Below are 103,015 nucleotides of genomic sequence, written 5' to 3'. Positions count from 1 at the left end.
GGAACGCAGCAGCCAACTTGCACACAGCAAGATCCCACAAACAGCACTGTGACAATGATCAGATAATCTGTTCGTAATGATATTGGTTGAGGGATAAATATTGGCCAGGTCACCAGGACTGCTTCCCTTGTTCTTCTTGAACTAAGGGTGTGGGATCTTTTATATCCACCTGTGGGGGAGACCGAGCTTCGATTTAACATCACATCAGAAAGAGTGCCTCCAATTATTATATTCTAACTTTACTTAAGCTCCCATCAACACACACGACCATCCACCATTTGTACACCCCATAACACACATCCATCAATTAATCATGAGAGAACCATGGGCAATCTCCTGGTCTAACAAACAAATAAAATGCCATTTATATATCTGGATTTTTGTTGCTCTTTTCTTAAATGTTCTTTTCATACTCAGAGGCCCAGGTTAAGGTGCAAACCTTCAACTGCAGATAGACACCAAGGTAGAAGGAATAGGAGAGGAGGAGGGAGATTGGGAAGTAGCATTTAGATTGTGGCAAGTTTGATCTTTGACACTGAAGACTAGAAGACGACGAGGAAATTGATGTCTCATGGATGAGAGGGAATGTGCTTCTGGCTGACAAACTAGTATCTTTTCCTAATATGGTTGTGCGTCTGAGAGAAAGTTCCAGAATCTCCGACTTTTCAGATTCTTGCTGTTTGTACTGCCAAACTGCAGGAAGGCTTTGGCCAAATATTCAGTAGATGATTTAACTTTGATGAACGAATCAAATTGCCAGTTAACTGGTGATAGGTACTGATGCCAAAGATTTCACAGCTTTTGACAAACTCACAATTTTTTGCTCTAAATGCAAAGTATTGTTGATGAAAACGTAACAGTCTTGCTATGAATTTCTTCAATGTGAGAGCTAAAGAACATTGGAGGAATTTCCCGCTGAGGGGTAAGACCTAGGGGCCATGAACCTCTGAGAGTTCAGCTGGGATCCAGGCTCCCAGGGCTGAACCTGCGTGTGAAGAGTGACTGAGTTCAGCCCTTCTCAGTCTAACTCCACAAACTTGAGGCCTTGTGAAGGAATTACATTGAGTCTGCAGCACAGAAACAGGCCATTTGGCCCAACAGGTCTATCCCAGCATTTGTGCTCCACATGAGCCTCCTCCCCTTACCTCTTCATCTAACCTCAGCAACATATCCTTCTGTTACTCCGCCCTCATGTGTTTATCTAGCTTCCCCTTAAATGTATCGATACTATTCACCTCATCCATTCCCTGTGGTATTGAGTTCCACATTCTCCCCATTCTCTGGGTAAAGACATTTTTCCTGAATTCCCCATTGGATTTATTAGTGACTATGCTGGTTCAAGTTCTGTGCTCCTCCACAAGTGGGAATATCTTCTCTACATCTATCCTATTGAACCCTTTCATAGTGTTAAAACCTCCATCAGGTTTCTCATTTCTAGAGTAAAGCCTGTGCAATCTTCCTTGCGAGTTAAGAAATGTTGTGATTTTGAGAGAGGCCGGAGGGAAGTACCAGGGTCACCTGCCCAGGAGTGTCGAGAGCAGGGAGCAGAGCCACATGTGCACTGCGGGGGTCTGCTCTGTCATGTGTTGTTTCATTCATGTTGATCGAAGTCTCTATAATAAACATTCCATAAAAAGAATTGCTAATTCTCTCAATGGCTCTTGGTGAACAGCTGCTATTGGCTATTTCCTAACATTTTGTAATTAGTCACAGAAGGAGGCAGCTGTGAATTGGAATGTGTGCCAACAGCATTGACACGATGTGCAATAGTTTAACGCTGCCCTGGGCATCTGCCAACGTCAACTCTGGAGTCAACGGCAACCCAACAATGTAAACACCACACTGCTAAAAATGGTGACAGCAACCTTTGTCTCCATTGGTAACAATCCCAAAACCAAAAGAAACAAAGACTTACATTTATATAGAACCACTCATTCCCTCAAGATGACTCAACGTGCTTTACAGCCAATGAAGTACTGTCACTGTTAGAATGTAGGAAACATGTCAGCCAATTTTCACACAGCAAGATCCCACAAACAACAACGTAATAATGACCAGATCATCTGTTTTTAGTGATATTGGCTGAGGGATAAATATTAACCAGGACACCAGGGGGAACTCTCCTGCTCTCCTTCAGATAGTGTCACAGAATCTTTTACAACCACCTGAGGGATCAGACAGGGCCTTGGTTTAATCGCTTATTCAAGTGACAGCACCTCTGACAGTGCAGCACTCCCTCAGTACTGCACCCGGGAGTATCAGCCCTGATATTTGTGCTCAAGCCCTGGAGTGGGACTTGAACCCAGGATCCTGTGAATTAAAGGTGAAAGTGCTACCAGTCAGGCCACGAGAAGAGAAGGAGAGTGCTCGCCACTATCCTGTGGTCAATATTTATCCCTCAACCAACATCACTAAAACAGATGATCTGGTCATTATCACACTGCTGTTTGTGGGATCTTGCTGTGCACAGATTGGCGGTTGTGTTTCCTACAATGTGACTACACTTCAGATGTACTTCAATGGCAGTGAAGCACTCGGAGGATGTGAAAGGCGCTATATAAATGCAGGCAGGGCTTGTGAAATGTGTTTACCAATCTCAGTCCAGTTCCTGTTGGGCATTAAGGCTGATTGTGGTCCGTTTTCTTTTTTGGTGTCCTAGACAACTGTGGCAAGTGTCGAAGGACTCGTGGGAAATCAAATCGCATCAGGCAGTACTGTGAGAAAGATTTTGGTGAGTCGTTCTTCCAATATTCATTGTCTTCAATCGAACTGAGTGTCGTTCCCTCTGCCCAGTCTCTGACATTGCCAGTTGTCATTCCCAAGGACGAGGCTTCCTGCTACTTCAGCAAGGCCTGAGCCTCCTCAAAATTAGACTGCAAGCCAGAGATTGGTGTGATGTTATTCACTAACGTGTCTCAAGGCCCAACCTTAGGAATGAGGCACCATACTCTGATAGGATGTGATTGAGAGCTTGACATCTCTTTGACTGGTCCACAAGAAAAGGAAAAAGCCATATGCCTATTATAACATCCCATAGTTTCAACAGGGCTCATTGAGCAGCTCTCTGCAAACTGTGTTAGCTTAATTCCCCCATAATGTTCCTTTATGTTCCATCATTGGATAGAGAGAGAGAGTGAGGGAGCAATACGGAGCCCCAGCGCTAACCAGCGATGGTTAGGCAGGTTGTGGATGGACAGACAGACACACGTTGACCCGGAGACTGCCAAAGTGGCCATCCCATGGGTTCTGAAGGGAAAGGGGAGCCAGGGTCCCTGGTTGTTCTGCTGGAGGGTGGTTGATGCAAATGGAATCTGTCTCCTGCCTTCAGGAAGGGAAAAAAACTGAAAGGGAAATAATGTTGGGTCCATGTTCAGACTCAATGGGGTGATTGGAATCGAGTTCGCTGGGCGGGAAGGCCACAGAATTGAGTGAAACGTTAGTTTTACACCCGGCTTGATATTGGTGTCTATTTACTTCGGTGAGGGGTAAAAGCGGGCAGAGATATAAGCACCAGTGTTACTCTCAATCCCATCAGTTTCCCAAAGGGCTAGTTAGTTAGAATTGTCCTGAGTAATGTTACTGAAGCTTTTCTCCCCTCTCTTTCAGTGTTACATGTGAAGATTATTAGTAAGAGAATCATTGGCTTGGAGACACGCTATGACGCTCATGTGATGATGACCTACAAGAAAAAATTTGCTGTCTTAAGGCGGGAATTCCTGTGGGTCCCAAATGTCTGTGACTGCCCCAGACTCTTAGAGATGAGGGAGTACGTGGTGATGGCACGCAGACACGTGAACTACGAATGGACACTGAACAGGATTTTACTGGAGACAGACAGCTTCGTCCGAGCCTACAGGTCCCAGGAGGACAAACTCATGAAGGGTCTGGACAAGGAGTGTGAGAAGCGGGGATACCAGCTCAAGAAAAATGCACCTGGATAAGCATCAAGTCAACATCACTGCAGCCCGCAGACTTTAACATCACCTGGTGCCAACTGAGCGTGACTTATATTGATTTGAGATTGATTGGGATGCCAATGGGATCTCCATATGCTCTGGGCACTTTAACATTGATTGGCAAACAGGCATCAAACTGTGGAGCAGGTGGCTCGGCAGCATGTTTAGGAACTTTATGTCAGACTATAAGTGTTTGCTACACCTCTGCACAGTAGACAATGCAGAGATACTGCGAGCCAACCTGATCCTCGGTGGTTGTTGCTCTGTTTGCACATATGGAGTTAAAACCCTATAATCTCCTGACTCAGAGGGCTTGCTGCAAGTTGTGTAAATGAAGTCATTTGAATTTTTTCATTCCACAGGAAGATCAGAGAGAAGAGTGTTGGTGTTTTGAACCCACTTTGAGCTTAGACCAGTTAAGGCGGTGCTCAACAGAACGGGCTGAGATTGACAATTGCGGCCAAAAGACTGGACTGTAGGAAGTGAAAAGTTCTCAGCTCAGGTAGGTCTGAAATTACTGACGTTACAGGAAAAGGGTTCAGGCAGAAAGGAGATCAGATCTTTGAGCTTCAGAACAAAGTCAAAGAATTAGAGCCAAGGCCCCCTCTTGACCAATTCCTCACTGAGGAATGCAGGCTAATTATTCTACTGATATAAACCTGCCCATAGGTTTGCAAAAGAAGATGACCTCACAGTGGGTCATTAACCTATATTCAGGGTCACAAGCTGCATCGACTGCTTGATAACAAAACGGTTGTTACCTGATAATGTTCCTCGGCTGAGGGTTCTGACCCCGTGCACTTTTTTTCTCGCTGTCTTTCTACCCAATACTGTAATCACTCCTAATGTCTAGATTCAGCTGTGGTTCAGTGGAATGTACTCTTGTCCCTGAGTCAGGAGGGTGTGGATTCGTGTCCCACTCCAGAAATCCGGGCTGGCATTCCCAGTGCAGTGCTGAGGGAATGCTGCACTGTTGGAAGTGTCACCTTTCACATGAGCTGTTTAAGCCCTGTGTCCCCTCTCCGCTGGATGTAAACGTTCCCATGGCTGTTTTGAAGAGGAGCGGGGGAGTTCTTCCTGGCCAATTTTTATCCCTCAAGTAACCTAAAACAGATGACCTGGTCATTATTACATTGCTTTGTGGGATCTTGCTGTGTGCATTTCGGCTGCTGTGTTTCCTAAATTACAACAGTGACTACACTTCAAACAATATTACTTCTTTGGTTGTAAAGTGCTTTGAGATGTCCTGTGATTGTGAAAGATGCTAAATGGTAAATTACCCTGTCATTACACAGGCCACTCTTATATTTAACTAATAAACATGTACAATGAGAAGTTACAAACAGGTGATAAAGCCCTGTCAAGGACATGAAGAGCAAGCAATGAGGTGAGGAGGGCATGAGAAATGTATTATTTAATATCTGTTGAAGACTTTTTAATCATATAAAGTACACTTTGGACTATATAGAACATGACTATACCCACATCCACTGGACACAGGCAATTCGGAATATATAGTGAAAGTAAAATAAATAACCATTGATAATTGTGCAGAGTGAGTGATGGAGTGAATAAATGAGTGAGGAAGTGAATCCATCCCCTGCCCGGGTACATCCCGAACCCTTTAAGGATGAAAGAACTTTATTCTGTTTAGTCGACAGAAAATCTGTTAATTCTGCGAAATGTTAAGTGTTGGCATATCACAGGCTTTTAAACACTGCCTGTTTAGGAATCAGGTTATTCTGTATTAGGCACTAAATGTACAAGTCTGTCGATAAATATCTGTGCAGAGTTCAAATTATATCAAAGTATTTATTGGGGAACACATTTTATTTCAGTAATTGGATTGAATAATTCTTTTCTTTTGGGCCTCCTTATCTCGAGAGACAATGGATACGCGCCTGGAGGTGGTCAGTGGTTTGTGAAGCAGCGCCTGGAGTGGCTATAAAGGCCAATTCTGGAGTGACAGGCTCTTCCACAGGTGCTGCAGAGAAATTTGTTTGTTGGGGCTGTTGCACAGTTGGCTCTCCCCTTGCGCCTCTGTCTTTTTTCCTGCCAACTACTAAGTCTCTTCGACTCGAATAATGATGTATTGTTAAATAAATATTCGAGAGATTCAAACAATGAGCAACTGATGGGAGAGACAGACGGGGGCTGGGAGAGGAGTAAGGGTGTTGGGGACAGTCAGAGAGGGGCTGGGAGAGGAGTAAGGGTGTTGGGGACAGTCAGAGAGGGGCTGGCAGAGGAGGAAGGGTGTTGGGGACAGTCAGAGAGGGGCTGGGAGAGGAGGAAAGTGTGTTGTGGATAGGCAGAGAGGGGCTGGGAGAGGAGGAAGGGTGTTGGGGATAGGCAGAGAGGGGCTGGGAGAGGAGGAAGGGTGTTGGGGATAGGCAAAGAGGGGTTGGGAGAGGAGGAAGGGTGTTGGGGATAGGCAGAGAGGGGCTGGGAGAGGAGGAAGGGTGTTGGGGATAGGCAGAGAGGGGCTGGGAGAGGAGGAAGGGTGTTGGGGATAGGCAGAGAGGGGCTGGGAGAGGAGGAAGGGTGTTGGGGATAGGCAGAGAGGGGCTGGGAGAGGAGGAGGGGTGTTGGGGATAGGCAGAGAGGGGCTGGGAGAGGAGGAAGGGTGTTGGGGATAGGCAGAGAGGGGCTGGGAGAGGAGGAAGGGTGTTGGGGACAGTCAGAGAGGGGCTGGGAGAGGAGGAAGGGTGTTGGGGATAGGCAGAGAGGGGTTGGGAGAAGAGGAAGGGTCCTGGCGATAGGCAGAGAGGGGCTGGGAGAGGAGGAAGGGTGTTGGGGATAGGCAGAGAGGGGTTGGGAGAGGAGGAAGGGTCCTGGCGATAGGCAGAGAGGGGCTGGGAGAGGAGGAAGGGTGTTGGGGATAGGCAGAGAGGGGCTGGGAGAGGAGGAAGGGTGTTGGGGACAGTCAGATAGGGGCTGGGAGAGGAGGAAGGGTGTTGGGGACAGTCAGAGAGGGGCTGGGAGAGGAGGAAAGGGTGTTGTGGATAGGCAGAGAGGGGCTGGGAGAGGAGGAAGGGTGTTGGGGATAGGCAGAGAGGGGCTGGGAGAGGAGGAAGGATGTTGGGGATAGGCAGAGAGGGGCTGGGAGAGGACGAAGGGTGTTGGGGATAGGCAGAGAGGGGCTGGGAGAGGAGGAGGGGTGTTGGGGATAGGCAGAGAGGGGCTGGGAGAGGAGGAGGGGTGTTTGGGATAGGCAGAGAGGGGCTGGGGAGGGGCAGTGAAGGGGCTCAGATATACATTAAGTGTACTGAACTGTTTTGACAGAGGTGTGCATTTTAGCTGGTTGAGCTGTGTATTCTCCGCAGACTCCAGGAGTTGCTCGCAGGATCCTATTTTAACCCCTACCTGTCTTGTAACCGGCAAGGAAAAAATCCATAAATACCATAATAGATTAAAAAACACCTTGTTTCTTTTCTAAAAGTGCATGTTCTGTCGAGAGAAACAATAACCTTTAAATAAGCTGCAGTGCAAGGTTCTGCACATTCCTTTTGGAAAGATGAGGATTTTTGTGACCGAGTTTTACAGGTTGAAAAATAACTTACGTTGCCAAAATGAATGAGTTGTTTTCTGAATGTGAGGGACCGAGACCATTAACATTCATTGTGGGTGAATTCAATACAATTCCATTTCTAGTTTCAGAAAACAATTGTGTAAGTTTAATTCTTTAGGGGTTAACACAAGCTGCAGTATACACAGTGCAGAAACTGTGTGCAACACAGGAGTGTCTACATCTGTATTTCTGTGTGCCTGTGTATATTTGTCTGTGTGTGTCTCTGTGTGTGTCCATGCTTGTGTGTGTGTGTGTGTCTGTCTGTGTGTTTGTATGTGTGTGTGTCTGTCTGTGTGTTTGTGTGTGTGTGTGTGTCTGTCTGTGTGTGTGTGTGTGTCTGTCTGTGTGTGTGTGTGTCTGTCTGTGTGTTTGTGTGTGTGTGTGTGTCTGTCTGTGTGTTTGTGTGTGTGTGTCTGTCTGTGTGTTTGTATGTGTGTGTCTGTCTGTGTGTTTGTGTGTGTGTCTGTCTGTGTGTTTGTGTGTGTGTGTTTGTGTGTGTGTGTTTGTGTGTCTGTCTGTGTGTGTGTGTGTGTCTGTCTGTGTGTGTGTGTGTGTGTCTGTCTGTGTGTGTGTCTGTCTGTCTGTCTGTGTGTGTGTGTGTCTGTCTGTGTGTTTGTGTGTGTCTGTCTGTGTGTTTGTGTGTGTGTGTGTGTCTGTCTGTGTGTTTGTGTGTGTGTGTCTGTGTGTGTGTGTCTGTGTGTGTTTGTGTGTCTGTCTGTGTGTGTGTGTGTGTCTGTGTGTTTGTGTGTGTGTGTCTGTCTGTGTGTTTGTGTGTGTCTGTCTGTGTGTGTTTGTGTGTGTGTCTGTCTGTGTGTGTGTGTGTGTCTGTCTGTGTGTGTTTGTGTGTGTGTCTGTCTGTGTGTTTGTGTGTGTGTGTGTGTGTGTCTGTCTGTGTGTTTGTGTCTGTGTCTGTCTGTGTGTTTGTGTGTGCGTCTGTGTCAGTATCCGTCACTGATTTGTCATCTTGAATTGGCTGAAACCTTGAACTCCTGGAATTCCCCCCCCCCCCCCAATCTGCAGTCTCTGAACCCCAATCTTGGTGTTGCCTAACTAACAGCAGTCCCAGGTTCAGCCTGTTGTCAGTGTAGTGATGGTGTACAATGCTGTTGCACAGACTTTAAAATGTTCCTGTTGTTGTTTTAATTGGACAGGGAACAATGTTCTTGTTCTATGAAGGAGCAATAGACGACAAGTATCCTCTCATACTTCAGCCTTGCTTCAAGTTAGTTCAATAGCTCAACATTTCGGGAATGTGCACTGCAGATAATCTGACATTCGAGCAGTTTAACAAGTAACTAACAGAGTCTTACTGGCTGATTGTCAATATTTATTCTCTGATGCAAATCAGTGTTACACGACAGAAGGTCAGAGGTGAAATCAGTCACAAGGTCCCACCTTGATGGATCAGACACTGCCAGTAATGAATTGGAACATTGGAGAGATTCCAGCCAATGCTGAACCCCAGTTAGAGTTAACCCCTTCAGGAGCAAGGGCAAGAGGTGGAGAAGAGGAAGGGAGAGTAGTGAGGGAGGGAGAGGAGGGCGATGGGGTGAGGAGGGCAACGGAGGGAGAGGCAAAGGAAAGGGGTGGAGTAGGATTGGAGGGGAGAATGGGGGGGGAGATAAGGGAAGTGGAGGAGAGGTGGGGGGGGGGCGGGAAATGTGGAGAGGAAAAGATGGAAGTGGAAGGACAGGAGAGGGAGTGGAGAAGGAGAGTGAGGAGGCAGGAGAGGAGAGATAAGGAGGGGAGGGGAAAAAGAGAAGGCGGGGAGGGGACAGGAGGATAGAAAATACCAAAAATAAAGTCAAAGATAAAAGGCCATTTAACCTATTGATGTTCATCCCATTAGGAAGACAGGAACAGGAGGAGGCCCATTCAGCCCCTCTCGAGCCTGTCACACAGGAACAGGAGGAGGCCCATTCAGCCCCTCTCGAGCCTGTCACACAGGAACAGGAGGAGGCCCATTCAGCCCCTCTCGAGCCTGTCACACAGGAACAGGAGGAGGCCCATTCAGCCCCTCTCGAGCCTGTCACTCAGGAACAGGAGGAGGCCCATTCAGCCCCTCGAGCCTGTCACACAGGAACAGGAGGAGGCCCATTCAGCCCCTCTCGAGCCTGTCACTCAGGAACAGGAGGAGGCCCATTCAGCCCCTCGAGCCTGTCACACAGGAACAGGAGGAGGCCATTCAGCCCCTCGAGCCTGTCACACAGGAACAGGAGGAGGCCCATTCAGCCCCTCAAGCCTGTCACACAGGAACAGGAGGAGGCCCATTCAGCTCCTCGAGCCTGTCACACAGGAACAGGAGGAGGCCCATTCAACCCTCGAGCCTGTTACACAGGAACAGGAGGAGGCCATTCAGCCCCTCGAGCCTGTCACACAGGAACAGGAGGAGGCCCATTCAGCCCCTCAAGCCTGTCACTCAGGAACAGGAGGAGGCCCATTCAGCCCCTCGAGCCTGTCACACAGGAACAGGAGGAGGCCCATTCAACCCTCGAGCCTGTTACACAGGAACAGGAGGAGGCCCATTCAGCCCCTCAAACCTGTTTTGCTACAATCCTGGCTTTTTATTCTCTATTGTTAAGTATAGTCTGTCTCCTATTTCAAAAGACTTCCTGTGTTTCTTTGTATTTGTTTTCTTGAAGTGTGACACTGAGGTTTGATGGGGAGGAAATATTCACGCCAGTGAAGTCCCTGCATTAAACCCCTCCCCCCGCCTGTTACTATTTTATATGATTCAATAGATCCTCCCTTTGCCCAGAAGGGAAGCCACAAGCAAGGTTGGTTTGGGGAGGGATTTTATACAAAACCAGGACAGCAGGACCAAAATGCATGATGATAAAAAATGACTACATTTATGTAGCACCTTTCACATCCTTAGGATAACCTAAAGCACTTCACCTCTCTGCCTTGCTACCTCATTTTCCAACTTTAAAACGCTCTTGAAAGCCTTCCGCTTTGACCGAGCTTTTGGTCACCTGTCCTAATATCTCCTTGTGTGATAATCACTCCTGGGAGGCTTTACTATGTTAAAGGTGCTACATAAATGCAAGTTGTTGTTGTTCACAGCTAGTGAATACTTTCCTCTGTTAGACAGGCAAACACGACAACCAATTTACTCACAGGAATGAGGTAAATGACCAATTCACAGGGTTTTGGTAATCGCACTGCAGGGGTGCGATTCTTTCATGGGATGTGGGCGTCATTGGCAAGGCCTGTATTTATAGCCCATCCCTAATTGCCCTTGAACTGAGTGGCTTGCTAGGCCATTTCAGAGGGCATGTAAGAGTTAACCACATTGTTGTGGGTCTGGAGTCACATGTAGGCCAGACCAGGTAAGGACAGCAGATTTCCTTCCCTAAAGGACATGAGTGAACCAGATGGGTTTTTACAAAGATTGATGTTAGTTTCATTGCACCATTACTGAGACTAGCTTTCAATTCCAGATTTTTAAAAATTAACTAATTAAACTTATTAATTAAATTTAAATTCCACCAGCTGCTGTGGTGCGATTTGCACCCAAGTCCCTACAGCATAGGCCTGAGCCTCAGGGTTACTAGTTTAGTGACATTACCACTACATTCCGTCTCCCCCACTCTTCACCCACTAGTGCCAAAGGAATCTTTTACATCCCCCGAATACATATTTGTGACATAAAATAAAACATTTCATCCAAAATATGGCACCTCCAACACTCTCTCAGAGCTGTGCTGGAGTATCAGATCAAACTTTGGGCTTATGTCTCGAAAGGGAGATTTGAACTCATAACCTTCTGACTGAGAGGTGCAAGTGTTAGTTGTCAAGAAACCCCTATATGCCAAATGAGAACATTAATTTCTTCAGTTGGAAACTTGTATTAGACTTTTAATAGGAAAAATCCAACAGTAACTTTTTAAAAACTAGCAGCCAAGATGGCCACTGCAGTTTGCATCTGAAATACCAGGAGATTGAACTGGAGACAAAAAGTCTAACAAGAAGCTCAGCCAGGACAATGGCTTGCTCTAAGTGATTGAATGACCTAAAATGGCTTCATTAGCATTGCAGTCAAGGCAATCCTCACATGTTGACTTTGAAAGAGCCAACCCCCACCCCCCATCCGCAAGTGTGAATGGACATCGTGGGGCCTGTGAAACCTAGAATTTCTTTAGGAGGTTCTAGAGACCCTGAAGCAATCATGTGACTGCCTGACCTCAGGGGAATTGTTACACAGACAAAGAGACAAGCTGTAACTGAGTGGGCAGCAGCAGAGAAGGCTGCAGGCTTCCCTTTCTCTCTCTCTCTAGGAAACATAAAGTTTGAAAACTGTCTGCGACTGGGCACCCTCCAAGCCTACAGACTGCTACAGCCAGCGACCGGGGAAGAGAGCCAAATACAATTCTGCCTTTAGGAAAACCCTGAACAAAGCAAGCCAACCAAAGTGCACTTTGACCAGTGAGGACTTCAAGAATACAGCTTCGGCTGAGGATTACTGGATCACCCACTTCACAGGCTGTGTATTTAAATTCCATTTATTCTGGACTTTAATCCAACCACCAAATCTATTTTTCCCTCTGTAATCTATTTGTGTGATTCTTGTATGAATGTGTGCGTGAATGTGTAGTGTATTTTTAAATCAGGTTAGAGCGTGAAGTATAATGAACTTATCTGTTTCTTGTTTAAACGCAAGAGAACCTGTCCAACTGGTTCTTTCACGATCACAGTAAAGGAAAAAGGTAAAACACTCATGGAGGTGGTAAGCACGACCACTGTTGAGAAAGGAATAAACCCTGTTGTGGTCAATTAAGAGGAAGGGGAAGAGAGGGGAGTCTGAGACCCCTCCTCACCTGTCTGTAACATAGCACTGAGCTAAACTTACTCCAATGCGTCACCGTCTTCAGATTAAGTTAGGTGTGTGGATGCTTTGTTACTTAGCAGTAAATATCAACCCAATGCAGTGTTTACAAAGGAGCTGGACTTGCTTTGACAGGAAGGAAGGCTATAGGTCCGTGCGATTCCTTCAGCAAGCTCTGAGTTTATAAGATGGGCCAAATGGCCTTTCATAGTTCCCAACAGTTGTTCCTGCCCCCTTTCCTGGTGGCCCTGGCTCCCACCACCTCTCCCCAAGGAGGCCGCTCTTTGTGCCTGACTCAGGACAATGAGTGACAGTAGAATATTTGACTACTGGGTGCCTCACAGCCAAGGTCACTCCTGACCATATCAGACAGTCACATTGCACAAACCATCCAGCAAAGGTCAATGTTAGGACTGGGGAGTGGGAACATTGGCAGAATCGCACCCTTTTTAATCCTGGGAAACATAATGCCAGCAGTAATACTCCTATCAATGCAAGCTGAGAATAATATTGACCAGGGACCAAGTGGGAGCCCACTGCTCTGGACAGTTCCACACCACACCGGCTGTACATTTACTTACTCGGGGGGGTTTGGAGGAATTCCTAATATTTCCATTGTTTATGGAACCCCCTCCCCCGACCTCAAACAGCACATTGTGGACAGTACAGTTGGTGGGTGGAGAATAGTGGGTTGTGTAGGGTCAGGATAGGACACAAATACTAATGGTCATTGTTCAATAAAGTTTTACCAGTTTCAAGTGACCACAGCAGAACACATATTGGGAGCAGGTCCAACTCTGATTTACCAATGTCAACTACATGGGGTCAACTGCCAGTGCATGGGGTCAACTGCCAGTTCATGGGGTCAGCTGCCAGTGCGTGGGGTCAACTACCAGTGCGTGGGGTCAGCTGCCAGTGCGTGGGGTCAGCTGCCAGTGCGTGGGGCCAGCTGCCAGTGCGTGGGGTCAACTGCCAGTGCGTAGGGTCAACTGCCAGTGCGTGGGGTCAGCTGCCAGTGCATACTCAGGAAATGGCCCCACTGTGAAATAGACATATCTGATAAAGAAGCAAAATTGGCGAATGTGAAAATCTCCCTCATCCCCCGAGACGTATCTTAGTATTGATAAGATGGTGAGAAATACATCGTTATCACCCACTGCCCTTGTGCTGTCTGTGGCGTGAAGGTGAACAGTAGCTGACCCAGGGTGGGACGGCCTGTGACAGGAGCACAGTTTTGCTGAATCAAGATGTTTTGATAAGAGGGTATTTATTGATGTCGCTTGTCCGTGGAGGGCGGACAAAGATGTTCTGGATCCTGGATCCCAAAGGCTGGAGCTTTGTGTTTTCACAGCTCAATGACTAACAGTGACAATTAAACCAAAGTTAGTGCAGCAGTTTTATTGAACATTACAATGTTCAGTTCATAGAACTCACTTATATAAAGTGTCCAGATGTGGGAATCTGCATTCTGGACATTGGGTTCAATCAGTGCTCCTGGACACAGCAAAGTTCAGCTACAGATCTCCCAAAACATGTCCTCTGGATTGCAAACGTTGAATAATTCAGCTGACTGATTTCTTCTGGGATCCTCTCCCCATTTCTGCACTCTCATTGGCAATATTGCAGTGGGTTCCAGTGCAATGCACGTTGGAAGCCAAACCGCTGGACCTTGTGATCCATCATCGAGTGGTTCAGACCATGTGATGGTAACAGGACTATCAGCTCCACGGTGACAAGCCAAGGAAATCCCAATCGTGAGAATGACCATCACAATTTCCCATTGTTGTCTTTACTTGTTGCCTTGTGGAGGGGTCGGTCAGCCTTCGTAGCATGATAGGCACAGAAGGAGGCCATTTGGCCCATCATGCCTGTGCTAGCTCCTTGAAAGAACTATCCATAGTCCCACTCGCCCCTGATCTTTCCCCATAGCCTGGAAAATTGTTCCTTCAATTATTTCTCCAATTCTCTTTTGAAAGTTACTATTGAATCTGCTTCCACTGCCCTTTCAGGCAGCACGTTCCGGATCAAAATGACTTATCTGAAAAAAAATTTCCTCCTCATGTTGACTCTGGCTCTTTGAGTCTGCTCACTGACCCTCTTGCCAATGGTAACAGTTTCTCATTTATTCTCGCGAAAACCTTCATAATTTCCTTCTTCTTGAAATGATTGTTTGTACAACTTGTTTGTTGCTTCCTAGGACATGAAGGATTAACGCACCCAGTGTGGGACTGGAGCCACGTGTAGGCCGGATGGGGGAAACAGGGTGACTGGAGTCACGTGTAGGCCGGATGGGGGAACGGGGTGACTGGAGTCACGTGTAGGCCGGATGGGGGAACGGGGTGACTGGAGTCACGTGTAGGCCGGATGGGGGAACGGGGTGACTGGAGTCACGTGTAGGCCGGATGGGGGAACGGGGTGACTGGAGTCACGTGTAGGCCGGATGGGGGAACGGGGTGACTGGAGTCACGTGTAGGCCGGATGGGGGAAACAGGGTGACTGGAGTCACGTGTAGGCCGGATGGGGGAACGGGGTGACTGGAGTCACGTGTAGGCCGGATGGGGGAACGGGGTGACTGGAGTCACGTGTAGGCCGGATGGGGGAGCGGGGTGACTGGAGTCACGTGTAGGCCGGATGGGGGGAAGGGGTGACTGGAGTCACGTGTAGGCCGGATGGGGGAAACGGGGTGACTGGAGTCACGTGTAGGCCGGATGGGGGGAAGGGGTGACTGGAGTCACGTGTAGGCCGGATGGGGGGAAGGGGTGACTGGAGTCACGTGTAGGCCGGATGGGGGAGCGGGGTGACTGGAGTCACGTGTAGGCCGGATGGGGGAAACGGGGTGACTGGAGTCACGTGTAGGCCGGATGGGGAGAAGGGGTGACTGGAGTCACGTGTAGGCCGGATGGGGGAAACGGGGTGACTGGAGTCACGTGTAGGCCGGATGGGGGAAACGGGGTGACTGGAGTCACGTGTAGGCCGGATGGGGGGAACGGGGTGACTGGAGTCACGTGTAGGCCGGATGGGGGAACGGGGTGACAGTTTCCCTCCTTGCAGATTTTCCTGGTCCTTCATGCCGGGGGCGAGTCCACGTATCGTCAGAATTAATCCAATTTGATTTCACAGCTTTTCCCAGTGGGATTTGAACTGATTGAGTTTCTCGTCCAATACCAGAGTCACAAGGGCACGTTACCCTTTACATGGCATTTCAACTGCTGCTTCAAATCCAAAGGCTTATTTCCAAAGCAACTCTGTGGGTCATGGGTCATGTGCTGGAGCCCCCGCGCTCGCAAAAGGAATAGGCAAGTTGACGGCAGCCGATTAACAGACGGTTCCGTCTGCCTCGCGCTTGCTGCTAAAACACTGCGTTCACAATCCCGGAGGGCAGCTATTTTGCATGCACTGCACGACGCCTTTCACTGTCTACGCAGCAGGGTGGGGCCAGGAGAATCACCAGGTACAGCAGCAGACAGAGCCAACAGGAGCAGCTCTTCACCCAGAACGTTGACCAACTCCCCTGTGAAAATACTGTCTCCAGGGTAGCAGTCTCGTAACTGAAGCAGTAACAGAGACAGAGACAGAGACAGAGAGACAGTGTTAACAATGACAGTGAAACAGGAAATCAGAAACACTCTGTAAACTGTTTAGAAATGTTTCAATGTAGTATTAGCCTGGCCTACCAGTGTCGAGTTTGCATATGAAAAATAATGACCAGGTAACGACCTACTGGTCCATCCCATTGAATTACATTGAGTCTGCAGCACAGATACAGGCCATTCGGCCCAACTGGTCGAAGCTGGTTTTTATATTCCAAATGGGCTTCCCCCCACCCTACTTCATTTACCCCTCTCTGTATCTCCTCCTGGTCCTTTCTTGTGTTTATCCAGCTTCCACTTAAATGTATCTATACTATTCACTGCAACCACTCCCCGTGGTAGCGAGTTCCACATTCTCGCCACTCTCTGGGGAAAGAGGATTCTCCTGAATTCCCGATTGGATTTATTAGTGATTATCTTATATTTATGGCCCCTAGTTCTGGACTCCTTCATAATTGCGTTGTCTTGGGTATCACTATACAGACACTCCCCCTGCACTCAGAGCCATGTGACCTCCCTCTGAGAAGTGAAAGCCGAGTTAAAAACCCAGGCCAATTAGGAGAGAAAAACTGGAGCCTCCTCTCTCACCCGCTTAGCTGACTCTCACTGGATTACTGTCCCAGTGTCTGCTTGCATCCCTCACTGCCCCAGCACCACGCGCAAGTCCCCAGACTGTATGGGCACAGTCAGGAAGGGTCAACAGGCTTCTTCAACCCTGCCCCCACATAATGCTTACACACTCGCACGCGCACGCACGCACAAACACACACATGCACACACTCGCACACACATGCAAGCAAGGGCACTGAGGCCAAGAGCAGTCCACCCCAATGGTGGTTTAGGTTAGCTAACTCTGTATGGTTCAGTACCGCAAAGGCTGAGGTGTGAGTGGCCCCTTCAACACTTTGATTGAACAGTTCCGAGACTCAGCTTACTTGAACCAGTTGGTCAGTGTCATCATGACATACAGCGAGGCCAAGAAGAAGACAAAATGGAAGGATGAGTAGCTGTACGTCACTTGCTCTCTCTCGTTGTGTATCACTTTCTGTCCTCCTGTGATCTCCACTTCACACTTGGGCTCTGCAGAGCACAACAAAATCAAATGATTCCAAAAATTTAGGAACGGGAATAAACAAAGTAGAACCACAAATAGTCCAGAGAATCACCCTTTCTGGGACACACAGTCCGAAAAAAAACAATTTTACTCATATTACATGAATAAATCCATTCAAACCTCAGCGGCAAGTTTATTACTTCCATATTACTTTCCAAACTAAACCTATCTTTCAATTAGAAAGGTTTAATAATGCTCTATTTCAAAATTCCCAGCCTTGCACCTTCAGGAACTGTATCCCAGTGAGAGTCAGCATCTTCAGGAACTGTGTCCCCCGGTGAGAGTCAGCACCTTCAGGAACTGTCCCCCAGTGAGAGTCAGCACCTTCAGGAACTGTCCCCCAGTGAGAGTCAGCACCTTCAGGAACTGTCCCCCAGTGAGAGTGAGCACCTTCAGGAACTGTATCCCAGTGAGAGACAGCACCTTCAGGAACTGTATCCCAGTGAGAGACAGCACCTTCAGGAACTGTATCCCAGTGAGAGTCAGCACCTTCAGGAACTGTGTCCCCCGGTGAGAGTCAGCACCTTCAGGAACTGTATCCCACTGAGAGTCAGCACCTTCAGGAACTGTCCCCCAGTGAGAGTCAGCACCTTCAGGAACTTTATCCCAGTGAGAGTCAGCACCTTCAGGAACTGTATCCCACTGAGAGTCAGCACCTTCAGGAACTGTATCCTAGTGAGAGTCAGCACCTTCAGGAACTGTATCCCAGTGAGAGTCAGCACCTTCAGAACTGTATCCCAGTGAGAGTCAGCACCTTCAGGAACTTTATCCCAGAGAGAGTCAGCACCTTCAGGAACTGTCCCCCAGTGAGAGTCAGCACCTTCAGGAACTGTCCCCCAGTGAGAGTCAGCAACTTCAGGAACTGTATCCCAGTGAGAGACAGCACCTTCAGGAACTGTGTCCCCCGGTGACAGTCAGCACCTTCAGGAACTGCATCCCACTGAGAGACAGCACCATCAGGAACTGTATCCCATGAGAGACAGCACCTTCAGGAACTGTCCCCCAGTGAGAGTCAGCACCTTCAGGAACTGTATCCCAGTGAGAGACAGCACCATCAGGAACTGTATCCCAGTGAGAGTCAGAACCTTCAGGAACTGTCCCCCAGTGAGAGTCAGAACCTTCAGGAACTGTCCCCCAGTGAGAGTCAGCACCTTCAGGAAATGTCCCCCAATGAGAGTCAGCACCTTCAGGAACTGTCCCCCAGTGAGAGTCAGCACCTTCAGGAACTGTATCCCAGTGAGAGACAGCACCATCAGGAACTGTATCCCAGTGAGAGTCAGAACCTTCAGGAACTGTCCCCCAGTGAGAGTCAGAACCTTCAGGAACTGTCCCCCAGTGAGAGTCAGCACCTTCAGGAAATGTCCCCCAATGAGAGTCAGCACCTTGAGGAACTGTATCCCAGTGAGAGTCAGCACCTTCAGGAACTGTCCCCCAGTGAGAGTCAGCACCTTCAGGAACTGTCCCCCAGTGAGAGTCAGCACCTTCAGGAACTGTACCCCAGTGAGAGTCAGCACCTTCAGGAACTGTATCCCAGTGAGAGTCAGCACCTTCAGGAACTGTATCCCAGTGAGAGTCAGCACCTTCAGGAACTGTACCCCAGTGAGAGTCAGCACCTTCAGGAACTGTCCCCCAGTGAGAGTCAGCACCTTCAGGAACTGTCCCCCAGTGAGAGTCAGCACCTTCAGGAACTGTCCCCCAGTGAGAGTCAGCACCTTCAGGAACTGTCCCCCAGTGAGAGTCAGCACCTTCAGGAACTGTATCCCAGTGAGAGTCAACACCTTCAGGAACTGTCACCCAGTGAGAGTCAGCACATTTGCGGAAAGGTTGGTTTAAATTCTGTTACTCACTTTCCTCGTCGAGGCAGCAGAAGCAACAGGAGGCTTTCTGTAATGGAGAAGAGAGAGATTGTCATCAGGTATAACTGAGAGAGAGGAGGATGGGAAAAGGATCGTTCATGGGAATAATTGTGGGTACTTTCGGGAAACATTGCAATAAAACCAGAAAGGGGAAGAGAAGAATATTCGGGGCAAGCAGCGAATATCAGAAAACAAGGAAAAGTGTTTGAAAATACCCAGAACTGTCAAAAGTACAATTCCAACACTGAGATTGAGAGATATTTGTTGGGTAAGGCTATTAAAGGTTACAGAACCAAAGTGGGTATATGGAGTCATAAAGTCATAGAGTTATACAGCACAGAAACAGGCCCTTCAGCCCATCATGTCTGTACTGGCCATCAAGCACCTAACTGTTCTGATCCCATTTTCCAGCACTTGGCCCGTAGCCTTGTATGCTATGGTGTTTCAAGTGCTCGTCTAAATACTTCTTAAATGTTGTGATGGTTCCTACCTCTACCACCTCTTCAGGCAGTGCGTTCCAGATTCCAACCACTCTCTGGGTTAAATTTTTTTTCCTCAAATCCCCTAAAAACCTCCTACCCCTTACCTTAAATCTATGCCCCCTGGTTACTGACCCTCCGCTAAAGGAAAAAGTTTTGTCCTATCTAACCTATCAATGCCCCTCATAATTCTGTATACTTCAATCATGTCCCCCCTCAGCCTTCTCTGCTCTAAGGAAAACATCCCTAGCCTTTTCAGTCTCTCTTCATAGCTGAAATGCTCCAGCCCAGGCAACATCCTGGTGAATCTCCTCTGCACCCTCTCCAGTGCAATCACATCCTTCCTATAGTGTGGTGCCCAGAACTGAACACAGTACTCCAGCTGTGTCCTAACTAATGTTTTATACAGCTCCATCATAACCTCCCTGCCCTTATATTATCGGCTAATAAAGGCAAGTATCCCATATGACTTCGTAACCACCTTATCTACCTGTGCTGCTGCCTTCAGTGATCTATGGACAATTACACCAAGGTCCCTCTGACCCTCTGTTCTTCCTAGGGTCCTACCATCCATTGTATATTCCCTTGCCTTGTTAGTCCTCCTAAAATGCATCACCTCACACTTCTCAGGATTAAATTCCATTTGCCACTGCTCTGCCCATCTTACCAGCCCATCTATATCGTCCTGTAATCTAAGGCTTTCCTCCTCACTATTTACAACACCACCAATTTTCGTGTCATCTTCGAACTTACTGATCAGACCTCCTATATTCATGTCTAAATCATTAATGTACACTACAAACAGCAAGGGTCCCAGCACCGATCCCTGTGGTACACCACTGGTCACAGGCTTCCACTTGCAAAAACAACCCTCAACTATCACCCTCTGCCTCCTGCCACTAAGCCAATTTTGGATCCAATTTGCCAAATTGCCCTGGATCCCATGGGCTCTTACCTTCTTAACCAATCTCCCATGCAGGATCTTACAAAAGCCTTACTGAAATCCATGTAGACTACATCAACTGCTTTACCCTCATCTACACATCTAGTCACCGCCTCAAAAAATTCAATCAATTTAGTTAGACAAGATCTCCCCCTTACAAAGCCATGCTGACCATCACTAATTAATCCCTGCATCTCCAAATGAAGATTAATCCTGTCTCTCAGAATTTTTTCCAATAGTTTCCCTACCACTGATGTTGCACTCACCAGCCTGTAATTATCTGGTTTATCCCTACTACCCTTCTTGAATAATGGTACCACATTCACTGCCCTCCAATCTTCTGGTACCTCTCCTGTGGCCAGAGAGGATTTGAAAATTTGTGTCAGAGCCCCTACGATCTCTTCCCTTGCCTCACATAACAGCCTGGGATACATCTCATCTGGGCCTGGGGATTTATCCACTTTTAAGCCCGCTAAAACAGCTAATACTTCCTCCCTTTCAATACTAATTTGTTCAAGTATATCACAATCCCCCTCCCTGATCTCTACACCTACATCGTCCTTCTCCATAGTGAACACAGATGAAAAGTAATCATTTAAAACCTCACCTGTGTCCTCTGGCTCCACACACAGATTGCCACTTTGGTCCCTATTGGGCCCTACTCGTTCCCTGGTTATCCTCTTGCCCTTAATATACTTATAAAACGCCTCAGGAGTTTCCTTTATCTAGTCTGCCAGTGTTTTTTCATGTCCCCTCTTCACTCTCCTAATTACTATTTTAAGTACCCCCCCCTACACTTTCTATACTCCTCTCGAGCCTCCGCTGTTTTCAGCACTCTGAATCTGCCATAAGCCTCCTTTATTTTTCCTTATCCAATCCTCTATATCCCTTGACATCCAGGGTTCCCTGGATTTGTTGGTCCTACCCTTCACCTTAACGGGTACATGTTGGCTCTGAACTCTCACTATTTCCTCTTTGAATGACTCCCACTGATCTGATGTAGACTTTCCTACATGTAGCTGCTCCCAGTCCACTTTGGCCAGATCCTGTTTTATCATATTGAAATCGGCCTTCCCCCAATTCACTACCTTTATTTCTGGTCCATCTTTGTCCTTTTCCATAACTACCTTAAATCTTACAGTGTTATGGTCACTATCCCTGAAATATTCCCCCACTGACACTTCTACCACTTGTCCGGCTTCATTCCCTAGGATTAGAGTCATAGAGTTACACAGCACAGAAACAGACCCTTCGGCCCATTGTGTCTGTGCCAGCCATCAAGCAACTATCTATTCTAATCCCATTTTCCAGCACTTAGCCCATAGCCTTGTATGCTATGGCGTTTCAAGTGCTCATCTAAATACTTCTTAAATGTTGTGAGGGTTCCTGCCTCTACCACCTCTTCAGGCAGTGTGCTCTAGATTCCAACCACTCTCTGGGTGAAAACATTTTCCCTCAAATCCCCTCTAAACCTCCTGCCCCTTACCTTAAATCTATGCCCCCTGGTTATTGATCCCTCTGCTAAGGGAAAAAGTTTCTTCCTATCTAACCTATCAATGCTCCTCATAATTTTGTATACCTCAATCATGTCCCCCTCAGCCTCCTGTGCTCTAAGGAAAACAACCCTAGCCTTTTCAGTCTCTCTGCATAGCTGAAATGCTCCAGCCCAGGCAACATCCTGGTGAATCTCCTCTGCACCCTCTCCAGTGCAATCACATCCTTCCTATAATGTGGTGCCCAGAACTGTACACAGTACTCCAGCTGTGGCCTAACTAGTGTTTTATACAGCTCCATCATAACCTCCCTGCTCTTATATTCTATGTCCTGTACTGCCCTTTCTCTTGTAGGACTCGCTACGTACTGGCTCAAAAAGCTCTCCTGGATGCATTTTAAGAATTCCGCCCCCTTTAAGCCTTTTGCAGTAAGACTATCCCATTGATATTGGGGAAGTTGAAATCCCCTACTATTATTACCCTATTATTTTTACAACTCTCTGAGATTTGCCTACATATCTGTTCCTCTATGGAGTTTAGATACAGATCAGCCATAATCTAATTGAATGGTGAAACATCAGGAGTCCCCTGTTGTCGTCCTCCTCTCTAATAGATATTTGGATATTGTTGAGGGAGATGGCTCAGGGCAAAGCAGCAAGAGCCACTTTCATGGTACCATGGGTGGCTCAGCTGCACAGGAGGGAAGGAAAAAGAGTGGCAGGGCTATAGTGATAGGGGATTCTATCGGAAGGGGGACAGATAGGCATTTCTGTGGCTGCAAACGTGACTCCAGGATGGTATGTTGCCTCCCTGGTGCGAGGGTCAAGGATGTCACGGAGCAGCTTATTTATTTTTTATTTATTTATTTAGAGATAAGCACTGAAACAGGCCCTTCGTCCCACCGAGTCTGTGCCGACCATCAACCACACATTTATACTAATCCTACACTAATCCCATATTCCTACCACATCCTCACCTGTCCCTATATTTCCCCTACCACTTACCTATACTAGGGGCAATTTATAATGGCCAATTTACCTATCAACCTGCAAGTCTTTTGGTGCTGGACATTCTGAAGGGGGAGGGTGAACAGTCAGAGGTCGTGGTTCACATTGGTACCAATGACATGGGTAGAAAGAGGGACGAGGTCCTGCAATAAAAATTTAGGGAGCTAAGTAGCAGATTGAAAAACAGGACCTCAAAGGTTGTAATCTCTGGATTACTCCCGGTGCCACGTGCTAGCGAGTATAGGAATAGGAGGATAGAGCAGATGAATGTGTGGCTGAAGAGATGGTGCAGGAGGGAGGGCTTTAGTTTCCTGGATCACTGGGTCTGTTTCTGGCAAAGGTGGGACCTGTTGGATGGGTTGCACCTGAACCGGAATGGGACCAACATCCTTGCAGGGAGGTTTGCCAGTGCTGTTGGCAGTGGGGGTTTAAACTAATTTGGCAGGGGGATGGGATACAGAGTGGAGGCACAGTAAGGGGTGATGCACAGACAAATATAGAAGGCAGAGCAAATATTGACCTGTTAAGGCACAAGCAAACAATGCAAGGCTGGTTTGCATCTATTTTAATGCAAGGAGTCTTAATAGTAAGGCAGATGAATTGAGGGCATTGATTAACACATGGGATTATGATATTATTGCTATCACTGAGACATGGTTGAGGGAGGGGCAGGACTGGCAGCTCAATATTCCAGGGTATAGAATCTTCAGGTGTGACAGGTGAGGGGGTGAAAGAGGAGGTGGCATTACACTGTTGATCAAGGAGTCAATTACTGCAGTAAGGAGGGATGATATCTTAGAAGGTTCCTCAAATGAGGCCATAGGAGTAGAACTTAAAAACAAAAAGGGGGCAATCACTTGGCTGGGAGCGTACTACAGGCCTCCAAACAATCAGGGAGAGATAGAGGAGCAGATATGTAGGCAAATCTCAGAGGTGTAAAATAATAGGGTAATAATAGTAGGGGATTTCAACTTCCCCAATATCAACTGGGATAGTCTTTTGCAAAAGGCTTAAAGGGGGCGGAATTCTCAAAATGCATACAAGAGAGCTTTTTGAGCCAGTACGTAGAAAGTCCTACAAGAGAAGGGGCAGTACTGGACCTAATCCTAGGGAATGAAGCCGGACAAGTGGTAGAAGTGTCAGTGGGGGAATATTTCAGGAAAAGTGACCATAACTCTGTAAGATTTAAGGTAGTTATGGAAAGGGACAAAGAGAGACCAGAAATAAAGGTACTGAATTGGGGGAAGGCCAATTTCAATATGATAAAACTGGATCTGGCCAAAGCGGACTGGGAGCAGCTTCTTGTAGGAAAGTCTACATCAGACCAGTGAGAGTCATTCAAAAAGGAAATAGTGAGAGTTCAGAGCCAACATGTTCCCATAAAGGTGAAGGGGTAGGACCAACAAGTCCAGGGAACCCTGGATATCAAGGGATATAGAGAATTGGATAAGGAAACAAAAGGAGGCTTATGGCAGATTCGGAGCGTTGAAAACAGCGGAGGCTCTGGAGGAGTATAGAAAGTGTAGGGGGGTACTTATAGAAAGTAATCAGGAGAGCGAAGAGGGGGCATGAAAAAACACTGGCAGACAAGATAAAGGAAAATCCTAAAGCGTTTTATAAGTATATTAAGGGCAAGAGGATAACCAGGGAAAGAGTGGGGCCCAATAGGGACCAAAGCGGCAATCTGTGTGTGGAGCCGGAGGGTGTAGGTGAGGTTTTAAATGATTACTTTTCATCTGTGTTCACTCCGGAGAAGGATGATGTAGGTGTAGAGATCAGGGAGGGGGATTGTGATATACTTGAACATATTATTATTGAAAGGGAGGAAGTATTAGCTGTTTTAGCGGGCTTAAAAGTGGATAAATCCCCAGGCCCAGATGCGATGTATTCCAGGATTAATGTGAGGCAAGGGAGGAGATTGCAGGGGTTCTGACCACAGGAGAGGTACCAGAGGATTGGAGGACAGCGAATGTGGTACCATTATTCAAGAAGGGTAGCAGGGATAAACCAGGTAATTGCAGGCCGGTGAGTCTAACATCAGTGGTAGAGAAAACATTGGAAAAAATTCTGAGAGAAGGGATTAATCTCCAATTGGAGAGGCAGGGATTAATCAAGGATAGTCAGCATGGCTTTGTAAGGGAGATTGAATTTTTCAAGGAAGTGACTAGACGTGTAGATGAGGGTAAAGCAGTTGATGTAGTCCACATGGATTTCAGTAAGGCTTTTGATAAGGTCCTGCATGAGAGATTGGTTAAGAAGGTAAGAGCCCATGGGATCCAGGGCAATTTGGCAAATTGGATCCAAAATTGGATTAGTGGCAGGAGGCAGAGGGTGATGGTCGAGGGTTGTTTTTGCGAGTGGAAGCCTGTGACCAGTGGTGTACCACAGGGATCGGTGCTGGGACCCTGGCTGTTTGTAGTGTACATTAATGATTTAGATGTGAATATAGGAGGTATGATCAGTAAGTTCGAAGATGACACGAAAATTGGTGGTGTCGTAAATAGTGAGGAGGAAAGCCTTAGATTACAGGACGATATAGATGGGCTGGTAAAATGGGCGGAGCAGTGGCAAATGGAATTTAATCCTGAGAAGTGTGAGGTGATGCATTTTAGGAGGACTAACAAGGCAAGGGAATATACAATGGATGGTAAGACCCTAGGAAGTACAGAGGGTCAGAGGGACATTGGTCCATAGATCACTGAAGGCAGCAGCACAGGTAGATAAGGTGGTTAGGAAGGCATATGGGATACTTGCCTTTATTAGCCGAGGCATAGAATATAAGAGCAGGGAGGTTATGATGGAGCTGTATAAAACGCTAGTAAGGCCAGAGCTGGAGTACTGTGTACAGTTCTGGTTGCCACATTATAGGAAGGATGTGATTACACTGGAGAGGGTGCAGAGGAGATCCACCAGGATGTTACCTGGGCTGGAGCATTTCAGCTAGGAAGAGAGACTGAAAAGGCTAGGGTTGTTTTCCTTAGAGCAGAAAAGGCTGAGGGGGGACATGATTGAGGTATACAAAATTATGAAGGGCATTGATAGGTTAGATAGCAAGAAACTTTTTCCCTTAGCGGAGGGATTGATAACCAGGGGGCATAGATTTAAGGTCAGGGGCAGGAGGTTTAGAGGGGATTTGAGGAAAAAGATTTTCACCCAGAGAGTGGTTGGAATCTGGAACGAACTGCCTGAAGGGCTGGTAGAGGCAGGAACCCTCACAACATTTAAGAAGTATTTAGATGAGCACTTGAAACACCATAGCATACAAGGCCACGGGCCAAGTGCTGGAAAATGGGATTAGAATAGTTAGGTGCTTGATGGCTGGCACGGACACGATGGGCCGAAGGGCCTATTACTGTGCTGTATAACTCTATGACTCTATGACAGTCTTGAGGGGCTGAATGGCCTCCTCCTTTTCATGTGGAAACCAGAGATGCTGAGTGAGGGAGAATGTTCGAGGAATGGATACTGATGAATCTCAATGAGGAGTAGATGCTAGATGCGGCGAAATTAGTTTTGACTGAAGAATCACTGACCTTGAACTCATATCTGTAAACTCGGAGCATCCATGAGGGTCCAAACACCTTGGTCAGGTAAGAGGCTTCATTACTACCGGGAGGGTAATGGGAGAACAAGAAACAGCCCATCAGATTGTTATAACAGAGGCTACCGATTGGATAACTCTAGCAGCAAGATTCCAACTGACAGCAGGAAATCTTTTCATGTCCTCTCCAGCACCCACAATGATGAAAAAACACACCATTTTACCAACAAATGCACAAAAAGGTTAAAGGTCACACACACACTGCAAATATGAGGACTGTGATCACATGACCAATGGCAGTGATTATTACTCTATTTTTTCCATTTGCTGAACAAGAATGCAATTTGCCACATCTGGATTTTCAATTCGCAAAATCTGGTGAGTGACTGTCACTGCTCTGGAACCAGTGACTGTCACTCACTGCTCTGGAACCAGTGACTGTCACTCGCTGCTCTAGAACCAGTGACTGTCGCCCGCTGCTCTAGAACCAGTGACTGTCGCTCGCTGCTCTAGAACCAGTGACTGTCACTCACTGCTCTAGAACCAGTGACTGTCACTCACTGCTCTGGAACCAGTGACTGTCACTGCTCTGGAACCAGTCACTGTCACTGCTCTAGAACCAGTGACTGTCACTCGCTGCTCTAGAACCAGTGACTGCCACCCGCTGCTCTAGAACCAGTGACTGTCGCTCACTGCTCTGGAACCAGTGACTGTCACTGCTCTGGAACCAGTGACTGTCACTCACTGCTCTGGAACTAGTGACTGTCACTCACTGCTCTAGAACCAGTGACTGTCACTCATTGCTCTGGAACCAGTGACTGTCACTCACTGCTCTGGAACCAGTGACTGTCACTGCTCTGGAACCAGTGACTGTCACTCACTACTCTGGAATCAGTGACTGTCACTCACTGCTCTGGAACCAGTGACTGTCACTGCTCTGGAACCAGTGACTGTCACTCACTGCTCTGGAACTAGTGACTGTCACTCACTGCTCTAGAACCAGTGACTGTCACTCACTGCTCTAGAACCAGTGACTGTCACTCACTGCTCTGGAACCAGTCACTGTCACTGCTCTGGAACCAGTGACTGTCACTCACTGCTCTGGAACTAGTGACTGTCACTCACTGCTCTAGAACCAGTGACTGTCACTCACTGCTCTGGAACCAGTGACTGTCACTCACTGCTCTAGAACCAGTGACTGTCACTCACTGCTCTGTAACCAGTGACTGTCACTCACTGCTCTGGAACCAGTGATTGTCACTCACTGCTCTGGAACCAGTGACTGTCACTCACTGCTCTAGTACCAGTGACTGTCACTCACTGCTCTGGAACCAGTGACTGTCACTCACTGCTCTGGAACCAGTGACTGTCACTCACTGCTCTAGTACCAGTGATTGTCACTCGCTGCTCTGGAACCAGTGACTGTCACTTACTGCTCTGGAACCAGTGACTGTCACTCATTGCTCTGGAACCAGTGACTGCCACTGCTCTGGAACCGGTGACTGTCATTCACTGCTCTGGAACCAGTGACTGTCACACACTGCTCTGGAACCAGTGACTGCCACTGCATTGGAACCAGTGACTACCACTGCTCTGGAACCAGTGACTGTCACTCACTGCTCTGGAACCAGTGACTGTCACTGCTCTGGAACCAGTGACTGTCACTCACTACTCTGGAATCAGTGACTGTCACTCACTGCTGTGGAACCAGTGACTGTCACTGCTCTGGAACCAGTGACTGTCACTCACTGCTCTAGAACCAGTGACTGTCACTCACTGCTCTGGAACCAGTCACTGTCACTCACTGCTCTAGAACCAGTGACTGTCACTCACTGCTCTGGAACCAGTCACTGTCACTGCTCTGGAACCAGTGACTGTCACTCACTGCTCTGGAACTAGTGACTGTCACTCACTGCTCTAGAACCAGTGACTGTCACTCACTGCTCTGGAACCAGTGACTGTCACTCACTGCTCTAGAACCAGTGACTGTCACTCACTGCTCTGTAACCAGTGACTGTCACTCACTGCTCTGGAACCAGTGATTGTCACTCACTGCTCTGGAACCAGTGACTGTCACTCACTGTTCTAGTACCAGTGACTGTCACTCACTGCTCTGGAACCAGTGACTGTCACTCACTGCTCTGGAACCAGTGACTGTCACTCACTGCTCTGGAACCAGTGACTGTCACTCACTGCTCTAGTACCAGTGATTGTCACTCGCTGCTCTGGAACCAGTGACTGTCACTCACTGCTCTAGTACCAGTGACTGTCACTCACTGCTCTGGAACCAGTGACTGTCACTCATTGCTCTGGAACCAGTGACTGTCACTGCTCTGGAACCGGTGACTGTCAGTCACTGCTCTGGAACCAGTGACTGTCACACACTGCTCTGGAACCAGTGACTGCCACTGCATTGGAACCAGTGACTACCACTGCTCTGGAACCAGTGACTGTAACTGCTCTGGAACCAGTGACTGCCACTCACTGCTCTGGAACCAGTGACTGTCACTGCTCTGGAACCAGTGACTGTCACTCACTGCTCTGGAACCAGTGACTGTCACTGCTCTGGAACCAGTGACTGTCACTCACTGCTCTGGAACCAGTGACTGTCATTCGCTGCTCTGGAACCAGTGACTGTCACTGCTCTGGAACCAGTGACTGTAACTCACTGCTCTAGAACCAGTGACAGCCACTGCTCTAGAACCAGTGACTGCCACTCACTGCTCTAGAACCAGTGACTGCGACTGCTCTGGAACCAGTGACGGCCACTCATTGCTCTAGAACCAGTGACTGTCACTCGCTGCTCTAGAACCAGTGACTGTCACTGCTGTGGAACCAGTGACTGTCACTGCTCTGGAACCAGTGACTGCCACTCACTGCTCTAGAACCAGTGACTGTCACTGCTCTGGAACCAGTGACTGTCATTCGCTGCTCTGGAACCAGTGACTGTCACTGCTCTGGGCACCGGTGACTGTCACTGCTCTGGAACCAGTGACCGTCACTGCTTTGGAACCAGTGACTGTCACTGCTCTGGAACCAGTGACCGCCACTGCTCTGGAACCAGTGACCGTCACTGCTTTAGAACCAGTGACCGTCACTGCTTTGGAATGAGTGACTGTCAACTGCTCTGGACACTGGTGACCGCCACTGCTCTGGACACTGATGACTGTCACTGCTCTGGGCACCAGGTTCCAGCTCCACCAACTGGCAATGACTTCAGCCACTGCCCACTATTTTGTCCTGACCTCAGGCAGATGAAGCTTTCAGTCTCCTCCAGTCCGGTGACAGCCCCTTTGAGTTCCCTAATTGCCCTTGAGAAGGTGGTGGTGAGCTGCCTTCTTGAACCGCTGCGGTCCGTGTGGGGTAGGTATACCCATAGTGCTGTTAGGAAGGGAGCTCCAGGATTTCGACCCAGCGACAGTGAAGGAACGGCGATATAGTTCCAAGTCAGGATGGTGTGTGGCTTGGAGGGGATCTTGCAGGTGGTGGTGTTCCCATGTATCTGCTGCCCTTGTCCTTCCAGGTCAGGGGTATCCAACCTTTTTGTGTGGGGGGGGGACCATTTACAATTTTTGTCTCACATGGGGCTGATGAGACAATTTCAGAAAAATAAAGGTGTTAAAATTTATCTCACTATTAATCAAAACAACAAATGTACATTTTTGTGAAGAAGCTTTAAATGAGAAGACTAATTTATTGACTTACTTTCTCTTCACTATGTTGGACACTGATTTGGTGAGATACCTTACATTTTTCTGCTTGCACAAGTAGTCAGTGTTTGCCCGCACACTTGTAGCGATGCGGAGTATTCCAGATGGATGTCCGTCAGTCAGGATTGAACTTCGTCACTCTCTCTCCCTTTCCCGCTGTCTGTCCCCCCACTCTGTCCCCTCTCTCTCTCCCTCTCTCTCTCTGTTCTACCTCTCCCTCTGTTCTCCCTCTCTCTCTGTCTGTTCTCCCTCTCTCTCTCTGGTCTCCCTCTCTCTCTGTTTCCGCACCACCCCACCCCCCCCACCCCCCCTCACCCCGACAGTTGCAGGGAACAGAAGTGCCCATCACAGCAGCTTTGTGGTTGGTCAGTTTTTTAAAAATAAAGTTGCGCTGTCAGTTACACAGCTGACAGGTGCTGGGAACGGAAACAGCAGTTTCCCAACTTCAAACTGATTCAGGGCTTTAAAAAAAAGTCAGACGCCGCAAAAAACCCCCCCGAATCTGTCTGAAGTTGGGAAACCACTGTTCCTGATGTCAGCGCCTGTCAGCTGTGAAACTCAGTACCATTTTTTTTTTTAAAGCCAGTCTGAAAGAAGAAGACAATGGGAGATTTCCCATCTCTGAAATACTTCCGAGGGCTGGATGGAAAGCTTTAGCGGGCCGGATCTTGGCCCGTGGGCTGTATGTTAGACAACCCTGTTCGTGGGTTTGGAAGGTGCTGTCGAAGGAGCTTTGGTGAGTTGCTGCAGTGCATCTTGTAGATGGTACACACTGCTGCCACTGTGCGTCGGTGGTGGAGGGAGTGAATGTTTAAGGGAGAGTGTACAGATTGAGTGATTCATTCATCGTAACACTTACCAAGCAAACAGGACGCAGCAATACATGATGGCAGCTCCGATGATCGCAATCATCTTTCCTTCCGCCTGCACCCCATCCTCACCGACACTCGGGAAACAGATACTAATGTTCTGACCCTGATATTCCACTGCGAGAACAGAATGAGAATGGTTACTGTCTGCTCTATCACAAAAGCATGTCCAAAACTATTTCCCGTATGATCCAGTCTGTTTCATACGCAGAGTATTAGATGGTTCACACCCCACTCCACATAATCCAGGCTGACATTCCCCACACTGAGGGAGTGCTGCACTGTCAGAGGAGTCGGCTTTTGGGTGAGATGTCAAACCAAGGATCCGTCTGCCTCTGTAAAACATCCCGTCATACCATTATGAATAGCAGCAGAGTGTCCTGGTCAGCATCATTTACTTAACCAGTGCCACCATAAACAGATTAACTGGATAGGCATCGCGTAACTCTGAGATCTTGCTGTGTACAAAATGGTGCCACATTTATCTACATAAAATCAGTAAATACACTTCAAATCAGTTCATGATTCCAGGATTCACTTTGGGATGATTCTAGGAGATGTGATAGGGTGCTAAATAAATGCAGTTTTTTATTTCTCAGCTATATGGTCAGTACTGCTTTCAACTCTCCTGTCTCTTCTGCAGTCTCAAGAACACTTCACACTCTGTCTCTCTCTCTGTGTCCCTCTCCCTGTGCGTGTGTCTCTCTCTGTCTATCTCACTCCGTCTCCCTCTCTCTCTGTCGCTGTGTCTCTCTCTCTCTCTCCCTGTCAGTCTATCTCTCTCTCTCACTCTCTCCCTGCCTCTGTCTCTCTCTCTCTCCGTCATTGTCTCTCTCTCTCTCTCCCTGTCACTGTCTCTCTCTCTCTCCCTGTCACTGTCTCTCTCTCTCTCTCCCTGTCTCTGACTCTCTCCCTGTCTCTGACTCTCTCTCTCCCTGTCTCTGACTCTCTCCCTGCCTCTGTCTCTCTCTCTCTCCGTCACTGTCTCTCTCTCTCTCCCTGTCACTGTCTCTCTCTCTCTCTCTCTCCCTGTCACTGTCTCTCTCTCTCTCTCCCTGTCTCTGACTCTCTCTCTCCCTCTCTCTGACTCTCTCCCTGTCTCAGTCTCTCTCTCTCTCCCTGTCACTGTCTCTCTCTCCCTCCCTGTCACTGTCTCTCTCTCTCTCTCCCTCTCTATGTCACTGTCTCTCTCCTTGTCACTGTCTCTCTCTCTCACTGTCTCTCCCTCTCTCTGTCACTGTCTCTCTCCCTCTCTCTGCCACTATCTCTCTCTCTCTCTCCCTGTCACTGTCTCTCTCTCTCTCCCTCTCTCTGTCACTGTCACTCTCTCTCCCTGTCACTGTCTCTCTCTCTCTCTCTGTCACTGTCTCTCTCTCTCCCTCTCTGTCACTGTCTCTCTCCCTGTCACTCTCTCTCCCTCTCTCTGTCACTGTCTCTCCCTGTCTGTCTCTCTCTCTCCCTCTCTCTGTCACTGTCTCTCTCTCTCCCTCTCTCTGTCACTGTCTCTCTCCCTGTCTCTCTCTCTCCCTCTCTCTGTCACTGTCTCTCCCTCTCTCTGTCACTGTCTCTCTCTCTCCCTCTCTCTGTCACTGTCTCTCCCTGTCTCTCTCTCTCCCTCTCTCTGTCACTGTCTCTCCCTCTCTCTCTGTCACTGTCTCTCTCTCTCCCTCTCTCTGTCACTGTCTCTCTCCCTGTCACTGTCTCTCTCTCTCCCTCTCTCTGTCACTGTCTCTCTCTCCCTCTCTCTGTCACTGTCTCTCCCTCTCTCTGTCACTGTCTCTCTCCCTGTCACTGTCTCTCTCGCTCCCTCTCTCTGTCACTGTCTCTCCCTCTCTCTGTCACTGTCTCTCCCTGTCACTGTCTCTCTCTCTCCCTCTCTCTGTCACTGTCTCTCTCCCTGTCACTGTCTCTCTCTCTCCCTCTCTCTGTCACTGTCTCTCTCTCCCTCTCTCTGTCACTGTCTCTCCCTCTCTCTGTCACTGTCTCTCTCCCTGTCACTGTCTCTCTCTCTCCCTCTCTCTGTCACTGTCTCTCCCTCTCTCTGTCACTGTCTCTCCCTGTCACTGTCTCTCTCTCTCCCTCTCTCTGTCACTTTCTCTCTCCCTGTCACTGTCTCTCTCTCTCCCTCTCTCTGTCACTGTCTCTCCCTGTCACTGTCTCTCTCTCTCCCTCTCTGTCACTGTCTCTCTCCCTGTCACTGTCTCTCTCTCTCCCTCTCTCTGTCACTGTCTCTCTCTCTGTCACTCTCTCCCTCTCTCTGTCACTGTCTCTCTCTCTCCCTCTCTCTGTCACTGTCTCTCTCTGTCACTCTCTCTCCCTCTCTCTGTCATTGTCTCTCTCCCTGTCACTCTCTCTCCCTCTCTCTGTCACTGTCTCTCCCTATCTCTCTCTCTCCCTCTCACTCGCCCTCTCCCTGTCTCTGTCTCTCTTTGTCTCTTTAGCTCCTCTCTGTGTCTTTAGGTTTTAAAAGTTTGCAGGAGTGATGAGGTGAGGTAACTCAGTGTTTAGACCTGTGAAGAATGATTTAGGGAAGATGTGATGAAGGGAGGAGGCAGAGTGTGGAGGATGTGTGAGTTCAAGAAGAGACTCGAGAGGGAATTTCAGAGGGACAACAGCGGAGAGAGGGGTTTGAGGCTGGACATAGACAACTGAATGTTACAACACAAGAGGCCATTCTGCCCATCATGAGCTATCCAATTACTCCCACTCCGTCTGCTCTTTCCCCAAGGCCCTGCAAAATTTCACGTATTTATCCAACTCCCTTTTGAAAGGAATCTGCTTCCACCGCCCTTTCAGGCAGCGTGTTCCAGAACACAACAACTCGCTGTGTAAAATCATTTCTCCCCTCTGATGTGAGAAAGGCAAAGAATCAGACCAAAAAATCTTCTACAATCTGATTGTTGCTTTTCAATGTCACCCTCTATTATTGAAAATTCATCACATCCACTTGTTAATGCACCATTCACAGGAAGGGAGTTTTGCAGCTGCCTTTAATACATAACATTCGGGGATTGAAGGCTCACTCTGAGTCTCTCAGGCTAGTGGGTAGGAGCATCGATCGCTGTCTCACCTGTTAGCTGGTCTCAGTCTGGGGCTGGGGCTTCATAGTGGGACTCAGTGCCCCTGGCCTGGGGAGGAGGGAGAATCAATAACCTCCAGGCCACCACCCAGTGACCCCCACAATCCATGCTCGGAGCTCATGTCTAAATAGTCTAAGGATACGGGGTAAACCTTTCAGGACTGAGATGAGGAGAAATTTCTTCACCCAGAGAGTGGTGAGCCTGTGGAATTCGCTACCACAGAAAGCAGTTGAGGTCAAAACATTGTATGTTTTCAAGAAGGAGTTAGATTTAGCTCTTGGGTCTAAAGGGATCAAAGGGCATGGGGCGAAAGCGGGAACAGGTTACTGAGTTGGATGATCAGCCATGATCATAATGAATGGCGGAGCAGGCTCGAAGGGCCGAATGGCCTCCTCCTGCTCCTATTTTCTCTGTTTCTATGTGTGTGGGTCAGGTAATGATAAGTCTCAGCTTGTTTATAATGTACTCCATCCCCAAATATCCTGGTGATATTCTGGTCTGGATTTTCTGGTCAATGCTGAGGTTGCAAAGGGCTATCAGTGCTCGTACAAAACCAGAACTCACCGAGAAGTAGCACCTTCAGCAGAGGAGAGAGAGATTGAGGAAGGAATGTTGAACTGTCAAACATCACAACTGATGCCAACATCATCATCAATCATCCCTGCACGTTCCTCTCAGAGCACGACAGCTCCCCAGCGGCTCAGACACACTATAATTTATAAAAACATTTCACGCCTGTGTGAGGGCTCTCTCTTTACTGCCCTCCTCCACAGGAGACAAGACGGAACATTTTGGAAGGATGCCAGCTCTGCCTCAGGTGGAACAGGGTAAAGACTTCAGTCACCATCATTCCTGCATCAACACTTAACCCGTTCCCTGCCCCTTGCCCATGCCCTGCCCTTCACCCATGCCCCACCCCTCACCCATGCCCCTCCCCTCACCCATGTCCCGCCCCTCACCCATGCCCTGCCCTTCACCCATGCCCCACCCCTCGCTCATGCCCCCATCCCTCGCCCATGCCCTGCCCCTCGCCCATGGCATGCCCCTTGCCCATGCCCCGCCCCTCGCCCATGCCCCCATCCCTCGCCCATGCCCTGCCCCTCGCCCATGGCATGCCCCTTGCCCATGCCCCGCCCCTCGCCCATGCCCCACCCCCTCGCCCATGCCCCTCCCCTCACCCATGCCCCCATCCCTCACCCATGCCCTGCCCCTCGCCCATGGCATGCCCCTTGCCTATGCCCCACCCCCTCGCCCATGCCCCACCCCCTCGCCCATGCCCCATCCCTCACCCATGCCCCCATCCCTCACCCATGCCCTGCCCCTCGCCCATGTCCCGCCCCTCAACTCTGCCCTGCCCCTTGCCCATGCCCTGCCCCCCACCCATGTCCCGCCCCACAACTCTGCCCCGCCCCTTGCCCATGCCCTCGACCATGCCCTCGCCCCGCCCCTGCCCCAGGCGTGTGGGGGCAGGAGGCTTATCCTAGCTTCCATGGTGATTGTGAGGCCCCTTTAGACAGTGTTGTTGTTGCTGTAATGTCTCTCTGTCTCTCCCTGTGGCAGCAGCTCACAGCAGCCTGAGTGATAACACCAGCTGACCGTGCCGTGGTGGGGGGAGGGGTGTGAATGCGGGAGACGCAGAGCGCGGGTTCCATCACCCGTGCTGGAGCGTATCTCGGACTGGACTCTGATGGAGGCCGTGCTGGAGCGCAGGGACCCGGCGTATCTTTGACAGACGGGCCTGCCTTGCCGAGTGGGATCTTGCTGTGTACTGACCTGTCTCTGGGGGGCGGCTGGAGAGTGCAGAGAATGTCAGGTACATGACGTAGCAGCTGATGATGGAGGCCTGAAGCAAACTGCTGTGCGGCTGCCCTGAAATTAAAGGCAAAAGATTCATCACATCTCGAGTGTTGGGAAATTACACATCCTGTTTAATATTAATTCCCAGTTCTTCCCTTTGACCTCATTGAAGTGTGAACTCTCCTTCAGGGATGAGGAGCAGAGACATTGCTCCTGTCGTACTCACTCTATCTCTGTGAATGCTGAGTGCCAGCAGGATATTCCATTTGGGTGTCACCATAGCTCAGCGCAGTCCTGTCTTCACACGCGTGTACACACAGCACGCACATGTATGTGCACACAAGAAGACTCCCACAAGATGCGCACATCCATTTTCCAGAAGGACTCACTGCTTTTCTCCCCTTTGGCGGCCGTGCTTTCTGCTGCCTGGACCCTAAACTCTGGAATTCCCTCTTTAAACCTCCCCATCTCTCTCTCCTCCTTTAAGACACTCCTTAAAACTGACCTCTTTGATCGAGCTTTTGGTCGCCTGTCCTAATATCTCCTTACATGGCTCGGTGTCAAATTCCATTTGATAATTCTCCTGTGAAGCACTTTGGTACATTCTACTGTGTCAAAGGTGCTATATGAATGCAAGTTGTTCTTGTTGTTGTGTTACTTACTCTGCTGTACACAGGAAGTGTTGGATAAGACGGACATGAAGAAGCAGAGACTGATATTTAGGATCAGGAGGGCTTTGTTAATGAAACACCCGGCTGGGTGGGTGTAGAACTTATACATCAGGGAGAACGCAGTCACAGCAATGATGTAGAAGAGCAGGGTAACAATCAGCACAGCAAGACTCCAGCACTTCCCATCTGCAGCTCCTGTCATCCTGTCAGAGAAACACAACACACCGAATGCAGGCCATTGAAATGGACAAAAAACGTCAAACTTTCAAAACTCACCATCCAACTCCATCTCATTCTATCTTCCAATTATCTCCTCCCCGACACGAGATCAATGTGAATCTGAGAGGCCATTCAGCCCATCTCAGTCATTCATCCAGAATGATTCCCCTCCCAGAGGAGGTACAGCATGGCTTGGAAACAGGGGAGATGGTGGTGTAATGGTAATGTCACTGGATAGTAATCTAGAGGCCCAGGCTAATTCTCTGGGGACATGTGTTCAAATCCCATGCTAGTTACAGGAATTTAAATTCGATTAATTAATAAAAATCTGAAATTGAAAGCTGGTCTCAGTATTGGTACCATGGAACGATCATCGATTGCCAGAAAAACCCATCTGATTGAAACTACTCTGACTCTGACCCTCAGCAATGTGGTTTACTCAGAACTGTCCTCTGAAATGGTCCAGCAAGACACTGAGTTCAAGGACAATTAGGGATGGGTAACAAATGCTGACCTTGACAGTGACGCCCACACACCATGAAAGAAAAAAAGTAAAGCTCCCTCGACACTGTCCCATCAAACACTCCCAGGACAGGGACAGCACAGGGTTAGACACAGTAAAGCTCCCTCTACACTTTGCCCAAAAAACACTCCCAAAGGCAGGTACAGCACGGGATTGGCTGGGCAATTTGGAGCACTTCCTGCCTGCAATCAGGGGGAGCAACTGCACCTGTGCTGCAGCAACTGCAGAGTGGAGAGTGGAGAGTGGAGACTGCAGAGTGGAGAGAAACCATCAAGGAAGGCTGCAATTGTTTTGGAGAGGTGGGTGTCAGAGCACCTGAAAGACTCTAAATTTCAACTGTTTGGGGGAAGGAGAAGAAGCCGGAAGACTCGGGTGGGGCTGCCAAATCCTGTAGGGGGCCCCTGTATTTGTATTGGTGCTTGCACACAGGGAGCTCCCTCCCCACCCCAACTGCCTGCTCGGGACAGCTGGAGTTGCCCGGGTGAAGACTTTCTTGTTAAAATTAGAAGAGGAGAGTACCGGGCAGTTCCAGCTGTCCCGGGCGAAGACACCTCCCCCAACTGGAAGACAACACACAGTTTTGGACTAATTGTTATAAAACATCCGTTTCAGACTTTCTCTCCCTTCCTCCACTCAGTCACCTATCCTCCCCTTTACCTTCATACCCCTATCCTCCTCTACTCCCACACCGCTTTGTTTAAAGTTTTTTTTTTGTTTCAATTGTGTTAATTTGTTTTGTTTCTTGGGGGTGGACGTGGGTCTTAGACCCCATGGCAAGCCCTCCTTCGCCGGTGGCGGGGCCCTCCCGTACATATGCTGCTGCGGCTGCTGCAGCTACACCTGTTGCCCCGTCACCGTTTGCACTAATAACATCTAAGCATGGGGTCAAGAGCTACATCCACCCGAACATGACGATAGAGGCATGCGTGAAAGCAATGGCCGAGGTTGTCGGCCCTTCAGCCATTGTTGCAGCCTCTAAAATGTACGGGAAGGCAGTGTTATTCCTGAGGACCGAGCAGGTGGTGTCTCTGGCCCTGAACAAGGGGCTCACCGTGGGCAGGACCTTTCTGCCAGTGGACCCCCTGGAGGCCACTGCGCACCGGGTCATTTTATCTAATGTCCCGCCCTTCATTCCTGGTGAGCTCCTCCTTCCACACCTGTACCATCTGGGGGAAGTAAAGACGGGGCTCACCCCAGTCCCGCTCGGTCTTCGGGAGAACAGCCTCCGGCACGTGTACTCCTTCCGCCGCCAGCTATTCATGCAGCTGGCGCGGGAGGAAGTCACAGAGGGCCATTTCAATGTAGAGTTCCAGGGAACGGCCTACCGCGTCTTCTGGACCTTGGATGGGGCACGGTGCCATGTCTGCAAGGGGGTGGGGCATGTTCGTAAGAACTGCCCCAACCTCCCGGATGCCAACTCCAACTCGGCGGCCCAGGGTGGCGCCGCTGCACCTCCTCCCACTTCCCCCACATCTCCACCAGATACTGTTCAGTCGGTGCCAGAGGCTGTGGTTTTCACGGCCTCCAGCGGGGAGGGGAGTGCCCGTCCAAGTGGAAGGAAGGCGCGGAGGAAAAATAAAGATCGAGAGGCACGTCCGCTGGACACATTGACACAACCCGAGTCTGAGCTCAGCCCAAGGCCCGCTCCCGGGGAATCCACCTGCCCCAGGGCTGGGCTCAGGCCCAGGATAACCAGACAAAAGGTGGGTGCGGAGGCAGAGGCCCCTGAGGACATGGAGGTCTCTGAGCCTCCGCGCCCCTCCCAAAATAAGAGGAGGAGACATCCCTCCTCTGACGAAGGCCCTGAACCAGGGGGTCCATCTCCTGGGGTGGGTCCTCAGGCTCCCCCTGCCACCAGCATGATCAGGGCCTCAAGCCCTGGGCGGGAGCCCTCCACCCCTCAGAATAGAGGTGCGGGTGATGCCCTTGTGATCTTGTCAACTCCTGAGGTGGGGGGCCCGCCCTTGGTAGGGGAATCTGTGGACCCCACGGAGAAAGCAGTCCTTTGGCAGATGGGTCTGGTGTCCTGGGTGAGAGCGAGACCTGTGAGGGGCCGCCCTCCCAACAGCCTGACACTGCCGCCCGGGATGTGCCCGACCCAGAGGCCAATTTGTGTAATTCCTGATCTGCTGGTCCTGTGGGCACTGACGGGACGGGTGATGGTCTCCTCTCTCCGCCTCCGGTTCCGACTGGATTTCCGGAGTCGGGCACTTCCGTCTCCCCTGGACCACTCATTGGCCTGGGGACGGAGGTGGAGGGGGGTCCTGAACTGCTGGTACCCACAGGCTCCAGTTCCATCCTAGAACCCAGAGAGGACTCCTCCGCCATCGATCCTGGGGGTGGGATCGTGACAGAGGCGGGTCCAGCTGGCGCGGCCGGGACGTCCACCCCACAGTGTGTGGTGGGTTTGTCGGCTGCTGGTGGTGACGACCTGGAGGAGGATGGGGATTCGGTGTGGGGCACGGAGGATGACCTTGATTCCATCGCCAGTGAGGTGGTGGAGTCCCTCGTGTCTCCCACCGAGTCTCCTCTCATCCCCACGGCGGAACTCCGGGATTTCCTCGCGGTTTGCAGGGGTTGCCACAATAAAGTTCAGCTGGCCCTCGGCCGTTGGTCGAATCTGGCGCTGATCATCCAGTCCGTCCATGCCGCCCTGAAGAAAGCGGGCAAGCGCGCGGACGTGAAACTGGTTGAGAGGCGCCGTTTTAATGTGTTCCTCAATGGGTTGCTGGGGGAGTGGAAGGCCAGGTGCACTTCCACTCCCTCCTCACAGTGAGCTGTTGGTGACGGGTTTTAAGTACCTTTGACATGAAGATAACCATAGCCAGCCTCAACATCAAAGGCAGCAGGGGGTCTCACCGCAGATTTCACAATCTCTCAGTCCTTAGGGAAGGGAGATACGCGGTGAGCTTTCTGCAGGAAACCCACACCGTTCCGGGAGACGAAGCCACCTGGCTCCTGGAGTGGCAGGGTGGGGTCTACATGAGTCACCTCACCCCTATTTCTAGTGGGGTGACTATCTGGTTGGCCCCGACTTTTCAGCCGGAGACCTTGGGGGTCAAGGAGCTAGTGCCGGGCCGCTTGCTCCACCTCGCCGTTCGCCTGGGTAGCATGCCACTCCACTTTGTGAACGTGTATGCGCCCAGGCCTGGCGCGTTGCAAGTGCGCTTCTTGAGCTCCATCGATAGCGGCGAGTGCATCATCCTTGGGGGGGATTTTAACTGCACCCTCGAGGTGGGGGATCGTTCCGGTCCCCAGCGCGGCCAAGCGTCGGTGGAGAAGTTGAGGGGACTGATCAGCTCCCTTAACTTGGTGGACATCTGGCGGAATCTCCATCCCGACTCCAGCACTTTCACGTGGAGGTCTGGAGGAGGGGGGTCGCGAATCGACCGCCTCTACATTTCGCAGGCGTACGTCTCCCGCGTCTCGGCCGCCTCCATGCGGCTGGTGCCGTGCTCAGACCACCGCCTGGTGTGGGCGGAGTTCAATACGCTCTGCACGCGGGCGGGGTCCGCGTACTGGCACTTTAACAACCGGCTGCTGGAGGACGAGCGATTTCGGGACTCGTTCTGTCGATTCTGGGCCAACTGGAGAAGGAAGCAGGGGGGCTTCCCCTCCTTGAGTCTATGGTCGGATGTGGGCAAGACTCACATCCGCGTCTTCTGTCAGGAGTACGCGAAGGGGTCGACCAAGAGGCGGGAAACCGAGATCGGGCGCCTTGAGAGGGAGGTGCTCGACTTGGAGTCCCGCCTCGGTCATGCCGTCGCGGACCCGGCCCTGTGGCAGGCGTACAAAGAGAAGAAGGGCGCGCTGAGGAACCTGCAGCTCATAGGCTCCCGAGGCGTGTACGTGAGGTCGCGGATCCAGGTCCTGGAAGATTTGGACCGCGCCTCTCCCTTCTTCTACTCGCTGGAAAAATGGCGAGGGGTCCGTAAGCAGCTCATTGAGCTGCTGGCCGACGATGGATCCTCCATCACAGATCTGGAGGGAATGGGCCTCCTGGTCCGTACATATTACAGTACGTTGTTCTCTCCGGATCTGTCCAGCGTTTTGTGGGAGGACCTGCCGCAGGTCAGCCCGGAAGGCACCGAAGGATTGGAGGCTCCGCTCACGGCGCAGCTGACCAGCGCCCTCCACCAGCTCTCGAGGGGCAAATCCCCGGGGCTGACAGGCTGACCGAGGAGTTCCTCAGGGCGTTCTGGAATGTCCTGGGGGACGATTACGCACGGGTCCTGGGGGAAAGCCTGGCGACTGGGGAGATGCCCCTCTCGTGGTGCAGGGCGGTCATCGTCCTGCTGCCGAAGAAGGGAGATCTCCGCCTGCTTAAAAACTGGCGTCTGCCCCATGTCCGGCCAATTGTACACCATCTGCGTAGAGCCTTTCCTGTGCCTGCTTCGCAGGAGGTTGACGGGATTGGCTCTGCGCGAGCCGGCCATGCGAGTCATCCTCTCGGCTTACGCCGACGACGTGCTCCTCGCGGTCACAGATCCCGTTGACTTGCGGAGGATGCGCGACTGCCAGCAGACCTTTTCTGCCGCGTCCTCCGTGAGGATCAATTGGGAGAAATGTTCCAAACCCCTGGTGGGTCAGTGGTGGGTGGACTCCCTGCCGGAGGAGATGACACCTTTTGCGTGGAGCACCACGCACCTCCACTATCTGGGAGTCCACCTTAGCCCCACTAAGGAAGCCTGGCCGACAAACTGGCAGGAGTTGGCGGCGAAAGTCACCACTCGGCTGGGGCGCTGGACAGGACTGCTCCGAGTGCTTTCCTACAGGGGCCGAGCGCTGGTCATAAACCAACTGGTGGCCTCCATGTTGTGGTACTGGTTGGTCACTTTGGCCCCGCCCCCTGTATTTGTCACCAAGATCCAGAAGAAACTTGTCGATTTCTTCTGGGGCAAGAGGAAACACTGGGTCTCTGCCACGGTCCTGAGTCTCCCGATCGAGGAGGGCGGCCAGTCGCTGGTGTGCGTCCGCACCCAGGCTGCTACTCTCTGACTTCGGACCCTGCAGAGATACCTGTACGTCGAGCGTCCTCCTTGATGGTGTGCGCTGGCGACGTATTTTTTCCGCCAGTGTTACTGCCTTCAAGACGACACGCAGCTCCCGGTGGAGTCCGTTAGACGCGCCTCTCTGAGGGAGTTGCCTGTCTTTTACCGGGATCTATTCCGAGTCTGGAACATGGTCGCCTCCAGTCAGGGCGCTCCCCCACCAGCAGAGGAGAGCACCTCGGCTGTCCGGGCGGCCGACTCCGGGGACGGACCGGCGGGCGGAGGAGTAGCTGAAGCCCCCGGGACACCCCTCACTGCGGGTGACGAGGGGGCTCGGGATAGCGGAGCGCTCCCGGCCAAGCTGACCCCCGCTCGGCCGGAACTGCTCATCGGACCCAGGCCCCGAAACCCTCCTCGGGAGCCAGTCCCGCACAACCCGAGCCGCCTCTCGGAAATGCCCTCCGTGCCATTCCAATCAGTGCGGAGGGGTTTCCTGTACGGGCTGCTCCTGCACACTCTCCACTTCCTCGCCCTCGTCTGCCAGCCGGACACGCCCTGGCGGTCCGCATTGCCATCTGGCGGCGACGGGAAACCCCGATGGAGGTCTCTCTGCGCGGGAGTCTTCCCCCTTTACATCGGGGACCTGGGGTGGAGGGTGTTGCACAGGGCTTTCCCATGCAATAGACTTTAAAGCAGATTCACGGACTCCCAGGCCGCCTGTACTTTCTGCGGCCTGGACAAGTCCGTGTTCCACGTATATACAGAGTGTGCGAGGTTGCAGCCCCTCTTTGAGTATTTGAAGGGGCTGCTCCTCAAGTTTTGGCTGCACTTCAGTCCCACGCTCCTGATCTTTGGGCACCCGGTGCGGAGGGGCTTGGGCCGGGAGGAGGATCTCCTCGTCGGTCTGCTCCTGGGCCTGGCCAAGGTGGCAATTCACAGGTCCAGGCTGCGGGCCATCGGGGGGTCCGTCCTCCGCGATTGCCTGCCCCTCTTCCGCGGTTACGTTCGCACCCGGGTGTCCCTGGAGAAGGAGCATGCGGTGTCCGCCGGTACGCTTGAGGCCTTCCGTGACCGGTGGGCACCGCAGGGACTGGAGTGCATCGTCGACGCCGAGAATGGCATTTTAATTTGAGTTTTTGGTTTATTTATCTGCTTTTAATAAAATTCTTTTAAAAATATGTATATAAAGGGGGCCTGAGGAATAAAGGCCCCCTCGACATAAAATATATAAAAGGGGCCTGGGGTATCAAGGCCACCTGAAAAAAATACAGGGTTAACTGCAGAATAAAGCTCCCAGACAGTATCACAGTAAAGTCAGTCATTGTAAACAATCTGAGATCTCGGTGCTCCACTAAATCCAGCTACTTGTCCATCCCCCGATTTTAACTGCTCCACCATTGGCGATCGTTCCTTCAGCTGCCTGGGCCCAAGCTCCAGAATTTCCTCGCTAAACCTCTCTGCCTCTCTCTTCTCCTTTAAGACGCTCCTCGAAATCTATCTCTTCGACTGGCATTTCCAACCAGGCTCATTATTTGATGACGGTGAGCTGGCCTGCCTTTGATCTAACCCCTGGCGTACTGAATCCAGGCAACAGCACTGACCCAATCTGAGACCAGCAAACTCAACACAAAGCGGGGCCTCAGTCTGGGATCTTGCTGTTCTATGTGGCTCGGTACCTCAAAGGATGGAGTACTCCCCCCTTACCCTGAACCAAGGGGAAGGGAACCTGCTGCTGGGCTGAAGGGCCTTTAGACGTTAAGCTGAGGAGGGAACTCACCAGTTCTTGTTCCAGAAATGGGCGAAGACCGTGATGAGGGACAGCTGCATCAGGATGAAGAGAATCGCCCCAGTTACCCCAACATATCGCCAAACTGTGCATCACACGGCAACAGCATCAGACAGGAGGGAGAGGAAAGAGAAATGCAAAATATTATTGAGAAAAGAATAAAGAGACACAGGTGAGGAAGAGTAAAGGAATTGCTGGAGAAAAACACAGTAAGTTTCATCGAGATCACCCTCCAGCCACCTGGGACTGACAGGACACGATGATAATGGAGATATTAACTAAACACAGCCATCAATCTCAATCAATGAGACACAGTCAGTGCTGAGAGCTCTGGCAAGCAGAAATCCACAATCACCTCTTCATCCCGAGAACACAACACTCACCGGGAATCAGCTCCCAAATTACTCTCATAATCTCCCTCACACACTGACTCCCTCCGTCCCTCACACACCCTGACTCCCTCCGTCCCTCACACACCCTGACTCCCTCCGTCCCTCACACCCTAACTCCCTCCGTCCCTCACACACCCTGACTCCCTCCGTCCCGAGCACACTGACTCCCTCCGTCCCTCACACACCCTGACTCCCTCCGTCCCTCACACCCTAACTCCCTCCGTCCCTCACACCCTGACTCCCTCCGTCCCTCACACCCTAACTCCCTCCGTCCCTCACACACTGACTCCCTCCGTCCCTCACACCCTGACTCCCTCCGTCCCTCACACACTGACTCCCTCCGTCCCTCACACACCCTGACTCCCTCCGTCCCTCACACACTGACTCCCTCCGTCCCTCACACCCTAACTCCCTCCGTCCCTCACACACTGACTCCCTCCGTCCCTCACACCCTGACTCCCTCCGTCCCTCACACACTGACTCCCTCCGTCCCTCACACCCTGACTCCCTCCATCCCTCACACCCTGACTCCATCCGTCCCTCACACCCTAACTCCCTCCGTCCCTCACACCCTAACTCCCTCCGTCCCTCACACCCTGACTCCCTCCGTCCCTCACACCCTGACTCCCTCCGTCCCTCACACACCCTGACTCCCTCCGTCCCTCACACACCCTGACTCCCTCCGTCCCGAGCACACTGACTCCCTCCGTCCCTCACACACCCTGACTCCCTCCGTCCCTCACACCCTGACTCCCTCCATCCCTCACACCCTGACTCCATCCGTCCCTCACACCCTAACTCCCTCCGTCCCTCACACCCTAACTCCCTCCGTCCCTCACACCCTGACTCCCTCCGTCCCTCACACCCTGACTCCCTCCGTCCCTCACACACCCTGACTCCCTCCGTCCCGAGCACACTGACTCCCTCCGTCCCTCACACAATGACTCCCTCCGTCCCTCACACACCCTGACTCCCTCCGTCCCTCACACACTGACTCCCTCCGTCCCTCACACACCCTGACTCCCTCCGTCCCGAGCACACAGAATCCCTCCGTCCCTCACACACCCTGACTCCCTCCGTCCCTCACACACCCTCACTCCCTCCGTCCCTCACACACTGACTCCCTCCGTCCCTCACACCCTGACTCCCTCCATCCCTCACACCCTGACTCCATCCGTCCCTCACACCCTAACTCCCTCCGTCCCTCACACCCTAACTCCCTCCGTCCCTCACACCCTGACTCCCTCCGTCCCTCACACCCTGACTCCCTCCGTCCCTCACACACCCTGACTCCCTCCGTCCCTCACACACCCTGACTCCCTCCGTCCCGAGCACACTGACTCCCTCCGTCCCTCACACAATGACTCCCTCCGTCCCTCACACACCCTGACTCCCTCCGTCCCTCACACACTGACTCCCTCCGTCCCTCACACACCCTGACTCCCTCCGTCCCTCACACACAGAATCCCTCCGTCCCTCACACACCCTGACTCCCTCCGTCCCTCACACACCCTCACTCCCTCCGTCCCTCACACACTGACTCCCACCGTCCCGAGCACACTGACTCCCTCCGTCCCTCACACAATGACTCCCTCCGTCCCTCACACACCCTGACTCCCTCCGTCCCTCACACACTGACTCCCTCCATCCCTCACACACCCTGACTCCCTCCGTCCCTCACACCCTGACTCCCTCCGTCCCTCACACACCCTGACTCCCTCCGTCCCTCACACACTGACTCCCACCGTCCCAAGCACACTGACTCCCTCCGTCCCTCACACACTGACTCCCTCCGTCCCTCACACACTGACTCCCTCCATCCCTCACACACCCTGACTCCCTCCGTCCCTCACACCCTGACTCCCTCCGTCCCTCACACACTGACTCCCTCCGTCCCTCACACCCTGACTCCCTCCGTCCCTCACACAATGACTCCCTCCGTCCCTCACACCCTGACTCCCTCCGTCCCTCACACACTGACTCCCTCCGTCCCTCACACCCTGACTCCCTCCGTCCCTCACACAATGACTCCCTCCGTCCCTCACACACCCTCACTCCCTCCGTCCCTCACACACCCTCACTCCCTCCGTCCCTCACACAATGACTCCCTCCGTCCCTCACACACTGACTCCCTCCGTCCCTCACACCCTGACTCCCTCCGTCCCTCACACACCGACTCCTTCCATCCCTCACACACCCTGACTCCCTCCGTCCCTCACACACCCTGACTCCCTCCAACCCTCACACCCTGACTCCCTCCGTCCCTCACACCCTGACTCCCTCCGCCCCTCACACCCTCACTCCCTCCGTCCCTCACACAATGACTCCCTCCGACCCTCACACACTGACTCTCTCCGTCCCTCACACACTGACTCCCTGTCCCTCACACACCCTGACTCCCTCCGTCCCTCACACCCTGACTCCCTCCGTCCCTCACACACCGACTCCTTCCATCCCTCACACACCCTGACTCCCTCCGTCCCTCACACACAGAATCCCTCCGTCCCTCACACACCCTGACTCCCTCCGTCCCTCACACACCCTGACTCCCTCCGTCCCTCATACACTGACTCCCTCCGTCTCTCATACACTGACTCCCTCCGTCCCTCATACACTGACTCCCTCTGTCCCTCACACACTGACTCCCTCCGTCCCTCACACACTGACTCCCTCCGTCCCTCACACTCCGACTCCCTCTGTCCCTCACACACTGACCGCTCTGGGGGTCCCTCACGGATTGACACGTGAATTCACCCTCCAATAGGGAACTGAGCCCTGTAACCCGGAGAGGCCCAGGTTTGATCCTGGTCTGTCTGAGTTAACACAAAAACAGGAGGAGGCCATTCAGCCCCTCGAGCCTGTTCCAGCATTCAATGCGATGATACCTGATCTGTGATCTAACTCCATCCAGCTGCCTTGTGTCCATTGCCCTTCACACCCTCGTCTAACAGAAATCTATTGATCTGAGATTTAAACAGATTTACTGCTGCCCAGTGTCTGCTGCTCCTTATGGGACAGAATTCCACACTTCCAGCAGCCGATGTGGAAAGATGTGTTTCCCAACTTCTCTCCACAAGGTCCTGCCTCTGATTTTAAGGTTGTCACTTCACCCCAACCAGTGGAAATAAAAGTCCCTCCATCAACACTATCAATTCCTTTCAAAATTCTAAAAGCCTCAATTAAATTAAATTACCCTTTAACCCTTTAAATTCCAGGAGTACAAACTAGGTTTATATAATCTCTACTCATACTTTAACACTTCGAGCCCTGATAACATTCCTCTCAGACCACACTACGCATCTCCAAAGGGAAATTCTCAGGAGAGGTGACTGTACACAGCTCCAAGTGAGGACTAACCAGAGCTCAGTAAAGCTGTCACATCCATGTTATATTCCAGCCCTCTAATTATACAGACTAACATTCCATTCGTCTTTTTGATTATTTTTTGTACCTGACCATTACATATTAGTGATCTGTATTCACACACCGCTCAATCTCTTCGGATCACCACAGTTCCAAAATTTCCACGTTTAAAAAGTATGCACTCAGTTCCTTGTTAGTTCAAAAGCGATGATCTCACACTCCCCTGCATTGAAAACCATCTGCTCACTCACTTTCCCGATGACTCTTTGTAATTTTATGCTCTCATCTACACTTTTTTACTATGTCACCAGTCTTTATGTTCTCAGAAAACCTGGATCCACGGCTCTTTACTGCGGTATCTAAGTCATCAATAAGTCGAGTGAATGGTTGAGGCCTGGGACACAGATCCCTGTGATCACAGTCACAATCGTGAACGTTCCTGGATTAGGGACTGGGGAAAGAATCACCCAGGGTTCCTGTCTGCTGTTGAAAGTGTGGATGTGTGCATGGCCATCGGGACAGGACGGAAATTGGACACTGGTGTGATGCTTCTGTGGTGGAATAGCAGATGCCTCTCACCCTCTGGGCTGAAAGGTAAAATCCAAGCCATTTGAGTGAGGGCATTCAGTGTCCATCCCAGAAATGCCAGCACTTTAAGAGAGGAGAGAAAACCAGGTCACTCACAGGAATAAAGTCCTTGACTATTCCTCCACCTCCACCAGCTGATGTGATGCACTCCCTGGTCGCAGGACCATGGTGGTGTGAGTCACCCCACATTCCCTCCATCCATACACATCAGTGACTGCCTGAATCTCCCGATTACACATAAGACATTCCTCTGTTAGGCTTCCACAGGAAGGACCAGTGATTTAAAATGACCTGCACCTTATCTCCAGTTAGAATCTGAGTGGAATTTAACTGCAGCTGATTTCAGTCTACTTGGAAGTGGAAACTCTGGCTTCCAGTTACCTTTGAGCCCTCTTTCACTGCTGAAGATCCCCTGGGGTTATCAATGGGAACACGCCAACATTTCAACTTGTGCCAGTGCTTTGAGAGTGGGTGTTGACTGGCTATTTGACCTTGGGGGACATCACAGCAAAACCGAACCCTGTTCCCACCCAACATTCAAAGATAACTTGCATTTCTATAGCACCTTTCACAATCTCAGGAATTCCCAAAGCGCTTTACAGCCAATTGTTTCGAAGTGTTGTAAAGTAGGAAACGCGGCAGCCAACTTGTGCACAGCAAGATCCCACAAACAGCAATCAGGTGATAACCAGATCATCTGTTTTTATGATGTTGGTTGAGGGATAAATATTGGCCCCAGGACACCGGGGAAAACCCCCCTGCCCTTCTTCAAAATACTGTCATGGGATCATTTATGAGACAGGGCCTCAGTTTAAAGCACTATCCACACGTTAGAACCTCTGAGAGAGCGGCACTCCTTCAGTACAGCACTGGCAGTGTCCGCCTGGGTTTTGGACTCAAGTGCCTGGAGTGGTATTTGAACTCGTAACCGTTTAGCTCAGGGTACCGCTGAGCCTCAGCTGAGACTAACCCAAACCCAATGATCAAGAGCTGGAACCCGACACTTCCTACTCAACAGGCACTAAGGCTAAAGGCAGCACTCTGAGCACTGGCTCTGCAGACATCGGGGTAATTCAGCATTTACCAGGGATCGAGGTGGCAGCCCGGGAAGGTGCTGACTCCTCTGGTCTCAGCAGTGTGCTACTGTACCTCGGGGACCAGGGGAGGGAAGCTTCAGGTGAGAGGAGGGGAAAAGGAGTTTGGTGGCAAATTGGTTGCGTTTGTGGTGCTTTCCTGCCATCTGGTGGTTGTCAGTTGACAGTGCAGCAGCTTTAAAATCCAATAAAACTGTTTATAGCACAGAAACAGGCCATTCTGCCCATCTAGTCCATGCTGCACATGAACCTCCTAATAATGTTAAAAACACGCGACTGTTTAACCTGTGGCTAAAAACCACACAAAAAAGTCTTTTCATCAATTCTTTTTCATTCTTGCTTTGTCCTGTCCATAAAATAAGGAGAAATTAACACAAAAACAGCCTGCAATTCTCATAGGGAAATAAAGAGCAATAAAACAGCAGGGGAGCAGACACACAGGCTGGGAGGGAGGTGACTGAGGCAGGGGAATAGACCAAGCTTACACCAGGTTTGGGAACTCTCCAGTGGGCTACTGAAGGGCTATTGGTCATCAAAAGAGTTGGTGCAGACTTGATGCAACAACTAGCCTCCTCCCGTGCTGTAATATTTCATGATTCTGTGACAACTGGGACACAATCAAGTCTGAAAGAATGTTCTGGAACGTCTGTGGGTGAACTGAAACAAGAGGTTCTAATTTGCAGAAGGTTTAATTCCTGCCCCGTGGTTTGAGATAGTCACGAGGGGCTGAATTTCCTCATCTCAGGTGAGGAGCTTAGGGAGGGGGGGGATCAGCCAGAATTCCTGCTCCTGATCACAGTCCAGTTGCACGTGTGCAATATCAGATGCAGAATGGATCAGACGGGCTATAAAGGCACCCCATGGTCAAATATCCTGTTGATATTCACTGTCTCACAGCCATACATAAAGCAGAACCAGTAGGGTGAGATACTGGAGACAGCCTGTGGCTTAACGTGTACTGCCTTTGAGAGAGGAGGGAGAATTCTCTCTTTTTAATTTCACTCACCGTGGAGCAATGATTCATCTGGGATAAAAAAGGCTGTGGCAGAAATCCCAACCAGGATCAGGAACTTCAGAAACCAAAACCTGGAGAAAGAGAGCAGCAGTAACTGAGAAACACTGGTACAGAGTAGCACAGAGAGTGAGAAACACTGGGACAGAGTAGTACAGAGACTGAGAAACACTGGGACAGAGTAGCACAGAGACTGAGAAACACTGGGACAGAGTAGTACAGAGACTGAGAAACACTGGGACAGAGCAGAACAGAGACTGAGAAACACTGGGACAGAGCAGCAGAGAGACTGAGAAACACTGGTACAGAGTAGCACAGAGACTGAGAAACACTGGGACAGAGTAGTACAGAGACTGAGAAACACTGGGACAGAGTAGTACAGAGACTGAGAAACACTGGGACAGAGGAGCACAGAGACTGAGAAACACTGGGACAGAGTAGTACAGAGACTGAGAAACACTGGGACAGAGCAGAACAGAGACTGAGAAACACTGGGACAGAGTAGCAGAGAGACTGAGAAACACTGGTACAGAGTAGCACAGAGACTGAGAAACACTGGTACAGAGCAGAACAGAGACTGAGAAACACTGGGACAGAGGAGCACAGAGACTGAGAAACACTGGGACAGAGTAGTACAGAGACTGAGAAACACTGGGACAGAGTAGTACAGAGACTGAGAAACACTGGGACAGAGTAGCACAGAGACTGAGAAACACTGGGACAGAGCAGCAGAGAGACTGAGAAACACTGGTACAGAGTAGCACAGAGACTGAGAAACACTGGTACAGAGCAGAACAGAGACTGAGAAACACTGGGACAGAGGAGCACAGAGACTGAGAAACACTGGGACAGAGTAGTACAGAGACTGAGAAACACTGGGACAGAGGAGCACAGAGACTGAGAAACACTGGGACAGAGGAGCACAGAGACTGAGAAACACTGGGACAGAGCAGAACAGAGACTGAGAAACACTGGGACAGAGGAGCACAGAGACTGAGAAACACTGGGACAGAGTAGTACAGAGACTGAGAAACACTGGGACAGAGGAGAACAGAGACTGAGAAACACTGGGACAGAGCAGCAGAGAGACTGAGAAACACTGGTACAGAGTAGCACAGAGACTGAGAAACACTGGGACAGAGGAGCACAGAGACTGAGAAACACTGGGACAAAGGAGCACAGAGACTGAGAAACACTGGGACATTGGTCAGTGTGTGATTGGATTGGTCAGCGTGTGTTGATTGGTCAGTGTGTGTGTTTGGATTGGTCAGTGTTTGTGTGTTGATTGGTCAGTGTGTGTGTGTGTGTGTGTTGATTGGTCAGTGTGTGTTGATTGGTCAGTGTGTGTTGATTGGTCGGTGTGTGTGTTTGGATTTGTCAGTGTGTGTGTGTTGATTGGTCAGTGTGTGTGTTTGGATTTGTCAGTGTGTGTGTGTTGATTGGTCAGTGTGTGTTGATTGGTCAGTGTGTGTTGATTGGTCGGTGTGTGTGTGTTGATTGGTCAGGGTGTGTTGATTGGTCGGTGTGTGTGTGTTGATTGGTCAGTGTGTGTTGATTGGTCGGTGTGTGTGTGTTGATTGGTCGGTGTGTGTGTGTTGATTGGTCAGTGTGTGTTGATTGGTCGGTGTGTGTGTGTTGATTGGTCGGTGTGTGTGTGTTGATTGGTCAGTGTGTGTTTGCATTGGTCAGTGTGTGTGTTGATTGGTCAGTGTGTGTTTGGATTGGTCAGTGTGTGTTGATTGGTCGGTGTGTGTGTGTTGATTGGTCAGGGTGTGTTGATTGGTCGGTGTGTGTGTGTTGATTGGTCAGTGTTTGTTGATTGGTCAGTGTGTGTTTGCATTGGTCAGTGTGTGTGTGTTGATTGGTCAGTGTTTGTTGATTGGTCAGTGTGTGTTGATTGGTCAGTGTGTGTTGATTGGTCAGTGTGTGTTTGCATTGGTCAGTGTGTGTGTGTTGATTGGTCAGTGTTTGTTGATTGGTCAGTGTGTGTTGATTGGTCAGTGTGTGTTGATTGGTCAGTGTGTGTGTTTGGATTGGTCAGTGTGTGTTGATTGGTCAGTGTGTGTTGATTGGTCGGTGTGTGTGTGTTGATTGGTCAGTGTGTGTTTGCATTGGTCAGTGTGTGTGTGTTGATTGGTCAGTGTTTGTTGATTGGTCAGTGTGTGTTGATTGGTCAGTGTGTGTTGATTGGTCAGTGTGTGTGTTTGGATTGGTCAGTGTGTGTTGATTGGTCAGTGTGTGTTGATTGGTCGGTGTGTGTGTGTTGATTGGTCAGTGTGTGTTGATTGGTCAGTGTGTGTTGATTGGTCGGTGTGTGTGTGTTGATTGGTCAGGGTGTGTTGATTGGTCAGTGTGTGTGTTTGGATTGGTCAGTGTGTGTTGATTGGTCAGTGTGTGTTGATTGGTCGGTGTGTGTGTGTTGATTGGTCAGTGTGTGTTGATTGGTCAGTGTGTGTTGATTGGTCGGTGTGTGTGTGTTGATTGGTCAGTGTGTGTTTGCATTGGTCAGTGTGTGTGTGTTGATTGGTCAGTGTTTGTTGATTGGTCAGTGTGTGTTGATTGGTCAGTGTGTGTTGATTGGTCAGTGTGTGTGTTTGGATTGGTCAGTGTGTGTTGATTGGTCAGTGTGTGTTGATTGGTCGGTGTGTGTGTGTTGATTGGTCAGTGTGTGTTGATTGGTCAGTGTGTGTTGATTGGTCGGTGTGTGTGTGTTGATTGGTCAGGGTGTGTTGATTGGTCGGTGTGTGTGTGTTGATTGGTCAGTGTGTGTGTGTTGATTGGTCAGTGTGTGTTGATTGGTCAGTGTGTGTTGATTGGTCGGTGTGTGTGTGTTGATTGGTCAGTGTGTGTTGATTGGTCGGTGTGTGTGTGTTGATTGGTCAGTGTGTGTTGATTGGTCGGTGTGTGTGTGTTGATTGGTCAGGGTGTGTTGATTGGTCAGTGTGTGTTGATTGGTCGGTGTGTGTGTGTTGATTGGTCAGGGTGTGTTGATTGGTCGGTGTGTGTGTGTTGATTGGTCAGTGTGTGTTGATTGGTCGGTGTGTGTGTGTTGATTGGTCGGTGTGTGTGTGTTGATTGGTCAGTGTGTGTTTGCATTGGTCAGTGTGTGTGTGTTGATTGGTCAGTGTGTGTTTGGATTGGTCAGTGTGTGTTGATTGGTCGGTGTGTGTGTGTTGATTGGTCAGGGTGTGTTGATTGGTCGATGTGTGTGTGTTGATTGGTCAGTGTGTGTTTGCATTGGTCAGTGTGTGTGTGTTGATTGGTCAGTGTTTGTTGATTGGTCAGTGTGTGTTGATTGGTCAGTGTGTGTTGATTGGTCAGTGTGTGTGTTTGGATTGGTCAGTGTGTGTTGATTGGTCAGTGTGTGTGTTTGGATTGGTCAGTGTGTGTTGATTGGTCAGTGTGTGTGTTTGGATTGGTCAGTGTGTGTTGATTGGTCAGTGTGTGTGTGTTGATTGCAGACTCTCCCATGCACACAGATCTTTTATTCCAGTTACCCATTATGAATCAGTGCCCTGAAATCTCGACTGGACTTCACATTGAGGAGGATCATACACAGTAACAGGTAGAAGCAGGCTGTTCCAAAACAGACCCTATACACGGCTGAGTATCCGATTAACATGTCGCAGTCAGAGCCCGGCTGCAGCCTCTCACAGAACATCCTGAAGAAGGGCACCTAAAACACAAGGGAACAAAATCAAACTCTGTATACAGAGCAGGAGCTCAGACTACAACCTGGCTCAGGTATAAAATAAAACCCGACCTGGGCCTGCCCCGACAACAGCCAACCCGAACCCGACCTGGGCCCGTCCTGACAACAGCCAACCTGAACCCGACCTGGGCCCGTCCTGACAACAGCCAACCTGAACCCGACTTGGGCCCGTCCCGACAACAGCCAACCAGAACCCGACTTGGGCCCGTCCCGACAACAGCCAACCAGAACCCGACCTGGGCCCAACCTGACAACAGCCAACCGGAACCCGACCTGGGCCCGTCCTGACAACAGCCAACCCGAACCCGACCTGGGCCCGTCCTGACAACAGCCAACCCGAACTCGACCTGGGCCCGTCCTGACAACAGCCAACCCGAACCCGACCTGGGCCCGTCCTGACAACAGCCAACCCGAACTCGACCTGGGCCCGTCCTGACAACAGCCAACCCAAACCCGACCTGGGCCCGTCCTGACAACAGCCAACCTGAACCCGACCTGGGCCCGTCCCGACAACAGCCAACCAGAACCCGACCTGGGCCCAACCTGACAACAGCCAATCCAAACCCGACCTGGGCCCGTCCCGACAACAGCCAACTCGAACCCAACCTGGGCCCGTCCCGACAACAGCCAACCTGAACCCGACCTGGGCCCGACCTGACAATAGCCAACCCGAACCCGACCTGGGCCCGTCCCGACAACAGCCAACCCAAACCCGACCTGAACCCGACCTGGGCCCGTCTCGACAACAGCCAACCCGAACCCGACCTGGGCCCAACCTGACAACAGCCAACCCAAACCCGACCTGGGCCCGTCCCGACAACAGCCAACCCAAACCCGACCTGGGCCCGTCCCGACAACAGCCAACCCGAACCCGACCTGGGCCCAACCTGACAACAGCCAACCTGAACCCGACCTGGGCCCGACCTGACAACAGCCAACCTGAACCCGACCTGGGCCCGTCCTGACAACAGCCAACCTGAACCCGACCTGGGCCCAACCTGACAACAGCCAACCCAAACCCGACCTGGGCCCGTCCTGACAACAGCCAACCTGAACCCGACCTGGGCACGAGTCCTTTTTTAAATGCCCGACCCGACCCGCAAATAACAAACATATTATTGAAACAGATAAAAATCGTAGATTAAAACAAAAACAATATGAAACAAAACAGTCCAGTCCAGCCCGACCCGATACAAGCCCAAATGCTGGACACAGAATACAGACCCGACTCGACCCCAACACACGTAGTCGGGTTTGGTTGGATTCGGGTCGGGTAGCCAGGCTTCAGTTCAGACCAAGATTAACCAAACCTAGCCATGATAAACATCCAACAGTTCACCGTGTTACAGTGGCCTGAGCCAACAAAGGCATTTAGAAAGACTTTCAAACCAACATGAGAATACCAGATATCAGAGTGAGGATGAACCGTTCACTACATCAAACTCGCTCCTTCCACAGTCCATGTACACTCTCCCCTATCACTGACTCTACCCACCCATTTAATCACCCACAGCCCATATACACTCTCCCCTATCACTGACTCTATCCACCCATTTAATCCCCTCCCACAGTCCATGTACACTCTCCCCTATCACTGACTCTACCCACCCATTTAATCACCCACAGCCCATGTACACTCTCCCCTATCACTGACTCTACCCACCCATTTAATCACCCACAGCCCATATACACTCTCCCCTATCACTGACTCTACCCACCCATTTAATCCCCTCCCACAGTCCATGTACACTCTCCCCTATCACTGACTCTACCCACCCATTTAATCACCCACAGCCCATATACACTCTCCCCTATCACTGACTCTACCCACCCATTTAATCCCCTCCCACAGTCCATGTACACTCTCCCCTATCACTGACTCTACCCACCCATTTAATCACCCACAGCCCATGTACACTCTCACCTATCACTGACTCTACCCACCCATTTAATCCCCTCCCACAGTCCATGTCCACTCTCCCCTATCACTGACTCCACCCGCCCATTTAATCACCCACAGCCCATGTACACTCTCCCCTATCACTGACTCTACCCACCATTTAATCACCCTCCCACAGTCCATGTACACTCTCCCCTATCACTGACTCTACCCACCCATTTAATCACCCTCCACAGTCCATGTACACTCTCCCCTATCACTGACTCTACCCACCCATTTAATCACCCACAGCCCATATACACTCTCCCCTATCACTGACTCTACCCACCCATTTAAACCCCTCCCACAGTCCATGTACACTCTCCCCTATCACTGACTCTACCCACCATTTAATCCCCTCCCACAGCCCATGTACACTCTCCCCTATCACTGACTCAACCCACCCATTTAATCACCCACAGCCCATGTACACTCTCCCCTATCACTGACTCAACCCACCCATTTAATCACCCACAGTCCATGTACACTCTCTCCGATCACTGACTCTACCCACCCATTTAATCCCCTCCCACAGTCCATGTCCACTCTCCCCTATCACTGACTCTATCCACCCATTTAATCACCTCCCACAGCCCATGTCCACTCTCCCCTATCACTGACTCTATCCACCCATTTAATCCCCTCCCACAGTCCATGTTTCTTCTCCTCTAGCCGAGGAAGGTGAAGGAATGTTTCTGGGGGAAATTAATCCCAGTGAGTGCCCACATTAAAAAGGAACCATTGGGGCATGTAGTTTTCTCTCACTCTGTTCAGGCCTCCACCTGGCACTGAAGACAATGGCCTGAGTGAGAGCAGTAGCTGCCTGTGTGGGGGAATACTGAGTGCAGCAGTGGAACATTCACCGCAGTGGATCTTGACCAAGACATGGGCTGGAATTGTAGCCTTTCCAGCAGCAACTGCAAGCTCCATTAACATAGCAAACTATCTCAGGAGGGTTAGCAAACAAAATTTGACACTGAGCCCCATAAGGAGATATTTGGACAGGCGACGAAAAGCTTGGTTAAAGAGGTAGGTTTTAAAGAGCGACCTTTTGGAGGAGAGAGAGGCGCAGAGGTTTAGGGAGGGAATTTTTTTAAATTCTTTCATGGGATGTGGGCGTCACTGGCCAATATTTGTTGCCCGTCCCTAATTGCCTTTGACAACTGAGTGGCTTGCTAGGCCATTTCAGAGGGCAAGTAAGAGTCAACCACATTGCTGTGGTCCTGGAGTCACATGTAGGCCAGACCAGGTAAGGACAGCAGATTTCCTTCCCTAAAGGACATGAGTGAATAAGACGGATTTTTTAAACAATTAATGATAGTTTCATGACACCATTACTGAGACGAGCTTTCAATTCCAGACCTTTTATTAATTAATGGAGTTTATTAATTAATTGAATTTGAATTCCACCAGTTGCCATGGTGGGATTCGAACCCGTGTTGACATTGTATTAGCCTGGGCCTCTGGATTACTAGCTCAATGACATTACCATGATGCCACCATCTCCAGAGCTTCGGGCCCAGGCCCAATGGTGGAGCAATTAAAATCGGGGATGTCCAACAGGCCAGGACTGGAGGAGTGCAGAAAAATGGGAGGGTTGTGGGGCTGGAGGAGGTTACAGAGATAGGGAGGGACGGGGCCATGGAGGGATGTTGGTGGAGTCACACGATGGACAAGGTACATGACAGGTTTTAGCTTGCAGGTTTTTAGAGAGCAGGCTTTGTACTTACACTCTCTCTTACTGACTCTGCAACTGTTCTGGACATCATTAGACAGCAGCCCGTGGAGCTGACTATGTGATACAACGTGTACATCATCCGGGTCCCAGACGACACTTTAATGCCTGGGAGAAATGAGCAGCATAGCGAGCAGGGAGAGGGGCCACAGCAGCAGCAGATCTGCAGCAGAAAGAAACGGGACAGCAGATTACAAGAGACACCATGAAAATATTAAGCATAAAACAGATCCTCCCTAGAACCCACAGCCTGTGCTTCACTCTCCACACTTCCACATTTATTTCAGAGAAATTTTTGTTCATCTAAATGAGGGCAGTCAGCACTGGGGAGTGGAATACTTTCCATTTCAGTTCCCCAGTGTCAGTTATTTGAAGAAGTAACATGTGCTGTGGATAAAGGGGAACAGGTGGATGTACTGTACTTAGATTTCCAGAAGGAATTTGATAAGGTGTCACATCAAAGGTTATTGCAGAAAATAAGAGCTCATGGTGTAGGGGTTAACATTTTGGCATGGATAGAAGATTGGCTAGCTAACAGGAAACAGAGTTGGCATAAATAGGTCATTTTCTGGTTGGCAAGATGTAACGAGTGGTGTGCCACAGGGATCTGTGCTGGGCTTCAACTTTTTACAATTTATATAAATGACTTAGATGAAGGCGCCGAAGGTATGGTTGCTAAATTTGCTGATAACACAAAGATCGGTAGGAAAGTAACTTGTGAAGAGGACATAAGGAGGCTACAAAGGGATATAGATAGGTTAAGTGAGTGGGCAAAGACTTGGCAAATGGAGTATAATGTGGGAAAGTGGGAAATTGTCCACTTTGGCAGGAAGAATAAAAAAGAAGCATATTATCTAAATGGTGAGAGATTGCAGAGCTCTGAGATGCAGAGGGATCTGGGTGCCCTAGTGCATGAATCGCAAAAGGTTAGTATGCAGGTACAGCAAGTAATTAGGAAAGCTAATAGAATGTTATCGTTTATTGTGAGGGGAATTGAGTACAAAAGTAGGGAGGTTATGCTTCAGCTATACAGGGCATTGGTGCGACCACATCTGGAGTACCGTGTACAGTATTGGTCTCCTTATTTAAGGAAGGATGTAAATGCATTGGAGGCAGAACAGAGAAGGTTTACTAGACTAATACCTGGAATGGCCGGGCTGTCTTACAAGGAAAGATTGGACAGGCTGGGCTTGTATCGGCTGGAATGTAGAAGAGTAAGAGGCGACTTGATTGAAACATAAAAGATCCTGAGGGGTCTTGACAGGGTGGATGTGGAAAGGATGTTTCCCCTTGTGGGAGAATCTAGAACTAGGAGTCATTGTTTAAAAATAAGAGGTCACCCATTTAAGACGGAGATGAGGAGAAACTTTTTCTCAGAGGGTTGAGAGTCTTTGGAATTCTCTTCCTCAAAAGGCGGTGGAAGCAGAGTCTTTGAATATTTTTAAGGCAGCGGTAGATAGATTCTTGATAAGCAAGGGGGTGAAAGGTTATCGGGGGGGAGGTGAGAATGTGGAGTCGAGGTTACAATCAGATCAGCCATGAATTTATTGAATGGCAGAGCAGGCTCGAGGGGCCGAGTGGCCTACTCCTGCTCCTAATTCGTATGTTTGATCAAACACTCCCAGGACAGGTACAGCACTGGGATTGGCTGGTCAATTTGGAGCACTTCCTGCCAACAATCAGGGGGAGCAGCTGCACCTGTGCTGCAGCAACTGCAGAGTGGAGAGTGGAGACTGGAGAAAGGTGAATACAGAGTGGAGAGTGGAGACTGCAGCAACTGGGGAGAGAGACTGGAGAAAGGTGAATACAGAGTGGAGAGTGGAGACTGCAGCAACTGGGGAGAGAGGCTGGAGAAAGGTGAATACAGAGTGGAGGGAAACCATCAAGGAAGGCTGCAATTTTTCTGGAGAGGTGGGTGTCAGGGCACCTGAAAGACTATTAAGTTTAAACTGTTTGGGGGAGGGAGAAGAGGCCTGAAGACTCAGGGGTGGGGCAGCCAAATCCAGTAGGGGCCCCTGTATTTGTATTGGTGCTTGCACACAGGGAGCTCCCTCCCCACCCCAACTGCCTGCTCGGGACAGCTGGAGTTGCCCGGGTGAAGACTGTCTTGTTAAAATCAGAAGAGGAGAGTACCGGGCGGCTCCAGCCGTCCCGGGCGAAGAAGCCTCCCCCAACTGGAAGACAACAAACAATTTTGGACTAATTGTGATAAAGGTGCTCCAACTGGCAGTTGGATCAAACATCCTTTTCAGCCTTTCTCTCCCTTCCTCCACTCAGTCGCCTCAGTCACCTATCCTGCCCTTTTCCTTTACCATCCTACCCCATCCTCCTCTACTCCCACTCCACTTTGTTTAAAGTTTGCTTTTTTTTAAAAAATTGTGTAAATTTGTTTTGTTTCTTGGGGGTGGACGTGGCTCTTAGACCCCATGGCAAGCCCCTCTTCGCCGGTGGCGGGGCCTTCCCGTACATATGCTGCTGCGGCTGCTGCAGCTGCACCTGTTGCCCCGTCATCGTTTGCTTTATTAACAGCGAAGCATGGGGTCAAGAGCTACGTCCACCCGAACATGACTATAGAGGCATGCGTGAAAGCAATGGCCGAGGTTGTCGGCCCTTCGGCCATTGTTGCAGCCTCTAAAATGTACGGGAAGGCAGTGTTTTTCCTGAAGACCGAGCGGGCGGTGTCCCTGGCTCTGAGCAAGGGGCTCACCGTGGGCGGGACCTTTCTGCCAGTGGACCCCCTGGAGGCCACTGCGCAAAGGCTCATTTTATCCAATGTCCCACCCTTCATCCCTGGTAAGCTCCTCCTTCCCCACCTGCACCATCTGGGGGAGGTAAAGACGGGGCTCACCCCAGTCTCGCTCGGTCTTCGGGAGAACAGCCTCCAACACGTGTACTCCTTCCGCCGCCAGTTATTCATGCAGCTGGCGCGGGAGGAGGTGACAGAGGGCCACTTCAATGTAGAATTCCAGGGGACGGCCTACCGCGTCTTCTGGACCTTGGACGGGGTGCGGTGCCATGTCTGTAAGGGGGTGGGGCATGTTCGTAAGAACTGCCCCAACCTCCCGGCTGCCAACTCCAACTCGGCGGCCCAGGGTGGCGACGCTGCACCTCCTCCCACCCCCACTACACCACCACCAGATGCCATTAAGTCGGTACCGGAGGCTGTGGTTTTCACGGCCTCCGGCAGGGAGTGGGGTGACCGTCCAAGTGGAAGGAAGGCGCAGAGGAGAAATAAACATCGAGAGGCGCGTCCCCTGGATATCGTGACACTACCCGAGCCTGAGCTCAGCCCAAGGCCCGATCTCGGGAAGTCAACTTGCCCCAGGGCTGGGCTCAGGCCCAGGGTGAATAAAAAAAAGGAGAGTGTGGAGGTGGAGGCCTCTGATGATATGGAGGTCTCTGAGCCTCCGCACACAACTGGGAAAAAGAGGAGAAGGCACCCCTCCACAGAGGTAACAAGGGGCCCTGAGGCGCAGGGCCCATCTGTTGGTGGGGAGCTGTCTCCTGTTTCGGGTCCCCAGGTTTCCCCTACCGCCACCAACAAGGCTGCAAAGTCCGGGCAGGTGCTCCCTATTCCTCAGGATGGAGGGGAGGGGATGGCCCCGGTACATGAGGCCCTACCTGAAGGAGTAAGTGGGGCCCTGCTTGTGGTGGGGGAGCCTGGGGAAGCCGCCCATTCTGCCACTGCTACTGGGTCGGGTGTCCTGAATGAAGGGGAGAGCGAGGCCCCAGAGGGTCGGGCCTCCCAGCCGGAGTCCACCACCAACCAGGAGACACCCGACCCAGTTATAACTGAGAATGCTGCCCCATCTGCTGGGCCTGTGGGTGCTGGCGGAGCGGGGGATGGCCTCCTCTCGCCGCCTCCAGTCTCGGCTCCGGCTGGTTTCCCGGAGTCCGGAACTTCTGTCTCCCCTGGACCACTCATTGGCCTGGGGACGGAGGTGGAGGGGGGTCCTGAACCGCTGGTGCCTACAGGCTCCAGTTTCACAATAGAACCCAGAGAGGACTCCTCCGCCATCGATCCTGGGGGTGGGATCGTGACGGAGGCGGGACCAGCTGGCGCGGCCGGGACGTCCGCCCCACAGTGTGTGGTGGATGTGTCGGCCGCTGGCGGTGACGACCCGGAGGAGGATGGGGATTCAGTGCGGGGCACAGAGGATGATCTTGATTCCACCGCCAGTGAGGTGGTGGAGTCCCTCGTGCCTCCCACCGAATCTCCTCTCATCCCCACGGTGGAACTCCGGGATTTTCTCGCGGCTTGCAGAGGTTGCCGCAATAAAGTTCAGCTGGCCCTCGACCGTTGGTCGAATCTGGAGCTGATCATACAGTCCGTCCGTGCCGCCCTTAAGATAGCGGGCAAGCGCGCGGACGTGAAACTGGTTGAGAGGCGCCGTTTTAATGTGTTCCTCAATGGGTTGCTGGGGGAGTGGAGGGCCAGGTGCACTTCCACTCCCTCCTCACAGTGAGGTGTTGGTGACGGGTTTTAAGTACCTTTGACATGAAGATAACCATAGCCAGCCTCAACATCAACGGCAGCAGAGGGGCTCACCGCAGATTTCACAATCTCTCAGTCCTCAGGGAAGGGAGATACGCGGTGAGCTTTCTGCAGGAAACTCACACCGTTCCGGGAGACGAAGCCACCTGGCTCCTGGAGTGGCAGGGTGAGGTCTACATGAGTCACCTCACCCCTATTTCTAGTGGGGTGGCTATCTTGTTGGCCCCGACTTTTCAGCCGGAGATCTTGGGGGTCAAGGAGCTAGTGCCGGGCCGCTTGCTCCACCTCGCCGTTCGCCTGGGTAGCGTGCCGCTCCACTTTGTGAACGTGTACGCGCCCAGGCCCGGCGCGTTGCAAGTGCGCTTCTTTGAAGAAGTGTCCGCTCCCTTGAGCTCCATCGATAGCGGCGAGTGCATCATCCTCGGGGGGGGATTTTAACTGCACCCTCGAGGTGGGGGATCGCTCCAGTCCCCAGCGCGGCCAAGCGTCGGTGGAGAAGTTGAGGGGACTGATCAGCTCCCTTAACTTGGTGGACGTCTGGCGGAATCTCCATCCCGACTCCAGCGCCTTCACGTGGAGGTCTGGAGGAGGGGGGTCGCGAATCGACCGCCTCTACATTTCGCAGGCGTACGTCTCCCGCGTTTCGGCGGCCTCCATGCGGCTGGTGCCGTGCTCGGACCACCGCCTGGTGTGGGCGGAGTTTACTCCGCTCCGCACGCGGGCGGGGTCCGCGTTCTGGCACTTTAACAACCGGCTGCTGGAGGACGTGCGATTTCGGGACTCGTTCTGTCGATTCTGGGCTGACTGGAGAAGGAAGCAGGGGGGCTTCCCCTCCTTGAGGCTATGGTGGGATGTGGGCAAGACTCACATCCGCGTCTTCTGTCAGGAGTACGCAAAGGGGTCGACCAAGAGGCGGGAAGCCAAGATCGGGCGCCTTGAGAGGGAGGTGCTCGACTTGGAGTCCCGCCTCGGTCATGCCGTTGTGGACCCGGCCCTGTGGCAGGCGTACAAAGAGAAGAAGGGCGCGCTGAGGGACCTGCAGCTCATCGGGTCACGAGGCGCGTACGTGAGGTCGCGGATCCAGATCCTGGAAGATTTGGACCGCGCCTCTCCCTTCTTCTACTCGCTGGAAAAATGGCGGGGGGTCCGTAAGCAGCTCGTCGAGCTGCTGGCCGACGACGGATCCTCCATCACGGATCCGGAGGGAATGGGCCTCCTGGTCCGGACTTATTACAGTGCGTTGTTCTCTCCGGATCCGTCCAGCAAGGATGCGCGCAGAGTTTTGTGGGAGGACCTGCCGCAGGTCAGCCCGGAGGGCGCCAAAGGATTGGAGGCTCCGCTCACGTTGGCGGAGCTGACTGGCGCCCTCCACCAGCTCTCGAGGGGCAAATCCCCAGGGCTGGATGGGTTGACCGTGGAGTTCCTCAGGGCATTCTGGGACGTCCTGGGGGACGATTACGCGCGGGTCCTGGGGGAAAGCCTGGCGACCGGGGAGATGCCCCTCTCGTGGCGCAGGGCGGTCATCGTCCTGCTGCCGAAGAGGGGCGATCTCAGCCTGCTTAAAAACTGGCGTCCGGTCTCCCTCCTCAGCACGGATTATAAGATCTTTGCCCGGGCTATGTCTACCCGCCTGGGCTCCGTGCTGGCCCACATGATCCACCCCGACCAGTCCTACACGGTCCCGGGCCAGTCCATCCAGGACAACATCCACCTGGTCCGGGACCTGATCCATCTTTCCCAGAGGACAGGTCAGTCGGTCGCCTTTCTCTCCCTCGATCAGGAGAAGGCGTTCGACAGGGTGGATCACGATTACCTTTTCGGGACTCTGCGCGCTTTCGGACTCGGGCCGCATTTCGTGGCCCGGGTCCGACTTTTATACGCCGCCGCAGAGTGTCTAGTCAAAGTTAACGGGTCCTTGACGGCGCCCCTTCGCTTTGGGAGAGGAGTGCGTCAGGGGTGCCCCATGTCCGGCCAATTGTATACCATCTGCGTGGAGCCCTTCCTGTGCCTGCTTCGCAGGAGGTTGACGGGATTGGCTCTGCGCGAGCCGGCCATGCGGATCGTCCTCTCGGCTTACGCAGACGACGTGCTCCTCGCAATCACAGATCCCGTTGACTTGCGGGGGATGCGCGACTGCCAGCAGACCTTTTCTGCCGCGTCCTCCGCGAGGATCAATTGGGAGAAATGTTCCGGACTCCTGGTTGGTCAGTGGCGGGTGGACTCCCTGCCGGAGGAGATGACACCTTTTGCGTGGAGCACCAGGCACCTCCTCTATCTGGGAGTCCACCTTAGCCCCGCTGAGGAAGCCTGGCCGGCAAACTGGCAGGAGTTGGAGGCGAAAGTCACCGCTCGGCTGGGGCGCTGGACAGGACTGCTCCGAGTGCTTTCCTACAGGGGCCGAGCGTTGGTCATAAACCAACTGGTGGCCTCCATGCTGTAATACCGGTTGGTCACTTTGACCCCGCCCCCTGTATTTGCCACCAAGATCCAGAAGAAACTCGTCGATTTCTTCTGGGGCAAGAGGAAACACTGGGTCTCTGCCGCGGTCCTGAGTCTCCCGATCGAGGAGGGCGGTCAGTCGCTGGTGTGCGTCCGCACCCAGGCTGCGACTCTCCGCCTTCGGACCCTGCAGAGATACCTTTACGTCGAGCGTCCTCCCAGATGGTGTGCGCTGGCGACGTATTTTTTCCGCCAGTGTCACTGCCTTCAAGACGACACGCAGCTCCCGGTGGAGTCCGTTAGCCGCGCCTCTCTGAGGGAGTTGCCTGTCTTTTACCGGGATCTTTTCCGAGTCTGGAACATGGTCGCCTCCAGTCAGGGCGCTCCCCCGCCAGCGGAGGAGAGCGCCTCGGCTGTCCGGGCGGCCGACTCCGGGGATGGTCCGGCGGGCGGAGGAGTAGCCGAAACCCCCGGGACGCCCCTCACTGCGGGTGGCGAGGAGGCTCGGGAATGCGGAGCGATCCCAGCCGAGCTGACCCCCGCTCGGCCGGAACTGCTCATCGGACCCAGGCCCCGAAACCCTCCTCGGGAGCCGGTCCCGCACAACCCGAGCCGCCTCTCGGAAATGCTCTCCGTGCCATTCCAATCGGCGCGGAGGGGTTTCCTGTACGGGCTGCTCCTGCACACTCTCCACTTCCTCGCCCTCGTCAGCCGGCCGGACACGCCCTGGCGGTCCGCGTTGCCATCTGGCGGCGAGGGGAAACCCCGATGGAGGTCTCTCTACGCGGGAGTCTTCCCCCTTTACATCGGGGACCTGGGGTGGAGGGTGCTGCACAGAGCAGTCCCGTGCAATAGGCTTTTAAATAGGTTCACGGACTCCCAGGCCACTGTACTTTCTGCGGCCTGGACGAGTCCGTGTTCCACATTTATACGGAGTGTGCGAGGTTGCAGCCCCTATTTGAGTATCTGAAGGGGCTGCTCCTCAAATTCTGGCTGCACTTCAGTCCCACGCTCCTGATCTTTGGGCACCCGGTGCGGAGGGGCTTGGGTCGGGAGGAGGATCTCCTCGTCGGTCTGCTCCTGGGCCTGGCCAAGGTGGCAATTCACAGGTCCAGGTTGCGGGCCGTCGGGGGGTCCGTCCTCCCCGATTGCCTGCCCGTCTTCCGCGGTTACGTTCGCGCCCGGGTGTCCCTGGAAAAGGAGCATGCGGTGTCCGCCGGTACGCTTGAGGCCTTCCGCGATCAGTGGGCACCGCAGGGACTGGAGTGCATCGTCGACGCCGAGAATGGCATTTTAATTTGAGTTTTTGTTGATTTATCTGGTCTTAAATAAAGTTATTTTTTTTAAAAATGTCAATATGTATATAAAGGGGGCCTGAGGAATAAAGGCCCCCTCAACATGAAAATATAAAAGGGGCCTGGGGTATAAAGGTCACCTTAAAAAAAAAAGGGAAAAAAAAGAAACAGGGAAAAAAAAAAGAAAAACGGGGTTAGATACAGAGTAAAGCTCCCTCCACACTGTCCCAAGGAAGTGTCTGTGCCCCTACCTCAGGAAAGCTCCTGCAACAGGAACTGTGCAGTATTTTCCATATCTGACTTCTCTGTCCTGTCGCCTCTCTGAGTAAGTTTTCTCATTTGATGCTGAAATGTGATCAAGATCCTGACCACAATTGTGACAGGTTTGTGAGGTGGAATCACTACCACTGGGAAGTGGGCTGGGCTTCACCAAACTCACTTCACGTTGGACCTTCATAGTTGGCAGAGACCCAACATCTCATTTCTGCTACCGATTGCAGAATGAGTCACAGTCCGAAAGGTGAACTAGTCCTTCTCTTTCACAGACTGAGCGACTGTAGAGGAGCAGAATTTCCCGTCTGGCACACTGTGCAGGGTAATCCTGAAACGATATACCAAACAACTGTGAAACCAGCACCCCCGGGGTCTCTGAGCTAGTTATTTTGATGCAGGAGTTTAATGGCTCTCTGGTATGAACAAGCAAAGAACAGGTCGTGAGTTCAAATTCCACCTCGACTGGAAGATTATCTTCAATTAAACTGGTAATTTGCAACCTGTCATCAGGACCCTGACATGAAAGTTACTGGATTGTAAAAAAACTCAACCAATTCACGAATGACCTTCATTGGACAGAAACTCCCATCGTTACCTGGTCTGGGCCTCCATGAGACTTCACTATGTGGTCAACTCCATGTATTGTGAAGTGGCTTAGCAAGTCACCCAGTCACAAACAATCACTTAGTGAGTTGCAGTAAATCAGACCGAGCCAGAGGCACATTCTGCTTGCAAACGTAAAATATAAAATTACGCTCAAAATTGACTGTAGGTCTAACCTGGAAAAGGGGAGGGTCTCCGAACCTGTAAACTGAACTCCTGAAAGAGTCAGGAGAGGTGCGGAGGGTCCAGGGAAACAAGTCCTTCAGATATTGTGGTCATGTTAAAATAATCCAAGCACTTTGTAAACTCAATGGGATTAGGGGAGGAGCCAGTTCTGTACTTGGAGCCATCTGTTGCTCATACACCAGGGCAGTAAATGCAGAGATTAGGTTGGATTAATGTTAATCCCATTTTAAGAGTTGTTTCAGTATAAACTGACTATGATTTGACATGCAGATGACACGAAAATTGGTGGTGTCGTAAATAGTGAGGAGGACAGCCTTAGATACAGGACGATATAGATGGGCTGGTAAGATGGAGGGAGCAGTGGCAAATGGACTTTAATTCTGAGAAGTGTGAGGTGATGCATTTTGGGAGGACTAACAAGGCAAGTGAATATACAATGGGTGGTAGGACCCTCGGGAGTACAGAAGGTCAGAGGGGCCTTGGTGTACTTGTTTCTCGATCACTGAAGGCAGCAGCACAGGTAGATAAGGTGGTTAGGAAGGCTTATGGGATACTTGCCTTTATTAGCTGAGCATAGAATATAAGAGCAGGGAGGTTATGATGGAGCTGTATAAAATGCTAGTTAGGCCACAGCTGGAGTACTGTGTAGAGTTCTGGTCACCACACTATAAGGAGGATGTGATTGCACTGGCGAGGGTGCAGAGGAGATTCACCAGGATGTTGCCTGGCCTGCAGTATTTCAGCTAGAAAGAGAGACTGAAAAGGCTAGGGTTGTTTTCCTTAGAGCAGAGAAGGCTGAGGTGGGAACATGATTGAGGTGTACAAAATTATGAGGGGCTTGGACAGGGTAGATAGGAAGAAACGTTTTCCCTTAGCGGAGGGGTCAATAACCAGGGGGCATAGATTTAAGGTAAGGGGCAGGAGGTTTAGAGGGGATTTGAGGAAAACAAATTTCACCCAGAGGGTGGTTGGAATCTGGAACGAACTGCCTGAAGAGGTGGTAGAGGCAGGAACCCTCACAACATTTAATAAGTATTTACACAAGCACTTGAAATGCCATAGCATACAAGGCTACAGGCCAAGTGCTGGAAAATGGGATTAAAACAGTTAGATGCTTGATGGCCAGCACAGACACGATGGGCTGAAGGGCCTGTTTCTGTGCTGTATAACTCTATGACATAACTCAGTCGCTTGGTTTCTTCTCTCGATGATAGTTTCATAGCACCATTACTGAAACTAGCTTTCAATTCCATATTTTTTTTCCAGGAATTGAATTTAAATTCCATCGTGGGATTTCAACTCATGCCCCCAGGGTATTAGCCTGTGGATTATCAGCACAATGACATTACCGCTACACCACCACCGCAACCATGTGCACTGTGGGGCAGTTCCTGAAGGTGCTGACTCTCACTGGGGGACATTTCCTGAAGGTGCTGACTCTCACTGGGGGACAGTTCCTGAAGGTGCTGACTCTCACTGGGGGACAGTTCCTGAAGGTGCTGACTCTCACTGGGGGGACAGTTCCTAAAGGTGCTGACTCTCAATGCAGTACAGTCTCTGAAGGATTTGTTTTGTTTTTCTATGGGATGTGGGTGTCACTGGCAAGGCCAGCATTTGTTGCCCATTCCTGATTGCCCCTGATAACTGAGTGGATTGCTAGACAATTTCAGAGTCAACCACATTGCTGTGGGTCTGCAATCATAGGTAGGCAAGGCAAGTGAGGACAGCAGATTCCTTCCCTAAAGGGTATTAGTGAACATGATGTGTTTTTACAACAATCGATGATAGTTTCATAGCACCATTACTGAAACTAGCTTTCAATTCCATATTTTATTTCCAGGAATTGAATTTAAATTCCATCGTGGGATTTCAACTCATGCCCCCAGGGTATTAGCCTGTGGATTATCAGCACAATGACATTACCGCTACACCACCACCGCAACCATGTGCACTGTGGGGCAGTTCCTGAAGGTGCTGACTCTCACTGGGGGACAGTTCCTGAAGGTGCTGACTCTCACCGGGGGACAGTTCCTGAAGGTGCTGACTCTCACTGGGGGACAGTTCCTGAAGGTGCTGACTCTCACTGGGGGACAGTTCCTGAAGGTGCTGACTCTCACTGGGGGACAGTTCCTGAAGGTGCTGACTCTCACTGGGGGACAGTTCCTGAAGGTGCTGACTCTCACTGGGGGACAGTTCCTGAAGGTGCTGACTCTCACTGGGGGACAGTTCCTGAAGGTGCTGACTCTCACTGGGGGACAGTTCCTGAAGGTGCTGACTCTCATTGGGGGACAGTTCCTGAAGGTGCTGACTCTCACTGGGGGACATTTCCTGAAGGTGCTGACTCTCACTGGGGGACAGTTCCTGAAGGTGCTGACTCTCACTGGGGGACATTTCCTGAAGGTGCTGACTCTCATTGGGGGACAGTTCCTGAAGGTGCTGACTCTCACTGGGGGACAGTTCCTGAAGGTGCTGACTCTCACTGGGGGACATTTCCTGAAGGTGCTGACTCTCACTGGGGGACATTTCCTGAAGGTGCTGACTCTCACTGGGGGACATTTCCTGAAGGTGCTGACTCTCACTGGGGGACAGTTCCTGAAGGTGCTGACTCTCACTGGGATACAGTTCCTGAAGGTGCTGACTCTCACTGGGGGACAGTTCCTGAAGGTGCTGACTCTCACTGGGGGACAGTTCCTGAAGGTGCTGACTCTCACTGGGATACAGTTCCTGAAGGTGCTGACTCTCACTGAGGGACAGTTCCTGAAGGTGCTGACTCTCACTGGGGGACAATTCCGGAAGGTGCAGACTCTCACTGGGGGACAGTTCCTGAAGGTGCTGACTCTCACTGGGGGACAGTTCCTGAAGGTGCTGACTCTCACTGGGGGACAGTTCCTGAAGGTGCTGACTCTCACTGGGGGACAGTTCCTGAAGGTGCTGACTCTCACTGGGATACAGTTCCTGAAGGTGCTGACTCTCACTGGGATACAGTTCCTGAAGGTGCTGACTCTCACTGGGATACAGTTCCTGAAGGTGCTGACTCTCACTGGGATACAGTTCCTGAAGGTGCTGACTCTCACTGGGATACAGTTCCTGAAGGTGCTGACTCTCACTGGGATACAGTTCCTGAAGGTGCTGACGCTCACTGGGATACAGTTCCTGAAGTTGCTGACTCTCACTGGGATACAGTTCCTGAAGGTGCTGACTCTCACTGGGATACAGTTCCTGAAGGTGTTGACTCTCACTGGGGGCCAGTTCCTGAAGGTGCTGACTCTCACTGGGATACAGTTCCTGAAGGTGCTGACTCTCACTGGGGTACAGTTCTGAAAGTGCTGACTCTCACTGGGGGACAGTTCCTGAAGGTGCTGACTCTCACTGGGATACAGTTCCTGAAGGTGCTGACTCTCACTGGGGTACAGTTCTGAAAGTGCTGACTCTCACTGGGGGACAGTTCCTGAAGGTGCTGACTCTCACTGGGGTACAGTTCTGAAAGTGCTGACTCTCACTGGGGGACAGTTCCTGAAGGTGCTGACTCTCACTGGGATACAGTTCCTGAAGCTGCTGACTCTCACTGGGATCCAGTTCCTGAAAGTGCTGACTCTCACTGGGATCCAGTTCCTGAAAGTGCTGACTCTCACAGGGATACAGTTCCTGAAGGTGCTGACTCTCATTGGGAGACAGTTCCTGAAGGTGCTGACTCTCACTGGTGGACAGTTCCTGAAGGTGCTGACTCTTACTGGGATACAGTTCCTGAAGGTGCTGACTCTCATTGGGGGACAGTTCCTGAAGGTGCTGACTCTCACTGGGATACAGTTCCTGAAGGTGCTGACTCTCATTGGGATACAGTTCCTGAAGGTGCTGACTCTTACTGGGATACAGTTCCTGAAGGTGCTGACTCTCATTGGGATACAGTTCCTGAAGGTGCTGACTCTTACTGGGATACAGTTCCTGAAGGTGCTGACTCTCACTGGGGGACAGTTCCTGAAGGTGCTGACTCTCACTGGGATACAGTTCCTGAAGGTGCTGACTCTCACTGGGGGACAGTTCCTGAAGGTGCTGACTCTCACTTAGAGACAGTTCCTGAAGGTGCTGACTCTCATTGGGATACAGTTCCTGAAGGTGCTGACTCTCACTGGGGGACAGTTCCTGAAGGTGCTGACTCTCACTTAGAGACAGTTCCTGAAGGTGCTGACTCTCACTGGGATACAGTTCCTGAAGGTGCTGACTCTCACTGGTGGACAGTTCCTGAAGGTGCTGACTCTCACTGGGATACAGTTCCTGAAGGTGCTGACTCTCACTGGGATACAGTTCCTGAAGGTGCTGACTCTCACTGGTGGACAGTTCCTGAAGGTGCTGACTCTCACTGGGATACAGTTCTGAAGGTGCTGACTCTGGTATGGCTTGAATGGTGTCACGGAACAGTTTTTTCCCCCTCTGTTTTAAAATTGTGTGCCTTTAAGACTGAGCACAGAGTGCCAGCCGCTGCAGCTCTTTCCTGTGGCACAGCTGGAGAGAGAGAAGGTCACATGGTGTACTGTAACTTTTAACTGTGTATAAAGACTGGCTTCAACCGGTTTGAACTAGAGACTGCCGAAGTCTGCTTCACTGAAAGGAAGGATCCGTCTCTCTCAGCAGGAAAATCTACATTTATCTTCAGGCTCTGTATTGCTTAAGGAGAGATAAATAAACCTGGAAAAAAAGAACATTTGCCTTCAAGAGGGACTTTGTGTCATTTGTTTGTGTTTGCTGGAATTCTCAGTAAAAGTTTCAACTGAAAAACTACCAATTTCAGAATCTAATTAGGCCTGTCGCGATACTCCTTATTAAAAGAACTGTGTGAGGCCTGCTGCAACCGTAGTGCTTCGAATGCCTATCTATTAAAAGACTGTTTCGCCGAATTTGCCTGGAGAATTCGAGTGGCATCTGATTGTTCTAATCTGGGACACCTCACCAACCAGGAACGTACCTCACCAGGACTTACAACTCAGCTACTTATTTTTTTCCTGAGAAATACTATTTATAAAACCGGTTAACCGTTGATTTTGAATGTATGTGTGTGTACATTAAGGTTAGGATAAAAAAGAAGTTATGAAGTCTTTAGACATAGGTTTATCTCACAGGTGATTAAGATATAGTTTATTAATAAATAGTTACTTGGTTGTTGTTTAAAGATACCTGGTTTGGTCTGTTTCATTCTGGGGGTTAATAAAGTGTTTAATTTGGCTAATTTCCAGTAGATGGGAAAACTTTAATAATATGCTGCGACCTGTGGAGTATTGGGACTGAATTGACAGTGCATTACTCCTGCTTCGGTCGTAACAATGGCCACTGATCAAGCAATGCATTCCTTCCTATGTGGAATTAGACTGCAGTGCAGCTTGGTCCTGTCCTCACCCCACACTCACATGATGCTGGAGCAAGAACCGCAGAAAACGTCTCCTGCTTCACCCTGGGGTATGGTCACTAGCACCACAACCCCTTATGCTTCATCGGCTGAGATCAGATAACTCAGCACTGGTCAGAGATTGTACCTGGACCATTCAGTGTGTCTGGTTCAGGTCTGCCCTGGAAGGTGCACTTTCCCAACATGGCAGCAGGTGGAGTGAATGAGTCAGTGTTAATGAGAGAATTGCACTGACATTAACCAGAGGTTCTACAAAGAACTTGCATTTATATAGCACCTTTCACAACCACAAGGCATCCCAAAGCGTTTTATAGTCAATTTATTATTTCTTGAAGTGTAGTCACTTGCAATGCAAAACAGTGCAGCGCTCCCTCTGTACTGACCCTCCAACAGCACAGTGTTCCCTCAGTACTGACTCTCAGTGCAGCACTCCCTTAGTACTGACCCTCCAACAGTGCAAAACTCCCTCAGTACTGACCCTCTGACAGTGCAGCACACCCTCAGTACTGACCCTCTGACAGTGCAGCACACCCTCAGTACTGAACCTCAGTGCAGCACGCCCTCAGTACTGACCCTCTGACAGTGCAGCGCTCCTTCAGTACTGACAGTGGAGGGTTAGCCTGGAGAAAGATACAAATGCAATGGGTAGTGGCAGAACCCAATGTGATACTGAAGGTTACAGAGCAGGACTCAGCCCCGGTCAGTCGGGTCAACACAGGTGGTTGCAGCCCCTGCACATTGGGAAGATTCAGCCAGGATTCCCACTGGTGGTCAGTGTCAGTCAGCCCAGCTGGACAGGACATGTGCCCGTGGTTGAAATGGGGGTGGCTGGAGTTGGGGAACACACACACTGTACACACCCCTCTCTCCATGTTAATCACCATTTTGGCTATCTGTCAATCCTATTCCATGCCTGACTGACCCTTCCTCACTTGTTCCTCCTGCACACATTCCCCACCCTACACAGGCTCCCTCCTCCCTCATTGTGTTGAAATCCAGACGCTGTCCAGTCCCATTCTTTCTGAAGACTATGGCCCTCCTCACACCCTTGGTTTTCTCAGCCTTCCACTACCAGCTTTCTTCTTCCTACTCTCTGCATCCTTGGTGCTGTCCTGTTCTGTGGGTCCTTCTCCCAACTGCTCAGTAAAAATACCTCTCCGAGCCCACCTTTTATGCTGATATCCTTACCTGTGCTCGAAAACTGCGCTCACACATTCCCCCACACGCTGGAGAGCTCTGAGATCAGGGCACCCACAAGTTGAATATACCCCAGGCAAGCCCTTGGCTCCTTTGTAACAGGCCGTGCAGTCTCAAGAATCCCAACACCATGCTGCAGTGAAGCAAGACAAAAATCACAACCTGTTAAAATTAGACTTCAAACTCCATTAATGACCGGTCACTTTCGACAAAAAGGTTTTGTAGTTTGACAGCTCTCCATTCAGTGAAGATTTGGTGTGAGCAGATTCTGATCTCTCGGTTGGAATGTCAAACTGTGCCAAACCGGCATTATAAAGTGATTAACTGCAAATCCTTTGAGGCTCTTTAAACCCTCTTAATGTATGGAAATAGAACTTGGGACAAACACTTTAAAACCCTCAATACAGCAATGACCTGTAGGTTGTTTAACAGACAGCAGAGGGAGGAATCACTCCTGAAATCACTTTGTTCTTGGCCTGCTCTTATTTGCCCCATCAAGCTGCAGCGCAGTTGTGCTCCTTCTCCAGTCTGTCCGTGCCTCGGCCCCATCCCACCAGGGTCAGGGCACAACTGACAAATGGACAGGAATCTTTCAGGATGACTCGATTTAAAAACCATATACATAAGGAGTCCCATCTGACTCGACAAGACTCATTTTCAGGATGTGAATATCACTGGCTGGGCCAGCAGGTATTGCCCTTGAGAAGGTGGTGGTGAGCTGCCTTCTTGAACCGCTGCAGTCCATTTGGGGCAGGTACACCCACAGTGCTGTTAGGAAGGGAGTTCCAGGATTTTGGCCCAGCAACAGTGAAGGAACGCCGATATAGTTCCGAGTCAGGACAGTGTGTGACTTGGAGGGGAACTTGCAGGTGGTGGTGTTCCCACGCATCTGCTGCCCTTGTCCTTCTAGTTGGTACAGGTCGCGGGTTTGGAAGGTGCTGTCTAAGGAGCCTTGGTGCATTGCTGCAGTGCATCTTGTAGATGGTACATACTGCTGCCACTGTGCGTTGGTGGTGAAAGAGTGAATGTTTGTGGATGGGGTGCTAATCAAGCGTGCTGCCTTGTCTGGATGGTGTCGAGCTTCTTAAGTGTTGTTGGAGCTGCATCCATCGAGCCAAGTAGAGAGTATTCCATCACACTCCTGACTTGTAGATGGTGGACAGGCTTTGGGGAGTCAGGAGGTGAGTTACTCGCCACAGTATTTCCAACCTCTGACCTGCTCTTGTCACCACTGTATTTACAAAACTGGTCCAGTTAAGTTTCTGGTCAATGGTAACCCCTCAGGATGTTGACCCTCAGGTCGCCACACTACCAAAAGGATGTGGAGGCTTTGGAGAGGGTACAGAGGAGGTTTACCAGGATGTTGCCTGGTCTGGAGGGCATTAGCTATGAGGAGAGGTTGGATAAACTCGGATTGTTTTCACTGGAACGACGGAGGTGGAGGGGCGACATGATAGAGGTTTACAAAGTTATGAGCGGCATGGACAGAGTGGATAGTCAGAAGCTTTTTCCCAGGGTGGAAGAGTCAGTTACTAGGGGACATAGGTTTAAGGTGCGAGGGGCAAAGTTTAGAGGGGATGTGCAAGGCAAGTTCTTTACACAGAGGGTGGTGAGTGCCTAGAACTTGCTGCCGGGGGAGGTGGTGGAAGCAGGTACGGTAGCGACGTTTAAGAGGCATCTTGACAAATACACGAATAGGAAGGGAATAGAGGGATACGGTCCCCGGAAATGCAGAAGGTTTTAGTTTAGGCAGGCATCAAGATCGGCGCAGGCTTGGAGGGCCGAATGGCCTGTTCCTGTGCTGTACCGTTCTTCTTTGATGGTGGGGGATAGTAATGATGTTGAACAGCAAAGGGAGGTGGTGAGGCTTTGTCTTGTTGGAGATGGTCACTGCCAGGCAGTTGTGTCGTGTGAATGTTACTTGCCACTATCAGCCCAAGCTTGAATGTTGTCCAGATCTTGCTGCATGTGGGCAGAGACTGCTTCAATATCTGAGGAGTCGCAAATGGAGACGCATACATATCTATGACTATGTGCAGATAATGGGTTCCATTTATAACCGAATACATGAGGGAGACAATCTGTAACTGGTTATGGAGAGGGAGCCATTTACAACTGTGCACAGAATAGAAATTATAACACAGAAACAAGCAGTTTGGGCCAATCAGCCCATGTTGGTGTTTATTTTCCATTTGAGCAGTAGCCCTAGTCATATCCCTTTAACCTATTCTTTAAATGATAACGCAGTTTCTGATTCAATCACTAACCCCTAGTCATGCATTTCAGTCTCTCAACCTTCTGTGTAAGGAATCTCCTCCTGCTCTCTGTCCTAGGTCTTCACAGGTAATTTTTCCCACATGTTTTAGAACCCTCTATCACTGGAAACAGTGTATTACTATCTCTGCTGCTCCGTCAGTTCATAATTTTAAACGCTTCTGTCAAATCACTTGATATATCACCTCTGCTCTACCCATGTCTTCCTTTATATTTGGCCATTTCCTCAGCATTATGAATCTGCACTGTAGCCTCTGGATTGCATAATACCCCAGTTAAGGCCTTACTAAGATTTTATAGAGATGCCCCATTACATCCTGACTCTCTACCTCTTGCCACTAAACCCAGTGCTTTTTCATCACCTCATTTACTTGAGCTCCTTTTAATACCATAGAAACCTGTCCCCACCTCACCCCAAAGCCCTCTGCTTTCACTTCACCCAACCTACCCTTGATCAAATTTCTGACCACATCCTTACATTCACAGGCATTAACTCCATCTGCAATAATTTTGTCATCAATATCTCCCTACAGCTTCCTTTGGTCTTTAGTTATTTTAGTATAACCTGCTGATTTAGACATCACTCTCTCTACTCATAGATTCAACTTATTGATGTCCAAACAGTGACTAGCAGTCTCAGAACACACCCTGCGGATACCCTACTCATTTCCAACCAGAGAATGTACTACTCTCAGCTTCCTTCCTTAGATAAAGAGAAATTATTTCTGCTGGTTGGAGAGTCCAGGGAGACATAATCAAAACATTAGAGTCAGACCTTTCGGGAGTGAAATTAGGAAACATTTCTATACACAAAAGGGTGGTAGAAGTTTGGATTTCTCTTTCCCAAACAGTAATCGATGCTAGTTCAATTGTTAATTTTAAATTGAAGACCGAGACATTTTTGTTAACCAAAGGTATTAAAGGATATGGGGCAAAGGCAGAAGTTTTTTTTTTGGTTAGGTCACAGATCAGCCACGATTTCATTAAATGGCGGAACATGCTTGAAGAGTTAAATGGCCACCTGCTGTTTCCCATGTTTCTTCCAATCAGTTTTTAAATCCAATTTGCTACACTCCCTTACTCTTCAATCTTCTCCAATAGTCTCCTATGTAGTACCCTGTCAAAGGTTTTCTGAAGTATAGCTAATTGGCCCAGATACAATTATGTAAAGATGAGCAGGGCGGGGTCCCATCTATCACTGCACATTGTTAGGTGGGCTAATAGAGGTCTAGCAGAGATGGAATGAAATCAAGGAATCTTACATTAGATGGACAGTAGAGGGCACATCATGTTCTAACGGCCCAGTGCTCTGGTCCGACCGACTGCACCTTGAGGACTGTGCCTGCCCACACACAAGGAAAATATTCCAACTATAGAAAAAGTACAGAGAGGAGGCATGAGGATGATCCCCAGTGTTTGAAGGACTGAATTATAGGGAAAGACCAGAGAAAGTGAGCTTTTCAGCCAGAGTAGGAAACAATCTTAAGTTACAGTTTCAAACTGGCAAAAGGTTAATTTAAGACTGATACAGAAAGTCCTTCACACTGAGAGTGATCTTCCTCCTCACACTGTACAAATCTCCAAAGGCAAACACACAGCGAGTTGGGTTTGAGTAAGTGAGCTTGTATTTTATTGGTTCAAGTTTTGAGTCCTTTCAATCCTTTCGTTTGGAAGGTTTTGTTCATCTTCAGGATTCAGTGCTGGATCATGGGGATCACTTGCACCAGCAAAGCATTCATTTCACTGAAACCATCCCAATCCTGTCAAACAACGGGCAGCATTTAAACAGATGGACCTCCCATTCAATTCATGTCTTGCCCCAATCTCTTTGCATTTCACCCCCCACCCCTCCCAAACATCTCCGAAAGAGTCCCAGGCAATACTCTGTGGCTTCAGTCAGTGAGAGCGATCAAGGCTTCGACGACATTTCCCAAATGTTCTCGCAGACCACGCTCTGCCGCGTTTCGAGAGATCTCCATCTCGTTCATCTATAGAGAAAAGAAGTTAAAAGTAAATTTGTCCTTGGAGGTGGTTTTTATGTGGGTGCCCCTCACCTTCAGACTTGTGCTTGACGTGTTATGTAGGAGACCTTTTTCATTTACACTATGATCTGGTGAAGGAAGCAATAGTAACTTTCAAAAAGGAATTAAATATTTAAAGGAGAAATGCTTTTAGGGCTATGAGGAAAGAGCAGGGGAATGGGACTAATTGGCTAGTCCTTTCAAAAAGCTGGCACAAGCTCCATGGGCCGAAGGGCCTCCTTCTGTGTTACAAGATTCTATAAAGTTAAGAAATCCCCGTGCTTATCCAATACAGACAGCACACACCTTATCAACTGATTATCACTGCAGCCACTCTTCTCCAGATATTGCAATGAGATGATTGACCAGGTATTTAGCTGGTGCAGCCCGAAAAAGGGAGATCTCCCTACATGTCAACATGGATTCTCAACATCCACCTGAAGCTGCAGATGGGGCCTCAGTTTAATGTTATACCCATAAGAAAACATCTCTAAATCATCAGTCCCTCAGTACTGCACTGAAAACGTTAGATATGGGCTCAAGTGGTGTTTGAACGCACAACCTTCTGAAGTGAAAGGGCAGATAAAAACAGATCAACAATTTTGTTCTGATTCTCTGTTGTCAATCTGAATAAACAGAACCGAGGGTGCAATGAGAATTGAATGCACAATTCTTGGTTTATATGACCAAAACCCTAATACTTGCAATGACTGTACACCAGACTGCAAAAAAGATTTTACACATTTACACAGGATTTACAGCACAGAAACAGGCCATTCAGCCCAACAGTATTTATACACCACACCAGCCTCCTCCCACCCTTCTATTCCTTACTCCCTCATGTGATTATCAAGCTTCTCCCTAAATGCATTTGCTCTGCTGAAAGGACTGACTCTTGCAGGAGTACAGAGCAGTGTGACCAGATACTTAGTACTGAGCAGGAACCTCAGCCATTTTTATTTCTATTCTGCGTGCAGCACAGAACCAAAGGACCTTGGCACAGAGGAAGTATCTCCTGTGTTTAACACGGCTTGGTAGTGTATTGGGGAGCTGAAAGTTAAAGTTGCCTTGAATCACAAACAAGTGCTTTGTACAGTTGCAAACATGACTTACAATTAGTTCGACATCTTCTTTCCTGATGGTCACTTTTGCCAGCTCCTTCTCCCTGTAGAACAGAGGAGGGGAAAAAAATCAACTCCAGTCTTTACCAGGCTGAGTAATGCAAGGTAGAGTTTGCTGGAACAATGTGCTTTCACCTCTACGTTCATATCCGGAATGATTGGGGAAAAAAAAGGATTTGAGATACTTAAACACAATGAGACATCCCAATGGGCTGTATCAGGTAAGGAGAGGAAAGCGAGCACTAAGTTTGGGGAGGTGACTGAGGCAGTTCCAAGGGTAGGTTCTCAGGGGGCTTTTTGGATATGGAGGTGGTTAGTGAGGCAAGGAATTACCGACAGCAGAACCTCAATGGCTGAAGTTCTACCCCTGACAGTGCTGCAGAGGCCAAATCAGAACAGGGAAGTGATCTAGCAGGTATTAATTACAGGAGGACTGTAATTACAGACAAGCTGACCCACCTCGGAGACTTCAATGCCAGAGTTGGGTGGGACACAAACCTTTGGAAAGGTGTGATTGACAAGGAATGGAGTCCTTCTTCTGACGCAATGCCTTAAACACGGCCTGATCATAACGAACACCCTATGTCATCAGAGAGACAAATACAAGACCTCATGGCAGCACTCTCGCTCCAGGCACTGGCATTTTCTTGACTATATCATTGCCGGAGCGAAGGACCTCAAGGATGTCCACATCACACGTGCTATGATAGGAGCCGATGACTGCTGGATCGACCATGGCCTAATCCGAGTGACTATCTTCATAAACCCAGTTCAAAAATGGCAGCGGAAGCAGAAGGATTGCCGCAGAAAAATCAATATCGATGGTATCAAGGACTCTGTGAGGAAAGACCGACTCAGGCAGCATCTTACAAGCAACTCGGCGACCCTCAACGAACAGGAACCACAGAATGTCCACAATGCCTGGTCTGCCCTCAAAGCTACCATAATCAGCACTTGTGAAGATACTCTTGGTTTCTCGAACAGGAAACATCAAGACTGGTTTGATGAGAACAAACAGGAGATCCAGGAGCTACTAAATCGCAAGTGCAAGGCATTCCTGAACGGGAAACATCACCAAAATTCGAGGGAATAAAAGCAGGTATACAGACAATTGAAGGCTGAGGTTCAACAAAAAACCCGTGACCTAAAGAACAGCTGGTGGGCTGAAAGAGCACAGGAAGTACAGCAACTCACTGACAGACACGACTTGTGTGGATTCTTCAGCACAGTCAAAATCATTTACGGCCCAAATACCCAAGGACCTACTCCACTGAGAGCAAAGAATGGAGTGACACTGATCAAGGACAGAGAGGCAGTCAGCACTCATTGGAAGGAGCATTTCAAAGATCTCCTCAATCACGACTCAGTCCTTGAGGCGAGTGCCCGCGACCACATTCCACAGCATGCTACCCACCATGATCTCAGCACAACCCCAGCCTGACATGAGATTGAAAAGGCCATCGACACTAAAAAAACAATAAGGCCGCTGGTATGGATGGAATTCCTGCTGAAATTCTAAAATACAGCGGAGAGGCACTCTTGACACAAATACATGGTCTCATTTCCCTCATCAGGAAGGAGGAGAGTATGCCAGGGGATCTCCGAGACGGCGTATTTGTGATCATCTTCAAAAATGTGACAAGACCGACTGTGGTAATTACAAAGGGGTATCGCTGCTGTCCACCACAGGGAAGGTCATCGCAAGAGTCCTTCTCAACCATCGCCTCCCTGTGGCTGAAGTGTTCCTACTGGAATCACAATGTGGATTCTGTCCATCAAGAGGCACAGTGGACATGATTTTCACAGCAAGACAACTCCAAGAAAAACAGCAGCAGCCTTTATACATGGCCTTCTTTGACCTCACAAAGGCCTTTGACTCTATCAACAGGGAGGGGTTATGGAACATCTTCCTCAAATCTGGCTGCCCGGAGAAATTCGTCACCAACCTCAGCATACTGCACGACGACACACAAGCTGTAATCCTTACAACAGATCATTCATCGACCCAATCCGACCCAACCCAAACTGGGGACAAGCAAAGCTGTGTCATCACACCAATGCTCTTTTCCATCTTCCTCGCCGCGACACTCCACCCCATCTCCATGAAGCTCCCTGCCGGAGTAGATCTACTCTACAGGACGAGCGGGAAATTACTTAACCAATGTTGCCTCCAGTCCACAACCAAGGACACCCCAACCTCTGTCATCGAGCTGCAGTACGCTGACAACGCTTGTGTATGCACACACTCAGAGTCCAAGCTTCAAACCCTCGTCGATGCATTCACGGACGCATATGAAAGAATGGGCCTTAAGTCAAACATCCGGAAGACAAAGGTCCTCGACCAGCCTGCACCCACAGAGCAACACCAGCCCCTGACTATCAAGATCCACAGCAAACCACTGGACAATGTGGATCACTTCTCATACATCGGGAGCCTCCTCTCAGCAAGGGCAGACATCGACGATGAAACTCAGCATCGCCTCCATTGTGTCAGACGAACGAAGGCTGCGCTGAGGAAAAAAGTGTTCGATGACAAAGACCTCAAACCTGGCACCAAGCTCATGGTCTACAGGGCTGCAGAGTTACCTGCCCTCCTGTATGCGTCGGAAACATGGACACTGTACAGCAGACATCTCAAAGCCCTGGAGACATATCACCAGCGGTACCTCCGCACGATCCTGAAAATTCAGTGGCAGGACAGGCGTTCCAATATCAGTGTCCTCTCTCAGGCCAACATCCCCAGTATTGTGACACTGGTCATGGCTAGTCAGTTATGCTGGGCGGGCCACATCGTCCGCATGCCTGACACAAGACTCCTCAAACAAGCTTTCTATTCCGAGCTCCGTCACGACAAGGAGTGACCAGGAGGGCAGAGGAAACGTTACAAGGACATCCTTAAAGCCTCCTTGAAAAACTGTGACATCTCCACTGATGCGTGCGAAACTCTTGCTCGAGACTGCCCAAAATGGAGAAGAAGCATCCGCGAAGTTGCTTCGGAAATTTGAGCATCCCATTCACTCGCCTCATCAAACACCACCTGCCCCGCCTGTGGCAGAGTGTGCGGATCCAGAATTGGACCAGTCACCGAAGGACCCACAGCCCTGGAGTGGAAGAAAGTCATCCTTGTTCTCGAGGGACTGCCTAAGATGATGATGATTAATTACAGGATGTCACAGAGCTTGAATGGATCGAGGCCATGGAGAGATCTGTAAACAACAATGAGGATATTGAAATCAATGCTCTGGAACGTTGGGAGATCAGCAAAGGGCCGAAGGCAGGTTGTGTAATGGTGGGAGATACCACTGGAGATCATAAAAGCATGATGGTGGTTTCCAATGGTAGTGGGATTGAGGGAGGGAGTTGGCAGCCAGTGTATGGGGTGGAAATACCCTGTGATTTGAAGCTCAGCTGAGGGGTATAAGTGCCCTGAGCCTGGGCTTTATCAGGTTCAGGCCGAGGGAGCGGCCAAACGGGGAGGTGGAACCAGGGGCTGAGGTTTGTGGCAAGAACCAGACTGAAATGGGAAAGTGTTCCACTCCATAGCACCATTCCTGCTTTTTCTGCTTCATCACTGGCTAAGGAGACATTATATATAGTACAGAACAATCTGCACTGATTCAACTGGAGATTCAGACCTTTCCTGCTTGGCTTTCTGTTCCCGGGATCTCCTGTCTCCAATGACAGACATTGCCTGCAAACAGAAACACACAGGTCACAATCCACACTGTCGCAAACTAAACCTGGCCCCCCATCACATCTCCCCTACCCTCTTGCCCCTAATCCCATTCCCCTGCCATACCCTCCTTCACCACTCATTCTCTATTCAAGCTCCCTCTCCTCCCCTCTATCAACCTCTCCTTACACTTCCCCAATTCTCCATCTCCCCACCATCAGACTCTCACCTTCCCCTCCTTACCCCATCACTCTCCATCTCCCCTCCCTTGCCCTCATTCCCTATTCTTCCTTCCTCCACCCTCACCAACTCCTCCCTCTGCCCCTCCCTCATACCTCCTCCCTCTGCACCCTCCCTCATACCTCCTCCCTCTGTCACCTCCCCTATTCCTCCTCTCTCATACCTCCTCCCTCTGCTCCCTCCCTCATACCTCCTCCCTCTGCCCCCTCCCTCATACCTCCTCCCTCTGCCCCCTCCCTCATACCTCCTCCTTCTGTCCCCTCCCTCATACCTCCTCCTTCTGTCCCCTCCCCTATTCCTCCTCCCTCCTCCTTCTGTCCCCTCACTCAGTCCCCTCCCTGATTCCCCTCACTCATACCTCCTCCCTCTGCCCCCTCCCTCATACCTCCTCCCTCTGCCCCCTCCCTCATACCTCCTCCCTCTGCCCCCTCCCTCATACCTCCTCCTTCTGTCCCCTCCCCTATTCCTCCTCCCTCCTCCTTCTGTCCCCTCACTCAGTCCCCTCCCTGATTCCCCTCACTCATACCTCCTCCCTCTGCCCCCTCCCTCATAACTCCTCCCTCTGCCCCTCCCTCATAACTCCTCCCTCTGCACCCTCCCCCATTCCTCCTCCCTCTGCACCCTCCCCCATTCCTCCTCCCTCTGCACCCTCCCCCATTCCTCCTCCCTCTGCACCCTCCCCCATTCCTCCTCCCTCTGCACCCTCCCCCATTCCTCCTCCCTCTGCACCCTCCCCCATTCCTCCTCCCTCTGTCCCCTCCCCCATCCTAACCGTCCCTCATTCCCCTCACTCATAACTCCTCCCTCTGTCCCCTCCCTCATACCTCCTCCCTCTGCCCCCTCCCTCATACCTCCTCCCTCTGCCCCCTCCCTCATACCTCCTCCTTCTGTCCCCTCCCCTATTCCTCCTCCCTCCTCCTTCTGTCCCCTCACTCAGTCCCCTCCCTCATTCCCCTCACTCATACCCCCTCCCCCATCCTAACCGTCCCTCCCTGCCTCTCCTCCAGGCCTCACCGTCTCCAGATCCGAACTGAGGATCTCCTTCTCCTCCGCATAGTCGGTCACCCTCTCCAGATCCGCCGCTCCGCTGTCGTGTTTGCGCGGTTTCTCCGCCGGCCGCTCCGTCTCCTCATTCTCCAGATCCAAGTCTCCATCAGCCTCCGCCATCAGCCGCCTTTACCACGCCGCCGGAAACACGTCAGCGCGCCCACCACCACGCCGCCGGAAGCACGTCAGCGCGCTTTCACTACACCGGCGAGCTGACGTCATTAGCAGCGGCTTCCGGGTTCTGCCCATTGTTGCAGTTTTAATGTTTCTGTGGAAATTAATACTTCAGTTATTAAACCCACATTCAGTAAAACCATCTGATAGGAACAGATACACTTTCATTGTTTGTCCAGTTTTATACGTTTAAATATGTTTAAATACAAAAAGAAATTCTGGAAATCTCTCCAAAACAAATTTTGCGTTGGAGGAGACCTACAAGTCTGGTTAGAACACTCAACATGTCCAACCAACAATGAGTAGCAACCAGACCCCATAGACTGGTAACCAACACACTGTGCAAATGCTGATCAAAACATGCAGCGACAGTGAAGAAACAAGGAGACATTTAAGCATTGAAGAGCCTCTGCCACAGGTCAGGGATCCAAGGTCTGAAGGAACATGGGCTTTTCACCCAGGCATTTTTATAGAGGTATACAAGATAGGGAATAATATGGAAAAGGTTTATCTAGTGGAATGGGTTGTTGACAGTGCTATCAAGCAGCACTTGCTCTGCAATAACCTGCCCACTGACACTTAGTTTGGGTTCCACCAGGGCTACTCAGCTCCTGACCGCATTACAGCCTTGGGTCAAACATGGACAAAAGAGCTAAACTCAAGAGGTGAGGTGTGAGTGACTGCCCTTGACATCAAGGCAGCATTTGACCAAGTATGGCATCAAGGAGTCCTAGCAAAACAGGAGTCAATGGGAATCGGGGGAAAATTCTCAGTTGGTTGGAGTCGTACCTAGGACAAAGGAAGATGGTTGTGGTTGTTGGAAGTCAACCATCTCAGCTCCAGGACATCACTGCAGGAGTTATAGAGTCATAGAGAGATACAGCACTGAAACAGGCCCTTCGGCCCAACAAGTCTGCGCCGACTATCAACCACCCATTTATACTAATCCTACATTAATCCCATTTCCCTCTCACATCCCCACCTTCCCTCAATTCTCCTACCACCTACCTACACTAGGGGCAATTTACAATGGCCAATTTACCTATCAACCCGCAAGTCTTTGGCATGTGGGAGGAAACCGGAGCACCTGGAGGAAACCCACGCAGACACAGGGAGAACTTGCAAACTCCACACAGGCAGTACCCAGAACTGAACCCAGATCACTGGAGCTGTGAGGCTGCGGTGCTAACCACTGCGCCACCTTGAGTTCCTCAGGGTAGTGTCCGAGGCCCAACCATCTTCAGCTGCTTCATCAATGAACATCCAGGCTTGGGCTGATAAGGGACAGGTAGCATTTGCACCTTAAGTGCCAGGCAATGACCATCTCAAACAAGAGAGAATCTAACCATCTCCCCTTGACGTTCAATGGCATTACCATCGCTGAATCCCCCACTATCAACATCCTGGGGGGGGGGGGGTCACCATTGACCAGAAACTAAACGGGAGCAGCCACCTAAATGCTGTGGCTACAAGAGCAGGTCAGAGGCTGGGAATTCTGCAATGAGTAACTCACCTCCTGTCTCCCCAATGCACGTCCACCATCTGCAAGGCACAAGTCAGGAACGTGATGGAATACTCTCCGTTTGCCTGGATGGGTGCAGCTCCAACAACACTCAAGATCAACACCATCCAGGACAAATCAGTCTGCTTAATTGGCACCTCATCCACCCCCTTCAACATTCACTCCCTCCACCACCAACACACAGTGGCAGCAGTGTGTACCATCCACAAGATGCACTGCAGCAACGCACCAAGGCTCCTTCGATAGCACCTTCCAAACCCACGACCTCTACCAACTAGAAAGAGGGCAGCAGATGCATGGGAACACCACCACCTGCAAGTTCCCCTCCAAGCCACACACCATCCTGACTTGGAACTATATCGCCGTTCCTTCACTGTCGCTGGGTGAAAATCCTGGAACTGCCTTCCTAACAGCATTGTGGGTGTACCTACCCCACATGGACTGCAGCGGTTCAAGAAGTCCGCTCACCACCACCTTCTCAAGGGCAATTAGGGATGGGCAATACATGCTGGCCTGGCCAGTGACACTCTTATCCCAGAAACTAATAAAAAAAATTAAATTGTGGCAATAGGACAAGGGCACAGTAGTTAGTAAATTACTAAAAGGCAAATTGAAGACTGATATCAGTCTTTAGACACAGTGACCTGCACATGGAATAAACTCCCATGTTAAGTGAAGATAAAAACTCTGGAAACATTTCATAATTAGCATAACTGCACCAGACAGTTTAAAATAAAAGTGGATCTGAATTTGGCCCACTGACCATTTTCAGCTACTGCATTTTTAACAGTGGCTTCATGACCCCAGTAGAAAATATTTCTGGTATCTTCCTCTCAGAGCCATAACCACCTGCTGGTCATGAGACATTAGCTCTGCCAACATGCATCTGAACTCTCTCTATACCTGGAAGAGATGGTATGCATTTCATCTCAACCAAACAGCAAGTGCATGAATCGGCCAGGAGCTGGCAACAGCAGAACTATCAAAATATCAGGCCCATAACAATGAGCATAGAATCATACAACACAGGAGGCCATTCAGCCCATCGTTAGCACACCAACTGTCCCGATAACACTGTAAAGTATTACCAAGTATTCACAGTGCACACAGGTCTTTCGGCCCAGCTGGTGTTTATGCTCCACATGAGCCTCCTCCCACCCTTCTTCATCGAACCCCATCAACATATCCTTCAACTGTTTTCACCCTCACGTGCATCAGATCCAATTCCATTTTGAAAGTTACAACTGAATCTGCTTCCTCCACCATTTCAGACAGTGCATTCCAGATCAGAAGCACTCGCTGATAAATTTTCTTGATGCTTTGGTGTTGTAATTTCTATGTAGCTTGGGGAGCGATGGATAGAATTGAATTCAAGCTACTAATTTACAATTATGCAGGGTCACACTGCATTGTTGCCAGAACACACGTCTGTTTCCCAGGAGGGCGTTCAGCCAATAATGAAACAAATAAATTATAAACAAATTCATTAACTCACTGTTTTTATCGTACTCGACAAAACAACAGGAACGGTAAAGGATACATGATTACACATTTGTAAACACTTCAGAAATTTTTCTTTAAAAAGCAAGTTTAAATTACAGATCAACAGTCTTTTCACCAGGGAAAACAATATTTCAACAAAACGTCACTAAGAGTTTTCGAAACTCTTTAAATTCCATGTGCAACATGGGGCAGCTGGAAACAGGGGTGCTAAAGTTCACCTTGTGAGAGATCTGACACTTGGTGTAAAGCCCACAATCCATGTGGCCAGAATGCCCCCACCCCTGGGGATTACGTGGTCTTTCTCTTCTTGGCTGATGGCCTCTCGAACACATCGCGCACTCCGGCTGCCCGCTGCTTGAAGAACTTGCTGTTCTGAGCGGATTCCTGAGCCCAGGCAGAGTCAAATGAGGTGGTGTCTTGATCGACCAGGTGAGTGTATTTAGTCCGCCCCGAACGACCAAAGTTTTTGACCTGGTGGGAGAGTGAAACCCAAAATCAGTTTAAACAGTCGACCACTTTCATTCAAACAGCAGCAAGGCAAATTTCACCCAAAATTTAAGTGCTGGAAATACACAACTACAAATCATTGAATCACAGAGCACAGAAGGAGGCCATTCGGCCCATTGCACCTGTGCTGGATCTTTGAAAGAGTTATCCAATCAATCCCACCCCCCTGCTCTTTCCCCATAGCCCTACAAACCTTTTCCTTCAATTATTTATCCAATTCCTTTTTGAAAGTTACTAATGAATCTGCTTCCAACACCCTTTCAGGCAGTGCATTCCAGATCACAACAACTGGCTAGAGTAAATTTTCATCTGAAAACCTTTTGATCACCATTTCCACCCCCCCCGCCCCCCCCCCCCCCCCCCCCCCCCCACCTCCCCTCAGTAACTGTAATTTCTAGTCTAAATGGAAGGCTTAAAACCAAATTTTAAACTACAAAGAGAAAAGATGGGTTGAAGTTTCTGGTGTCCTCCTCTCTCAGCAAGGATGCCAGCACTCACCGCTTTCTCACAGTGGCACAGTGGTTAGCACCGCAGCCTCACAGCTCAGCGACCCGGGTTCAATTCTGGGTTCTGCCTGTGTGGAGTTTGCAAGTTCTCCCCGTGTCTGCGTGGGTTTCCTCCGGGTGCTCCGGTTTCCTCCCACATGCAAAAGACTTGCAGGTTGATAGGTAAATTGGTCATTAGCAATTGCCCCTAGTATAGGTAGGTGGTAGGGAAATATAGGGACAGGTGGGGATGTGGTAGGAATATGGAACTAGTGTTGGATTAGTATAAATGGGTGGTTGATGGTCGGCACAGACTCGGTGGGCCGAAGGGCCTGTTTCAGTGCTGTATCTCTGAACTAAACTAAACATTCTCACTGGAGGTTGAAGGGGGTGGGAGACATGACCCAGTTGATCATTATTTGCACACTAATGAGTGACAGTCGCTTCGGGAAAAACTGAGGTCTCTCATTCCCCCGTCTTTCACAACAAGCGTTTACAGTGCCAGGAAGGTGCAGGGCAGTGGTCAGTCGACATCTGAAAGAGCAGTTTTAACTCTTGGTGGGACTCTCCATCGAAACATACAGCGTTCTGTAGTAGATTCCAGGTGAAATGTGAAGTCAGCTTTTCTCTTTCTAATGCTGATCGACCTGCTCCAGCCAGCTAACTTACAGGGACAATCTGCTCTTCTGGTACCAGCTGATTTCCTCCGCCCTCTCCACCCCCCGTTCTATACCCAGGGCTGCTGTTGTCTCTGAAAACCAGTCTCTTTGGCATTGCATTGATTCTCCTGAACCTCTGAGTTACCCCTTGCCTCCCCAATAAGGGCAGAGCGTTTTCCCTTCCGTCAGAAGTGCTCAGAGGCAGCTGTTTATCTGAAGGGAGTGTTACAAGACAAGTGCTTGATGAGCAGTGCATTTGGGCACATGCCCTCAGGTGATCCAGGTGCACAGTACCTGCATGACTTTGGGTAGGATGGTCTTGTTGAAATGGTCCTCCAACGTCGGAGAACTGAAGTCCCGTTTGTATAGATCCTCCTCTTCGTCCTGTTAAACGGTAAACAAGAGGGTCAGTTAGTTTCCCTACCCTGAAGGGAGGTATACATGAATTAACATGTGGTGTGTATTACCAGTGCAGACCAAATATGGATTCTAAAGAAACATATCAAATTCCCTCGCTGACTCAGTTTATTTAGAAATCACTCACTCGAACACTTAAGAGATCATGGCTCTACTCGTCATCTACCAAAGGTTCTGCTTCTCACTGGAGCCTGGTGCCACATGGAGCAACACCATTCGGAACTTGTCCCAATGGCCATTACTCTTGGGTGATACCAGTCAGTCAATGTCAGCAGGCTATCCTACTGTTTAGGGTATCACACCAGAGGCTAATTCTGTCCCCAGAAACATTTGCCAACACAAGCCACTGAAAATATTGGGGTTGGTGTTTTGTGTCGGCTGAAATCGGCCCCACTCACCATGAAGAAGGCTCCTCTGTGGTAATATTTCTGCAGGAACTTGTATTTTCCTTTGCTGGCCTTGTTAGTGATGGCTTTGCTGTTGGCTCGAAGCTCTGCTCGCCTCTCCTCCTCTGTCAGGTTATGCATCCGGTCAATCTCAGCTTTCTCCTTCTCCATGCTGCAAAATGGGAAGACAATTAAACAAGAGAGGACCCTTCCTAATCACAGAATAACCACTTCATCCACACAGTCAGACAAAGATGGACAGAGCGACAGAGACATACACAAAACACACCGACAAAATCAGATAGTGACAGGGAAAGCAAGATTAATGTTACTCAGTCACCATTATTGTACAGACTGTATATAAACACACACTGGAGAAAGTATAGCACAGACTTGTTGGATGCACACTGCCCCAAGAAATGTTCTAACTTTTATATAGCGTAGCGATTCAGTAAAGAGCAAGTTGGCTCTGTGGCCTATATGCAAATGGCTTATTTTTCCTCCAGGATGTTGGTGGGTGGGGAGAGTGTGCTGCGTTAATGAAGAGGTGGTACTTAGGTTATAGTGGGAGCAGGCGAAACACGGATAGCACAAGTACTCACGACTCTCGCTCCTCTCGGTCCCGTTTGATGCGTTTAAGTTCCCGCACTTTCCATGACTCGTATTCCTCTTCATCGTTCTCATCATCGGTGTTCAGCGCATCGAGAGCAGAGAGTGTTCTCCGCGACTCCTCAATCTCCCGCCTGGCCTCTTCCTCCACAATCTGCAAAATGTCACCATATTGCTAAGAACACGCCTCTCCCCTCACTAGTACAGCCCACCATCCCACCCCAACACACTGGTACTGCTGTCCCTGCATCGGTACCGCCCCCACCCCCAAAATCGGGCTGCTGGTCTTATCCTCTGAGCCCCAACAAGTGTTCCACCGTCCTGCCCCACAACATGCTTCCTGCAGTGGCCAAGCTTGAAACCAGCCAAGGTGGCCGCTCCCCATCCCTATCCAATTACCTCTGCTGGAGGAGGACAGGATCCCACACTGCATACAGGTAGCCATGAAGCTGTGCAGCTCTGCAGACTGTGCTCGGTACCTTCAATGTATACTTGCGCTGCTCCTCGCTCAAGCGTTTTGCCTCCTGCTCCAGCTCCTTCTGCTTGATGGCCTCGGCTTCACGTTCCTGCACAGTAACTCGGTCCTTTCTGGGGAAAATCAGAACGGAAAGATAGTCAAGGGACCTGCACAGAATAGCTCATGCTACAAAACCTCAGATGAAAGAAATTAGAATTTTTTTTTTTGCTTGCATATTTCACATCCACAAAGCACCTTACAGCAATGAAGTACTTCTGAAGTGTAGTTGTTATATTCCAGAAAGCCTGATGGTGAAGGATGATACTGGGGCCAATCTTTACTCAGTCTAACATTTATTTAGAGTGAAACACTGCAAGCATACATCGCCTAACTCAACCACCCCACAGTTTCAGTAAGTATCTCTTTATATGCGCTCAGGTGAAATCCCAATTAATGCCCGCCAACTGCATATAATTAAAGACAATTGATGTATAATCAACAGCAGTTACTCTTGTAATGTAAGAAACACACCAGACAATTTGTGCACAGCAAGATATCACAAACAGCAATCTGAAAATGATCAGGTGATCTGTTTTTATAGTGATGTTGGTTGAGGGATAAATATCGCACCATTGGCGAGAACTCCCCGCTTCGAAAGAGTGCCATGGGATCTACCTGAGCGGTAGACAGGGCATCATTTTAATGTCTCAGCTGCAAAACAGCACCTCTGACAGTGCAGCACTCCCTTGGTACTGAACTACAGAGTCAACCTGGACTCTGGGGTCAAGTGTCAACAGTGGGACTTGAAACCACGACATTCTGACTAGGAAGATGAGACAAGAGGGACACCAACCAAGCCTTGACACCAGGAACTGCGACCGCTGGTGCTCTTACTGCTGCCAAGTGTGAGCAGCTAATTCAGCACAGAACAGAGATTGAAGCCAAGTCTTTCTCTGTTTGCATGGCTCAGAACTCATCACCATAACCAGCTAAAATAGGAGAATCTCTGTCTAATTCTAAAAACCTCCAATTCATTTAATTAAAGCCCTGGCTGGTGTCCAGCTTATAAGACCCAAGCACAGATTATATCTTGCCCCACCCCCCGCACCATTCTCTGTCCCCAAAGCTGCTGAACCCCCAATCAATGCTGCCTTCAAGTCAGAACTAGCGAGCAGCAGGGTCAGAGAGGCAAAGAAACAGACACGTGGAGCTGGGCAATACTGAAGCTGTCAGATAGCAGCAACCTCAGTAAATGCCAGAAGCAAGTCCCAGTCCTTCCACACAGCTCCTGTGTTGCGCTGGGAAAGAGTAGCAAAAGCTTCAATTAATTTTCTATTTTAACTCTGAGAAAATTTTCAGCAAGTATACTTGGGTCCACATATGACCGGACTGGGCAGGGCTGCACTAAATATACTGAGCACAAGATTCTATAAAGGTAGTTAGAGTGTTTCCATTTATTTAAAAAAACCTGTGTATTCATCAAGATGAGGTTAGCATTAGTGTTGAGAATGGAAGATTTTCTGGTTTCAGCAAACACTCCCAGGTCAGGTACAGCACGGGGTTAGATACAGAGTAAATCTTTCTCTACACTGTCCCCATCAAATACTCCCAGGACCTTCAGCACGGGGTTAGAGACAGAGTAAAGCTCCTTCGACACGGTCCCTCGAGGCTGACAGGAGGGTACGTAACCTGTGAGCTGACTTCTGGCCCGGGACTGCACGAAAAAAAAAATGGGGTTAGATACAGAGTAAAGCTCCCTCTGCACTGTCCCATCAAACTCTCAGAGAAGAGCTGAATTGAGTCAGTCTCCCTCTAAAATACTCAAAATGCCTTCGCTTTATCGCCATAAAATGTCCCTTTACTGCACTAGTTTGATAATATTTCGATGTCCGGCACCAGCTAGCCTGTGGCCCAAGTGAATTGCCAATTTTACCGCGAGCACTGGTAATTTTAGGGTGGTGTTGTATTGTGCGCCCACACACAACCCCTGCTTTGCAAGATATTCACAAGAAAGGCTGTGGGTCGGCCAGCATTCCCAACGAAACATACCTTCTTATAAAGACAGGCTTCAGCCTGGGTTCAGTTTCATCCTCGCTGTCTGTATATTCCTCGTACTCAGACTCCTCCTCAGACTCTTCTCCAGATCTACCTTCATCTTCCAGCTCCAGCAGTTCTAATTCCTCGTTTGCTCTCTCCTGCGCCCGCTGCCTCATCATGGCACGACGACGCTCGATTTCCTATTGCAGCATGAGGGGGACAGCTGTCAATCTGCCTAGGGTCGTTAACATCCAACAACTGCTCAGAGTTATCCATATACAGTCACAACTCAACAAACATTAAAGATCTTTCCACTTGCGAGGGAGATCAAAACTAGGGGACATAAATATAAGATAGTCACTAATAAATCCAATAGGGAATTCAGAGTAACTTCTTTACTCAGAAAGTGGTGAGAATACAGCAGCAAATAGCACAGACACATCTAAGGGGAAGCTACATAAACACGAGGGAGAAAGGAGTAGATGATGTTGAGATGAAGAGGGTGGGAGGAGGTTTGTGCAGGGTATAAACACCAGCATAGCCCAGTTGGGCTGAATGGCCTGTATCTGTGCTGTAACTACTTTGTAAAGACGACCCCCACCCACAGATCCAATGGACAATAAATCAGTTCCTTCCCCCTCCCGCACTCCCCAACCTTGCCCAGCCAGCATTATCCATCCTACATGCAGGCCCACAGGTGCTGACTTGTCTCCAGCTCCCTCACTCAAGTGGCCTTTATGTGTTAACCCATGTAGGCTATTTGAATCTGGGAGGCATCACAGCAGAGCCTGATCGTGTCCTCAACACAACACACACAAGGGCTTTACTGTCTATAGCTGTCTAGAGCCCTAGTTTTGGTTTTGGTCAAGGGAGGCTGAAGCTAACTGCAGTCTATCTACCTGCACCTCAGCTGCAATCTGCTAACTCAGCAAAGGTGCCAGGACCTTCCTGAGCTGGGTGTCTCAGTTTTACACTGGGCATCTACATCCTAGGGTTTTCAGCAATTAACTGGAGAGAAAAGGTCTAGGGTCAGAGACCCACAAACCTCAAGGGAAACTGATGTCACCAGAGGAATTCCATCTCTCACACTCCAAACAGAAATTTTATAGAAAACGTACAGCGCAGAAACATGCCCAGCTGCTTTATGCTGGTGTTTATGCTCCACACAAGCCTTCTACTTCATCTACCCCCATCAGCATATGCTTCTGTTCCTTTCACACTCATTTGTCTATCAAGCTTCCTCTTAAATGTATCTATGCTACCACTCCTTGTGCTCCCTTTCTTCAGTTGTTCATTGGGTAACATTAAACACAAGAGCATTCTGGTAAAGTCCAGACTGGTCAGCATTTAAAAAAAAAGAGAAGGTAGGCCTGTGATTCTGGCGAGAATCTGCACGAGGATTAGAGCTGGGGTCTGCACCAGGCCTGTAATTCAGAGTCTCCACTCAATCCATACCCTGTCTCTTCACTTCCACACACCAACGAGCTATTCTGGATCTTCCTGCTGTTAGTTTAAAGTTTTCAGTACTCCCTCTTTCTCATTCATTGTTTATGCACTGAGTGTGAGGCTTGTACACACCTCATCGTCCACTTCCTCCTCCTCCTCCTCACTAGTATCCTCTCGATCCACGTGCCATGGCTCACCCTCATCCTCCGACTCCGCTTCCATCACCACCTCTGGCTCGACGATCATCCGATGTCGGGCCAGCCTACAGGAACACAAGAGGAAAGTTATCAGTCATCTTCCCGGAGAGCAAAGCTTAAATATTGGACACTATTTCAAAATTCAACAATCTGAATTTATACAGCTCCTTTCACATCCTCAGGACGTCCCAAAGTGTTTCACCATCAATGCATTACTTGCAGCGCAGTCAATGGCTGCTGCATTTGCCTCCTTAACAACGATTTGTACGGACCACGAGCAGCAGTGAAATAAATGACCAATTAGTTTGTTTTCTTGATTTTGGTTGAGGGATAAATATTGGCCAGGACACCGAGAAGAGCTTCCAACCTCTTGGTCGAATAGTTCCGTGGGATCTTTGACATCCATTTGAAATGGCAGACAGGAAACGGGTTCAACATCACATCTGAAAGATGGCACCTGACAATGCATTCCTCCCTCAGTACCAGACTAAAGTGTCAACCTGCTTTGTGTACTCAATTCCTGATCAGGAACAGCACTTCGGCTGGCTTTTTTTCGTGCCCAACTGAAGGGCACTGAAACCACTAAACAGCTCTCCTGTTACCTTGAGAGACCAAGCATTTCACTTGCAATCTTCCCTGATCTGTGCAGCTCAAGACCAGGCTGTATGTTTACAGAACACAAACGAACAAAAATAAATCAGGAGCTGCCTGGCAGACCCTGCATATCCCCACGGGCCCCAGATTCTCTTACCTTTCCTCTACATCCTCAGAAAGTCGGTTCTGGAGACGTTTCAGACGAGGGTCATTCGCCAGATCCTCCGTCACCTCAGGCTCTGCCTCTGTATCCTTTGGTTTCTTAACAAACTGGAAGTCCTCCTCCTCCTCATCAGAGGACTCCATGGGCGCATAATCGGGTCGCTTACCAGAGACATAGCGTTTCACCTTCACCTTTTCCATCGACACCTCACCTGGGTATAGAAGGCAGCTGCGTTCAGTCAAGGCCTTACTATGGTAACTGCAGGATCAGTAGCAACAGCTGACCAAAAGAGGCCTGGGTCTCAGGGCTTCCACCACAGCTGTACTGTGGCCGAGCTAAGATAAAGATTAATATCACCACAAATGAGGAATCACTCAGTGCAGAGTCTGACAGAGGAAAAGAGGGAGGCTGTCGCAGGGAGAATGTTGGGATGGGGCAGGGTGCGATAGACTGAGTGTCCTAAAGGAAGGGCAAAGGGAGTGAAATAGGCAGGGTGCTGAAGGAGGAGGGGTGCCAGAGGGAGAGACCAAGGTGCGATTTGGTGATGCAGGTGAGGGGTTCACTGTACGTCTTTAGGTGAGCCAGAGGATGGAAAGTATGGCCATGCTGCAGTAAGTGACAGATGCCAATGGAATCCTCCACAAGGTTGTGACATTCCAGAATCACAGAACAGTTACAGTGCAGAAGGCGGCCATTCAGCCCATCGTTTCCATACCGGCTCTCCGCATGAGCAATTCACTCAGTTCCATTCCACCACCTTCTCCCTGTAACCCTGCACATTCTTCCTTTTCATATAACTGTCTAATTCCCTTTTGAATGTTTCAATTGAACCTGCCTCCACCACATTCTCAGGCAGCGCATTCCAGACCTTAACCACTCGCTGCGTGAAAAAGTTTTTCCTCATGTCACTTTTGCTTTTCTTCCCAAATACTTTAAATCTGTACCCTCTCGTCTCGATCCTCACGAGTGGGAACAGTTTCTCTCTATCTACTCAGTCCAGACCCCTTATGATTTTGAATACCTCTATCAAATCAACTCTCAGCCTTCTCTTCTCCAAGAAGAACAGTCCTAACTTCTCCAATCTAGCTTCATAACTGGAATTCCTCATCCCTGGAACCATTCTCGTGAATCTTTTCTGTACTCTCTCCAATGCCCTCACGTCTTTCCTCAAGTGCAGCACCCAGAACTGATGCAATATCCCAGCTGAGGCCAAACTAATGTCTTATACAAGTTCAATATATCTTCCTTGCTCTTGTGCTCAATGCTCCCATTAATAAAGCACAGGACACTGTATGCTTTATTGACCACACTCTCAACCTGTCCTGCACCTTTAATGACTTATGCATGTATACACCCAGGTCCCTCTGATCCTGCACCCCCTTTAGAATTGTACCCTTTATTCTTTATTATCTCTCTATGTTCTTCCTACCAAAATGAATCACTTCACATTTCTCTGCATTGAATTTCATCTGTCACCTGTCCGCCCATTCCACCAACTTGTCTATGTCCTTTGGAAGATCTACACTATCCTCACAGTTCACAATGCTTCCAAGTTTCATATCATCTGCAAACTTTGAAACTGTGCCCTGTACACCAAGGTCTAGATCATTAATATATAATCAGGAGAGAAATAGAGATAGAGGGATGTCATTTGTTGGTCTGTTGTCGATGGATTGAGATAAGCGTGATCAATTGCCAGCGAGTACCCGGGGCAGGACGGTCAGAGAGAGGAGGATGTGACAGTTTGGATCGTTTCTTGTAAGGAGGCAACAACACGTTCTTCAATGGGCCCTTCAGAGAGAAGGAAAACAGTGGGATTATCCAGGGACAGCAACAGAGGAGAAGGTTGGGGCAAAAGTACCCGGGGGGAAAGGCGGCACAGGCACGATGGGCCTTCGGTGCCCTGTGATTCTCTGGCAAAGGGAGAGGAGGGAGCGGGGCAAGGCTAGACTCAGGGCTGGAGCCTCACCAAATCACCTGCATTTACACAGCGCCTTGAACATAGTAAAGCATCCAGACAAAAACCTTCACTGGATCAACAACCTCCGCCCGGCCCCTCACTCCCCCGGGGTCACTGATACCGAGAGCCCGAGGCTCCGGCCAGGACTAGGCCTCAATCCCCAGACTCGCGCCCCGCCCGCTGACCTTTCTCATTGAGGACGGGCACGGCTCCGGCCGTGGACTGGATCGGCGGCTGCTTGGCGTTGAGGCCGAGTGGAGCCGCCATGATTGCGCCGCCGGTTCCACAGACAAAACGCGGGGAGAAAATAAAACAATCGGCGCAAAACCACAAGATGGCGGCGAGGAAAATGTCTTGGAGGCGCGGACTGATGATGTCATCATGAAGCACCCAGCCCCGCCCCTCGTTCTGGTTTCTATTGGCTGTTGGTGGGGTGGGGGTGGGGCTAACAGCTGACGGACGGGACTCCACCACGGGAGGCGGGGCTTGGCGTAAAATAACATCATACTGGACTGGCCAATTGATTTACAGAGAAAATAGGAGCAGGAGTAGGCCATTCGGCCCATCGAGCCTGCCCGGCCATTCATGATGATCATGGCTGATCATCAAACAGCAACCAGCTGGGCTGGGGAATGGGGCGGGGCTTCGACAAAGGGCGGGGTTTGGGAATGGGCGGGGCTTGTGGAATGGGGCGGGGCTTCGGCCATGGGCAGGGCTTGGGAATAGGGGCATGGGGGAAAGGGCGGGGTTTGGGAATGGGGGGGGTGTGATGGGGAATGGGCGGGGTTTGAAGGAATGGGCGGGGTTTGGGGTGTGGAGGTTCCATGACAATACTCGGGGATTGGGTGGAGTGGGGCTCGAGAGAATGGGCAGAGCTTGGGGGAGATTGGGCGGGGCTTAGAGGCAATGGGCGGGGTTTGGAGGACTGGGCGGGGTTTGTGGAATGGGGCAGGGTTTGGGGTGGAGTGGGGCTCGGGAGAATGGGCGGGGTTTGGAGGAATGGGCGTGCCTCGAGAGAATAGGCGGGGTTTGGAGGAATGGGTGGGGCTCGAGAGAATGGGCGGGGTTTGGAGGAATGGGCAGGGTTCAGGAGAATGGGGCGGGGTTTGGAGAATGGGGCGGGGCTAAGTGTGGGATGTCTCTTGCCAGGAGCACCTCCATGGGGGAGGCACCCAACAGCAGGGTCACTGGGATCCCAAGCAGAGGACCAGGCACATAGAGAACAAAATGCTGTGAGGCAGTGGGTGAGCTTGAGCCAGGAATTCAGTGATGGCATCAGTCTGCACATTTATAGAATCTTAGGAGGTGTCCATTTGGCCCATCAAGCCTGTGCCATATCTTTGAAATGGCTTTCCAATTAATCCCACTCCCCCTGCTAGAGTCATAGAGTCATACGGCACAGAAACAGGCCCTTCGGCCCATCGTGTCTGTGCCGGCCATCAAGCACCTACCTATTTTAATCCCATTTTCCAGCACTTGGCAAGTAGCATTGTATGCTATGGCGTTTCAAGTGCTCATGTAAATATTTCTTAAATGTTGTGAGGGCTCCTGCCTCTACCACCTCTTCACACAGTGTATTCCAGATTCCAACCACCCTCTGGGTGAAAAAAAAATCTTCTCAAATCCCCTCTAAACCTCCTGACCCTTACCTTAAATCTATGCCTCCTGGTTATTGACCCCTCCGCCAAGGGAAAAAGTTTCCTCCTACCTACCCTGTCAATGCCCCTCATAATTTTGTATAATTACTCTAAAAACAACCCTAGCCTTTTCAGTCTCTCTTCATAGCTGAAATGCTCCAGCCCAGGCAACATCCTGGTGAATCTCCTCTGCACCCTCTCCAGTGCAATCACATCCTTCCTATAGTGTGGTGACCAGAACTGTACACAGTACTCCAGCTGTGGCCTAACTAGCGTTTTATACAGCTCCATCATAACCTCCCTGTTCTTATATTCTATGCCTTGGCTAATAAAGGCAAGTATCCCATATGCCTTCCTAACCACCTTATCTACCTGTGCTGCTGCCTTCAGTGATCTATGGACAAGTACACCAAGGTCCCTCTGACCCTCTGTACTCCCTAGGGCCTACCTCCATTGTTAGTCCTCCCAAAATGCATCACCTCACACTTCTCAGGATTAAATTCCATTTGCCACTGCTCCGCCCATCTTACCAGCCCATTTATTTTGTCCTGTAATCAAAGGCTTTCCTCCTCACTATTTACGACACCACCAATTTTCGTGCCATCTGTGAACTTACTGATCATACCTCCTATATTCACGTCTAAATCATTAATGTACACTACAAACAGCAAGGGTCCCAGCACCGATCCCTGTGGTACACCACTGGTCACAGGCTTCCACTCGCAAAAACAACCCTCGACCATCACCCTCTGCCTCCTGTCACTAAGCCAATTTTGGATCCAATTTGCCAAATTTCCCTGGATCCCATAGGCTCTTACCTTCTTAACCAATCTCCCATGCGGGACCTTATCAAAAGCCTTACGGAAGTCAATGTAGACTACATCAACTGCTTTATCCTCATCTACACATCTAGCCACTCCTCAAAAAATTCAATCAAGTTAGTTAGTCACAATCTCCCCCTGACAAAGCCATGCTGACTATCCCTTATTAATCCCTGCCTCTCCAAGTGGAGATTAATCCTGTCCCTCAGAATTTTTTCCAATGGTTTCCCTACCACTGATGTTAGACTCACTGGCCTGTAAATTACCTGGTTTATCCCTGCTACCCTTCTTGAATAATGGTACCACATTCACTGTCCTCCAGTCCACTGGTACCTCTCCTGTGGCCAGAGAGGATTTGAAAATTTGTGTCAGAGCCCCTGCTATCTCCTCCCTTGCCTCACATAACAGCCTGGGATACATCTCATCTGGGCCTGGGGAATTAGCCACTTTTAAGCCCACAAATACAGCTAATACTTCCTCCCTTTCAATGCTAATTTGTTCAAGTATATCACAATCCCCCTCCCTGATCTCTACACCTACATTGTCCTTCTCCATAGTGAACACAGATGAAAAGTAATCATTTAAAACCTCACTTACATCCTCCAGCTCCACACACAGATTGCCATGTTGGTCCCTAATGGGCCCTACTCTTTCCCTGGTTATCCTCTTGCCCTTAATATACTTATAAAATGCCTTGGGATTTTCCTTTATCTTGCCCGCCAGTGTTTTTCATGCCCCCTCTTCGGTCTCCTAATTACTTTTTGAAGTACCCCCCCCCCCCTCCCTACACTTTGCCCACTACCCTGCAAATCATTCCTGATCAACTCAGTGTCCGATTGTCCTTTGAAAGTTCCTTTGGAAACTGATTGCACCACACATGTCGAGGCTTCCAAATCTTAACCCGCTGCATGAAAACATTTCTCCTCAATTCCACTCTAGTTCTTTTGCTAATTATTTTAAATTTATGACCTCTGGTTACTGACCCACTTGCCAGGGGAAATAATTTCTCCCTGCTTGCTCTAACATACACAAGATCCTCACCTGATGAGATGATGATTGTTTTCAGTGATAACACCCCTGCCTCTGAATCAGAAGTTCATCTATTAAAGCCCCACTCCAAAGACTGGCTGACACTCCCAGTACTGAGGGAGTGCTGCACTGTCGGAGGTGCCATCTTATGGTTGAAATGTTAAGCTGAGGCCCCCCTCTGCCTCGGAAAGATGCTATGGCATCTTGGCAATTCCAAAGAAGAGCAAGTGAGTTCTCGCTGCTGTTTTGACCAATATTTATCCCTAAGTAGTAAGATTAAATGTTCACTATCATTGCTGTTTGTGGAAGCAAATTAGCTTCTGCGTGTCCAAAGTTTGGACAGTGACAACACTTTAAAATAGGTTGTAAAGCTCTTTGGGATGATCTGAAATTATAAATAAACCACGATGAGACTGGGTAACACCTGTTATGATCCTGTAGTTTTTTTTTCCGGGAAGAATGCGGTGTGCCTTTAAGGCTGGAAAAGGAGCAGTACTGCTTTAAGGCAACAAGCTCCAGAGACTGAGTCAAGGAATGCATTCTCATTGCCCGGATACAGCCACTCAGGACCAAAGACATGAGATATATTGTTGCCTATTGACTTTTGAAACTAGTTAAAACTGGCTTTTGGACACAGTTTACAGAGAAACAGACAGACAGCTGGACCAGCATATGGAAATGAGAGCTCTCTCTTGATTTATTTAAACCTTATTTATTATGCTCTCAGAATTCGGATGTCAAGCCAGATTAGTTTCTTATAAAAGAAAATAACCAAATTCCTTTAACTACTGAACTGTTGACATTCATCACTGGAAAAGAAGAGCATCAATTCAACTGCTGAATTAGACTACGGACTGTTCTACTGTTGAAGAACCTTTTTTCCCCCCATCGGACGGCTGTGAGGACTTCAAGCAACCTCGGACATTTCTACATTGGAAGATTTCACTTTGGCAGGAGCATAAATATGCAAGGACAGTAATTCTTTCTATTTTTAACGTTGTTTACATCTTAGTGGTGTTTAAGAATTTAGTTTTTCTAATTAAACAGTTAATTTGTTGTTCTAAAGACACCTGGTTTGGTTAGCCTCATTCGGGGGTTAATATTTGGTACAATTTGGCTGGGTCTTTCTTTAATTTGGCAAGTTTAAAATGATACGTTAGGCGATCTGTGAAGGGACGGGATTGAATCAACAGTGCGTTTCTCCCATCACAATCAGAATCGTATATGCTGATTGGGGGCTTTGACTTGAGCGGTTGGTCCTAACAAACACCAAACTTGGGTTTTCTGACTATAGTAGTGGCCTGACACTGGGACTGACACTCCATCTACAATAGCAGAGGGTCACTGATGAGGAAGCTGTAGAAGCAGCAGTAAGGCTGGCAATACAGTGCAACTCTCAGTAGATGGAGCTAGTAGATTACTATATCCAAATGTAATATATCCTGCACATTGCAGCCCCATCGGTTATGGTCAACATGCTATGATTTGAGGACTCCTTGTTGGTAGAACTCTACATGTAATTTATTTGCAACAAAAAAACTAGGTTTGTTGTGCTTTAAATCAACACCCATACCCAAGTATTAGGAATGCTGGACCTTGTAACATAATTGTGTTTTAAAAACTGTGATTTTTTAAAAGTTTAAGATGGAGTTTGAAAGGTCAGAAGACTTCACATCCACTCTGTGAAAGAACAAGACCGAAGTCTTGGTTACCAGGACAACAGAGAGCACAGATCAAAGACTTTCTTTCGAAAAACAGAGACTGCAGGGCTGAAGAACAATGGGTTCCGCCCTCTCAGACTTTCAGGATGTAAAACAAGGAGTCAGTAATTCAGAAGATGCAAATATACCAAACAGCTGTTGACACCTGGAAACAATGGAAGGCCCAAGTGGCTCCATGAAGCCTGACTTCTGGACTCTGAATTTTGGAACAGTACAATAAGCTATTGACTTTTGAGTCCAGATAAATTTAACAGACGTTCTGAAGGCAAAGAGGCTGTAAAAGAAGAAACCAGTGATTGTGGTCTCAAAGTAGGCTGTAAGAAAAGAACTCAGTGATTGCAGCCTCACGGGAGGCTGTTTGAAAGGAAGACAACCAGCGGTGGCAGCTTGTGAGAAAGATAAAGGGAACACCTGCTCTCGGAAGCCGGATACAGCGAAGGGCCGTGAAGACTTGAACCTGTTTTGAATGTTGAAGCTTGTGGAGAAGTAGAAGACCAGCAGGATCAGCAAGAATTGCCTTATTCACGGACATCCTGGTCAGAGAAGTGGGCAAAGAGGACATCTGACTTTCGG

At 50.1% G+C, this 103,015-nt stretch overlaps 4 protein-coding genes across 14 annotated transcripts in view; 1 reads left to right on the top strand and 3 right to left on the bottom strand.

Moving 5' to 3' along the window:
* Positions 1-5,841, top strand: part of adamtsl5 (ADAMTS like 5) — an 89,397-nt gene extending 83,556 nt beyond the window's left edge. For 10 of the 11 annotated variants that reach the window (XM_068015623.1, XM_068015621.1, XM_068015614.1 and 7 more), the window contains 2 exons: positions 2,660-2,731; positions 3,607-5,840. In XM_068015623.1, coding sequence (XP_067871724.1) covers positions 2,660-2,731; positions 3,607-3,941 — 407 coding nt within the window. In that variant the 3' untranslated portion in view covers positions 3,942-5,840. Of the gene's footprint in view, positions 1-2,659; positions 2,732-3,606 lie in introns of all 11 variants that reach the window. The other variant, XM_068015616.1, reaches the window with a different exon arrangement.
* Positions 5,842-15,147: 9,306 nt separating this feature from the next.
* Positions 15,148-73,820, bottom strand: serinc4 (serine incorporator 4). Its single transcript, XM_068015169.1, has 12 exons — positions 73,734-73,820; positions 57,852-58,019; positions 53,968-54,146; positions 50,465-50,544; positions 44,013-44,106; positions 36,494-36,705; positions 35,808-35,903; positions 30,945-31,071; positions 26,368-26,440; positions 18,904-18,940; positions 16,878-17,022; positions 15,148-15,900 (listed from the first exon to the last, which is right to left on the bottom strand). The coding sequence occupies exons 1-12, from the start codon at positions 73,758-73,760 to the stop codon at positions 15,735-15,737; spliced, it is 1,404 nt and encodes a 467-aa protein (XP_067871270.1). The 5' UTR covers positions 73,761-73,820; the 3' UTR covers positions 15,148-15,734.
* Positions 73,821-77,623: 3,803 nt separating this feature from the next.
* Positions 77,624-84,295, bottom strand: hypk (huntingtin interacting protein K). Its single transcript, XM_068015606.1, has 4 exons — positions 84,086-84,295; positions 82,794-82,849; positions 79,151-79,202; positions 77,624-78,004 (listed from the first exon to the last, which is right to left on the bottom strand). The coding sequence occupies exons 1-4, from the start codon at positions 84,236-84,238 to the stop codon at positions 77,909-77,911; spliced, it is 357 nt and encodes a 118-aa protein (XP_067871707.1). The 5' UTR covers positions 84,239-84,295; the 3' UTR covers positions 77,624-77,908.
* Positions 84,296-87,310: 3,015 nt separating this feature from the next.
* Positions 87,311-97,604, bottom strand: mfap1 (microfibril associated protein 1). Its single transcript, XM_068015605.1, has 9 exons — positions 97,420-97,604; positions 95,269-95,485; positions 94,453-94,582; positions 92,887-93,074; positions 90,860-90,968; positions 90,374-90,534; positions 89,784-89,943; positions 89,263-89,352; positions 87,311-87,788 (listed from the first exon to the last, which is right to left on the bottom strand). Exons 1-9 carry the CDS (start codon positions 97,499-97,501, stop codon positions 87,606-87,608), a joined length of 1,320 nt encoding a protein of 439 aa, XP_067871706.1. The 5' UTR covers positions 97,502-97,604; the 3' UTR covers positions 87,311-87,605.
* Positions 97,605-103,015: the final 5,411 nt, after the last annotated feature.

This window comes from Heterodontus francisci, chromosome 35 (assembly GCF_036365525.1).
Source record: "Heterodontus francisci isolate sHetFra1 chromosome 35, sHetFra1.hap1, whole genome shotgun sequence".
Classification (NCBI taxonomy): Eukaryota; Metazoa; Chordata; class Chondrichthyes; order Heterodontiformes; family Heterodontidae; genus Heterodontus; species Heterodontus francisci.
This window is presented reverse-complemented; position numbering and strand designations above follow the sequence as displayed.

What these genes read in the sequence shown, in the direction of transcription:
- mfap1 (XM_068015605.1), bottom strand. Translation starts at nt 97,501, where the DNA reads ATGGCGGCTCCACTCGGCCTCAACGCCAAGCAGCCGCCGATCCAGTCC. An exon ending in TCTGAGGATGTAGAGGAAAG is followed by an intron (nt 94,583 to 95,268) that starts GTAAGAGAATCT and finishes GTGTTCCTGTAG; the next exon opens with GCTGGCCCGACATCGGATGA. An exon ending in AAGCCTGTCTTTATAAGAAG is followed by an intron (nt 90,969 to 92,886) that starts GTATGTTTCGTT and finishes GATTTTCCCCAG; the next exon opens with AAAGGACCGAGTTACTGTGC.
- serinc4 (XM_068015169.1), bottom strand. Translation starts at nt 73,760, where the DNA reads ATGTGTGAGCGCAGTTTTCGAGCACAG. An exon ending in AGCGCAGTTTTCGAGCACAG is followed by an intron (nt 58,020 to 73,733) that starts GTAAGGATATCA and finishes TTTCTGCTGCAG; the next exon opens with ATCTGCTGCTGCTGTGGCCC. An exon ending in CTGCTGCCTCGACGAGGAAA is followed by an intron (nt 17,023 to 18,903) that starts GTGAGTAACAGA and finishes TGTGCTCTGCAG; the next exon opens with AGCCCAAGTGTGAAGTGGAG.
- hypk (XM_068015606.1), bottom strand. Translation starts at nt 84,238, where the DNA reads ATGGCGGAGGCTGATGGAGACTTGGATCTGGAGAATGAGGAGACGGAG. An exon ending in TCAGTTCGGATCTGGAGACG is followed by an intron (nt 82,850 to 84,085) that starts GTGAGGCCTGGA and finishes TTCTGTTTGCAG; the next exon opens with GCAATGTCTGTCATTGGAGA. An exon ending in AAGAAGATGTCGAACTAATT is followed by an intron (nt 78,005 to 79,150) that starts GTAAGTCATGTT and finishes TTTTCTCTATAG; the next exon opens with ATGAACGAGATGGAGATCTC.